General features: G+C 46.2%; 1 protein-coding gene across 1 annotated transcript; it reads left to right on the top strand.

The window, feature by feature from the left end:
* Positions 1-1,448: 1,448 nt before the first annotated feature.
* KCNS2 (potassium voltage-gated channel modifier subfamily S member 2) lies at positions 1,449-5,277 on the top strand. Its single transcript, XM_073679610.1, has 2 exons — positions 1,449-1,969; positions 2,309-5,277. The coding sequence occupies exon 2, from the start codon at positions 2,331-2,333 to the stop codon at positions 3,771-3,773; it is 1,443 nt and encodes a 480-aa protein (XP_073535711.1). The 5' UTR covers positions 1,449-1,969; positions 2,309-2,330; the 3' UTR covers positions 3,774-5,277.
* The last annotated feature ends 138,902 nt before the right edge of the window (positions 5,278-144,179 follow it).

Below are 144,179 nucleotides of genomic sequence, written 5' to 3'. Positions count from 1 at the left end.
CTTCACCTCCTCCTCGGCCTCTCACTAGGCCCTCCTGGAGCAGAGCTCCTACAGAGCCTCTACTCCCTGTCTTCTCCTCTCTGGACAGAACCTAGATCAGATCTAAGATGGTGCACACCTTTTATACCTCCCTCTGACCATGAGCCCAGGTGACCAGCAACCAATGAGCTCCTTCCTACGCTCAGGAACCAACCCCTATCTGCCCCTACAGCACTGGGTGTTCCACCCCCCTCCCCACTCCAGACAGGGACATAGTCGGTCGTGCCTGCACTTCTGTCTAGTGGGAGCACCGTTGAGCTGTCCCTCGGAAATGGGGTGTGTGTGCTGTATGCAGCTAACTGAGCCCTGGTCCATACTCCATCCTTACCCGGGAGTGGAATATCACACCTCTGGCAGAGGTGCAATACCCCTGTAGCGGCCGAACCCTCGGGGCGCTACACATGCTCTGTGTGTAACATGAGGATCGGGCCAGTATCATGCATGCTCTGTGTGTAACATGAGGATTTGGCCAGTATCATGCATGCTCTGTGTGTAATATGTGGATCTAGTCAGTATCATGCATGCTCTGTGTGTAACATGAGGATTTGGCCAGTATCATGCATGCTCTGTGTGCAACATGTGGATCTGGCCAGTATCATGCATGCTCTATGTGTAACATGAGGATCTGGCCAGTATCATGCATGCTCTGTGTGTAACATGTGGATCTGGTCAGTAACATGCATGCTCTGTGTGTAACATGAGGATTTGGCCAGTATCATGCATGCTCTGTGTGTAACATGTGGATCTGGCCAGTATCATGCATGCTCTGTGTGTAACATGTGGATCTGGCCAGTATCATGCATGCTCTATGTGTAACATGAGGATCTGGCCAGTATCTTGCATGCTCTGTGTGTAACATGTGGATTTGGCCAGTATCATGCATGCTCTGTGTGTTAAATGTGGATTTGGCCAGTATAATGCATGCTCTGTGTGTAACATGAGGATTTGGCCAGTATCATGCATGCTCTGTGTGTAACATGAGGATTTGGCCAGTATCATGCATGCTCTGTGTGTAACATGTGGATCCAGCCAGTATCATGCATGCTCTGTGCGTAACATGAGGATTTGGCCAGTATCATGCATGCTCTGTGTGTAACATGAGGATTTGGCCAGTATCATGCATGCTCTGTGTGTAACATGTGGATTTGGCCAGTATCATGCATGCTCTGTGTGTAACATGTGGATCCAGCCAGTATCATGCATGCTCTGTGTGTAACATGAGGATTTGGCCAGTATCATGCATGCTCTGTGTGTAACATGAGGATTTGGCCAGTATCATGCATGCTCTGTGTGTAACATGTGGATCTGGCCAGTATCATGCATGCTCTCTGTGTAACATGTGGATTCCCAGCACTGCCACTAATCTCATCCCTCTGGCTGCTCTCAGCTCTCCAGGCTTTTCTCCATGTCTTATGTGTAGGGTGAACTTTGCTTTCCAGACTGGCAGCTCATCATATACCTCCTCCCTTATTATTTCATGATGCAGAGGAAATCCATTCTCCAGCCCCCATCACTCACTGGCAGCACCTGGGCAACCGGGAGGAGTTTAAAGGGCTGGAAGAAAAACAAACCTGCTCATCTGGGGAATTGTGTGCAAGCAGGAGGAGAGGGGAGGCAATGACACACGAACTGGAGGCAGAGACGAGGCTGTGAGCAGCAGCATGGGCTCAGCACTGGGAGCTGTCCCTTCAGCACCAGCATTCAGCACCATCCAACAAGTCCTGACATAGCAGCACAACTTGGGCAGACTGGACTTGTATCCTTGGAGTCACATCATCTGCTAAAGGACCATACCCAGCAGATCCTCTTAATTAACAAGTCTGAGGACAATCACAGACAGGAGTGTATGGAATGGGAGACATGGACAAAGCTGCTGTCAATTCTTCTACTGCAACCTATGCCTTTGGTTGTAAAGTTAGGATCATTACAGGTATGATGTCACATTAGACAATTTACACACAAGGATTGTACTGAGGAGCGAGTGCATTCAACACCTAAAGTGTAGACATTGGAATAGGCAATGAAATGCTTGTGCCAAGTGCAGATTAATCCATTGTGATATCCTAGTGACAATCTTTGGATGCTCAGTTCCATCCTTCACTCCTTCATTTAATCTAATAAAGATCAGGTTAACAGACAGGGAGAGATACATTTTTTCTCCATAACTTGCACTTAGTTGTCATTTTTTTAGTTTGGGATTCCGGGAAAGAGCCTTGTAATTAGATTTCTCTCTGCAGTGTTTGTCCTCATGCCTTTGCTTCTGTTCCAGGTCTGCTCCTGTAGAGGCTGGGATGCTCAATATGACAGGCGCACAATTGAGGGATTTATCTGAAAGAGATTTTGAAGATACAGAGCTTAGTATAAATGTCGGTGGTTACAAGAAGAGGTTAAGATATGACACACTTCTAAGATTCCCAGAGACAAGGTTGTGCAAGTTGTTGACCTGTCAATCAAAGGAATCAATTCTGGAACTGTGCGATGATTATGATGACACCAAGAATGAATTTTACTTTGATAGGAACCCCGAGTTGTTTCCATATGTCTTACATTTTTACAACACTGGGAAGCTCCACGTCATGGGGGAACTCTGTGTGTTCTCCTTCTGCCAAGAGATTGAATACTGGGGCATTAATGAATTCTTCATAGACTCCTGCTGTAGTAACAGCTATCATGGACGGAAAGTGGAACCAGAGCAGGATCAATGGGATGATAAGAGTGAGCAGGAAAGCACCACATCCTCCTTTGACGAGATCTTGGCGTTTTATCATGATGCTTCCAAGTTTGATAGACAACTCTTTGGGAACTTCAGGAGAAGACTCTGGCTTGCCCTGGATAATCCAGGCTACTCCATCCTGAGCAGGATTTTTAGCATACTCTCCATAATAATAGTCCTTGGATCTATTGTCACTATGTGCCTCAACAGTTTGCCAGACTTCCAGATTGTTAATGCTAATGGCAGCACTGAGGAGGACCCTCGCTTTGAGATTGTGGAACACTTTGGAATAGCTTGGTTCACTCTAGAGCTGGTGGTGCGTTTTGCTGTATCTCCAGATATGACTTTGTTCTTCAAGCATCCATTGAACATCATAGATTTTATTTCCATAGCGCCATTTTATATCACGTTAATAGTCAACTTGGTGGTGGAGAGCTCTCCAACTTTAGCCAACTTAGGCAGAGTAGCCCAGGTACTAAGACTCATGAGAATATTCCGTATTCTGAAACTTGCCAGACATTCAACGGGTCTGAGATCTTTGGGGGCAACCCTAAAATACAGCTACAAGGAGGTGGGGTTGTTGTTGCTCTATCTATCTGTAGGAATATCTATATTCTCCGTTGTGGCTTACACTATAGAAAAAGAGGAGAACGATGGGTTGGCCACCATCCCTTCCTGCTGGTGGTGGGCTACTGTTAGCATGACCACGGTTGGGTATGGGGATGTGGTCCCTGGTTCCATAGCTGGAAAACTGACTGCGTCTGCCTGCATCTTGGCTGGAATATTGGTCGTTGTGCTTCCCATCACTCTCATCTTTAACAAATTTTCACATTTCTACCGAAGACAGAAGCAGTTAGAGAATGCTATGAGGAGCTGTGATTTTGGAGATGGGGTGAAAGACATTGCATCAGTTAATCTGAGGGACTACTATGCCCAGAGGGTCAAATCCCTAATGGCAAGCATCACAAATATAAGTAAAAATACCCCAAGTGAGCAGAGCCTAAACGATTCAATAAATTAGACCTGCTTTACGAGAAATGAAAGGCTGTTTGCTAGTTACACGTTCATTCACACCATCCACCTGTTGTCAATGCAACCACTAAAAATAACATGAATACTACATTTCCATGCGTGGGAGCTGTTCTCCTATCAGGATCCCATAGCTGTACTCCATAGTTCTGTGCCAGCTTTGTGTGAGTGATTGGCACAGCTCTTCTTCTGCGTGGCTTCCACATGTCGTATGTAACCGATTGTGTTCTGCACTGATGCAATTGTCTAGCCTGTGCAATCACTGTCAAACCTCAGTATGAGCAATATTAAATGTATCCAGGTGTCCCTGTGGCAATGTCAGCAACTGACCGCAACTGTGTGTATACAGTGATGTGTGTCCTGTGAGTCCTGTGTATGGGAATGCGCTGTCTCCTCTACTGTTAATTGGGAGCATTAGCTTAATTAACATCCAGTACTGTAATTGTTGGGCAGGGTCCTTAGCTCACTGTGACTTTCAGATTTACATGAAGCATATATTCATTGCTCAACCAAATGTACCATTCATACAATCAGTCATCAGCAATCATGTGTCAAATAAATTGTATGTTTTTTACTGGTTGTTTTGCAGCTGTAGTTTAATGCTGTAACTGTTTGACTTACTTGTGACCCCCAGTCAGACCTTTAGTTGCAATATCGTACACCCCACCTTATGTCATGCAGCTGGCAATAGCAAGGTTTCCAAAGCTAACACATATTCAGTAGCGCAGCATGGGGTCTATAAAGCATTTCAGTGCACACAAAGTGTATACCGCTAAGTAGAGGTGAGCAAATCTTTTGAAATTCATATTTGCTAGATTTGCCGTATTTTCCTGAAAAATTAAATTCCCTGCAAATTGCAAATACTCCAATTGCCTGAAAATATATGTATAACACTCTGAGGTCTCCTAGGACTGTGTCCAGCTCATTTCAAGCTCTTTAATTCAAACACAGCTTTAGTAATCCCAACCTATACGACTATGGGTAAACATATGGTAACTGCTGTCCTGTCACACACTATCTGTAATGTTTATTCAGTGTTACATGGCTTTCTCTCCCTATCTCTATTTCAGAGCAGTGAGCTTTGACATCCTTTCACCATCTAGATTCAGCATAAAATGGCTTCTGCATTCCCTGCCTCTGCTTTTATACAGGCTATGATAATCCCTCCTGATTGCCTGTTTTATACCATGCGATGTGGTAGCTGAAAGGCATTATGTCAAAGCCCTCATGGCTGCACTATAGGTCTTGTGAGTCTTCACTGGCTGATGCAGTCTTCTGCAATGTGTAAAATGATGGCAGACAATATAGGTGTTTGGTGTAAATCGAATCGCAAATTGCTTGAATTCGCTTGGCGCAGTGAATTCCGAAAAAAATTAAGACAAATTCAAAGTGCATTGAATCGATTGGCTCATCTCTACTATGTAGTGCTGAGCAACAACGCACATACACATGTGGTCACACACGTGGTCGATTAATGAAAGAAAAACCCACAATGGTCACAGAAATAACTTGAATCTGACAAAAGTAATAATAAATTAAAAATCTTTGAAAATGGACAAATGAAAGTCAGACATTGCTTTTCAGCCCGGCTTCCACAGAATAAAAGAAAAATTAAACTCATGAAATAGGCCTGGATAGAAATGATGGTTCTTCTTAACTTAATATTTTGTTGAACAACCTTTTGAGGCAATCACTGCAATCAAACGATTCCTGAAACTGTCAATGAGACTTCTGCACCTCTCCACAGGTATTTTGGCCACTCCTCATGAGCAAACTGCTCCAGTTGTCTCGTGTTTGAAGGTTTCCTTTTCCAGACGGCATGTTTCAGCTCTTTCCAAAGATGCTCAATAGGATTTAGGTCAGGGCTCACAGAAGGCCACTTCAGAATAGTCCAATGTTTTCCTCTTAGCCATTCTTGGGTGTTTTTAGATGTGTGTTTTGGGTCATTATCCTGTTGCGAGACCCATGACCTGCGACTAAGACCAAGCTTTCTGATACTGGGCAGCACATTTCTCTCTAGAATCCCTTGATAGTCTTGAGATTTCATTGTACCCTGCACAGATTCAAGACACCCCGTGTCAGATGCAGCAAAGCAGCCCCAGAACATAACAGAGTCTCCTCCATGTTTCACAGTAGGGACAGTGTTCTTTTCTTGATATGCTTCATTTTTCCATATGTGAACATAGAGCTGATGTGCCTTGCCAAAAACTTCCATTTTTGTCTCATCTGTCCATAGGACATTCTCCCAGAAGCTTTGTGGCTTATCAACATGTAGTTTGGGAAATTCCAGTCTGTCTTTTTTATGATTTTTTTTTCAACATTGGTGTTCTTCTTGGTCATCTCCCATAAAGTCCACTTTGGACCAAACAACGACAGATGGTGCGATCTTTCTAATCTCCCGAGACAACTCTTTCCTTTGCTTCCTCTGCTCCATGTTGAGTTTGGTACACACCATGTCACCAAACAGCACAGTGAGTATCTGTACCCCTATATACAGGCCCACCGACTGATTACAAGATTGTAGACACCTGTGATGCTAATTAGTGGACACAACTTGATTAAACATGTCCGTTTTGTCACATTATTTTTAGGAGTACCATCATTTCTGTCCAGGCCTATTTCATGAGTTTAAGTTTTTTAAATATTCTGTGGAAGCAGGGTTGAAAAGCAATGTCTGACTTTCATCTGTTCATTTTCATAGATTTTTAATTTATTATTACTTTTGTCAGATTCAAGTTATTTCTGTGACCATTGTGGGTTTTTCTTTCATTAAACGAGGGGTACCAACAATTTTGACCACGAGTGTAGACCTCATGGAGTGCAGCACATACAAGGTATTCTCCTCTAGAAACAATGTTTCCTTATACCTCAATACATACAAGTGCTACAGAGACTGCCACAATTTTTTATTATTCTGTTGGATTTAAAGGGAATTGGTAATCAGACAAAAAACGTTTTATGTTCTTTTATGGTAGATCTAAGCACAACAAAACTGCAATATATTTGTGTGCATGAGCCCTAAGGGTGTATTACCTCTGCTTTGTTCACATCTATGGATGTATTGCTTAGAGGAATAGGTTGGGAATCCACTGTTCTGAGCAGAGATTCCTGCAGGCACAGCACTCCGCAACACATAGCAGATACAGGAAAGTGATAACTAGGACTATTTTATCTATCCTTACAAAATATCCAAGTACAGATCATTTTTTTTACTTGCAATACATGGAAATTAAAGAGAATCTGTGACCAGGTTTTTGCTATGTAGTTTGAGAGTGGCATGATGTAGGGACAGAGCCTGATTCCAGCAATGTATTACTTAGTTTACTGGGTATAGTGCATGTGATACCATCACAGTTTTCCCTGCTGCAGATTTATCAGTTCCCTGAATGTCGAGCCCACACCACTGATTGGCAGCCTTCTGTGTACACTGTATATTGACAGAAAGCTGCTAATCAGTGCTGGGGGTGAGGTTAAACAGAGCAGGAGGACTAGGAGGCACAAGACCCCTAGTCCTGTAGTGATAATCTCCTGCTGATAAAACACTGGTTTTATTGAAATTGCAACACACAGCCTAGTAAGTGACACATCGCTGGAATCAGGGTCTCTTCCCGTACATCATACTGCTCTTAGATTACATAGCAAAAGCCTGCTGACATATTCCTTTTAAAGGGGTTATTAAATTAATAAAGTACCTACATATCTTCCAAATATAATTATAGAAAACTTACTTTGGCTTATTTCAATAGGTAAGCCAGCCCCCTTCTCTATTATAGTTGATGTATAGGGTGGCTCAATAATTAAAATAAGTTAGACATATGATCCTTTATACACAGCCCTTATAACATGCTGCAACAGGAAAAAGTGTCTCGTTCTGAGCAAAGGGCCACAAGAGGAGATGCCGGGGCCCCGGTGATAAATGGAAACACATTTTCAAATGAAATTATTTTAGTAAGTCTTATATAATCATTTTAGGTTAACAACTAGGGATAATATTTTCATTGTGAAATTTCCATTTTTTAAATGTTGTTTAGTCATCACTAAGAAAATTAAGCTGCTCCCAGTGACACTTTGTGAAGCTCAGGGTGCTAATACTTTCTTTCCTGGGAGTGCTGGGTGAAGATCTTTGGATGTGTCAAAGTCATTGATTATGTTTCAGAAAAACATCTTGATGCTTAAAGGTAAACCTGTCATTAGGTATTTCCATTATAAAGTAAGGCCACCACCTTTAAGGTCTCTTTTACAGTATTCTAGTGCCTGTACATAAGCCCTCAGTCCCCTCTGCATAGTACAAAAATAACTAATTATACCCCAATATGGCACGGTCCGGTCCGATGGACGTCGCTGATCTTCCTTCGGCGCCTTCTCTCTCATCACAAGCGCCGCCCCCCTGCTTACTTCATAGGGATAATGAGTTCTATGTCATTCACACAGCGTCCCCCAATTGCGCTCCTGCGCAGGCGTACTTCTATCTTCCCTGTCAAGGGCAGAGCAAAGTACTGTAATGTGCATGCACCAGGACAGACCAGAGTGCGCCAATGACCCCCAAAGTAAAGCCGGCACATACATATTACAGTACGTTGCACTGCCCCCAGCAGGGCAGATAGAAGGTCGCCTGCGCAGGAGCGCGATTGGGCGATCTCTGTGTGGATGACGTAGGACTCATCATCAACGTGAAGTAGGGCATGTGGACCAAACTTGCGATGAGCGAGGAAGTGCCGAAGGAAGACCAGCGACGCTCATTGGACCCTTCCATGTCTTATGGGGATATAATAAAAGTTATTTTTTGTATTATGCAGAAGGGATTGGGGGCTTATGTACAGGCTACTAAAATACTGTAAAAGAGGCCATATACGTGGATGTACTTTTTATTGGGAAAACCTGGTGACAAGTTCCCTTTAATTTTCTGTTCATGAGAAAGTCACTTTGAGGCATGTCACAAAAACAGCTTGATGCCATTGCATTGGTAGCTCACTTGCCCTTCTAGGTATTGGGAACCACACAGTAAATTTGTATATAGCGCTTATTTACTTCAGTGTGTATATGTATAAGCAGAGGATCAGATCACAGACTTATTAAAGGGAATATGTCAGTAAGATCAACCTCCTCCAATGTCATATATATCTATCTAGGTCTTTGAAATGTAAATTCATGAACACACTAACACCTTTATATATTCTATCTGTTGCTGCATTCCTGAGAAATCAGCATTTTAATTCATATGCAAATTATGCATCAAATGCTCTGGGTGTGACAGAGCATTTAAGAAGCCTCTGCCTCCCTAGGTTGATTCCCCACCTGGCATCTGCCTTTTTAGCTTGATTGATAGCTCAGTATTTGATTTCCTTGCTTGGTGCCCGGCATCACACAGACAATGAGCTACCAATCAAGTTAAAGAGACTGGAGCTGGGCCCAGAAATAGAGGTAGAGACTTGGGAAGAGCCCTGCCATGCCCAGTGCACTTAATGCATCATTTATATTTGAATTAAAATGCTGATTTTTCAGGAATGCAGCAACAGATAGAATATATAAAGGTATTGATGGATTTATGTTGCAAAGACCTACATGCCCATATATGCGATTTCTTTTTGGGAGGAGGGGTTGATCTTACTGACACATTCCCTTTAAGCATGCTGAGAAAATTGTGAACACCAGTTATACTAGTGTCTTACTTTATCACTATACCAAATGGAAGGTATAATGTATCTTGAAAAAAAGCAGTGGATACATTTAGCTATCTGTTGCCTCATTGACTTCAATGATAAAATTCATGATTTTTTGCTAGTTATATTAGCCTTATCTTCCCATCAGAAAAGTAGTTACCTGATGGATACGAGATGGAGACTGTTTCCAATTGATAATAAAATTTTGTTGAAGACACAGCGTCCATCAAATTGATTACTTCCTTTTTCTATCTTGCTGACATTTATAGGAAGTCGTCACCATTTACTTCCAATAGGTCAGAATCTATCCTGGTCACATAAGGGGCACACGGGAGCACTGCTTGTTGTTATCAGAGCCCTACCAGTAACAAGTCATGACCATAACAGACTTGTATCCACTGCAACTAAACAATGAAGATTCATATTGAATGATACAAGTAGAGATCTTAAAAAACATGAGCAACTGAAGCAGAAACAAAGTGTAATTAATTAAAACCTTATACATTTATTGCTGAAACCAGAATACTATAATAATAATGGCGAGTCCCTCATAGGGGACCTGAATTCATTAAAGTGGTTTTCCACTACTGGATATCCCCTTTAACTTCTAAAATGCCCCAAATAAAATAAAAGAAAAATACACATTGTCACCTCATGGATTGGTGCCTTTCCAGCAATGACAGTTCTGTGTTATGTAACATGACCACTGCAGCCAATCAGAGCAGATATCCGTGGAAAAGCTGTGCTGAATTTGATGAAATGGCGCTGGTCCAGGAGTATGTGTTGGATTTTTTTTTAAATTTTACCTGGGGCACTTTAGTAGCTAAGAAGATGTTGTCCAATCTTGGATAACCCCTTTAATTACCATAGTGAAATAGCTTCTCAATCACTGGAGGATCTAGTATCATCATGCCAGAAACATGTACTTTCAGAAGTCACAATGTAACGCTCAGTGTCTCTGTTATTGTGTTATCTGGGTGTTTAGCACTTTCTGTTGGGTTCTCCCCACGTTACAGCCGATCGCTGGGGCTTTCAGCAGCAGGACACCCTGTTATCACTTGTTCTCAGGAGACTCTTCCACCTGATTCCAGTCCATGTCATGCAGATTTCCTGGTGATCCAGTGGTTCTGGGATCCCTGGCTGCAGTTTTGTTGTAAAGGAGATATGAGCCTACCGGCTAATGAAACCTTTTTTCCAGCCAAAAAAAATCTAGATGACCTATCAATCACAGAAAGATTTTTCTACTTGTACTGGTGTCAGCGGTCACAGTGAATGTGTCAAATGGCAGCCAAAATAATTCCTCCGTCCACTCAGCCAACATTAACAATTCAATCAACTGGTATTTTCAATAGCCGTCATTGTACACAATTACTTCTGATACATTGTTTCTTTTTTGTATATCGTGGAGTTTCCGTTCTATATTGTTTACATTTTTTTAACTTTTAATTTTAATTGTTTGTATGGAATTAGTGTGAAAGACGTGTGAAAATATCTGTTTAGCTGTTTTAATTATTCTCCATACCATAGCTGTAGAGTAAAACACGGACCGCACATCCAAAAGTCATACATTGTTCTATTGCAGCTCAGCAAAAATTTACAAAAGTGAACACAATGTTCTTATGTAATTCTAACATTCTGATCAGACTGTATGAAGCCCACTGCCACGTCACGGCAAACCTCTCAGTGGGTTCCTAACCTTAAGGCTACGTTCCCATGAGCTTTGGGTGAGTTTTTGATATTGTAGAATTTCTGCACCTATTAAGTAAATTAGGTTACTTGCATTTTTCTTTGTGTTTTTGAGTGTGGTTTTTTTACATGCATTTTCATTGCATTTTTCACATTGCGTTTTTTTTCTTTGTCATGTTTTATAAAAAGCAGATCAGTTTATGCTGAGTAAAAAAAAAGCATAGTGGTCAGGAGATTTCTATAACTCTCATCCACTTTGCTGAAACTGTAAGAGGTTGTATTTTTGAATAAACAGCGTCAAAAACCCATCAGGGGCACACAGCCTAAAGGTGCGGCACTGAGTACCAACCACCGCCGCAGTGATAGTGCACCAGCAGGGCGAGCTACCTGATGCACCGCAGCAACCATGATGCAAGACTGAGTCCCCATGACTCCAGGCTACTCCACTGCACAGGCGCGGCACCACAGCCACAATGGCCGCCACACAGCACCAACACCAAGTGAAAGGAGCTAAAAAACTCACCTTTCCCACGTTCTCAGACTATAAACGGAGAGCAAAAATAAGCAGAATCCCCTTCTGCTAATTACAAATGTCTGGGCTAAATGGGAGGAGTGCTGATCCAAGTAAAATAAAAAAGACAGGAGACAAACCATATACTATAACCATGGCGAGCAAGCTGGTGCCCCACAGCAACTGAGAGGTTCACCATGACGTGGCGGTGGGCTTCATGCAGTCTGATCAGAAAGTTAACTAAGAAATTCGTGTTCAGTTTTGCAAATTTTTAAATATTTTTGCATTTGTAAATTTTTGCTGAGCCGCAATAGATCAATGTACAAGATTCGGATGTGTGGTCCATGTATTTCTTTACAGCTATGGTATATTACATGGTCTGTCCCCGATTTTGTGTTCTTTCTCTTGGACTAACACTCCTCCCATTTGGCCCAGGCATTTTTAATTGGCAGGAGACTGCAAGGGGGGGCTCCACCTATATTTATGCCTTTTGCATCATTCTAAAATGTTAGAAATCTCTGGCCGTACCAAATGGATCTAAGTGCACTATTCAATAAATCACTGGTAACCTAAGATTGAGATCTTATATGCACAGCCACTAGCATGGCAGGACCCAATAGCATAGCTCTCAACCATCCCGTTGTCGCTTTGAGGGCTCAGTCCCGCATCCCATCACGGCTCAGCTGTTTTCTCAGCTCCTATCCTTACTTCTCTGATGTTTTCATCGCTCTGTAGCTCCACCTCCTCGGGGGGCGGGGCTGATCATCTCTTCTCACTGCATAAATTAAATGATATATTCACCACCTCTCATCAGGTTTCACCCAGTGCTTGAATTCACATCACAGTGCCAACATGCTTCCCAATGTTCACAGGCTGTTTGCACTAACCACTGAGCCCATTATTATAGAGATAGGAGAATTTGGTTATCTTTACTCTACATTGCAATGAATCCAGAAGCAGAGTATACATCTCCATAGAAATACATTGTATATATAACAATGTATTTTTATGGTGCCTGTATACTGAGGTGTAGAAAAATATTTATCTTGTTCCTATAAGGTTTTGAGCCCACGATCAGGAAGAGCAGTGTTTTGGACGCAGCTCACCTGCACTGCGTCCAAAATGCTGGGTTCTGCATAACAAGCACAGTGGATGGGACTTAGTCTCCACTATGAAATTTCCACAGTAGAATGTCATTAGATGCGGTAACGCCACATGGTTCAGTGAACACATGCAGATTTACCTGCGTGATTATAACGCAGCGTTTTGGACGCAGCGAAAATACGTTGCATCCAAAGCGCCTCTGTTCCTGATCGTGGTAATGTAGCCTAAAAGTAATAAAATTTTTTTATTTTTAGCGTCTACTCAGGTCTTGAACCCACACCTTTTACCTTACAGATTGATGGGAGCGTTATTGTGCCAAGCCACAAGCTCTAGTGATGTAAAGAGCAGAATTCCATGTACTTGATCTGTACTGTAGAATCTGACTAGGCTAATAGAACTGATAGGAATACACTGCTGTGTACAATGTATGTACTTTTATTCTACAGGGAGAATCAGGGTATGTGGCCATGATGCGTACCAGCCTGCGGCCACAACGCTGCGGAAAAACCGGCGGCGGCTTCCGCTCAATATACAAATGAGCAGCGCCATTTTTTTCCCACCTGCAGACTTTCCTCATAGAGGTTAGGTCTATGGGGAAAGCCCGCATGCGGACCTGCAAGGGAAAGTGACATGCTGCAGTCTAGACAGACGCGCCGCACATCAGTTTCCGTGGGTGATCCACAGGAAAGGCACACAGTGGACATGGGATTTCTACAAATCCCATCCACTATGCTGTAACATCTGGCCACTGTGGGTTTGATTCTGCATAAGCACGCAGCGTCAAACCCGCAGCGGCTCTGGATCGTGTGCACATACCCTAAGAGATTTTTTTCATCGTATAAAATGACTAAAAAAATAATAATGAAAAACAGTTGATAATTACATTTTTTTTTTAAATAATGAACATCACAAATCAGCAAATAACATGGACATATTTGTGTCCCTGTAATCGTAACGACCCACACAACACATCGATCAGATTATTTATAGGGATTGGTAAATGACGTAAAAAAAATGGCGTAATTTATATTTTTCTCTATTAAACCCATAAAAATGTAATAAAACGGTAATGCTGAGGCCGTGTTCACACGTTACGTAAATGCTGCGTTCTTTCTGCTGCTTTTTCTGCAGGTGTCCGCACCACACGACACAGTAACAATCTTCTCTGATTATTGGTGTTTGCAGCGTTTCTTTTATGCATTTTCCCGCTTATTTGATGTGATTTTGGGGCAGATGTGAAGCAGAGTTTTTAACTCCTTTTAACAGTACAGAAAAGCTTTGATTCTTATTGTGTAGATTGGTGTGGATCCTGCAGAAAACAAAAAAACACAACATGTGAACATGGCCTTACAGACATAAAAAAGCCGGATGTCATATAGAGAAGCTACATAAAGATGAGAAAGTTCTGGAGGCTCCGACTGAATGAGGGAACAAAAAATAATTCACAGGTCCCAACTAGAGATGAGCAGGACGTACAGATGACGTCGCGATGTCCTGGGTGATCAAAAGCCACCGGGGACGCCGGATGGTTAGAGATTCGCTGCCTCCTGTCCAGCCGCCAGGTACCACTGACCTAGACGCTGGACCAGACACCCAGGAATCCATCCGCTCATCTCTAGTCCCAACTGTCCTGGATACAGCAGTCTACACCCTGCAGTCTCGGGCATCCGCTGAATGTCCCTCACGACCAGCGCCCCTCTGACAACTCCTCCTGCCAGAGGAGAAAGAAATGGTAAATGAACATGGATTGGGTGTGGCTAGGGGCGTAGCCAAAATTTGCCGTGGCGCACTGTGCCTCATGATTTGTCCCTCTTTCTGTTCTTCAAAAAGTTGGGAGGTATGCAAAAGAAGCGTGAAGGTGGCAGAGCTAGGAGTCTTTGTTAGGCCCCTTGATACTAAAAGATTCCACTCCAGCACGCAGCACCCCACAATCAGGCAGTATTGGTGTTGTAGAGGGAATTCCCTCTTCTGGCTAACCATTTAGATATCACCGTCCCTATTAACTATAGCATCTAAGGGATTAAACAGTCAGAAACACAATGAGCTCCTATCTTGGCCAATGCAACTGGGTTCCCACTGTTATGTTTTATTTATACTGTAGATTACACCTGCTGCTATTGGCGAGGGCTCCGCTCCTGAGGCTCACCCATGCTAGCCTCGTACATATATATTGGCTTGCATTAGAAAGTGTTTACACAGATAGAAAAGCATGGTTGCTTTCTTCCAGAAACAGCCACAGACTTTTCATTACATTATGTGTAGTATTAAAGTCCAAGTGCCTTGAAGTAAACAGAGATGACCTGCAATACCACCTTTAACCTGTGGGCAGATGTGGCGCTTGTTTTTGGAAGAAAGCCGCTGAAAGTAGCTTTTCTCATGATTGCATACACCTGGCTATGAAGTTCAAAGCTCAATGAGGTTACAAAACCAAAAAAAGTGCTTTAGTAAGTCAGTAAAAAGTAGGTAGGAGTATTTAAAACAAGAAAATGATAAGGGTGCCCATACTTATGCACCTGTCAAATTTTATTTGAATGCAGATTGCACATTTTCTGTTAGCACAATAAACCTCATTTCAAGGCAGAAACATTACTGTGTCCAACAGTTATTACATATATCAAACTGAAATAGCTGTTGCAAAAACACCAATTTTTATAAAACATTAAGCTTAAGATTAATAGGGGTGCCCAAACTTTTTCATACAACTGTATATATATATATATGGATTCTAGGCACGACGCCCCCCTGTATCGGCGTGGGCTTCAAGGGTGGCAGTCGCTCCGGAGGTGGGCTTATCCGAGTCAGGGGCACTGGAGCATTGCCCTCTCTACTAGTGTTGAGCCACCCCCGTAGTGTTCGAGTTCGGTTCGGTTCGTCGAACACCCGTGTGTTCGCCGAACTGTTCGTCGAACTGTTCGTCGAACACCTTCGAACACCGTTAAAACCAATGGCAGGCAAACAAAAACACATAGAAACACATAGAAAACACCTTCAAAGGTGTCCAAAAGCTGACAAACTGCTCAGAAGACATAACTAACACATGGAAAAGTGACAAGTACATATAGTCATGCGAAAATAAAAGAGGTGGAGGAGTAAAAGGAGGGGGAGACACAGATATAGGCATGTCATGCCCTTCTAAAATCCAAAAAGTGAGAAGCCGACACGGCCAGTCCGCTCCTGCCCGTGCCACCTCCGTGTCGCCGGGTTTGTGCCAGAGCCGCGGTGAACCCTGACGGCCAGCCCCCCTCTCCCAATACTGGTGCCTGTCCGCTGGTGGGTCGAGCGAGCCCCCTTGTGGTGGAGGCAGCTCTAAGCTTTTTAATTTAAATTGTCTCTCTAATTTGAATGAATACACTTTAAATCCATTTACAAGGATCTATTGGAGGGCAAGTCTCATGCCAGCAGCCGCGGTAATTCCAGCTCCAGTAGCGTCCACTAAAGCTGCTGCAGTTAAAAAGCTTTTATAAGGATCGAGCTCGGCTGTCCACCGCAAGGCATCCTACTGCCAGTCCCAGCCCCTATGCCTTGGGGTGCCTCCTGATGCTCTTCACTAAGTATCCCATGGTCCCGAAGCATTTCCTTTGAAAAAATTAAGTGTCTAAACTACAGGTGGTGCAGCTTGCTTAACAGCCGGGATAATCCGCTTACTAGCAGACACTGCTACTAGGCACAAAGTATTTCCTGGGCTAGATGCAGTTAAAAATTTGTAATTAGATACTCTCGTTGGATGCTGAGAAAGCATTCCATAGAGTCTCCTGGCACGCCATATATGATTCTCTTAAAAAGCTTGGGGTAGGGGTCTAGGGGACCCTTTTATAGCCAAAATCACGGCCCTGTATCGCAATACGTCACCTAGGCTGAAGATAAATGGAACTGTAGCACCCTGAGGGCTCGGTTGCTAAAGACGTATTGCACCTCACCCAGAGGTGTGATATCTCACTCTCAGGTAAGGATGGAGTGTGGATCAGGACCCGACACCTGCATGCATTACACCACATTGCCGTGGGGCAGGGCGACCAATATGCCCCTGAGATGGGCACGACAGTCCCTGTCCCTGGCTGGAATGGGGGGAGGGAACACTGAGGAAGGGGAACCCTGTAGTGCAGGAGCAGGGAGGAAGCAGTTCCTGGGTGCATTGAGAAGGGAGTATAAAAGGTGGGCACCATCTTAGTTCAGTGCAGAGAAGTCTGAGCAGAAGTGGCAGGGAGCAGGGGCTCTGCATGAGCTCTGCTCCGGAGGCGGGCCTAGTAACAGAGGCCCAGGCCTGGAAGAGGGAGAAGGAAGGAAGAGGAGCGGAGAAGGCTCCAGGAACGAGGAATGAAGGGATCCCAGGGGTGCGGACGGGCGAGTCGCCACCGCACGCCCGAATCCACCTGCGTGGAGGGGTCAGGCCAAAGGGGGAGACCGGTCCCCGAACTAGTGGAGGCAGGAAACGACCCTCAGCTAGAAACCGGAGGCTCTGACATTTTATGTGGCGCAGCCCCTCGCTACACCCGCTAGGAAGGCACCACATAGGGTCAGGGAAACTGGCGCCAAGTTTACCAAGAGGAGGCCCGAGGCAGCCGGACAGAAGTGTTGGTAAGAAAGGCCAGACAAAGGACACACAAAGGGGGTCCTGTGAAGTGCTCCAAAGTTATCTGGGAGTTGTCTGAGCCCCTCACCTGGTGAGCACAGTACGACGTGGGCAGCCGTTACCTGCAGACGTGGTCTGGATAATAAGAACTGTGAGTAAAGGCCCTGAACTGCATCACTGACTCCGTGTCGTTACTGCTGCTGCCCTGCACCATCACCCCCATCCTCCGCATACACTGCCCTGAGGCTATACTCCTCCCGTGGGGAGTTATGCTACGCTCTGCTGCACCCACAACACCAGCCTCAGTGGTCTGCCCTGTAGCGGCGGTTCACTCTGACCGCAATCCACGGGTGGCGTAGTCGGACATTTAAACATCAAAACCACATAAATAGTTCCGCCACTGGTTTGACCGCCCTGAGCCACGGAACTGGGTCGCCGCCACGAAGACTACAACCACCAGCATCCACCAAAAAGGGTCCGGCTCCGGGTGTCCCAAGGCCCAGGGGGTGCGTCAGAACATTTTCATCACCTTTCACAATCACCAATGGGACAAGGCAGTGATGTCCTCTGTCCCCTCTCTTATACATCCTAGTGACGGAGCACCTGCTCTCATCAATTCGCCATAACCCCAATATTAGGTGGATTGAGGTGGGAGGCACCGAGTACAAGTGCTCTCTATTTGCTGATGATGTCCTAGTATATATCACTCAATCACATATATCCATCCATGCTGTTATGGCTGAAATAGATCACTTTGTTACATGGTAAAATTTTAAAATCAATGCAGCGAAGTCTGAGGCCCTCGATGTCTCCCTCCCCAAATCCATATAGGATTCCATCCAGTCCAACTTTCCCTTTGCCTGGCCCTCACAGGGTATCAAATACTTAGGAATTCCTATTCATAGAGACCTCTCCCATCTATGTTATCTTAATTTTGGGCCCTTTATTGAACAACTCCATACAGACCACGGTTGGCAAGTTAGAACTGTAAGATTCACTACGTGAACCACTGGTGTTTTGTGGAAAAGCACATGTACACTGCGTTCCAAATTATTATACAAAAAGTGTTTAGGAGTGATAAGGGAAGAATTTGTTTGTTTGTCAGTTAAACTCATTGATGGTGATGTGTGTCAGGGCTCTTTATATCACTGTAAGCAATTGCAGACACCTGTGCTAATTAGTTTGGCAGGTGTGTCCAATGAAAGGCAAGACTACTTAAGAAGGCTCTCTCACATTATTAAGCAGCCTACATTTTCTGCCAAAATGGGAAAGAAAAAGGATGTGTCGGCTGCTGAGAAGCAACAAGTTGTGGAGTGTTTAGGTCAAGGCATGACTACAATCAACATTGTGCGATGATCAGGATGAAGTGTCTTGGCAATCAAGAAGTATGTAGCTGATTCACAGTACACACGTGTGCGTGCTGATAAGGGCAAATTGAGGACTCTTTCCTACAGGCAATTACGTCAGGTTGAAAGAGCAGCGGCAAAAAAGCCTTGTCATAGCAGCAGACAAGTTTTTGAAGCTGCTTGTGCCTCCAACGTCCCCCGAACAACAAGATGCAGGGTCCTTCAGAGGTTTGCAGCTGTGCATGCGCCATCCTGTCGACCTCCTCTATCCACTTCACACAAGCAGAAACGGCTCCAGTGGGCCAAACATTACATGAAGACTGATTTCAAAACTGTTTTGTTCACGGATGAGTGCCGTGCAGCGCTCGATGGTCCAGATGGATGGAGTGGAGGATGGCTGGTTGATGGACACCCCACGCAAACACGGCTACAGCGCCAACAAGGAGGAGGTGGAGTAATGTTTTGGGCTGGAATCATGGGGAGAGAGATTGTCGGCCCCTTTAGGATCCCTGAAGGCGCTAAAGATGAACTCCATAATGTATGTGGATTTTCTCAAACAGCACTTCCTGCCATGGTTCAAGAAGAAGAACCGTGTATTTCACAGCAAGATCATTTTTCTGCATGATAATGCACCATCTCATGCTGCACATAAAACATCTGCATCTCTGGCTGATATGGGCATAAAAGGGGACAAACTTATGGTGTGACCCCCATGCTCCCCTGACCTGTACCCCATTCAGAACCTTTGGAGCATCATTAAAAGGAGTGTCTATGATGGCGGGAGGCAGTTCACATCTAAGCAACAGCTCTGGGAGGGTATTCTGTCCTCATGCAAAACAATTGAAGCAGAAACCATCCAAAACCTGACAAATTCAATGGACGAGAGAGTTCAGAAGCTCCTTTCGAACAAGGGGTCCTATGTGAAAATGTAACATCACCTAGAATAAAGTTTTGAGTTGAAAACTGTTTGATTTCAGTTTCTAACAACCTGCTAATGCTTATAATTTCAAAAATGACCATTTTTTTGGTCTTTATTAAAATGAAAAGGTCGATCGAAAAGTTTGGGGGATCTAAGAGTGTGGCAACCCAGTAGTCATGATTACTTCGAATTCTGACAATATGAGGGTCATGCTGCAGGTAGTGCAGCAAGAAGGCTCTTATGTGCCTTGCGCATCTCGGAGCCCCAAAATTATTTTCCGGGCTAGATGCAGCTAAAAATTATTTTTAATTTTAAATCTGGTGAAGCTTTAGTATAGATGGCCTAATAGGATCAGTGCTGCACACTGCTACAAAGCCCAAATTATTTTCCAGTCAAGATACAGATAAACATGATTAGTAATTTGAAAGCTTAAAACGGTTGGTAGGGTGATTTTAACCAATCATCAAGCTTTTACTCTCCCCAGGATGACACAGGGGTAGAAAAGTCGTTTCGGATCCATGATTTGTTCATCTTTATGAACGTGAGTCTGTCTACATTATCAGTGGAGAGCCGCGTGCGCTTATCTGTCAGCACACCACCAGCAGCGCTGAACACACGTTCAGACAGAACGCTGGCTGCGGGGCATGACAAGATCTCCAAGGCGTAAGTGGCTAGCTCCGGCCATTTATCCAGATTGGAAGCCCAAAAAGAGCAAGGGTCCAGTGACACAGTCGTGGCTTCAATGTTTACTTGGAGATACTCCTGTACCATCGTCTCTAGGCGTTGACTATGTGTCAGACTTCTTGTCTCCTGTGGCCTTGCAAAGGATGGGCTAAAAAAGTGGTGAAATGATTCCGCAAAATTGATGTTACCAGCAGATACTGTGGTTCTGTCACGGTTTGAGTGCTGAACACTTGACGGTCCCACGGTTGGCAAGTTGGAACTGTGAGATTCACTACGTGCACCACTGGTATTTTGTGGAAAAGCACATGTAAGATTCTGCAACAGTCTCTGCTGATACTCCTGCATGCGTGCATCCCTTTCTATGGCAGGAATAATTTCTGCAAATTTACTTTTGTACCGGGGATCTAACAGTGTGGCAACCCAGTAGTCAGGATTATTTCTAATTCTCACAATTCGAGGGTCATGTTGCAGGTAGTGCAGCAAGAAGGCACTCATGTGTGTTGCGCATCCAGAAGCACCAAGTCCCTGTTGTGTTGGTGGCGAGGTAACAATCATGCTTCCTTCCTCTGTCCTCTCCCCCCAACCTCGCACAACAGAAATGTGATCAAGGTCTCCCTCATCTGATGAGTCTTCCATCAGTTCGTCCTCCACTTCTTCCTGGGCTCCTGCACCTTCCTCACTAGTTTGGCTGCTACCATGCGCCCTGGTAAAACCATCTCCCCCACCCTCACATGCCTGCCGCCTTGGTGCTGCCGACCGTCTGGACCTTGCAGATGTTAGCCCTTCCGCATACAACTCCTCCTCCTCTACTTCCTCCACCTCCTCTTGTGCCACCACCTGACTCCGAATTCTGTTTAACATGTGCTCCAGCATGTAAATCACCGGAATAGTCATGCTGATAATGGCATCGTCAGCACTAAACATCTTCGTCGCCATTTCAAAACTGTGCAGAAGGGTGCATAGGTCCCTGATCTGAGACCACTCCTCCAGCGTGATTTGCCCCACCTCTGAATCTCGTTGGCCCAGGCTATACGTCAGAACGTATTGCACCAGGGCTTGTCGGTGCTGCCACAGTCGCTGCAACATGTGCAGAGTTGAATTCCACCGGGTAGGCACATCGCATTTTAGCCGGTGAAGTGGCAGGCCCAACGACTTCTGTAGAGATGTAAGTCGCTGAGCTGCGGGATGCGAACGGTGGAAGTGAGCACACAGCGACCGTGCCCTCTGCAGAAGGCCATCTAGTCTGGGATAGTGGGCTAAAAATTGCTGGACAACGAGGTTCAACACGTGAGCCATACAAGGCACGTGTGTGACATTGCCCCGGCGAAGGGCCGCACCCAGGTTTGCAGCATTGTCGCACACGGCCTTCCCTGATTTCAGGTCCAGTGGAGACAACCATTCATGAAATTGGTTCTCCAGAGCTGACCACAACTCCTCAGCTGTGTGACTCACATTTCCCAGACATTTCAATGTAAAAACCGCCTGATGACGTTGAGCCCTACTGCCAGCATAGTAAGGAGGTGTGCAGGATCCCTTCTGCGCAGTTAGAAAGCTTGTGGCATGACCAGACAGGCTTTGGGTGCAGGTGGAAGACCGAGAGGAGGTTGAGGAGGCAGAAGCAGTGGTGGAAAAATGACATAAAGAGGATTGACGCACAACTCGTGGGGACGGCAAGACTTGGACAGCAGCCCCTTGTCCTGCTGTCACCATAGTTACCCAGTGCCCAGTCAGCGACATGTAACGCCCCTGTCCATGCCTACTCGTCCAAGTGTCTGTGGTGAAATGCACCCTGTCACACACAGAGTTTCTCAAAGAAGCGGTGATGTTGTGTGCGACATGCTGGTGGAGCGCAGGCACACCTTTCTTTGAGAAGTAGTGCCGACTGGGCATCTGGTACTGGGGCACTGCGACGGACATAAGGTCTCGAAAATCCTCTGTGTCCACCAGGCGGAAAGGCAGCATTTCTGTAGCCAAGAGCTTGCAGATGGTGAAATTCAACCTCTTAGCTTTCTCATGGCTAGGAGGAAATGGTCTTTTACTTGTCCACATCTGAGGGACCGAGGGCTGGCTATTGTGCTTAGACGGGGTTGATAAGGGTGTCCCCGGCAAACTGCCGGTCTGTGAGGAAGATGCAGGCGGACATGTTAGGTTGCCTTGATCCAAAGGTGGTGCTATCGATGTCGGACAGCGCTCAAGACCAGCTGGTGTTACCACCTCCAAAGAAAATGATGACCTGCCAATCACGCTGGCTGTTGCGGGTAAAGAGGTGGCAGGTCTGCGCCCCAAAACAGGTGTGACTGCTGTCCCCCCAGTCACAGAGGATGAAGAGGCCGCGGATGCACAAGATATGGCAGACGGTGGTTGGCCCGGCCGGCTAGACCGCATTGTAGCACACTGAGCTTCCCACTGCAACTTATGCTTCATGTCCATGTGCCGGTTCATGCATGAAGTACTCAAACTATGTATTTTTTGGCCTCTACTTAGCTTTTGCTGACAAATGTTACAGATAACACGAGTTGGGTCATCTTTATCGATCTGAAAAAATGCCCAGGCTATGCAAGGCTTAGCACCCATGCGACCTGAAGAGCCACCACGACTTGTGGTGAGAGGCAGAGTTGTGTTTGAGGATGCAGTTGTTGACGTGCTTCCAGTACTACGTCTCTGTCCAGGAAGGCGCAACCTGACCTCGTCGTCACTAGCATCTTCCTCCACCTCCTCTGCTGACCTCATCTCTTGGCTGACTGTGGGTTGACAGTAAGTGGGATCTCCGACCTCATCATCATCACCCTGTGCGTTATCACACCCGTCGTCCTCAGAGCCAACCTGTTCCTGCCCTGACAAAAAACTAAAGTTGTCGCTCCAATCAGGTATTTGAGTCTTATCATCGTCTTCCTCATTGTCTCCACCAACAGGAGTTACAGTTTGGGAATGAGGGTCTACATTATGGTCAGAACCTTCTGCGTCTGGTCCTGGATCCGACTCATAAAGATTCTGGGCATCAGTGGAGATCATTTCCTCGTCTGGATTCACAGAAGCGCTGGAGTCGACCTCTGATTCCCAGGCTATAGTATGAGTAAACAGCTCTGCAGACTCAACCATCTGTTCTACCTCATACTCAGACGGGCAGCTGGAGATTTGGGAGCTGTGAGGAAGCAAGTGCGATTTGGGTGACACCTTTGAGGACTGGAGTATTTGTGATGTTGAAGTTGATGTGGAGGAGAGCCCACTTAAAGGAGCACTTGATATCCGTTGAAGCACCTGCTGTTTTTGTGCCTCATCTGGAATTTGTAGCGATTGGCGTGGCCGTAAGAAAGGGATCTTATCACATTGTCCGCTAAAAGAAGTAGACATTTTAGTTTGGCTGGAAGATGGTCTTTCTTCTGCACCTACCCCACGGACACAACCGTTTTTCCCCTTCCCAACACGCCTATTCCCCTTTCCACCAGCAGCAGGCCTTTTTCCACTCATTTTGGTGGTTAACTAATTCACAACTCTGGAGTTGTTTGCACAAAAAAACAATGGATGGTAACCGAGCAGAGCTGAGTGGCCAAACTGTGGTATTAGGCCAAAACTATTGGCTGGGTTAGATGCAGAAAAAAATTATTTTTAATTTGCAACCTGATGGAGGTCAGTATAGATGGACTAATAGACCAAGTCCCACACACCGCTAGAAGCCCAAATATTTTTTCAGAGCTAGATGCAGAAAAAAATTATTTTTAATTTGCAACCTGATGGAGGTCAGTATAGATGGACTAATAGACCAAGTCCCACACACCGCTAGAAGCCCAAATATTTTTTCAGAGCTAGATGCAGAAAAAAATTATATTCAATTTGCAACCTGCTGGAGGTCAGTATAGAAGGACTAATAGAACAAGTCCCACACACTGCTAGAAGCCCAAATATTTTTTCAGAGCTAAATGAAGAAAAAAATTATTTTTAATTTGCAACCTGATGGAGGTCAGTATAGATGGACTAATAGACCAAGTCCCACACACCGCTAGAAGCCCAAATATTTTTTCAGAGCTAGATGCAGAAATTTTTTTTATTCAATTTGCAACCTGATGGAGGTCAGTATAGATGGACTAATAGACCAAGTCCCACACACTGCTAGAAGCCCAAATATTTTTTCAGAGCTAGATGCAGAAAAAAATTATTTTTAATTTGCAACCTGATGGAGGTCAGTATAGATGGACTAATAGACCAAGTCCCACACACTGCTAGAAGCCCAAATATTTTTTCAGAGCTAGATGCAGAAAAAAATTATTTTTAATTTGCAACCTGATGGAGGTCAGTATAGATGGACTAATAGAACAAGTCCCACACGCTGCTAGAAGCCCAAATATTTTTTCAGAGATAAATGAAGAAAAAAATTATTTTTAATTTGCAACCTGATGGAGGTCAGTATAGATGGACTAATAGACCAAGTCCCACACACCGCTAGAAGCCCAAATATTTTTTCAGAGCTAGATGCAGAAAAAAATTATTTTTAATTTGCAACCTGATGGAGGTCAGTATAGATGGACTAATAGACCAAGTCCCACACACTGCTAGAAGCCCAAATATTTTTTCAGAGCTAGATGCAGAAAAAAATTATTTTTAATTTGCAACCTGATGTAGGTCAGTATAGATGGACTAATAGACCAAGTCCCACACACTGCTAGAAGCCCAAATATTTTTCCAGAGCTAGATGCAGAAAAAAATTATTTTTAATTTGCAACCTGATGGAGGTCAGTATAGATGGACTAATAGACCAAGTCCCACACACCGCTAGAAGCCCAAATATTTTTTCAGAGCTAGATGCAGAAAAAAATTATATTCAGTTTGCAACCTGATGGAGGTCAGTATAGATGGACTAATAGAATGATGCTATGCCCAAAAGATTTTACTTCACTAGGTGCAGTAAAAAAATTGGTATTCTATACACAGGTGTTATATCTTGCAACACAGATAGGCTACTCCACTGACTAACACACTCTGCAATAGGCCAAAAAGGATTAGCTTTGCTAGATTCAGCCAAATGCTGTGAAAAAAACTTGCACAGCACTGGCACAGACCTGCCTGGCAAAAACTGATAGGAACTCATGTAACCTAGTCCTGAAAAGGACTCCAATTACAATTAGTCTTTACTCCCACAACCTATCTATTTAAGAGCACAGACCTCCCTGATAAAAGTCGTAGGAAATGCTGTAACCTAGTCCTTAAAAGGACTGCAATCACAACTATTCCCTACTCCCAAGCTATCTGTAGATTTCAGAGAAAATTGGCTTGAAATTAACAAGGTATAGCACACACAGCAACAGCGGTGCCGTCTAACACGCAGCTGCAGCAGTGAGAAAATGGTGGCGACGGGGAAAATGGCTTGGTCTTATAGGGCAAGGACATGTGACATACACTGCCAATCACACATGCCCTTGCTTGTGTGAAAAAAAGCACTTCGCTCCGTGTGTGTGACGCGCCCCTGGGCCTGTGTCGCGCTGCGTTGCGCACACGGGAGCTTACCCGGAGCCGGATCTCTTGAGGGTTGTAGTCTCGTGGCGGTGACCCGGTCCGTGCCCAGGGAGTCAAACTGAGCGGCGATGTAACAGCGGTAGATGTAGGACGACTACGCCACCCGTTGAATGCAGCTATGGAGCTGCCGCTGCAGGACAGTCCGCTGAGGCCGGTGGATGGATGGTGCAGCGTAGATGGTATAACCCCCAACGGGAGGGGTATGGCCTCAGGGCAGCAGATGTGGATGATGGGGGTAGCAGGAACCACTCAGAGACGGTGCGGTGTAATTCAGGGTCTTTACTGGTAACAACGATAGACCCTCCCGGAGTACTTGCTAGTGAACGGGGCCTGGTCAGTCCTTGAGCAGATGGGATCTCCCCTGGCCAGGCGGAGTTGTAGGCCTCCCAAACTGACTGTACTCTTCTGGCTACCTTGCTAGAAGCGGATATAAGTAGCCCACGTCCCTGAGTGTACCGTGTGGTGCTCACCCGTATGGCCGGTGACTCGGGGCCTTCTATTGGCTTCTGCTCCACGATGGCGGTGCTGGTCCCACGCGTGTGACCGTGCCTTCGGGTTTCTGGGCCTGAGGACCTGAAATCCCCTGCCGGTCGGCTTCTGCTGCTGGGTAAGAGTTAGTCCCCACAGCCTCGGACGCCGGGTCCGGTAAGAAAGCTTCTCAGTCAGGGCGAGCTCTGCAGCTGCCAGCCCCTGACTCGTAGTAGTATTGCTTCTGCTGTTTCTTGTCTCTACTCTCCTTGACTGACTAACCCTGCCTCAGCCCAGGGTTTATACAGGGGAAGTTCTTCCCCTCCCAAGACTGGGCAGGAGGTGTGGCATGCACAGGATCCCTGACCAAAGGACCTCCCACCTGCTCTCAGACATAACATTACATTACTGTGGAAAACCAGACCCCTGGGGTGCCACATTCCCCCCTAGTGAAATTTAGTACTCCGGGACTAAACATATTTTAAAAAAACATAACAAGATATAACAACAATAATAGTACAATAAGAAGAAACACATAAAGGTGGTCACGGCATGTCCGTAACCGGGTGTAGTCTTTGAAGAAAGCAAGGTGTCCATTTCACCAAAACAGGGAGACGTAACCAGGTAGGGGTCTGTCCTACCCCGAGTCCTTAACAGTCTCTAGTCCATCCTGGGTTACGCTCCAACTATGTACAAGGATTCCCGGTAAATCCACCAAGGATTCCTAAAAATAACTGGAAACACAAAATTATACACAAGCAACAATACACAGATAAACATAAATAAAACAATTTATACACTTCAAATCCTCCAGCGTGCGGGTAACTGGCCTCTAGTGGCCCTAGTGGACCTACGGAGCTGACTGTCTGGCCCTGAACTACAGGGTGTAGGAGCTGTCAAGGGTAAACTGGGCAGCTGTCTACCGGCTCTTTGTCTCACTAGGGGTACGGCAGGCTCACTATAAGCAGAGGGTTGATCCTCCTGTTCTGCTTGTGTGGAGTCTTCTGCCTCCTGGACCGGCTGTTCTTCCAGCTCTACCTGTTGCTCTGTAGGTGCTTGGGATGCTGGTTGGAGGAAGGTGAGTACGGGTACCACAACTGCACCATTGACTTGAGTCCAAGACCGAGGGAAGTCCCCGAGCACAGTACTAACCATACCTTCCCTTTCCTCTACGGGTCGATGGTCTTCTTGTTCCTCTTCAGGGTTCCTCAGTTGTTCGGGACACTTCTTCAGGTGGTCCCGGGATACAATGGCTGTGGTTTCCCCTCCGTCTTTACTGATGGTACAAACCTTCGGGATCTCATGGCTTGAGGGCAGTACGGTGTACGGGTCCTTCTCCCACTGGTCGTCCAACTTGTGGAGCCGTCTCTTCCTCTTCAAGACCTGCTCTCCGGGTACCAGGGGAACAGCGGGAGCATACTGGTTGTAAGTTTTCTCTTGTCTTTCCCTAGCCTGACAGAGACTTCGCTCCACGCTCTCCTGTACTCTCCGGTACTGCTGCTGCCTCTCTGTGTCCCAGTCTGTTTCTGGTGAAGTGTCCTCGGGTGTCAGGACTCCCATTTCCAGGTCAACAGGTAACTTACCAGGTCTTGCCCTCATTAGGTAAGCCGGGGTACAGTTGGTGGAACCTACCGGGATGTGGTTGTATAGGTCCACCAGATCGGGCAACTTCTCAGGCCACAGATTGCGTTCTTCCAGGGGCAACGTTTTTAGAAGATCCATTACCACCTGGTTCATTTTCTCACAAAGTCCATTAGTTTGCGGATGGTAGGGTGTCGTCCTTATCTTCCGGCAGCCATACAGATTGCAGAATTCCTGGAAGACCTCCGCTTCAAAGGCAGGTCCCTGGTCCGTCAGCACTTGGTCCGGGTACCCGTGTGGACGGCAAAAGTGCTGCTGGAAGGCTCTAGCTGCTGTTTGAGCCGTTAAGTCCTTGACAGGGACGACAACCAGAAACCGGGAGTAATGATCCACGATGGTTAACGCGTAGACGTAGCCACTTCTGCTTGGGGTCAGTTTTACATGATCCAAGGCTACCAGTTCCAACGGTTGCCGGGTGACGATGGACTGAAGGGGAGTCTTCTGGCTGGCGCGGTCCTTCCTTCTCAGGTTGCACGGGCCACAGTCTCTGCACCACTTCTCAATGGTTCCCCTCATGCCTACCCAGTGGAATCGCTCGCGCAGCAGGAACTCCAGCTTCTTCCACCCGAAGTGTCCAGCTCCGTCGTGGTATGCCTCCATCACCATGGCTGCGTCCCTCCGTGGCACCACTACTTGCCAGAGTAGTTCATGCGTCCGGGAGTTAACCATTCTGCGGCACAACTTCCCCTTGTAAAGGAACAGTCGACTCTTCTCTGCCCATAGTTGTTTGGCTTCCTCCGGAGCGTCTGGTTCAAGGCAAGCCTCCGGGCGAGTCAGCATCTCCTTCACCAGTCGGACGGCAGGGTCGCTGTCTTGCGTTTCCGCCCAGTTGTAGTGAGGTAAGGGGTTCAACGTAACAGCCTGCTTACTCCTTACCCGGTGGGAATACTGGATAGTCCCATGACGGTGGAACGCAGGGAGTTCAACTTCTTCCAGTCCCTCCGGATCTTCTCCTTCGTCCGGCAGGTTGGGCATCCTGGACAGGGCATCCGCGTTGGTATTGGAGCGTCCGGCCCGGTATTTGATTGTGAACTCGTAGTTGGACAGACGGGCCATCCACCTCTGCTCCAGGGCACCGAGTCTTGCCGTGTCCAGGTGTGTCAACGGGTTGTTATCCGTGTACACGGTGAACCGGGAAGAAGCGAGGTAATGCTTAAAGCGCTCGGTGACTGCCCATACTACGGCCAGGAACTCTAGCTTAAATGAGCTGTAATTCTCGGGGTTCCTTTCGGTGGGTCGCAGTTTTCGGCTGGCGTAGGCGATTACTCGTTCCTTCCCCTGCTGGATCTGGGACAGTACGGCTCCTAGCCCGATGTTACTGGCGTCGGTGTAGAGGATAAAGGGCTGGCTATAATCCGGGTACGCCAGGATTTCGTCCCCCATGAGGGCCATCTTCAGCTGGCGGAAGGACTTTTCTTCCAGCTCCTCCCATTTGAAGGGCGGCTTCTGGTTCTTGGCCTTCCGGGACTGGCCTATCAGGAGGTCCTGCATAGGTGCTGCCTTTTTGGTGAAACCGGGAATAAACCTTCGGTAGTAGCCTACCAACCCGAGGAACTGCCGCACTTCTTTTACGCTGGAGGGGCTTGGCCATTCCTTAATTGCGGTGATCTTATCAGGGTCGGGAGCCACTCCGTCAGCGCTCACCACGTGTCCCAGGTACTGCACCTTTGGTTTCAGGAGGTGACACTTGGAGGGTTTCACCTTTAGGCCGTAACTCGCCAGAGCCTCGAACACTTCCGCCAGGTGTTTCAGGTGGTCCTCATACGTCTTGGAATATACGATGACATCGTCCAGGTACAACAGGACCGTCTCGAAGTTTCTGTGGCCCAGACAACACTCCATTAGTCGTTGGAAGGTTCCTGGTGCGTTGCAGAGTCCGAACGGCATGCAGGTGAACTCGCTAAGTCCCATCGGGGTGGTGAATGCGGTCTTCTCCCGGTCCGCCTCTGCTACAGGAACCTGCCAGTACCCGCTAGTGAGATCCAAGGTAGAGAAGAAGTTAGCAGATCTTAAAGCAGCCAATGACTCCTCTATCCTTGGCAAGGGGTACGCATCCTTGTGTGTGATACGGTTGATTTTCCGGTAATCTACACACATCCTCATGGTGTTGTCTTTTTTTCTGACTAAGACTAGTGGAGCTGCCCAGGGGCTACAGCTATCCCTGATCACCCCAGCCTCCTTCATGTCTCTAAGCATCCCCTTGGCGTGTTGGTAGTGGGCAGGGGGTACGGATCGATACCTCTCTTTTATAGGAGGATGGTCTCCCGTGGGGATGTGGTGTTCTACCCCCTTGACTCGCCCGAAGTCTAACGGGTGTTTACTGAACACTCTCTCGTACTCCTGAACCACCCGATAGACTCCTTGTTTCTGGTGTGCGGGAGTGGAGTCAGTACCCAGATGTAGTTGCTGACACCAGTCCTCCATGTTTTTCTTAGAGCCGTTACCTTCCTCCGGGTGAGATGGAGGCAAGGGTTCCACAGATTGTATAGAATTTTGGTTAATGGTATATAATTTAGCTAGCGTGGCATACCGGGGCAGGTACACTTCCCTCTCCCCGATATTTATTATGCGAACGGGCACCCTCCCATGGCGTACATCAACCACCCCCCGTGCTGTCAAAATGGTGGGCCTACTGTCCGAGTAAACTGGTTCTACCATTGCCTGGTAATCCCTACCTCTCAGACCAATAGCTGCCCGGCACCAAATCATCATTTCACTTTTTGGGGGCATGGCAATAGGAAAAGGGTCACACATTCTTACGCTACCAATCTCACCGCCGGAGAGTTCCAGCTGTTGCCGTCGCATCAGTGCCCGGATCTCTTTCTGGAGCACCTGCTGCTCGCCGGAGCTGGCGTTCTTGGCAACCTGCTGTAAAAGGAAAATCACCTCTGCAAGACAATTTTCAATTACATTAGTTCCTAGAGTTATTTTTGGGTGACTCTCATGTTTGTCAATATCTACAATGATCAGTCCCTGTGCTGCCAGTTCGACTCTACCGATTTTGATGGTCACCTCTTTAAATCCGATCTGTGGCACGGGCTGGCCATTGCTGGCGATGATACTCAAGTCGTCGTCAGGGTAGCGGGTAATATCCGAGTCATTCCAGTACTGCTTAAAGAGCACGTACGGGTGACCTGTGACCCGGTGTCCAGTAGGGCACTCAAGGGAATGCCATCCAGTACCACAGGCAAGACTGGACGTCCTCCCACATATCTGTCGCGCCAGTTCGATGGGCCTGGTGATCTTTTTCCTGGGGGTTGGCCCTCTACCCCAGGTTGTGCCCGTTTAAAGAACAGTACCTTGCCATATGTCCAGGTTGATTGCAGCGGCGGCAGATGGGTCGTCCATCCTCGCTGTATCGGTCACTGGGTCTTCCTCTGGCCGGTGGGGTCCTCCTTGGTCGACGCCACGGGATGTCCTCCGGTCCGGATGCCAGCTGGATCTTCCCTGGGGTGGAAGCCTGTAAAGACTGCACAGTTCGGGTTAGCGCAGCAACGCTCTTAGCTAGCTCTTGGACCTGATGGTGTAGGTCTGGAGCCGGGTCATTGTCCAAAGCCTGCGCATCAGCTCCCACAGGCCCTGCCGACAAGGGCGCCGCCTCCTGGTGGTAAGTGATAGCAGGGCGCTTGTGGGTCACAACGCCACCCGGTGCCGGTTCTCGGAGCACCCGGATGGCTCTGTCCTTGAACTGTGCAAAGCCCAGATGGGGATCCTGTAAGGTCATTGCCCGCAACTGGGTTCGGTGGATATTACAATACAGTCCCTCTATAAACTGTTCGGTCAACAGCCTGTCCTCGTTTCCCACTCCATCAGGGTCGGTCTGCTTAATGGCCCTCAGGGCCTCTTGTAGGTTTAGTGCATAGTCCCTTATACTCTCATGCGCTCGCTGCTTGCACCCGTAGAATCTAAGCTTAATCTCGGCTGAGGTGCGGGTATCAAAGGTGTCCTTCAGCCGGGTTAGTATCCCTGCGACAGTCTTCCTCCCAGGTGGCCAGGATTTTACTTCCCTTTTGGCTGCCCCGGTTAGTTGGGCCACCAGGATGCTCACTTTTTGCTCTTCTGTGAGGGGGTACACCTGGAAGAGGCTATCCAGCTTTTCTCTAAAGTCATGCAGGGTATGTGACTCCCCTGAGTACTGGGGTAGCCAAGCTGCTCCCGGAATATAGGGCATGGTGAAGGGCATAATTGCAGCAGCGGTAGCGCTGGCGGGGGTTGAGGCAGTGAAGCTCTCCTCCGTATCCGACATCTTCCTCCCCCCTAGTGGACCGTGGCCTACCTTGCGATGATCCTCTTCCGTAGGCCGCGGCTCCGCAGTGGATCGTCAGGGTTGAGGACCTTCCGTCGCGCTCCTGTGACGTCGGCGTCTGCTGGGCTCCTTCCAGGACCTTACGCAACGTCCGGACGTGAGGCGGGGCTTCAGTTCTCGCGCGCTTTCGGAGTCCATGCCCCTCTTCTTCCCGCGCGGCGTCCTCAAGATGGCGTCCAATGGCGGGAAAACTCCACGGATGGCGGGAAGAAGGCAGAAGATGGCGCCGGATGGCGGGAAACTTCACCGATGGCGGGAAGAAGGCTGAAGATGGCGCCGGATGGCGGGAATCTTCACCACAGGTAAGTTTGAAAAGTCTCTTTTTCAGGCACGCAGTACCCGGTGGTTGCGGGCACGAAATCCTGCCGACTACGCCAAAGTTGACGCGCCCCTGGGCCTGTGTCGCGCTGCGTTGCGCACGCGGGAGCTTACCCGGAGCCGGATCTCTTGAGGGTTGTAGTCTCGTGGCGGTGACCCGGTCCGTGCCCAGGGAGTCAAACTGAGCGGCGATGTAACAGCGGTAGATGTAGGACGACTACGCCACCCGTTGAATACAGCTATGGAGCTGCCGCTGCAGGACAGTCCGCTGAGGCCGGTGGATGGATGGTGCAGCGTAGATGGTATAACCCCCAACGGGAGGGGTATGGCCTCAGGGCAGCAGATGTGGATGATGGGGGTAGCAGGAACCACTCAGAGACGGTGCGGTGTAATTCAGGGTCTTTACTGGTAACAACGATAGACCCTCCCGGAGTACTTGCTAGTGAACGGGGCCTGGTCAGTCCTTGAGCAGATGGGATCTCCCCTGGCCAGGCGGAGTTGTAGGCCTCCCAAACTGACTGTACTCTTCTGGCTACCTTGCTAGAAGCGGATATAAGTAGCCCACGTCCCTGAGTGTACCGTGTGGTGCTCACCCGTATGGCCGGTGACTCGGGGCCTTCTATTGGCTTCCGCTCCACGATGGCGGTGCTGGTCCCACTCGTGTGACCGTGCCTTCGGGTTTCTGGGCCTGAGGACCTGAAATCCCCTGCCGGTCGGCTTCTGCTGCTGGGTAAGAGTTAGTCCCCACAGCCTCGGACGCCGGGTCCGGTAAGAAAGCTTCTCAGTCAGGGCGAGCTCTGCAGCTGCCAGCCCCTGACTCGTAGTAGTATTGCTTCTGCTGTTTCTTGTCTCTACTCTCCTTGACTGACTAACCCTGCCTCAGCCCAGGGTTTATACAGGGGAAGTTCTTCCCCTCCCAAGACTGGGCAGGAGGTGTGGCATGCACAGGATCCCTGACCAAAGGACCTCCCACCTGCTCTCAGACATAACATTACATTACTGTGGAAAACCAGACCCCTGGGGTGCCACATGTGCGCTGCTGATAGGCTGACAGATTGCACCTCCCCACTGCAAATGCGGGAAAGAGAAAAAAAAATGGAGATCTTCATTGTTCCTGCAGAGATCCATCCCCTGCCCCTCCCCCCGCCCCGCTGTACACTCAAACTGCGTATTAACATTAATTTTCATCATTACTGAGAAAAAATCCAGTTATGATTTTGGTGCACGAACAGTTATCGAACATAACCTCGAACAGCCGAATTTTTCTCAAATTGTTCGTGTTCGCCGACCGGCTCGAACACCGCCCAAAACAGCTCGAATTTGAGATTGGCGAACAGTTCGAGTAGAACAACGCTCATCTCTACTCTCTACCCCCAGTAGTAACGCTATTAGTTGAGATACTGTTACTTCGAGCTGCATTTGACAACATAATTTCATGACTTACGGCTATTAAGGGTATTTTTAAGACTAGTAAATCAGTAGCAACCCAAACCACTAGGAAAAAAATTGGACAAATACATAGATGTGTACATTAGTCTCCTCCAAAAAAAAGCAGTTTTCTAATGTGAGGTTTTCAATTGGACAAGGCTGATGGACTGGTGGGTTACATGCGCTGCCACTTGCACAGAGGGGTCTTTTTTACATGGATCCATGTGTTTCTATAGTCTCCAGTGGCTTTTATCGGAACTCCAGGATATATAAAGCATCCAATGCAGCACAGCAGGACTGATTTGAATAGAGTAATGGTGAATGGAAACACGGAGTAGTATAACATTACCACCTTATTACAGCTCTGTACAACCTGCGTACATAAAAGCCTTGAGAGAGTAGTGCTACGCTAGAATTTTCGATTTAATTACCGTTCTGCAAATTTTAGTGTCTGAATCTCAACTATGGTATTTAGTCATTTTATTGTGCATCCCTCTGATTTTGGTGCCTCACGTTCCTTCATGATTAGTGATCATTTGTTGCACTTCCTTCCCCCTTGAATGTATTTTTTTCTGCCTCTTCATTTCTAGTCCATTAGAGGTGGAATTAATGTGATACCTTCTAACAATGATTGTAAGAGCTCGTGACCTGGATGTACAGTCAGACGTGAACACATTGTAATTTTCTCCTTCCAGTGCAAGAACAAAGAAAAGCTTTTATAGCTTCATCAAAGCTTTAACCCTTCATAGTACATAGACACCCTTTTTTTTAACGGTGACATGTCAACAGTGTCTGGTACTTTCCCAATTCTGCCGATCGGTGTTGGTCCCAAAGGTCAAACGTACACTGATCAATAAATTGTCACCTATCCTAGGGATGGAGGTTACATTGTTTTTCCACCAGAGAACCTCTTTAAGTACATTAGGGGAGTTCCTGATGCATGACAGCAGATGATCCATACGGTAGGTTTAAAAACACTGCAGTATATGACGCACCCCTGGGCCTGTGTCGCGCAGCGTTGCGCACGCGGGAGCTTACCCGGAGCCGGATCTGTTGAGGGTTGTAGTCTCGTGGCGGTGACCCGGTCCGTGCCCAGGGAGTCAGACTAAGTGGCGCTGTATTAGCGGTAGATGTTGGACGACTACGCCACCCGTTGAATGCAGCGAAGGAGCTGCCGCTGCAGGGCAGACCGCTTAGGCCGGTGGTAGGATTGTGCAGCGTGATAGTATCACCCCCAACGGGAGGGGTATGGCCTCAGGGCAGCCGACGTGGATGATGGGGTAGCAGGAATCACTCAGAGACGATGCGGTGTAATTCAGGGTCTTTACTGGTGATAAAGATAGACCCTCCCGGAGTACTGGCTAGCGATCGGGGCCTGGTCAGTCCTTGAGCAGATGGGATCTCCCCTGGCCAGGCGGAGTTGTAGGCCTCCCAAACTGACTGTACTCTTCTGGCTACCTTGCTAGAGGCGGGTATAAGTAGCCCACGTCCCTGAGTGTACCGTGTGGTGCTCACCCGTATGGCCGATGACTCGGGGCCTTCTAGTGGCTTCCGCTCCACGACGGCGGTGCTGGTCCCACGCGTGTGACCGTGCCTTCGGGTTTCTTGGCCAGAGGACCTGAAATCCCCTGTCGGGCGGTTTCTGCTGCTGGGTAAGGATTAGTCCCCACAGCCTCGGACTCCGGGTCCGGTGATAGCTTCTCAGTCAGGGCGAGCTCTGCAGCTGCCAGCCCCTGACTCCTTATAGCACTGCTCCCACAGAGCTCCTGATGTTCTTTTCCTATATCTGCTTCTCTTCTCTGTCTCTACTTCTTCTCTACTCACTAACCCTGCCTCAGCCCTAGGTTTATATAGGGGAAGTTCTTCCCCTCCCAGGACTGGGCAGGAGGTGTGGCATGCACAGGATCCCTGACCAAGAGACCTCCCACCTGCTCTCAGACATAACATTGCTGTTACTGTGGAAACCAGACCCCTGGGGTGCCACATATACATCACTATATACTACTATGTAGGTAATTTTAGTTATTGCATGAATTATTCTATATTGTATCACGATTTAGGAAAATCATCCACCTTTTGTAATTCCAACTATAGAAATGTTAGATCCACTTTTTAAATAAGCTAAAAAATAAACCATCATGTTCATTTTCACTTAATCATTATTACACGTGAAAATAAGAAACAATGTAATATATCTTATCAGAGAAATCCGCTTCTTTCACTGTCAATTCATAAGTAAAATCTGTATTCAGTGAAGACAGATTGTCACATTACTGAGATAGGAGATGACAGTTGGTGCTTTCAATATTCTATGAAGAGGGGAGGGGTGTAGTAGGGAGGAGCTAGAGGCAGACACTAATATTCTGCTGCAAGTTCTCCTAAAACAACAGTTACAGTTCACTATAGAACGTTACGAGCACCAACTGTCATCTCTTATCTCAGTAATGGGAAAGTCTGTCTTCACTTACATTTTACCCGGGAATTTTGAGAATGATTGATCAGTCCAGGAGAAGAAAGAAGCAGATTTCTCTATTAAGATATATTACAAAGTTTCTGATTTTCATTAATATCATTAACTTATGAAATAAAATTAAAACGACAGTTACACTTTAAATACAGTACTTGTATGCAGAGTACATTTTCTTCACAAAAGGCTAAATAGGTTAAAATGGAAAAAAATAAAAAAAAGTTGCTTACCTCACTGATTTCCCGTCACTCCTGTTCCTTCTCTGCTGAGTCTCCTGGTAGTGTCTACCTATTTCAGAGATGACATCCCAGCACACAGACATGGAACTGCTGCAGCCAATCATTGCCTGAGAATGGGTAGAACTACAACCATTGACTGGATGCGTCAGTAAGTATATGGTAGAAGAAAGACGCTAAAATGGTGCTGTGACTCCAACAGAACGTAGCATCAGTCCAGAGACACAAATGGCATCTTTTACCCCACCTCTGAATTGATGCGTCTCTCTTCTACTATATACGTACTTACTCTTTTTTGGTGAAGCATCCTCGGAGACGCCAGGCGTCAGCAGGCATCACTGTTCCTCCTACCTTATACACTTTCAAATGTCATTAAAAAAGGTGCACATTTCTTAGATATGGGTACCTCTTGCATGTAGCTTGGTCCTCTTTCTATTGTTTTATGTTACATTGATTGGCTGGAAACTAATTTCTTGTGCGTCCAGACTGAACAGAAGGTTGAGACCACCAAGGGATCTGGAACAAAGTTTTTAAAACCATTTTGAGTCTGGAAAGTAAAGAAATTTACTTGCCAGACAACCTTTCTACAATGTTGATCTGTTATGTCAAACCCCTCAAATAATGTGACACTGCATTTCCAGATGTGGACGTCTGATTGGGTCAGAAACTGGGGGAGTTACTAAAGATACAATTATTAGTAAAAGTAGAGCCCCCAATGAGCATATGTAGGCAAATGCAAACCCACAATTATGTTGTAGATAGGACATTTGATCAGCAGCCTCTACCTCAGATCCTAATGTGCGTTTCACCCTGCAGCTTCTTCTGGAGGTTCATTTGTGCATGTGCTGTCTGGAACTAATAATGCCACCTATCAGTATTTTATTGAGGTGTTAAAAGAAGCTAAAATTTTTGGTAGAATCTAATGTAAATCCATGTGTAACATACAGTTGTGCTCAAAAGTTTACATACCCCGGCAGAATTTTTCCTTTCTTGGCCTTGTTTCAGAGAATATGAACGATAACCAAAAAACTTTTTCTCAATACGCCTTCCACAACAGCATTGGAGGATGTTGTCCACGCCCTATTGGGGGACAGGAACACAGAGAGATTAAAAGCCCCCCCCACCGCCAATCCCCAGTGTTTTCCTGTCCCCCTTGGGGCATAGAGAGATCCTGCAGTGCTGTCGGGCCGGCAGGGTAGCGCTGTTTTTCCTACCTGTGTCCCGGGCAGTGGTCGGTCGGGGTGCTCCCTCCTTGCTGCTCCCCCTTGGGGGACCACCCTGGCTTCCTGGCCCCACTGAGGGTAAAGCAAGCCGGGGGATCATTCATGCTGGAGGCCGCTCCCGCCCTCCGGCATCTCCCCTTTCTGGAGCGTGGTTGCCGCGCACATGGGCATCCCCTCGCGCGCGCCGGATGTGACGTCGCGCGCCGGATGTGACGTCGCCGCGCGCGCACGCACACCGGAAGTGGTGTCGCCACGGCCCTGCTGCTCCGGCCGGAGCATTCCACGCTGTATGTGGATCCCAGACTCCTGAACCGGTGGGCGGTTGGGCGCGTGTGATGTCATTGCGGCCATCGCTCCGGTCGGGCCGGAGGGACACTGAATGAAGGACCAAAGGCCCATACCAAACCTGGATTGGCCCTTTAAAGTGATCGGAAAGGGGAGGGGATTGAGGTCCCTTGCTGGGAGGCACGGTTTTATTTAAAACCCGCCTGAAGACACCAAAGGTAAGGCTATTCCCACCATATTCCCACTATGGAAGGTGATAGGTCCTGTACCCCTGCATCTGCAGAGCCCAGCATGCCCTCGGCTACAGTGAGTAGTACCTGGGTGGTCACTATGGGGTTATCTCGGCCTCCATTGAGATGACACTAGATCTCCCCTCCTTCTATTTCACACGGGTCCCATTCTCTCCCCTTTCTTAGGAAGACCAGGCCCCCGCTTCTAAGAAGGATAAAGACCAGCCCTGTAGATGTGGCATCTGTACAAAAAAGCTGTCCTCATCCTATAAGAAGAAGTTGTGTCAGCCCTGTACGGATAAAATAATTAGAGAAGAAAACCCCTCACTGATCGAGGAGCTTAGATCACTCGTTAAACAGGAGGTCCAGGTGGTTAGACAGGAGGTCCAGGCCTCCTTTGCTGCCCTGCCTGTTTATTCCTCCTCCAGGCCCTCTCCCCCTAAGAAGAGGAAGATCCAAGAGTTAGACTCTGATGTGGTCTCTATGGACGCTAGTAGCTCAGCCTCTGATGATTTTGAGGAATTGGCGTCTGTGGGGCCTGCCAAAGCAATCGAAACCGGAAGATATTATTTTTCCTCGGACAACTTAGAGGAACTACTGGACACTGTTAGAGGCACTATGTGGCTGGAAGAAGTGGAGGTTCCCTGTTCTGTTCAGGACGAGATGTTTAGGGGTCTTAAAACCAAAAAACAGACTGGTTTTCCAGTCCATGAGGTAATTAGGGATCTCATCCGACAGGAATGGGAGTCCCCGGAAAATCGCCTCTCCACCCCTTCGGAATTAAAACATAGGTTTCCGTTAGAGGGTGATGGTTTTGAATGGGAAATCCCCAAAATAGACATCCAGGTGGCTAGGGTAGTGAAAAAAACCTCACTTCCCTTTGAGGACTCGTCCCAATTAAAGGATCCTTTGGACCGCAAAATGGGAAGCGTCCTTAAAAAACATGGGAAACCTCCTCCGCCTCTCTTAAAGTCAATATTTCCTCGACTTGTGTGGCCAGATCCCTCTTCAAATGGCTGACCCAACTGGAGGAACATCTGTCTCAGGGCACGTCCAGGGCAGACCTACTTGACTCCATCCCTCTCCTTCAAAAAGCCACAGGGTTCTTAGCGGACGCCTCGGCTGAGTCAGTCCGTATCGCGGCTAGGGCAGCTGTCCTGTCCAATACTGCTCGCCGTGTGTAATGACCGGAGGTCCGAGAGAGATCCAATGAGTCACAAACTGAGACAAAGACAGAAATAAACAACACTTTCTTTGCTAAAACAGGGATTAGACTAAAATTCAGTATTGAATGAATCAGTCTCAGGTTCTGCCTGGGACACTGTCTCTACTAAATACACACAATCAGCAAAAGCTGAAATCAATATGACAATCTCAAAGTTTCCAGCTTGTGTGAATTATTCTAGAGATCTGGAACAATTTTACCTAAACACTGTGTCAGTCTAGTGAGGGCGGTATATGGGGACCCCCTGAGATGGCACACTGCATACAATCCTACCACTATGAACAATAATAATGCATGAAACTATATCAATTGCTCTTATACCCTTATTATCAGGATACCCGGATATCTTAAAGTTATGGTACCATTAACCTCAGATGCAGTCTATCACAGGCCTGTGAATCACGGTGGCTGCAGCTAGTCCCGGAAAACTTTGGCGCCAAAACAAAAACAAAGTTCACAAAACAGCAAAAATTCCTTGTCTTGTCGGCCGATGCCGAGCCCACACACTGGGGACTTTAGTCCTGTAGCCTCAGATTAAGGTCTGGGAAGATCTCTTCACAAAGTCTTGTCAATATCCTCTCAGTGGAAATGGCACCAGAAACCTTCTTTCCTCCTGAAGTCTCTCACTGTTATCCAGTACACCAACCGTGTACTCAGTCACAGAAATGGATTACTCAGTCCCTTCATCACTCGACACGTGACTCCTTCAGCACAAAGTCTATAATCCACTCAGCATGGACTTCCACAAAACTCCACAGAGCCACACAGCTTCCCCTGCTCAGCACTTGTCCTTAAACAGAGAAAGGGGTAAACAAACTCCACACGGAAGAGTGTAAAGACAGCGTCTTATTCCAGCTCCTTCTCACAGACTTCCTGTCTAGACTCACACATCAGACGCTCTTAGAATACACACAGTTTCTAGCACTGCCCCTCCTCTGAGCCCAGCCAGGCAAAAGTCACAGGGTCCTAGTGCTCTCCTGCTGTTATCACATTTCACACTCTCACATGCCCCCCACTAGAGGTTGGCGTCCTCGACACACCTCCCCATTCAAAGTCGTCTTGTGCATAGCGTTGTGGAGGCATACCCACCATAGCTCGAGTAGTTCTCCTGAGACCCGCCCCAACAGGCTCGGCTCCCGAGGGAGCAGAAGTCTCTTCAATGGGAGCCAATGAGGCTGCTCCCTCCTGAGGTATGGCGCCCTGTGCCACATCATACGGATCAGGTAACTGACCTGATTCCCTGTTCTCTGAAGGACATACCACATTCTCAATACTCTCTCCACATAGGGACAGATCGGTCGCAAGGGGCAAGTAAGCAGGGGCAAAGACAGACCCACCATCAAATTCGAGAGTATTAGGGATGCCCACCCCTCGGAACACGGCCTGTCGTTCTGGGAAAACGGGGACGGCATCTTTAAACCAGTACCGTTGTAGCATGTTGCGATGAAGATTACGGGATGGTCCCCCTGTCCCCACCGGTTCAACCTCGTAGACTGGAATCTCAGGGCTCAGTCATTTTTTTACCAGGTACGGAGTCGCCTCCCACCATTCACTCAGCTTTCCGAACCGTCGTTTGATTCTCACCAAAACTCTATCCCCCGGGAAGAAAGGCTCGGTTTGCACGGGGCACGTGTCCCTATGGGTCACCTGACCTGAGTCGATCACCCACCACCTGATACACCACCCTCAATCGCCGCCGGTGTTCCCGAACCCATTCTGATGCGGTCCGAGGGGGATTGGAGGAGGGATCTGGCATGCTCAAATCCTCAATGTCCTGCCCTGGCCTCCCGAACATCAACATGCGTGGTGAGCAGCCAGTAGTGCTGTGCACTCTATTATTGTAGGCCCACATCAATTCGGGAAGATACTCAGGCCAGCGTACCTGTTGTTTACCCTCCAACGTCCTCAACATCTGCAACAGAGTCCGATTAAAGCGCTCACAAGCTCCGTTACCTTGGGGATGGTAAAGTGTCGTTCTCGACTGTGCGACACCATACAGCTAGTACAGCTCCTTCATCAATGCCCCCTGAAAACATGCCCCTTGATCCGAGTGTATTCTTTGCGGACACCCAAACACCTGAATGAAATATCGACACACGGCTTCAGCCGCCGACTCCGCCGTCTGATCTCTTGTCGGCACTGCTACAGCATACTTGGTGAAGTGGTCTGTCATTACCAAGCAATAGGAATACCCAGACGTTGAGTATCCTATCAGGACATAGTCAATCATGAGCAGCTCTAAAGGAGCGGAAGTCTTAATAGATTGCGTGGGCGCCCGCTGCTCAGGGCTCTTACTGAGACCACAGACCCGACACTGCCGACACGCCTCTGTCACCATCTCCCCCAATTCAGGACAATAGAGGACTCGCTGCAGCCACTGGAGTGTCTTTTCACTCCCAAAGTGGGCCCACTTCTCATGCGCCTCGCGAGCGACTACCGGACCCATCCCCATAGGAATTACTAGCTGGTACCGGTGCTGCAGCTCAGATGGCAGGTACACCTTACGGTACAAGAGGCCCTGTTCCACGCACAACTTATCCCACTGTCGCAGTAGTTTCACTCCTTCCACGGACAGCTGGGCCTTTTCCTCTGCACGCAGCCAGACCCCTTTTTGTACCCACCTGCGCACTAGTGCAATGTCAGAGCAATCGTTCTGGTCCTTCGCCCAATCCGAGGGTGTTTTCCCCAGAACACTCGGCATCCCTGACGCCACCCCACTTGAATGCACCACACTTCGGAAGATAGGTACCTGCCCCAAGTCAGGGGTTTCAGTATCCTCCAGCTGGTCATCAACATTTTCCCCCAAGGGGCACCCTTGAGAGTGCATCCGCATTTCCATTTTCCCGCCCAGATCGAAACTTAATTCGATAGTTAAACTTAGCAAGGCGAGCGACCCACCGCTGCTCCCACGGTCCCAGCTTTGCGTTTTCTAGGTGAGCCAGAGGGTTATTATCAGTCATGACCAGCAACTCAGCTCCCGTTAAATACTCTGCAAAGCGTTCTGTCATCGCCCACACCAGGGCCAGTAGCTCTAGGCGAAATGAACTGTAGTTAGCTGGGTTGCGTTCAGTGTCTCTCAAAGACCTGCTGCCATAGGCGATTACTCGCTCCTGACCATCCTGCACTTGTGCTAGTACCGCCCCCAGCCCATGCAGACTGCCATCAGTATATAACAGGAAAGGGGAATCGAACCGGGCATACGCTAACAACGGAGCACTCGTTAGGGCGGCCTTCACCTCCTCAAATGCCTTTCACTGCTGGGATCCCCATGGGATGGGGCGATTTTGGGGGCCTTGTGCTGTCCTTCTTAAGAGCTCATTCAGGGGACTCACTACTTGTGAAAATTTAGGTACAAATCGCCGCTAGTACCCCGCTAAACCTAAGAAGGCCCTAACCTCTCGCAGGGTACGGGGGGGTGGCCACTCCTGCACAACCATGACCTTACTGGTTGCGGGCAGAACCCCGTCCGGAGTCACCACGTGACCTAGATACTCAATCTGACTCTGTAACAGTTGGCACTTCTTTGGTTTTATTTTTAGGCCATAACAACTGAGCCTCCGGAGAACTTGACGTAACTTCTCAAGATGGTCTCCAAATGAGGCCCCGAACACCACAATGTCATCTAGGTATATCAGGACTGATTCAAAATTCAGATCACCTAAGCAATGTTCCATCAGGCGCTGAAAAGTTCCCGGGGCGTTAGTGAGCCCGAAGGTCATCCGGTTGAATTCAAAGAGCCCCATTGGTAGGACAAACGCCGTCTTGGCTCAGTCTTTTTCGGCCATTGGTACCTGCAGGGGTGGATTAAGAGTAGCAAGGGCCCCGGGCAGTTTAGAAGGCGCGGCCCCCCCCCCCCACACACACACACACACCTGATTTATCACGTGACATGTCACATGATCCCCTGTGATAGATCATGTGATAGTTCACGTGAAATTAATTTGGCACAATATTAATTATAATATATTTTTTTAGGCTGTGTGCCCACTATGCGTTTTTTAAGCATTTCCGCACGGCAATTCCGCTGCAGAAACGCTTAAAAAACGCTTGGTAGAAGGTCTGCCATGTTCCCCAATGATACTCCGCATGTGCTGTGTACATGCTGCGGAAATTTCCGCTGCGGATTATCATTGGCGAAAATCCGCAGCATTACCAATTATTTTGCGGAAGCGCGGCGTTTTCGCCGCCATTGACTTGCATTAGAACGCTTGGAATCTGCATCCCTGCATCTGTAGATGCGGAATCCATGTGTTTCAATGTGCGGATGGTACCCGGGTGTGGAGGACAGGAGACTCTCCTCCGGACCCGGGTAACATAGAACCTGTAAAAAAAGAATAAACTAAAAAATAAATATTATACTTACCTTCTGATGTCCCCCGGTGTCTTTATCCGATGCGTCCTGGCTTGCCGGCAGCTCGCGATGGTCTGAAAAGGACCTGCCGTGACGTCATTTAGTCATGTGACGGGTCACGCGACCGCTGACTTCGGCAGGCCATCAGAAGGTAAGTATATATTTTTTATTTTTTACCATTCTTTTAAGGTCACACTATATAAATCCATGCTGGTTGCATGGATTTATATAGTGTAACCAAGTTGTCAAGCACTTTCCAAGTGATGCTAAAATCGCTTGGAAAGCGCTTGTCAACCCGCATGCGGAAATGCAAGTGAAGAACGCTTCACATCCACATGTCCCTGGCAGGAAAACGCATGTACAATCCGCATGTAAAATCCGCATGCGTATTTTCTGCCAGGGAGATGCAGAAATGCTCAAAAAAAATCCGGTACATTTCTGTATCGTGGGCACATAGCCTTAAATTAATTGTATGACTCAATATTGAGCACACGTAACCATCTATGCACAGCGGGTGGCTGCACGGTGCCATCTATACACAGCGGGAGGCCGCACATAGCCATCTATACACAGCGGGAGACCGCACGGAGCCATCTATACACAGCAGGAGGCTGCACGGCGCCATCTATACACAGCGGGAGGCCGCACGGCGCACCCCCCCCCAGAGACAGCAGGAGGCCGAACGGCGCCATCTATACACAGCAGGAGGCCGCACGAAGCCATTTATACACAGCAGGAGGCCGCACGGCGCCATCTATACACAGCGGGAGGCCGCACGGCGCCCCCCCCAGAGAAAGCAGGAGGCCGCACGGCGCCATCTATACTCAGCAGGAGGCCGCACGGCGCCATCTATACACAGCAAGAGGCCGCACGGCGCCATCTATACACAGCAGGGGGCCGCACGGCACCATCTATACACAGCAGGGGGCCGCACGGCGCCATCTATACACAGCGGGAAGCTGCACGGCGCCATCTATACACAGCGGGAAGCCGCACGGCGCCCCCCCAGAGACAGCAGGAGGCTGCACGGCGTCATCTATACACAGCAGGAGGCCACACGTAGCCATCTATACACAGCAGGAGTCCGCACGGCGCCATCTATACACAACGGGAGGCCGCACGGCGCCCCCCCCCCAGAGACAGCAGGAGGCCACACGGCGCCATCTATACTCAGCAGGAGGCCGCACGGCGCCATCTATACACAGCAGGGGGCCGCACGGTGCCATCTATACACAGAAGGGGGCCGCACGGCGCCATCTATACACAGCAGGGGGCCGCACTGCGTCATCTATACACAGCAGGGGGCCGCACGGCGCCATCTATACACAGCGGGGGGTCGCACGGCGCCATCTATACACAGCGGGGGGCCGCACGGCGCCATCTATACACAGCGGGGGGCCGCACGACGCCATCTATACACAGCAGGGGGCCGCACGGCGCCATCTATACATAGTGGGAGGCCGCACGGCACCCCCCCCCAGAGACAGCAGGAGGCTGCACGGCGCCAACTATGCTCAGCAGGAGGCCGCACGCAGTCACGCATGCAGTCACGCACACACACAAACATATACAGACATATACATACACGCATAAACACATTTGAAACACAAAAATACATATAAACAGACATCACACAATGATATCTGCCTACACACCCACACACATACACACACATACATACATACACACACATACACACACACACATACACACACATACACACATACACACACACACAGACTCACCATCCCCCGGCTCCATTCCTCCTGCCTGCTCTGACTTCTCCGGTGCAGCACTGCAGGCCGGGCGCGCCCTGCGTGACGTCACAGCTAGGAGACACGGCTGCGCACAGGGCCGTGTCTCCTAGCAGTGACGCGGCCGGGCCAGCACAGGGAAGTTAACTGCTGCAGTGCTGGCCCGGCCGATGAAGAAGTAGCGGCGGCCGCTGCTGGGGGAGCGGTCCGGGGCCCCACCACCCGCCACTGCTACCAGTATGTGCCGTGGCGACCCGCACATATAATGAGGGCAATCCGGCATTAGACACCCCGCCCGGAGCCACGGGCCCCCTGCAGGCTCGGGGCCCCGGGCGGTAGCCCGGATTGCCCTCATTATAATCCGCCTATGGGTACCTGCCAATAGCCACTTGCTAAATCCAACGTCGAGAAATATTTGGCCCGACCCAATGCCGACAGAGACTCTTCTATGCGAGGTAATGGATATGCGTCCCTCACCGTGTGAGCATTCAATTTGCGATAGTCCACACAAAACCGAAGGGTCCCATCCTTCTTCCGCACCAAAACCACAGGGGCAGCCCAGGGGCTCTGGATTTCTCGGATCACTTGGTTGTCAAGCATACTGGCCACCATGCGCTTCACCTCTTGATAGAGTGTTGGGGGTATTTGACGATAACATTCCCTAATAGGAGGAGTATCCCCTGTGGGAATCTCATGCTCAATCGTCCGGGAACAACCGAAATCCTCCGCATGTCGCGAAAAGGTCTCTTGATGTTCCCACAAGACCTTCTCCAGCTGCTCCAATTGCACGGTGTCAGTTTCACCCAATCCACTCCCATCTGGTCCATGATCACACGACCATTCCATTCTTCGGTAGGAGATTTGGTCTGGCCTACTTCAACCGCGAATGTCCAGGAAGACTGTTCATCTGAGCGAAGTTCAAACACTGTCTTATCAGGCACCTTCCCTGCTGGCACGAACAATTCAGCCAGAATGGTCCCAGCAGGAATTGTAACAGCCTCATCTAAAACATTGATACCTCTGACTGGCACCTGTCCATTCTTCACAATCGCCAGAGACCGGGCCACATGCGCCTTGGCGAACGAGAACTTCTCTGGGGCTGGCTCGATGAGTACTTCAAGCCCATTTAGTCTCTGCGCAGTCCCCACCAGTAACATTAAGATTTCTTCATGCCGGGGCGCTAGCGAGATCGTGGTCCGCGATGGCACTCGGACCAGGCCCACCCGACCCCCAGGGACCGCACTCTTCAGGAGATCGCAACTCAGCACTAGACGGTGTAACATTCTCTGGGTGGGTCGATGGTGGGTAGCACTTGCCCAGTATCGGGGTCCCTTCCTGGCATACATCTGATGATTTAAATCTCGCAGAACGTTCATTCCGAGCGTCACCTCCATCCCTCTTCTGGGAGGGTGGTCCACCAGCACTATCCCTTTCTGACCCAGCTCTTGACCAAACATTTTCAGTTGCATCCACACGATCCCCTTCACTGTCAGTTGGCCATTGTTAGCGGCTGTAAGCCTTATCACTTGGCCGTCCTCGGGAACCACGAGTTGACTGAAGTGCCTTTCGTACACCTCTAAGGGCATTATGGTACATTCGGATCCTGTGTTGACCAAGCATCTCATCTTCCGCCCTTCAAACTCTGCTTCCAGCACTGGACTGCATGCAAACAAATCTTGTTCTTCCCGTCGAGGGCTTTGTGGGGGGTGGGCCGCTGCTGCTCGCCCTCTCATGGCAGCGGCTGGGAGTTTAACGCCGGTGAAGGAGGCTCCGGGGCTGCAGACATCCGGCAGTACCAGGAGATGTGTCCCCAGCGCCCACACCTCCAGCAGGTGACTGCTCCTCGTGGACGAGAACTTGGATCATTCGAGGGGGGCGACCTGGCAGACTGTGGAACCACCATTCCAGAGGACGGGGCGGGTGGCCCTTCCGTAGGAGTAGGGACCGGCCCAGCTCTGAGTTTAGACACCTCCAGCTTTAACTCCTTCAGTTCGGCACGCAGAGCCTGTACAACGTTTACCAGTCCACGCCCTCCTGAAACTGGCACCAGACCTCCCTCCAGCTGTGCACTGTCCACTGCCCCCTCGGCCACCAGAGTAGACTCCTCCTCCCTTTCCACCGCGGCCCGATAAATCTGCCAGAAGGATAATTTCGGGGTAGCTCGGGACATCTCCATCAGTTTGTCTCGAAGGAGTCTATTGGCTAACCCCGTTATGAATTGATCCCGGAGTAAGCGGTCTACCTCTCGGAATGCCCCCATGGCCCCTGGGTCTAGTCGCTGCACCTCATTCAACATTTCCTGTAAAGTATTCGAGTACTGCATCAAAGTCTCACATTCCCTTTGGGGCCGATAGAAAAACAAGGAACGAAGCTGGGCCACGAGAGCCCGGCCTCCTGAACTCCCCTCTAACAGCTCCAAGATTTTCTCTAACGTGCTCCTCTCTGACTCTGGACGTACCATCACCATCCGCCTCACGTCGCCCTCTAGTGCATTTAATGCCAACTCTGCCCGTAATGCGGGGGCCAGATTACACATCCGCAGCACACTCCGAACCCTCTCAGCCCAATCCTGCAACGGCATGTTACGCCCGTCGTATTTCGGCATGTGCTGGAGTAAAGCTCCTACCGGCACATATCCTCCCACAGTCGTCGCGGCTGCCAGGGGTTCCGCTACCAGCGGGGGGCTGCTGGTGCGGCAGAGTCATTTCTTCCCTCGCCTCCGTCCATGACAAGCACTGGATCCTGCCGACTACGCCAAAAATGTAATGACCGGAGGTCCGAGAGAGATCCAGTGAGTCACAAACTGAGACAAAGACAGAAATAAACAACACTTTCTTTACTAAAACAGGGATTAGACTAAAATTCAGTATTGAATGAATCAGTCTCAGGTTCTGCCTGGGACACTGTCTCTACTAAATACACACAATCAGCAAAAGCTGAAATAAATATGCCAATCTCAAGGTTTCCAGTTTGTGTGAATTATTCTAGAGATCTGGAACAATTTTACCTAAACACTGTGTCAGTCTAGTGAGGGCGGTATATGGAGACCCCCTGAGATGGCACACTGCATACAATCCTACCACTATGAACAATAATAATGCATGAAACTATATCAATTGCTCTTATACCCTTATTATCAGTATACCCGGTTATCTTAAAGTTATGGTACCGTTAACCTCAGATGCAGTCTATCACAGGCCTGTGAATCACTGTGGCTGCAGCTAGTCCCGGAAAACTTTGGCGCCAAAACAAAAACAAAGTTCACAAAACAGCAAAAATTCCTTGTCTTGTCGGCCGATGCCGAGCCCACACGCCGGGGACTTTAGTCCTGTAGCCTCAGGTTAAGGTCTGGGAAGATCTCTTCACAAAGTCTTGTCAATATCCTCTCAGTGGAAATGGCACCAGAAACCTTCTTTCCTCCCGAAGTCTCTCACTGTTATCCAGTACACCAACCGCGTGCTCAGTCACAGAAATGGATTACTCAGTCCCTTCATCACTCGACACGTGACTCCTTCAGCACAAAGTCTATAATCCACTCAGCATGGACTTCCACAAAACTCCACAGAGCCACACAGCTTCCCCAGCTCAGCACTTGTCCTTAAACAAAGGGGTAAACAAACTCCACACGGAAGAGTGTAAAGACAGCGTCTTATTCCAGCTCCTTCTCACAGACTTCCTGTCTAGACTCACACATCAGACGCTCTTAGAATACACACAGTTTCTAGCACTGCCCCTCCTCTGAGCCCAGCCAGGCAAAAGTCACAGGGTCCTAGTGCTCTCCTGCTGTTATCACATTTCACACTCTCACACGTGCACTATGGCTCAAAACATGGAGTGGGGACGTCACCTCTAAAGTCAAGCTCTGTTCCATTCCATTCCATGGAAAATATGTATTTGGCCCAGCCCTGGATGAAATCCTGGAAAAGGCCTCAGACAGGAAGAAAACACTTCCTGTACAGAACCAGGCTAAAAAACTTTCCTTTCGGCCTTCCCAAAGTCACCCCTCACAGTGCAGAGGAAAGGGAAAATCTGGGCGCTGGGGCTATCCCAAAGGCGGCAAGGGTTACAACATCCTTGTACCCCAGCAAGAACACCAGCAACAGGACAGACAATGACTTGGTCCATGTAGGGGGGCGGCTTTCGAATTTCTTTCCCCAGTGGCAGGCAATATCTTCCTGCCAGTGGAGCCTCAATACCATCAAGGAGGGTCTTTTATTGGAATTCGAGAGTCGCCCCCCTCAGATCCTGAGGGTCACGTCCCTTCCCTCTGGGGGCTCGGGATCTCCTATCAGTCGCCCTAAAAAACCTTCTGGATTCGGGAGTGGTGTCTCTAGTTCCCCCTGGTCAGGAGGGGACGGGTCACTACTCAAAAATATTGCTAATACGGAAGCCATCAGGGACCCCACGCATCATAATCAATCTGAAGTCCCTAAACCATCACATCAAATATCGACGTTTCAAGATGGAGTCTATAAATTCAACTATTCCCCTAATAGGGAAAGACTTCGTCATGGCAACTATAGATTTAAAGGATGCGTACTACCATGTGCCGATTCATCAGTCCCACAGAAAGTTCCTGCGGTTTGCAGTCCTCAGGGACAATATAACAGTCCACTACCAGTACAACGTACTGCCTTTCGGCATCTCTTCAGCACCCCGGGTGTTTACGAAGATCATGGCAGAAGTCATCGCACTCATCCAGAAACACGGCGTGTGCATAATTCCATACTTGGACGAAATGTTGATTGTCGCTCCCTCAGTAGCAGCTCTCAATCTTCACGTCTCTATAACCTTAAGAACCCTACGGTTTCTGGGTTGGATTCCAAACCTAAAAAAAATCGGAACTCCTCCCTTCATCAAAGAGAAAATTCCTAGGTGTATCTCTGGACTCCAACAAACAGATGTCCTTTCTACCATTGGAGCATCAGACAGCTGTCAGATCCAAAATCTCAAATTTCAGACGCCAAGAGAATCCAACGTTGAGAGCGACAATGTCTGTATTGGGGTCTATGACAGCCTGTATCCAGTCGGTGTTGTGGGCCCAGGCCCACTCAAGGCTTCTCCAAGATCATATCCTAAGATCCTGGAACAGACAAAGGGACTCACTAAACAAACCGTGCAGGACCCCCGGTCGGATAAAAACTTCTCTTTTTTGGTGGCTAAGCTCCCGAAATCTTCAGAGGAGGGTTTCTTGGACCCAGGACCCTCTGATTACAGTAACTACCGACTCCAGTCTACGAGGCTGGGGAGCTATGGTGGCCCAGATTCCCTTTCAAGGCAGATGGAGTCCCGAGATCAGTGCCAGATCTTCCAATTTCAGGGAGCTAATGGCGGTGGAAAAAGCGCTCAGAGCGGCAGTCGACTTAATCCAGGGTTCTCACATCAAGATTCTCTCGGACAACGTGACCACAGTTGCCTTCCTTCGTCATCAAGGAGGTACGAAGGTACACAGCCTAAAACAGATTGCAGGCCGAATATTTTTTTGGGCAGAAAGTCATCTATCACTCTCAGCAATCCACCTGAAAGGCTCAAACAATGTCCAAGCAGACTTTCTAAGCAGGGAAGATATCCAGCCAGGAGAATGGAGCCTGAATCCTCAGATCTTCCAGTCGCTGGTAGCCAAATGGGGTCTCCCCGAGGTAGATCTCTTTGCCAGTCGGTCAAACACAAAACTTCCCCTCTTCTTTTCCTTGGACAGACGAGACAAGGCCATGAGTTTGGATGCATTAGCCCATCCCTGGCATTTCAGGCTGGTCTATGCGTTTCCTCCGATACCGCTGATAGCAAGAACCATCCAGAAAGTCAGGATAGAGAGAGTGGCAACAATTCTGGTGGCCCCTCTGTGGCCCAAAAGGGCTTGGTTCGGGGCTATCACAGAACTTTGCCTAGAGGGTCTGGTAATACTACCACAAGTCAGCAATCTTCTCTCTCAAGGGCCCCTGTTCCATCCCAATCCTCAGTGGCTAAACCTGGCAGCCTGGTTACTGAAGCCAAGATCTTAAGATCCAAAGGTCTCTCGGAAGAAGTTATAAAAACTCTTCAACAGAGTAGGAAACCAGTAACCAACGTGATATATGGCAAAATATGGAAAAAATTCCTATCATGGTACGCTCCGGATATTCCTGACACCTCACACCCCAACATTGCTCGGATCCTTGATTTTCTACAGAGTGGATTGGAATTGGGTCTCAAACCTAGCACTCTTAAGGTGCAGATTTCAGCCCTAAGTTCCATATTCGACCAAGATTTAGCCTCTCATAGGTGGATCAAGAGATTCATAACTTCAGCACTCAGGCTTCACCCAAAAATTCAGTCTCATGTCCCATCCTGGGATCTAAATGTGGCACTCAAGGGTTTAACCCTCTCTCCCTTTGAGCCTCTATCCTCTAGCTCAATACAGACTCTCTCTCATAAGACTGCCTTCTTAGTAGCCATCACTTCAGCACGGAGAGTAGGAGAACTTCAGGCCTTTTCTATCAGGGAACCTTACATGAACGTGACCGAAGATAGGATTACGCTTCGCCTGGACCCTTCCTTTCTCCCAAAGGTAGTTACGGACTTCCATCGTTCCCAGGAAATCATCCTTCCCTCCTTCTGCCAGAATCCTTCCAATCCAAAGGAAGCAGAGTTCCACCTCCTAGATGTCCGAAGAGTTGTTCTTTATTATGTTCAACAAACTGAGTCTTGGAGATTGGATGGAAACCTATTTATACAACACTCAAGGTTGAACAGAGGAAGGAAGGCGGCTAAGTCCACTATAGCAAACTGGATCAAAAAGGCAATTGGGGAAGCTTATAGCAATCAACAAATGAATCCACCGATAGCCTTAAAAGCTCATTCTACCAGATCCACATCAACTTCATGGGCTGAAAGAGCGGGCGCTTCTACTGAGCAGATTTGCAGGGCAGCTACATGGTCTTCCCTTCATACATTCTCTAAAAATTATAGATTAGACTTATCATCCACTAGGGATTTAGCCTTTGGTAGGAAAGTCCTGCAAGCTATAGTCCCTCCCTAATAAAATATCGTTGGTATTCCTCCAATGCTGTCGTGGAATGCGTATTGAGAAAATAGAATTAGTCCTTACCGGTAATTCGGTTTCTAGAAGCCTTCCACGACAGCACGAATTTCCCTCCCTATGGATTCCATATAACTGTCAGGTAACCATTTTTCTAGGTGATCTTGGTAAACACTGGGGATTGACGGTGGGGAGGGGCTTTTAATCTCTCTGTGTTCCTGTCCCCCAATAGGGCGTGGACAACATCCTCCAATGCTGTTGTGGAAGGCTTCTAGAAACCGAATTACCGGTAAGGACTAATTATATTTTCCCCACTCATGGTTATTGGTTGGGTGAAGTCATTTATTGTTAAACTACTGTGTTCTCGTTTTAAATCTTGGATGTTTTTGGTTGTCATTAAGATTTAAAAAGAGAAAACACAGTAGTTTGACAATAAATGGCTTCACCCAACCATTAACCATGAGTGGAGAAAAAGTTTTTTGGTTATCGTTCATATTCTATGAAACAAGGCCAAGAAAGGAAAAATTCTGCCGGGGTATGTAAACTTTTGAGCACAACTGTATATTCAGATCAAATGCCAATCCACTAATACCAATCTAACTGATCACTAGGAAAAAGTGTCATATAAGAATGTTGAATCTGTCACATAGTTATACATAGAGCATCTTTATATTCTTATTCTTGCAGAATTAATGCATTATGGTGCTGAAAGGTTCAACAGCAGGAGCAAACCTCTGGGAGTTCTCCGCATTGTAGTATACAGTTCCATCAGTGTAGCCTATATTGTAAGGCAGAGACATAGCGAACAGAATATCCTGCTCAATAACATACAGGATAATGGAAGAATGATGTGATTGCCCATTGCAGGAGATGCTGGAAGTGGATTCCGCCAGTGGCTATTTCCATATTATCATGTCTGAAAGCACCAGATCTTCTGCAACACGACTCACTCTGTTTATCTCCTTCCTTTACCCTTTGAACAGCTAATACTTTGTATGGCTTCAGGTGAAGTGGTTTCAGAACACTGACATGTTGTTCTTCTGTTGTCCTCCTGCTTTGATCATTTTCAGATTTCCTTGGGTTTTTGCAACAACCAAAGGTGTCCAGATCTAATTTTGTGATCTGGAGATCTGTGTTCACCACTAGGGTACTGAATGATGATGACATCAAACCTTAATTATTAGGGTATGTTCACACATTGCGTTTTTTCAGTGTTTTTTCATGCATTTTTTTATGCAAATTTTCAGCTGTGTTTTACAGTACCAGCAAAGTCTATGAGATTCCAGAAATCTCATGAACACAGCTTGGGTTGTTTTTTTTTATCAGGATTTTGTGCTTTTCGTGTTTTTTTGCAGAATAGGGCATGTCAATTATTTCAACGTTTTTCACTCATTGGAAGTAATGGGTGGTGAAAAAATGCTGAAAAAACGCACCAAAAACGCAGGTGTCAGTTTTTTCTCAGCGTTTTTTTGCGCCAAAACCTGATGAAATAGAATGAAATTTTTTTTTTCACTGAATTTTATGTACATGCATAAAGAGACAAAAGGACAGTGAAAAAAACACATAAAAAAGCACCAAAAATGCAGCAAAAAAATGAGCAAAAAGCAAGAAAAATCCTGAACAAACCTCCTGGCAAGAGATCAGGTTTTGCTGCAGAAAGAAAACGCTGAAAATACGCAATGTGTGAACATGGCCTTAGTCCTTGATGATAATTTAGAATGTGGATTTTGATGTGGATTGTGATTTTTAGCCACATCAATGTCTATTATGGCAATGCTGTTCACTATGAACAGAGGAAAGACAAGAGCAATGCTTATATAATGGGTTAGAAATGTAAAGATTGGATATATTGGAGGACAGCTATAGTCATTACATTTTTTTCAGATTTGAGGAACAAAGAAGCTTTCATACCTCTTTTGTGACTTCTTTAAAGTCACTGTATTCTCTGCAAATCATCAAAGTGCCACTAAATAGTCAGAGCCTGGGCTCAGACTACACGGATCTCTGGATTATTTTTCACAGTAATTTAAACAAGCAGATGGATTTCTCTTTGAAAAAAAGAAACAAACAAACAAACAAAAAAATATATATATATATTGCTTTTGTGTAATTTGTGGCTTCTATAGAAAAACAAATAAAAAGGTCCATAGTAAATCAGGAGCTATAGTTAGATTGTGTTTCATGTCAGCAGAAGTGTTTCCATTGCTCATTTTTGGCTAACAGCACAAGGGATCTAAAAATATTCATCTCAGAATCCTGAAAACCACAGCCCAAAACACAGTTACCACTGGTATTCTCATCCTTCAATAAAAGCACACTACACTGTGTGCATAATTATTAGGCAAGTTGTATTTTAGAGGATTATTTTTATTATTGATCAACAACTATGTTCTCAATCAACCCAAAAGACTCATAAATATCCAAGCTTAATATTTTTGGAAGTTGGAGTGGTTTTTTTTTAGATTTGGCTATCTTAGGAGGATATCTGTTTGTGCAGGTAACTATTACTGTGCAGAATTATTAGGCAACTTAATAAAAACCAAATATAATCACTTCTTTATTTTCACCAGGTAAACCAATATCAGTGCACAAAATTTAGAAATAAACATTTCTGACATGCAGAAACAAAAACCAAAAAAATTAGTGATCAATATAGCCACATTTCTTTATGATGATGACTCGCCCCCTGGGCCGTGAGGCACGCGGATCCGGGCGATAGGGGAACGATGGGGGTAGTAGTGGCGGCCCGGTTCCGCGGCTCAGGGTGGTCAGACCAATGGTAGTCTGCTACGTGCTTCAGATAATGTCCGACTACGCCACCCGTGGATCGCGGCCACTAGGAACCGCCGCTGCAAGGCAGTCCGCTGGGGCTGATGATGAATGCAGCTGGGATGGTGTGACTCCCCACGGGAAGAGTGCGGCCCCAGGGCAGTGTAGTGGATGGTGGGAGTGATGGTGGTGAGAGTCCCAGTACCGGTAGTGCTGGAGGCACGAAGAAGCACACAGACAACAAGTTACAGTCCAGGGTCTTTACTCACAGTTCATTTGTTCCGGGTCACTTCTGTCAGCAGTGACCGCCCGAGCCGTGCTGCGTCCACCAGGTGTGGGGCTCGGTCAACTCCCAAGCAGTTCAGGAGCATGGCACAGGACCCCCTTTAATCCTTTCTCTGGCCTGCCTCACCAGTGACCCACTTTTGTCCAGCTGCCGCGGACTTGTGCGGTTAAACGTGGGCCCCGTCCTCCGCTGTCCTATATGGTGCCTTCCTAGCAGGTTTGATGAGGTGTCGCACCAATAGATGATCACGACGACCGGTCTTTGGCTGAGGGTAGTTTCTCCTCCACCAACTTGGGATCCGGTACCCTTAATCTGCCTGACCCTTCACCCTGGATTCTCGTGGGTTCTTAGGGTCCCTTCCACCTTCTTGTTCCTGAGCCCTTCTGTTTCTCTGTCTCTTCTTCTCTTTCTCTGTTCCTTTCTGTTCCTTTCTCGTGGAGCTGGGATGAGACTTAATCACAGCTCCCTTTCACCTCCTCTCTCTCTTCCTCGGCCTCTCTCTAGGCCCGCTCCTGAGTGGAGCTCCTACAGAGCCTCCACTCCCGGTCTTCTCCTCTGACTGAACGAACCTAGATCTAAGATGGTGCCCACCTTTTATACCTCCCTCTGACCATGAGCCCAGGTGACCAGCAACCAATGGGCTCCTTCCTACGCTCAGGAACCAACCCCTATCTGCCCCTACAGCACTGGGTGTTCCACCCCCCTCCCCACTCCAGGCAGGGACATAGTCGGTCGTACCTGCATTTCTGTCTAGTGGGAGCACCGTTGAGCTGTCCCTCGGAAATGGGGTGTGTGTGCTGTATGCAGCTAACTGAGCCCTGGTCCATACTCCATCCTTACCTGGGAGTGGAATATCACACCTCTAGGCTGAGGTGCAATACCCCTGTAGCAGCCGAACCCTCGGGGCGCTACAATGACACTCAACTGCCTTCCATCCATAGATTCTGTCAGTTGATTGATCTGTTTTCGATCAACATTGCGTGCAGCAGCCACTACTGCCTCCCAGACACTGTTCCGAGAGGTGTACTGTTTTCCCTCCCTGTAGAGCTCACATTTTATGATGGACCACAGGTTCTCTATGGGGTTCAGATCATGTGAACAAGGGGGCCATGTCATTATTTTTTCTTCTTTTAGACCTGTACTGGCCAGCCACGCTGTGGAGTAGTTGGATGCATGTGATGGAGCATTGTCCTGCATGAAAATCATATTTTTCTTGAACGATACCGACTTCTTCCTGTACCACTGCTTAAAGAAGTTGTCTTCCAGAAACTGGCAGTAGGTCTGGGAGTTGAGCTTCACTCCATCCTCAACCCGAAAAGGTCCCACAAGTTCATCTTTGATGATACCAGCCCATACCAGTACCCCACCTCCACCTTGCTGGCGTCTGAGTCGGAGTGGAGCTCTCTGCCCTTTACTGATCCAGCCTCTGGCCCATCCATCTGGCCCATCAAGAGTCACTCTCATTTCATCAGTCCATAAAACCTTTGAAAAATCAGTCTTAAGATATTTCTTGGTCCATTCTTGACGTTTTATCTTATGTTTCTTGTTCAAAGGTGGTCGTTTTTCAGCCTTCCTTACCTTGGCCATGTCCCTGAGTATCGCACACCTTGTGCTTTTTGATACTCCAGTAACGTTGCAGCTCTGAAATATGGTAAAACTGGTGGCGAATGGCATCTTGGCAGCTTCACGCTTGATTTTCCTCAATTCATGGGCAGTTATTTTGCGCCTTTTTTGGCCAACACGCTTCTTGCGACCCTGTTGGCTATTTGCCATGAAACGCTTGATTGTTCGGTGATCATGCTTCAAAAGTTTGGAAATTTCAAGACTGCTGCATCCCTCTGCAAGACATCTCACAATTTTGGACGTTTCAGAGCCCGTCAAATCTCTCTTCTGACCCATTTTGCCAAAGGAAAGGAAGTTGCCTAATAATTAAGCACACCTTATATAGGGTGTTGATGTCATTAGACAACACCCCTCCTCATTACAGAGATGCACATCACCAGATTTACTTAATTGGTAGTTGGCTCTCAAGCCTATGCAGCTTGGAGTAGGACAGCATGTATAAAAACTATCATGTGATCAAAATGCTCATTTGCCTAATAATTCTGCACGCGGTGTAGTGACGGAGTGTAGAAAAAATGCCCTGTGATTGTAGGTCACTTACCAAGCAGAAAATCCTATAAAACATATATATGAAAAAGGAAGCAAATCCTCGTGGGTAAAATGATACAAAACTGTTACATTTGGCTGATATTTTTGAAAATCTTTTTAATTAATATTTTCATTAATTGTTATATTTTTAAGAATGGATGATCCACCATTGATTAACATTGACCATATTGTAGATGTAAAATCTATCATCTTTGTAAAGACCTCTGTATTAAGTAGTCACCGTAGTTTAAAAAACCCATCCATAAGAGAATAATACAAGCAAATATAACAAATTTGGACTATATCTTATATATCTTAGCTGAGAATTATGCTTTCCATATATGAGCCACTTCTCCCCCCTGCCTTCTGAACTCAACATTCATTCTGAAAAACAGCTAAAATCCATCTTGGGCAAAACTAGATGGATTGCCTTCTAAGTGAGGGATCAAATTCAGCTGCCTATTGCGTGTATGGAGTGAAAAAGAGAAGGAGGAGGGAGGAACCGGTGAGAGAGGTAAAAGCACTCACAGACATGTGTTGCTGCTTTCTAGCAAGTGTTAATCTCATCCTTAGTGCTGGAGTCACAGCTACACTTCTAAGTACTGATGTATAATGTTCTCCATCCTACTACTGGTTCTAAATATGTGCTGCACAGGAGAGCAGGAATCCTTCATGTCTGTGGGTGCAGTACATGAAAGACATCATAGCAGCTATTCTCCACCAGCAAGGTCAGAGTTAACTAAAAAATTTGAGAAAGAATTACTGTTACACATATGATTGCTTATTCAAGACCTTCACCGGAAATTACCGATACCCTTTAATTATTTTTCAGTTGATTCTTGTGTCTTTTGTAACTTCTTTGCAAAATGAAAATTATATAGAACAATGAGATAAATCAGAGCAGATATCAACAAAGGAAAAGGATTGATATATCCAAATAAAAATGAAATATTAATTTCTTGCTCCATCCTATTCCCTAACCTGTACTGAGGTTGTCACCATTGACATCATTCCCTGTCCCCAGTTGGGGCTCATCACAAACTAATCTCATGGTTTCAAACCAGGGACAATTTCATAGGAATCTCTGTTTAAATCATATGTAACAGTCAAGCTTTTATATAAATCTGCATGAAGAACATCAGAATAAAGAAAATATCCATATACAAATAGTATTCTTGACCCATCAAATGAAAAGTTTATAAATAAGGTAGTACAGTATGTTACTGCTGGAACTATGGTTATTAGGGAACTACACAGATGATGTTTGTGTCTCTCTGCAACTGGTCTACCTAGGCTTAGATCAAGTAACACTCCACTACTTGCTTCTCGTCTCTATCAACTACAGGTGCCCCTCGGCTGTAGCTATGTGAGCGTTGGCACCACCTTTGTATATCTATCATTGGAGCTCAGCTGTGGGATAATAGTGGCTCATCACATCATATAATTCCTACGGTTGTCCTTTCCACATCTGCGGATTCTTCTTTTAGTGCCATGTCTTCTGCACGGACTTTAATGGTGAAATTCTCCTACTAATACAGAATGAATACTTCCTCTTGGTGCCAGTCCCCTGATTAAATATTGCCTATAGTATTTTCCTTGCAAAGTTGAAGAGGTTGTCCACTACTTAAACATTGATGTCCTATCCTTAGGATAGATCATCAACGTCTGATACGTCGGGGTTCGACACCCGGCATCCCCACCGATCAGCTGTTCCCTGTGTCGGCAGTGCCTGGAACTGCTCAGCACAGCTCCGTTAACAGAATAGTGGCCGCAGCTGGGTACTGCACATCAGATCTCTATTGATTTGAATAGGGGGCGGATTTGCAGTAAAAAATTAAAAATTTCCTTTAGTGTGTCATTGAAGAAATTCACAGCAGTTTGCTGTTCAAACTACTTACCTACAGGCCAGGTATTTAAAACTCTGTTTTCTCCAACACACGGATCACATATACATTCTCAGAAAATACTGCCATTTCTGGCCTCCATTAAAAATTTCTTTCAGTGTGTCAGTGAAGCAATTCACTGCAGTTTACTGTTCAAACTACTTAACTACAGGCCAGGTATTTAAAACTCTGTTGGTTCCTGCCTTGTAGAACACGTTTATGCATTCTCCTGTATTCCGTTTCACTTTAACAACCCGGCCTGTTTACCCGATTTCAGCTCACCTCAATGATTTTCAATGGGAATAAGGTCAGGACTAGGGTTGAGCGAGTATGTTCTGTCCGAGTATGCTCGGGCCGAGCTCCGAGTATTTACAGCTGCTCGGTGATATGTTTGAATCGCTCCCGTGTGCATGATTTGCTTTGTTTGACAGTTTTATTACATGTGAGGAATGTGTAAGAAATAGACATTCCTCCCATGTAATAAAGCTGTCAAACAGTTGCAAATCATGCACACGGGAGCGAGTTAACCTTATCACCGAGCATCTGTAAAAACTCGGAGCTCGGCCCGGGCATACTCGGCGAAAGGGTTAATAGAACATACTCGCTCAACACTAGTCCGTACTCATTGCTGGCCATTTTAAAACAGTCCATTTTTTATTTTTCAACCATTCCTGTGTACTTTTGGATGTGTGCTTTGGGTCATTGTCTTGCTGGAGGACCCATGATCTTCGAATCAAATCAAGTTTTTTTACACTGGTTAGGACATTTCGCTCTAAAATCTCTTGATAATTTTCTGATTTCATGATTCCTGTGATACAGTCAAGGCCTCCATTACCATATGCAGCAAAGCAACCCCACAGCATTATGGATCCTCCACCATGCTTAACTGTTGGTAAAGTGTTCTTTTTCTTATAAGCTTCATCGCGTCGTCTGTGAACAAACTGTTGCTTTGCATTGCCAAAAAGCTCTATTTTTGTTTCATCTGTCCACAGAACATTTTCCCAGAAGTATTGTGGTTTGTCAAGGTACTCTTTGGCAATGATCAGTTGTTCCTTTTTAGGTCTTTTCTTCAGCAATGGTTTTTTTCTTGGCCTTCGCCCATAAAGCTCTGCTTGTTTTAGTGTATGGTACTTGTTGAAACCATGACCCCAGACTCTTCCAGGTTGGCCTTCAGGTCTTTGGAAGTTTGACGTGGTGTTTTTTCCACTATTCGCACCAACCACTCCACATTTGGATCCTTCAGATGGTACCTGAAAACCCATTTGTTCAAACAAGCTTACAGCCTGCCATGACCTTGATTGCTGCCACCTCAACAACACCGGAGCTACTGAAACACCCCCAACCTACTGTCTCCCTCCCCATTCCTGTAGAATGTAAGCCCGCAAGGGTAGGGTCCTCCTCCCTCTCTACCAGTCTATCATTGTTAGTTTGTTTACTGTAAGTGATATCAGTATTCGGTATGTAACCCCTCCTTATGTACAGCACCATGGAATCAATGGCATTATATAAATAATAATAACCTTGAAAGACATCTCTTGTCAATTTACCTCTTTCCCCATCGTCCAGGGAGGTTCTTGGAAGTTCCATGCTTGGCAAACTTCTTAATAACATTGCACACTGTTGAAACTGGGATACCAATGTCTTTGGAAATGGCCTTATACCCTCTGGAAGTCTTGTGTTTGCTAATAATAGCAGTTCTAATGTCCTGAGACAGCTCCCTTGTCTTGACCATTGTGACAAAGGAACAGGGCCTACCATGTGGCTTTTTAAAACACTGAAGTCATCATTCATTGGCTAATTTATGTCACATGGACACCGACAATTAATCACAGGAGAATCTCTTTTGTGATTTACCACTGGTGAGTCAAAATGTGTTTCCATACTAAATTAATGTAAAGGGTGCCAATACCAGTGACACAGCAAGATTTAGGTTTTCCCCTCCCATTGTTTTTTGTATTACATTATTGTTTATCATTTTCTCTTTTGTATTTAACACGAGTGTTCTATACAAAAAAACTGTTTCACTTGATTCATTTTTTTCAGGAAATATTCCACATTATGTACTTAAAATTCATGGGTGCCAATAATGATGAGCAGGACTGTATGGTCTCTCTGCTGTCTGGACAAGCCCTGGCTAGGGCAAACCATATTTGGGAGCATGGTGGTCTGGAAACCCGCGATGTTGAAAAGTTCCTGAAGATGTTCCATGCAATTTTTGAGGTTCCAGGCTGTACTTCCTCTGCTGCCTCATCTCTGTTGAGTCTAAGGCAGAGCACAAATACTGTGACCCAGTATGTCTCATGCTTCCTTACCTTGGCAGCGGAGTTGGCTTGGTACAAAGAAGCTCTGTACAGCTTTGTAGCTTAGTACAAAGAAGCGACTTGGCAGGGTCTGTCAGGTTGAATTAAGGATGAGCTGACTGGCAGAGATTTACCTTCCTCGCTGGATTCTATTATACACATGGCCACCAGGATTGATCTCCGCTTCCATGAGCGAGTTCTGGAATAAGCTTCAGCGTCTCCTCATGCCAGAGGACCTCCCAGACTGGTCTGAATTTCCAGGCTCTTTTGCTTCTGCAAATGGCACCACCAGCTTCTGAACCAATACAGGTTGAGCAGACCGCACTTTCTGTAGAGGAACGACAACAGAGGTACAGAGAGAACGTGTGTTTGTGTCAATTGTGGAGGCAAGCGCCAGTGCCAAGTGAGACTGGGAAACTCCAGCACCTAAGGTTTGCCAGAGAGACGACCCCAGGTGAGAGTAATTGCTTTCTAAGACTAATGTCTGAAGTTACCTTGACTTGGCAGTAGAGGTCCTTCTCCTTCGCTGCCCACCTTGCCCTTCCTCTGCTACATTGTCTCAAACCAAGGTCTCTAAATGAATCCTGAGAAGGCTTCTGCAGTTCTATCCTGGCCCTATCCTCAAAGTCTGCATGCCATTCAGCGCTTCATGGGAGTCGACAACTTCTACAAGCAGTTTATCATGAACTTCTCGTCCCTTAAGGCACCTATCTTTAAATCAACATCTAGCTAGCTTTAGTACAATATGCAACTAGCATAGTAACAAACATCATTGTTTCCAAAACCAAGAGAAGTCAACATTTATGTTTATACACATAATAATATGTCCTTCTTGACCAGCCACAGAAAAAACATACATTCACAAGTCAACACAAACACAATAGTGTATTTCTCTTGGCTTAACAAATCTAGACATCTGGCTGATTAAAATAAAAAGCTCTTTCGTCACAATAATCTTTGGTAAAAAAAAATGTTATTTGTCATATACATGAAAAAAACATAAATTTTTCAACGTTCACACTGGCCAGGGGGGCTGTTCTAAGCTCATATCCACATGTACATTAACATTTATAGACTGACTTGGACAGTATCTTTTGTATTGAAGCATGTAATGAGCCTATGCATAGGTCATTGTGAAGGGAAGGGGAGCAGGGGGAGCTGTCACATCACCTATTGTGAATGGTGAAGCTGTGTATAGAGGTGTTTTCTGCCATTGTAATGTTGCCTCTGCTGATAACGAGACTTCTGAAAAATCTTCTGTAAGGAACAAAAAATATAACTCTAAAATAGCCCTAGTGTCTAGTGTGAACATTGCAAGATTCATGATTTAAAACAATATGTCAGAACTTTCCTTTAAAGGATGTAGTATTCAGGAAATGAGGCTAGCCGGACTTGTTTTATTGGGACACCAGATCTCAGTATTAACATTGATGAATAGTCTAAAAACAATCCAGTAACAGAAGAGCTTCAGAGCAGTTTGCATGTAATCTATGGAGGATTGTGTGATACCTTGTTTTTATTATTAGAGCGATATATTTTATGTAAATTGCTTTATTATAAGCAGAGTGTGTGTCCTGTGTGCATAGTGTGTGACACACATTAATCTTTGCAGGTGATAATTATTTATACGAGACATTTACTGCACAAGGAAACACACGGTAAATAGAAATGAATGACTTAGAGGTCTGGGGAAAGTGTAAAAAATCCCGACATTATAGAATTACAATAAAAATATTCCCTGTACAAGAATTAACCCAGAAATAATTCCATAGGCTGCAAGATGCAGGTACAGCAGGACCGCCAGGGAGATTTAGTATTTACAGCAGCTTTACTGATCTCAGTGAAGAAATCATAGATTGTTTAATGACAGCCTGCAATCTGTATCATATTTTCAGATTACAGTATTCTGCAGGTTGCCATAAAATCCATTTAGCTATTCTGCTGTTTTTTTAGTTCATCCCAACAACTACACATGTGGTCAAAATTGTTGGTACCCCTCGTTTAATGAAAGAAAAACCCACAATTGTCACAGAAAACTTGAATCTGACAAAAGTAATAATAAATTAAAAATCTATGAAAATGAACAAATGAAAGTCAGACATTGCTTTTCAACCCTGCTTCCACAGAACTCATGAAATAGGCCTGGACAGAAATGATGGTACTCTTTTGTACTGGGTCTTATGGCTAAGCGGTACTGTACAGCCACATATGGGGTATTGCCACATTTAGAAGAAATTGTGACACATTTTTACCCTGTGTGAAAATGTAAAATTTGAGGCTAAAACAATTTTTTTGTGGTAAAAATATAATTATTTTTTATTCACTGCCCAATGGTATACATTTCTGTGAGTCACATGTGGTGTCAATATGATCACTGCACCCCTAGATGAATTCATTGAGAGGTGTAGTTTGTAAAATGGGGTCACTTACGGAGGGGTTTCTGCTGTTCCGGGACCTCAGGGGCTCTCCCAGTCGGTCATGTCACCTGCAAACCACAACAGTAAAATCTGCACTGTAATATGGCGCTCCTTACCTTATGAGCTTTACATTGTGCTTGAAAAAAAGTTTTCGATCACTTATGGGGTATTGATGTACTTAAGAGAAGTTGTGTAACATTTTCTCTGATTACCCCTTTTGAAAACTGCAAACTTGGGGTCAAAGCAAAATTTTAGTGGAAAAAATAGTAATATTTAATTTACTCAGCCCAATGTTAAACATGTTTGTGTATCGCCTGAGGGTTAAAAAATACTCACTACTCCCCTAAATTAATTCCTTGAGAGGTGTAGCTTACAAAATGGGGTCACTTGTGGGGGTTTCTGCTGTTTCAGCATGTCAGCGGCTCTTCAAATGCGAGATGGTGTCTGCAACCTATCCCAGTCAACATAGGGCTCCTTTCTCTTCCAAGCCCTGCCGTACGCCAAAGCAGTAGTTTTCCACCACATATGGGGTATCGGCGTACTCAGGAGAAATTGAACAACAGTTTTTGGGGTCCATTTTCTCCTCATACCCTTGTGAAAATAAAAAAATTGGGGCTAAAAGATCATTTTTGTGGAAAAAACTTGATTCTTTTATTTTCACGTCTCCACGTTATAAAGTTCTGTGAAGCACCTCGGCAGGGCCGGCGTTAGCACCCGGCGCACAAGGGCAAGTGCCGGGGCCCTGAGAAGACAGGGGGCCCACTCGCCGTCGGGCACCCCGGCGAGCTATAAGACCCGTGAGCGGAGGAGAGCGGTGCCAGCGCCTGCTCCCCCCGCTTGCTCAGAGCCCCAGCAGCCGGCGGCACAATACTTACCTCTCCCCATGCCTCTGCAGCAGCTCCAGTCTCTTCTGCGTCCTCTGACTGTGACGTCTCAGGTCAGAGGGCGCGGTGACGTCTTTACACCACGCCCTCTCCTGAGCCGTCACAGCACAGAGCGGGAAGACATCGGCGACGCTGAGGAGTCCAGAGCAGCGGCAGCAGGTGAGAAGTGAGGTGAGTATTTGATTTTTTTTTTTAATGTATGGAGGCATGGGGCATTATATGAGGGGCTGGAACAAGTGACATCCTGCATGGGGCATTAAAAGGGGAGGGGGTGTGACATCCTGCTTGGGGCATTATATGGGGGGGAGGTGACATCCTGCATGGGGCATTATATGGGGGGAGAGGTGACATCCTTCATGGGGCATTATAAGGGGGGGTGATATCCTGCATGGGGCATTATAAGGGGGGGAGGTGTGACATCCTGCATGGGGCATTATAAAGAGGGTGTGTGTGACATCCTGCATGGGGCATTATAAAGGGGTTGTGTGTGACATCCTGCATGGGGCATTATAAGGGGGGTGTGTGTGACATCCTGCATGGGGCATTATAAGGGAGGGGGTGTGACATACTGCATGGGGAATTAAAAGGAGGGGGTGTGACATACTGCATGGGGCATTATAAGGGAGGGTGACATCCTGCATGGGGCACTATAAGGGGGGAACAGCCTGCATGGAACATTATATGGGGGCCAGTATTCTGTATGGAGTGTTATATGGGGGCCAGTATCCTGTATGGAGCATTTTATGGGGGCCAGTATTCTGTATGGAGCGTTAAATGGGGACCAGTATCCTGTATGGAGCATTATAAGGGGGTCAGTATTCTGTATGGAGCGTTATATGGGGGCCAGTATCCTGTATGGAGCAATTGGCCGGTTTCTGAGCTATTGTGGAATTTACAATAGATATCGGTCATGTAATGCAAGAAGTGAAATCTTTGGCATTGTACTATATATATATTTCTCTGCGATATCTGTGCATCATGAATCGTGGTATGTGTTAAAGGGGCCACTGAGACTCTTTCGCCCAGGGCCCACAAAAACCTGGAGCCGGCCCTCCTCCTGGGGGTTCAAGGTGCTCACCACACATCTAGATAAGTTCCTTGAGGGGTCTAGTTTCCAAAATGGTGTCACTTGTGGGGGGGGTTCCACTGTTTAAGCACATCAGGGGCTCCCCAAACGTGACATGGGATCCTCTAATTATTCAAGCAAATTTTACATTCAAAAAATCAAATGGCACTCCTTCCCTTCTGAACCCTGCCGTGTGCCCAAACAGTGGTTTTCCCCCACATATGAGGTATCAGCGTACTCAGGAGAAATTGCACAACAAATTTCATGGTGCAATTTCTAATGTTACCCTCATGATAATGCAAAATTGGGGGCTGAAAAACATTTTTGTGGGAAAAATGTGAAAATTTTATTTTTACAGCTCAATATTATAAACTTCTGTGAAGCACCTGGGGCTTCAAGGTGCTCACCACACATCTAGATAAGTTCCCTGAGGGGTCTAGTTTCCAAAATGGTGTCACTTGTGGGGGGTTTCCACTGTTTAGGCACATCAGGGGCTCCCAAAACGCAACATGGCGTTCGCTAATTATTCAAGCTAATTTTTCATTCAAAAAGTCAAATGGCGCTCCTTCCCTCTCGAGCCCTGCCGTGTGCCCCAACAGTGGTTTTCCCTCACATATGGGGTATCAGCGTGCTCAGGAGAAATTGCCCAACCAATTTTGTAGTCCATTTTTTCCTGTTGCCTTGTGAAAATAAAAAAATTTGGGTGTAAAGTAACATTTTTGTGAAAAAAAATTTAAATGTTCATTGTTTTCTTCAACATTCCAAAAATTCCTGTGAAGCATCTGAAGGGTTAATAAATTTCTTGAATGTGGTTTTGAGTATCTTGAGGGGTGCAGTTTTTATAATGGTGTCACTTTTGGGTATTTTCTGTCATAAAGGCCCCTCAAAGTCACTTCAAATAAGATGTGGTCCCTAAAAAAATGGTTTTGTAAATTTTGTTGGAAAAATGAGAAATCAATGATTAACTTTTAACCCCTAAAACTTCATAAAAAAAAATTGTGCTGATGTAAAGTAGACATGTGGGAAATGTTATTTATTAATTAGTTTGTGTGACATATCTCTCTGATTTAAGGGCATGAAAATTCAAAGTTTGAAAATTGCAAAATGTTCTAAATTTTCACCAAATTTCCGATTTTTTCACAAAGTGACGCAAGTCATGTTGAAAAAATTTTACTACTATCATGGAGTACAAGATTTCATGAAAAAACAATCTCAGAATCAGTGGGATCCGTTGAAGCGTTGCAGAGTTATTACCTCATAAAGTGACAGTTTTGAAAAAATTGGCCTGGTCAGGAAGGCGAAAACAGGCTCTTGCGCGAAAGGGTTAATATATGGAGGTATCAGAATGCTCCTGGCTTTCAATGTAAAGTCTATAACAAGGACTACATCGCTAATCATTCATAGTAGTGGTATTCTTGGATGAGGCAAAGGGATTTTGACCTTAAGGGATCAGCCATTAATTTTGACAGAATATAAGTACTGTAATTATCCCAAATTCAGTGTATTTGGTTTTCATGGGCTATACAATTGCCTCAAACAATACTAAATATCGCCTTTGTTTTCGGTCGGGTTTACACTGGGTAATTTTGTCTCTGATTCATTACAATCCTGTAGTCCTTTTTTTCACTGTAATATTACATCAGTATTTTGCATCTGTATTTATAAGCCAAAACCAGGACTGAAACAAAAACTGAAAATACTATAATGGTAAGATCTGCAACTCCTCTGATTTTTTGGACATAGTTCTAGTTTTGGCCAGTGGGGTACCGCCAATGGCGGCAGACCACGCCACTGCTATGGGGCGGTGACCGCGGGGGCCCGTGAGCCGAGGGGCCCCAAGCAGCGGGGCTACCCAAGCAGTGTGGGGACGAGTTGTATTGGTGGATAGTGGTGGGGGGAGGAAGGTTGTGGCGGAGCGGAGCACACACATTAGCCGCTGAAGGAGCTATCACGTGTGCCCGCTGCTAAAGGGACATGAATATTTCCTCTTCTCCACTCCCATTGGCATGGAGAAGAGGGCATATTCATTCTCTTTAGTAGTCGGCACTGAGGAGCGCTGAGTTGCAGCTCCTGCTGACAGTGCCTGCTACTAAAGAGAATGCATATTCACGCTTCTCCACGCCCATAGTCCTGGCGTGGAGAGGAGTGAATATGCCGGCTGCAGCAGCTCACCTGGGGATCTGAGAATGCGCATTGCTCAGAAGCTGTCAGGAGCTGCAGCAGACAGGACGCAGCGCTGGAGGAGAGGTGAGGAAGGAAGGTGAGTATTAGTGTTTATTTTTTTTTGTGTGCAGTGATTGGGGGATGAGGGGGCCATATATACCAGGATTGGGAGTTTGGGGGGCCACACATACCAAGATTGGGGGATTGAGGGGACCACATATACCAGGATTGGGGGATTGAGAGGGCCACGCATACCAGGATTGGGGGATTGAGGAGGCCATGCATACCAGGATTGGGGGGGATTGAGGAGGCCACGCATACCAGGATTGGGGGATTGAGGAAGCCACACATACCAGGATTAGGGGATTGAGGAGGTCACACATACCAGGATTGGTGGATTGAGGAGGCCACACATTCCAGGATTGGGGAATTGGGGAGACCACACATACCAGGATTAGGTGATTGAGGAGGCCACACATACCAGGATTGGGGTATTGGGGAGGTCACACATACCAGGATTGGTGGATTGAGGAGGCCACACATGCCAGGATTGGGGAATTGGGGAGACAACACATGCCAGGATTAGGTGATTGAGGAGGCCACACATACCAGTATTGGGGGATTGAGGAGACCACACATACCAGGATTGGGGGATTGAGGAGGCCACACATGCCAGGATTGGGGAATTGAGGAGGCCACACATGCCAGGATTGGGGGATTGAGGAGGCCACACATACCAGGATTGGGGGATTGAGGAGGCCACATGTACCAGGATTGGGGGATTGAAGAGGCCACACATACCAGGATTGGGGGATTGAGGAGGCCACACATACCAGGATTGGGGGATGAGGGGTGCCGTACGTACCAGAATTGGGGGATGATGGGTGCCATACGTACCAGGATTGGGAAATTTACTATTAGCTGCTGCATTACCCACCCTAGGCTTACACTCGAGTCAATACGTTTTTCCAGTTTTTTTGTAGTAAAATTAGGGGCCTCGGCTTATATTCGGGTCGGCTTATTTAAAATATACGGTATTTTAAAAATCAGTGAGTACGTGGTGCCCATAATACTGCAGGACTGTGGGGTGCATTATACTATATGGGGGCTGCATTTTACCCTATGGGGTGTGTAATATACTGTATGGAGAACTGTGGGGAGTGAATTATATTCTATGGAGGACCATGGGAAGTTCATTATACTATATGGAGGATTATGGGGAGCTCATTATACTATATGGAGGATTATGGGGGCGCATTATACTATATGGAGGATTATCAGTGGCGTATTATACTATATGGAAGGCTATGTGGGGCCATTATAATATTTTGAGGGCTATGTAGGGGGCCATTATACTGTATGTAAGCCCATTATAGTGTATGGAGGACTCTGTGGGGGTCACAGTTGGGGGATTATACTGTGTTGGTGTCACCATACTTTGCCTTTGGAGTTGAAGTGGGGTACTGTAGGATCATTATACTGTGCATGTGGAGGCTAATGTGGAGGAATGCACCATGGGGGTATCATGCTGTGTTTGGGGGGCACTTTTGTTTGCATCATACTTTATGGGGAAATGAAAGAGGAATCTAGGACTTTAGCAGGAGGAAAATTACTATGTAAATGCTGGAAAGTTGTGAGATCTGCTCTTTTGTGACACAGACAAATATTTATTTATTTATTTATTTAATTGGGGGGGGCCAATTAGAGCTTCTGCTATGGGGCCCCATGATTTCTATGTACGCCCCTGGTTTTGGCTTAAAAATACTGATATAAAATAATGACCAAAATTGTGCCATGTGAAACAGGCCATAGAAAGAGTATTTCTGAAATCCCCTTTTAGGTCTCCACATTCTTTTATTTTCAGTGTTTTTGACGGTTGTAAAAAAAAAATGAAAAAATGCCATGAAATGTAAGCATTTTTCATAGTTTTCATAGTATTTTTTTTTTACAAGCATTTTCTGAGACATTTCTTATTTTGTAACATTTAAAGGAAAGCTGTCAGTGCATTTTTTATATAGGGAAGTAGTGGCTTTATTTATCCATACATGACTATACAGTGGGTACAGAAAGTACTCAGACCCCTTTACATTTTTCACTCTTTGCTTCATTGCAGCCATTTGGTAAATTCTAAAAGGTTCATTTTTTTTCTCATTAAAGTACACTCTGCACCCCATCTTGACTGAAAAAAAACAGAAATGTAGAATTTTTTGCAAATTTTTAAAAAAAGACAAACTGAAATATCACATGGTCATAAATATTCAGACCCTTTGCTCAGTATTGAGTAGAAGCACCCTTTTGAGCTAGTAGAGCCATGAGTCTTCTTGGGAATGATGCAACAAGTTTTTCACACCTGGATTTGGGGATCCTCTGCCATTCTTCCTAGCAGATCCTCTCCAGTTCCGTCAGGTTGAATGGTGAACGTTGGTGGACAGCCATTTTCAGGTCTCTCCAGAGATGCTCAATTGGGTTTAGGTCAGGGCTCTGACTGGGCCAGTCAAGAATGGTCAGAGTTGTTCTGAAGCCACTCCTTTGTTATTTTAGCTGTGTGCTTAGGGTCATTGTCTTGTTGGAATGTGAACCTTCGGCCAAGTCTGAGGTCCAGAGCACTCTGGAATAAGTTTTCATCCAGTATATCTCTGTACTTGGCCGCATTCATGTTTCCTTCAATTGCAACCAATCGACCTGTCCCTGCAGCTGAAAAACACCCCCATATCATGATGCTGCCACCACCATGTTTCACTGTTGGGATTGTATTGGGCAGGTGATGAGCAGTGCCTGGTTTACTCCACACATACCGCTTAGAATTATCACCAAAAAGTTCTATCCTTGTCTCATCAGACCAGAGAATCTTATTTCTCATAGTCTGGCAGTCCTTCATGTGTTTTTGAGCAAACTTTATGCGGGCTTTCATATGTGTGGCACTGAGGAGAGGTTTCCGTAGTGCCACTCTGCCATAAAGGCCCGACTAGTGGAGGGCTGCAGTGATAGTTGACTTTGTGGAACTTTCTCCCATCTCCCTGCTGCATCTCTGGAGCTCAGCCACAGTGATATTGGAGTTCTTCTTTACCTCTCTCACCAAGGCTCTTCTCCCACGATTGCTCAGTTTGGCTGGATGGCCAAGTCTAGGAAGACTTCTGGTGGTCCCAAACTTCTTCCGTTTAAGAATTATGGAGGCCACTGTGCTCTTAGGAACCTTGAGTACTGCAGAAATTCTTTTGTAACCTTGGCCAGATCTGTGCCTTGCCACAATTCTGTCTCTGAGCTCCTTGGGCAGTTCCTTTGAGCTCATGATTCTTATTTGGTCTGACATGCACTGTGAGCTGTGAGGTCTTATATAGACAGGTGTGTGTCTTTCCAAATCAAGTCCTATCAGTTTAATTAAACACAGCTGGACTCCAATGAAGGAGTAGAACCATCTCAAGGAGGATCACAAGGAAATGGACAGCATGTGACTTAAATATGAATGTCTGAGCAAAGGGTCTAAATACTTATGACCATGTGATATTTCAGTTTTTCTTTTTTAATAAATTGTCAAAAATTTCTACATTTCTGTTTTTTTCAGTCAAGATGGGGCGCAGAGTGTACTTTAATGAGAAAAAAAATTAACTTTTTAGAAGTTACCAAATGGCTGCAATGAAACAAATAGTGAAAAATTTATAGGGGTTTGAATACTTTCCGCACCCACTGTAGGTGTTGGTTCCTTAATAAAAATGAAACCTTTTTGGTAGAAATCCAATGTGCCAGTCGTGAAAAGTCTTAGGAAGAAGTCATATGTAAATCATTCTAGAAGTGCATTGGACTGGAATAAGCAGTCCACGTTCCTTGACTGGCCCCAGTTCCAGATCAGTAGAATATAATTAAAAAGTTATTTGGACTATGCTCGCTTCCATATACAGGTGCATCTCACTAAATTAGAATATCATCAAAAAGTTAATTTATTTCAGTTTTTCAATACAAAGAGTGAAACTCCTATATTATATAGAGTCATTACAAAAAGAGTGATCTATTTCAAATGTTTATTTCTGTTAATGTTGATGATTATGGCTTACAGCCAAGGAAAACACAACAGTCATTATCTCAGTAAATTAAACTAATTAACAAAAAACAACTGCAAAGGTTTCCTAAGCGTTTAAAAAGTCCCTTAGTCTGTTTCAGTAGGCGCCACAATCACGGGGAAGACTGATGACTTGACAGATGTCCAGAAGGCAGTCATTGACACACTCCACGAGGTCCCAGAGTTCCAATTTTCATTTGGAAATCAACGTCCCAGAGTCTGGAGGAAGAATGGAGAGGCCACAATCCAAGCTGCCTGAGGTCTAGCATGTAGTTTGCCCAATCACTGATGGTTTGGGGAGCCATGTCATCTGCTGGTGTAGGTCAAATGTGTTTTATCAAGGCCAAAGTCAGCGCAGCCGTATACCAGGAAATTTTAGAGCACTTCATGCTTCCCTCTGCCGACAAGCTTTTTGGAGATGGAAATTTCATTCTCCAGCAGGACTTGGCACCTGTCCACACTGCCAAAAGTACCAATACCTGGTTTACAAACAACAGTATCACTGTGCTTGATTGGCCAGCAAACTCGCCTGACCTTAACCCATAGAGAATCTATGGGGTATTGTCAAGAGGAAGATGAGAGACACCAGACCCAACAATGCAGACGAGCTGAAGGCTGCTATCAAAGCAACCTGGGCTTCCGTAACACCTCAGCAGTGCCACAGGCTGATCGCCTCCATGCCACGCCGCATTCATGCAGTAATTGATGCAAAAGGAGCCCGACCAAGTATTGAGTGCATTTACTGAACATACATTTCAGTAGGCCAACATTTCGGATTTTAAAAACATTTTTCAAGCTGTTGTTATAAAGTATTTTAATTTACTGAGATAATGACTTTTGTGTTTTCATTAGCTGTAAGCCATAATCATCAAAATTAACAGAAATAAACACTTGGAATAGATCACTCTGTTTGTAATGACTCTATATAATATATGAGTTTCACTTTTTGCATTGAAGATCTGAAATAAATTAACTTTTTGATGATATTCTAATTTAGTGAGATGCACCTGTAATGCCTAATAAAAAAAAACAAGAAAAGAGGTACATGTAAAAACAGAAAAGCACATACAACAAATATATAGACACTGTACTGTATTAGTACGGAAGAATAGAATTAGATACAGCAAAAACAGTTCTAAAAACAATTACATTTAGCAAAAGGTGTTAAAAAAAAAAAAAAAAAATCTACCGAGAACCATTGTAGTGCCTCTCCCCCCGATACTAGCACAAACTGAGTTGACAATAAGTTCCGGCAGTGGTACACAATAATCAAAAAGAAAAACAAGATCATGTTATAAATAGTGATGAGCGAGCATGCTCGTTACTCGAGATTTACGACCATGCGCGGGTGTTTTCCGAGTATCTTCAGTGTGCTCGGGTGTTATGTTTGAGTCACTCCGTGCTCATGATTTGCGACTGTTTGACAACTTTAATACATGTGAGGTATGCCTATTTCTTAGGCATTCCTCACATGTATTAAAGCTGTTAAACAGTCACAAATCATGGACTCGCAGTGACTAAAACATAATACTCGAGCACGCCGTAAATACTCGGCGAGCACCCAAGCATGCTTGCCGAAAGGGTTAACAGAACATTCTCACTCATCACTAGTTATAAACAAACAAACATGCAGATGACGCCAACAAAATGAAAAAATTATATATCAATATATACCTGCAGGTCAAATGTAATTCAACAAATCACGCAAATGAATAAGGCCAAGTTCACACGTTCAGTATTTGGTCAGTATTTTACATCAGTATTTGTAGCCAAAACCAGGAGTGGAACAATCAGAGGAAAAGTAGAATAGAAACACCTCACCACTTCTGTATTTATCACCCACTCCTGGTTTTGCCTTACAAATACTGATGGAAAATACTGACCAAATAATGAATGTGTGAACGTGGCCTAAGAGAAATAAATGTAACATCGACCCCCAATAGGGAATAAACTTGTGTGTGAACCAACCATGCCAGCCTTGCATGAATAAGAAAGGGAGTGGCGATGGACCCAATATGTATCACTGTATCACCATGAATTTCCGCTCACAGTCTTTGAGGATGAGACTGTTCCAAGAGGCCACTACACTGTCTGTAGAATATTGCTGTTTCTCACACTTTTTAGTGTTTTTAATTGTTTTTAAATATATTTTTTGCTTTGTTTAATTCTATATGTTTGTACTAATAAAGTATGTGTCTACATGTTTTGCATGTACTCTTCTTGTTTTTTATTTACTATATTTTGTACATGCTTTCCTAAAACTCTAGGTTTTTTTTTTGTTTTTGCTATTTTGTTGTTGCCCATCCGTACTCTCTATTTTCCATATAATACATGTGAATCATACATTTCAGTGGATGTGAGCAGAGCTCAAAAAAACTTTTAACATATTACTCATATAACATTAAATTTATTGCCTGATCCATGGATTGATAGGTTGGGTCTTGCATTGAGAGAGTTACAGAGGTATCACCTGGGTCTTTTTAAACCATCAGAACTAATCGCTTATGTATAGGTTTTAGACATAAAATATCTGTTAGGTGCAACTAAGTGTCTATATTTATCATATGAATCAGCAACGAGAAGTTTATTCATATTTCAGTGCAAAATTCTTTTCGGTACCGTGACATCTGCTATTGTACCTGACTTATTGTAGTGTACTTTGTTGGCAGGGGAGGAGCTTGTAATGGTCTTACTTTTGAAACATTTTAATAATAAAAATATTTGATTAAAAAAAATAATTATTGCCTGATAAAAAAATAGAATGACAGATTTATTTTTACCAAAGCAAATAAAACAAAAAAAACAACAACAATAAAAACTAGAATCAATTCCACAAAAAGCAACTTTCATAAATATGGTTCCCAGAATGCTGCAAGACAAAAATAACTATTTCCAATAAAACATGTTTTTATTGTGCCAGGAAAATTTAAAGAAAAAATATAGTTTAGTATTGCTATATTTATACCGACCTAATGCCAAAGTTGACTTGTTATTTTTATATCATGGTAACACAGCGCGGAAATAATGCAAATAAAAAACAAAAGTAGAATTTTAAAGTCTACAACAATCATTTTGTTTAGATTTTGAAATTACAGTTGGTTGCTGAATACCAATGAAAACACCACCAAAAAAGCTGCACAACTCAGTGTTGGAATACAGCCTTGAAGTGTTTACCTTTAATACCCATTGAGGCAGTTTTGTTTTTTAATATGTTAGGCCCCATTCACATCTCGTGTTTCATATCTGTAATGTGGCGCAGAGCGGTAGCCGTGGGCCAGGCACTCTTTTCTTACGCCCGACAAGTTACATGAAAGTGGGGGTCTTGGCTGTGTGTGTGGACTTGTGCTATGGGGGTGCTATGCTCTTGCAGGCCGCATATTACCAATGACTTGGGTTGGCCAGGACCAGATGTTGAACAGTTCAATGAGTGAAACCACCAGCCAAAAATAAACTTTTTACTGAACAACAACTTGGTGGGAATTATATACAGTAGTTAGCGGGTACACTACGAATGTTTTCTTCACAGCACAAAATATTTTCCACACACAGTTCCAATTCCTTTCTCGTTACTTGCTCGTTTTCTATCTCCACTGTTTCACTTTCCTTCACCACAACCCAGATCAGTACTACAGGCCAGTTAACAAGAGTCCTATTCTCAACCCGTGAATCCGCATCTTCTTTCCCCTCAAGGGAACTATATTGTCAGTATGGCCTGTGCTTAACTTCTCTGACACTGACACCTTGGAACTCCCACTCACGGAACTCTCTTCGTCTCATTCACTTATGTACCCATCTTGGCCCATTACCTCTCTGAGTTATAAACCCTGGGCCATACTGCTAAATATCCTCTCCCAGGACCCGTCTCCGTTTGATCACTCTGTCCTCCTGTCAGTTTTCCTCTTCTCAATACTCTGGTTCACAAGAACCACAGTCTCGGTCTATCCTCACTTCAGGACACCCACGTCATGCAGCACTGCTTACTGTCCAGACCTTAGGTCAACTTTAAACGCACACTGGACCCTATCTGACGTTCTGACAGGAAACTGCCTCTGTCCCTTCAGTTTAGCCCCTCCCACTCTGGGCTAGTCCCAATCATTAACTCTAACTCTCCCTACTTGTGGACAGAAAACAATAGCAACACTATTAACGTATGTTACAGTTCACATTAGATAACACAACAATTCACTTGATTGTCAAGGGGGAATGTGAGCAGTATTTTTTTTTTGGGGCAGTATGTCCATTTCCTTACAGATACGTTTGCTATCCAGTTTTTATGCGGATAAAACACTTCCCAATTAAAAGCTTTGGGCATGTTCACATGTTGTTATTTTTCTTTGAGGACCATCAGTCTGCAAATAAAAACTGATTTGCAAATTAAATTTGTCTGTTCTGGTCAATGGTTCAGTGAAGAAGACAGATATCACACAGATGTTATCCATGTTGTATCCATGTACAGTATTGTCTATTTTTCACTGTCTTAGTGTAGTAGTGGTGAAGGTAGTTTCTCTCCTGTCACTGAAAGGAGGTTCAACACTGGTTCCCAAGAGTTAGATCTCTCTGGGATGCAGTTAGGTCCTATTAAGGGGTTAGCTGTTACAGCCCGCCCAGTAGAGGGAGGGGGAACCCAGTGTTAATGTTGAGTACAGGAAGTGAATAGTTCAGTAGTGTACAGGACTCAAGAGAAGACAGACAGGCTCTATATACTGGCTGCTAGGGTAGACGTGGGCCTAGTATCCTAGACAGTGGATCATCAGACACAAGAATCTCTTCACCACAGTCTCCTTAGCCGGCCTGGGAACCTCGAAAGAGTCATCGGGGGCGCATTCTGTCTGCAGGACTGCAGAAGAAGTTAGAACTCAAGGCTAGTGCATGGAGAGTACTAAGATCCAGATATAGTGTCACTGGTGAGGAAGATTCTCTCGGGCTAGAGAACAGAGCAACATAGATGCTTCACCTAAACTGGGAACCAGGACTGAATTTGTATCAAGTACCTGTGGGAAAGATGACAACCCGTTGGGCCTTATCCGTTATACCTGCCTGTAAATATTGTAAATACTCCCAGTTACCCAGTAAAGTCCCAGTTATTGTTATGAACTATGTGTCCTCTGAATTCATTGCTGCCCTTGTTCCAGAAGAGAAATCCATGGAGACAGGAGAGACCGGCTGGTCAGAAGTAAGTGGAAAGCACCACATACACCGCAGTACATCGGAGGGAGGACACACTTTGTCTGTATGGTGTCAGAGCGAGCATGGGCTACAGCTCGCCCATGACTACCTTGCTGGGGCACCTTACATTAGGCCTCATTCAGACATCATTATTCTATCCTTGTTTTTCACAGATACAACGTGGACCAAGTATAGTCTATACGACTGTTCACATGTCCGTTTTTTCCTGCAGCACAAATGAAAAGTGCTAACACAAGTCTAAAGGTCCCTGAGAAATGTATAGAGCACATGGATGGCAGCATTGTACAGTATAGTCTGTTTGCTGTCTGTATTTAACATTTCAAAGTATAGGAGAAGCTTTGTAATCTATTTATTTATACATCTGTGAAAAACACTGACGACATACTGATTGTAAAAATGGGCATATGGACCACACACCGATGACACACTGCTCCAAAACACTGATTACACCGGTACCATTTTTTGCATAAGTGAAAAATACTGACTTCTCAATGAGGCCTTAGTAAATAGGTAGACAAAGCTCAGAAACCTTCTGGGGATGGTTGCAAACAACTTTATTAATAATGGAAAGCAACCGAACCCAGGGTCCGCGATGCAGCCTGGAAGACTGCGGCCGAACACCTTCCGGGTACAAGGAAAAACAACCAACTAATATATCAATCCCTCCCGTGTTACTGCACACCGGGACGGGAATAGGGATTCGCACTATCTCCGTTAACAGCACGAGAGATGTGAGACAGATAATGTAGCCGTAGCCCTGTTAACTGCACAGAGGCTACGCAGTAGGCGTTAGGACGTGTGTGTGATTCACGCCGGCGTATATGTGCTCCCAGCCGGCGTGCTACCGGACTGCGGAGTATCTCTCCACGTGGTCAACAGGTGGCACCAGGAATAGGGAGTCCGCAGTCTGCTCGGGGTGTATAGCGACCCCCTTGTCGGAGCCAGACTGTCAGACTAAGCTACCTGCCTCCCTCCAGCTAAGGCTGCCTATCCCCCGCTAAACCTGCCTGTCCAAAGCTATAACAGCAAGCGAGCACATGGAGCCCAAACGAACAAGCGTCCACACAGTTACACAACCTCAGCTCAATGATCAGAGCGCACCGCCATGTTTGTAGGCGGGCTATTTAAAGATTAAGCACTACCTACCGTCGCATTATTGGTGACGTCACCCGCGGCCAATCAGGCGGTGCCAGGTCACCGGATCAGCTGACTCCCAAACCACCAATCACGGTCCGCCATGTCACGGGCATGCTCAGTGCAGTGCATCCTGGACTTAGGCTGCAGTAGCCCTGTTTCCCTCCGCAACCTATGCTTCACATTGCTAGGAACAAAGACCCAAGAGACAACTTGTACGTCTCGTGCACCAGCTAGTCGTTGGGACTGTTGGCGATGCTGAGCAGAATCTGCCCTGGCTGGACTGGAATGAAAGACCACAGAATCCACTGATGATTCTGGACCCATTTCAGATCCAGCTAACACCTTCATGTTTTGTCTTGTTTTTTATTGTAAAAAACATAACTCACTCAAAAATCATATGAAATTTGAATAAAAAGCGCTGCACAGAATTTAAGTTTTTCTTGCGCCCCTCTCCCCCTCCACGCAAAAAAATAATGTTGAACCTTAATCCCAGTTTCCATAGAGTATGAATACCTCACTAAATGCCCACTTCATCATGTATGAGTGTAGTCTGAATGCAAACCTAACTTTCCTTCCAGTAAATATGAAGCCAGGTGCTGCCACTGATAATCTTCATAACCATTAACGAAAGCCGTAAACTTTACAGTTTGAGACAAACATACTGCTAAAAGAAAAATAAAAAGGAAAAGGAAAAAAAAGAAAAAGAGAGATAAAAAAAGAAAAGAGAGAAAAAGATCTTTTTTTTAAGTGACAGATAAAAAAAAGTAAAGGCCCCAATGTACACATTATATGAAAATGGGTTGATGAAAGATTATTAGTTGATCAAATAAACGATAGTTCATCAATGGCCCCAAACATATCAGAGACACACTGGCTAATAGTGGATATTTTTGGTTGATGATGCAGCTATTGCTGATCATTGGGTGATAAAAATCCAGCATGTCTGCTGTTTTGAACGATTACAAACATTCATCAGTTGAAGCAAATGATCATCATTTCACAGAACTAGATGAAGATTGGTCATTATTAGTGTTGAGCGAACATGCTCGACACTGCTCGGTACTCGCCCGAGCATCACGCTACTCGAGATGTTCGGCGAGCACCGAGCATTTCCGGGTTACTCGGGCGGGAGCTCGGGTCTCTGCCCTGCATGTTTGGCGCTCTTTACAGAGCCAATGAACATGCAGGGATTGCCAGCCAGTCACTGTAATGCCGCAGCCATGTTATTTGTGGGCATTACAGTGATTGGCTGGCCGCACAGCGTCACCTCGAGTATTTAAAACCGGGCGCTGCCATCTTGGACACAGTCGCTCCGGATCAGACAGTGTAGGGACAGCGCTGCTGATTTAGGGAGAGATATATCCTGCAAAATAGTTAGTGTAGGGTCTGTAAAGGCTGCCAGAACAAACAAACAGTCCTTCTCAGGACTAATATCCATCCCAGGTATATCAGGCAGGCTGTATAGGAGACGCAGTGGTTATACCAGCAAACGCGGCATTACAGTCCTGTGTGCTGCTCCTGTTGCTGAAATTGCTGGACTTAGCTCCAGGTCCCGGGGGCCAGGAAAAATCCTTTTTTTTAATCTAAATCCTCTTTTTTTTTTCCTCCTTCACAATGTACAAATACCCATCTTATTAACCTTTTGGTGTCCCCCCCCCCCAAAAAAAAAAGTGTGCCTCTGATTTTTCAGACACAAATATATCTGTTGAAAATAGTCTGGTGTAGGCCAGAGAAATAGAAGTGTGGTTTTCCAGTTCTATGGGCCATTTGTATCTAAAAAAAACAGTTTGAGTGTGTCGCTCACTGTTCAGCCGCAAATATATATATTTAAAAGAGTCTGGTATACACCAGTAAATTATTACTGTGGTTTTGATGTTCCACGGTAAAACATCTCTATTATCCTGTTTTTGGCATTTTTTGCTGTATAAAAATAATAATAGTGTCTCCCTGATTTTTCAGACACAAATATATCTGTTGAAAATAGTCTGGTGTAGGCCAGAGAGACAGAAGTGTGCTTTTGCTGTTCCACGGTAAAAAATCTCTATTATCCTGCTTTTTGCATTTTTTGCTGTAAAAGAAAAAAATAATAGTGTCTCCCTGATTTTTCAGACACAAATATATCTGTTGAAAATAGTCTGGTGTAGGCCCGAGAAATACAAGTGTGGTTTTGCAGTTCCACGGTACAAACCTCTGTATTATCCACTTTTGGGCCATTTGTATCTAAAAAAAACAGTTTGAGTGTGTCGCTCACTGTTCAGCCGCAAATATATATATATTTTAAAAAGCCTGGTATACACCAGTAAATTATAACTGTGGTTTTGCTGTTCCACTGTAAAAAATCTCTATTATCCTGCTTTTGGCATTTTTTGCCGTAAAAAATAAATAGTGTCTCCTGATTGTTCAGACACAAATATATCTGTTGAAAATAGTCTGGTGTAGGCCCGAGAAATACAAGTGTGGTTTTGCAGTTCCACGGTTCAAACCTCTGTATTATCCACTTTTGGGCCATTTGTATCTAAAAAAAACAGTTTGAGTGTGTCGCTCACTGTTCAGCCGCAAATATATATATATATTCAAAAAAGTCTGGTATACACCAGTAAATTATAACTGTGGTTTTGCTGTTCCATGGTAAAACATCTCTATTATCCTGCTTTTGGCATTTTTTGCCGTAAAAAATAAATAGTGTCTCCTGATTGTTCAGACACAAATATATCTGTTGAAAATAGTCTGGTGTAGGCCCGAGAAATACAAGTGTGGCTTTGCAGTTTCACGGTTCAAACCTCTGTATTATCCACTTTTGGGCCATTTGTATCTAAAAAAAACAGTTTGAGTCTGTCGCTCACTGTTCAGCCGCAAATATCTCTATTTAAAAAAGTGTGGTATACCCCAGTAAACAATAACTGTGGTTTTGCCATCCCACGGTAAAAAATCTCTATTATTCAGGTTTTGGTAGTTTTTTCCGTAAAGAAAAACAGTAGTGTCTCCTGACTGTTGTGACACAAAAATATATCTGTTGAAAATAGTCTTGTGTAGGCCCGACATCCCAGTGTGGTTTCGCAGTTCCACGGGTTAAATCGCTGTACTATCCAGTTTTGGGCCTTTGGTATCTAAAAAAAAAGCAGTTTGAGTGTGTCGCTCACTGTTCAGCCGCAAATATCTCTATTTAAAAAAGTGTGGTATACCCCAGTAAACAATAACTGTAGTTTTGCCATCCCACGGTAAAAAATATCTATTATTCAGGTTTTGGTAGTTTTTTCCATAAAGAAAAACAGTAGTGTCTCCTGACTGTTGTGACACAAAAATATATCTGTTGAAAATAGTCTTGTGTAGGCCCGACATCCCAGTGTGGTTTCGCAGTTCCACGGGTCAAATCGCTGTACTATCCAGTTTTGGGCCTTTGGTATCTAAAAAAAAAGCAGTTTGAGTGTGTCGCTCACTGTTCAGCCGCAAATATCTCTATTTAAAAAAGTGTGGTATACCCCAGTAACAATAACTGTGGTTTTCCTCTTCCACGGTTCTAATCTACTCTTTATTACCCTTTTTCCATTGATAGTGCAAGTGTAAGCTATTTTACTTCATTTACAATGGGCAAGGCGCGTGGCAAGGGACGTGGAAGTGGACGTTCTGGTGATGGTTCGTGCAGAGGACGGGGCCGTGGCCAAGGTGAAAATGTGCCACAACCAACAGCTACATCTTCTCGCTCCCACTTCTTGACCGAATTACTAGGGAAGCACAGAACAACACCAGTATTGAGAACTGATCAGTGTGAACAGGTTATTAATTGGATAGCAGACAATACTTCCAGTTACCTGGGCACCACCACCTCCGGTCGGTCTTCCACACGGTCAACTCTTAGTAGCCGTGAGTCTCGACCACATACTCCTCCTCACCCTGATGCTCCTTCCTCTAACAATGCCGAGTGTCGTCAGACAGCAAGTGATCCCACACTTGGACACTCTGAAGAGCTGTTCATTGGTCCATTTCCATATTTGGGCCCCTCGCCTGATACGCTTGAAGTGGTGGAAGAGGAGATCCCATGTTGCGATGCCCAAATATTTGAACAGCCACGGCCACAGGAAGTCGGCGTTGGCAATCTGTCACAAGAGGTGGACGATGACGAGATACAATTGCCAGGAAGTGAGGAGGAGGATCGTGGTGTGCAAGTGGAAGAGGAGGAGGTGGTGGATGATCTAGTAACTGACCCAACGTGGAAGGAGGACATGCAGAGTGAGGCCAGCAGCACACAGGGGGAGGGAGGCAGAGTACCCCAACAGGCAGGAAGAAGCAGTGTGGTGGCCGCACACGTTGGAACTCTACCCTCCACATGTTGCAAAGGATTTGTGAGCAGAAGAGAGCAGTTGTGGAGTACCAGCTGCAACAAGGCCGTCGATATTCAGGTCAGACTCCATACATAAGACCTCAGGAGTGGACCTGGATGTCTGACATATGTACCATCCTGACAAACTTTGAGGAGGCCACCAAGATGGTGAGTGGCGATGATGCCATCATTAGTGTCAGCATCCCACTTGTCTGTCTTTTGCAACGCTCTCTGCAGAGAATTAAAGAGGAGGCATTGCAGCCAGAGTATGATGAGATGGATCAAGAAGCCGTAGCGGGCGATTACACACAGCCCAGCCTCATCTCATCCCAACGTGCATTGGAGGACAATGAGGGAGAGGAGGAGGAGGAGGAGGAAGAACAGGAGCTGCTATCATGCGTTGTAGACGGTAGTACCTGTACAAGTGTCATACCGTCGGTTCAGCGTGGGTGGCCCGAGGACAGGGGGGAGGAGGAAGACGAGGAGGAGGAGGAGAGCATGGTCAGTCGTCATCTTGGTGAGGACACGGAAATCTTGCCCGTTACCAGTCTGGCACGCATGGCTGACTTTATGTTACGCTGCCTTAACCGTGACCCTCGCGTTGTCAAAATGTTGGGTGACAGTCATTACTGGTTGATGACACTTGTAGACCCCCGCTACAAGGAGAGCTTTCACTCTCTTATTCCTGAGGTGGAGAGGTCTACAAAAATGGGGCAATACCAGAAGGCCCTTGCTGCAGAACTCTTAAAAAAATTCCCATCTGAACACGCTAGCGGCATAGGTCACAGTTCGCTGCCCAACCAAGGCGTACAGGCGAGAGAGATGCAACTCCAATCCAGCAGAGGCAGGGGAACACTGTCAACGTTCTGGGACAGTTTTCTGACACCCGCCCAGCTTACAGGCCCTGAGGCGCGGGGTACTCTCACAAGGAGTGGAAAGTTTCAAAAGATGGTGAGGGAGTACCTTGCCGATCGTACCAGCGTCCTCCGTGATTCCTCTGTGCCTTTTAATTATTGGGTATCCAAGCTGGACACTTGGAATGAACTCGCTCTGTACGCCTTGGAGGTCCTGGCCTGCCCTGCCGCTAGCGTGTTATCGGAGCGTGTTTTTAGTGCCGCTGGGGGAATTATAACTGATAAGCGCACTCGCCTGTCAACTGACAATGCTGACAAGCTGACCTTATCAAAATGAACAAGGGCTGGATTGGGCCAGACTTCTCATCACCACCAAATGACAGCAGAGTAACATAAAGTCAAATCCACTGTGCTATTTCGGGAGGTGTATTCACGTGCACCGCTTCACACCCACACATGGGTATACGCTTCCTCGTTTCGGCTGTTTAATCTTCTTCTCCTTATCCTCAGCCTCCACCACCACTATACCACCAGGGTGCCAGCATTGCAAGTTCCTCCGTCCTAATTTTTGGCAGCTTTTGCTGGGAAAGCATAAGCAAATACCATGGGACACCCACTCCCCAATAATGGGACTTATGTTTGTAATATGCTGTACTGCATGGCTCTTGTAAGGGGCATTGCAAGTTGCTCCGTCCTAATTTTTGGCAGCTTTTGCTGGGAAAACATAAGCAAATACTATGGGAGACCCACTCCCCAATAATGGGACTTATGTTTGTAATATGCTGTACTGCATGGCTCTTGTAAGGGGCATTGCAAGTTGCTCCGTCCTAATTTTTGGCAGCTTTTGCTTGCAAGGCATAAGCAAATACTATGGAACACCCACTCCCCAATAATGGGATGTATGTTTGTAATATGCTGTACTGCATGGCTCTTGTAAGGGGCATTGCAAGTTGCTCCGTCCTAATTTTTGGCAGCTTTTGCTGGGAAAGCATAAGCAAATGCTATGGGAGACCCACTCCCCAATAATGGGACTTATGTTTGTAATATGCTGTAGTGCATGGCTCTTGTAAAGGGCATTGCAAGTTGCTCCGTCCTAATTTTTGGCAGCCTTTGCTTGCAAGGCATAAGCAAATACTATGGGACACCCACTCCCCAATAATGGGACTTATGTTTGTAATATGCTGTACTGCATGGCTCTTGTAAGGGGCATTGCAAGTTGCTCCGTCCTAATTTTTGGCAGCTTTTGCTGGGAAAGCATAAGCAAATACTATGGGAGACCCACTCCCCAATAATGGGACTTATGTTTGTAATATGCTGTACTGCATGGCTCTTGTAAGGGGCATTGCAAGTTGCTCCGTCCTAATTTTTGGCAGCTTTTTGCTTGCAAGGCATAAGCAAATACTATGGGACACCCACTCCCCAATAATGGGACTTATGTTTGTAATATGCTGTACTGCATGGCTCTTGTAAGGGGCATTGCAAGTTGCTCCGTCCTAATTTTTGGCAGCTTTTGCTGGGAAAGCATAAGCAAATACTATGGGAGACCCACTCCCCAATAATGGGACTTATGTTTGCAATATGCTGTACTGCATGGCTCTTGTAAGGGGCATTGCAAGTTGCTCCGTCCTAATTTTTGGCAGCTTTTGCTTGCAAGGCATAAACAAATACTATGGGACACCCACTCCCCAATAATGGGACTTATGTTTGTAATATGCTGTACTGCATGTGACGCGCCCCCTGGGCCGTGTGTACACGTGTGTGGGATACGCGGTGCCGGGTCTCTGGGGTCTGTAGTCTCCGTGGCGGTGACCCGGTCCCGTGGCTCAGGCTGGTCAAACCAGTGGCAGTCTTTCTTAGGTTTTGAGGTTAATTGTCCGACTGCGCCACCTGTGGATTGCGGTCAGGGAGTACCACCGCTGCGAGGCAGACCGCTGAGGCTGGTGTTGTGTGCGCAGCATAGAATGGGATAACTCCCCTCGGGAGGAGTATAGCCTCAGGGCAGTGAGTGTGGATGATGGGGGTGATGGTGCAGGAGCGCAGCAGGAACGACTCAGAGTCTTTGCAGTGCAGTTCAGGGTCTTTACTGATGATTATAAGGTAGACCCTCCCGGGAGTACTGGCTAGCATAAGAGGCCTGGTCAGTCTGTGAGCAAGCAGGAGTTCCCCTGACCAGGTGGAGTTGTAGGCCTCCCCGTCTGTCTGCACTCTTCCTGGCTACCTTGCTGTAAGCGGGTAGAAGTAGCCCACGTCCCTGAGTGTACCGTGTAGTGCTCACCCGTATGGCTGGTGACTTGGGGCCTTCTGTTAGCCTCCGCTCCACGACGGCGGTGCTGGTCCCTTGCTTGTGACTGAGCCTCCGGGCTTCTATGGCCAGAAGACCTGAAATCCCCTGCCGGCTGGTTTCTGCTGCTGGATATATAAGTCCTCACAGCTTCGGACTCCTGTGTCCGGTTCCTATTGTCTTCTGCCAGGGCGAGCTCTGCTCAGCTTCCAGCCCCTGGTCTTTAGCTCCTAGCTCCTACAGAGCTCCTTGCTGTTACTTTCCCTTGCTCTCACTCTGACTCTGACTGTTCTCTGACTCACTCAACCCCGCCCCAGATCCAGTTTATAAGGGTAGAATTCTCCCCTCCCAGGACTGGGGCAGTAGGATGTTGCATGTTTAAGGGATCCTGACCAGGAAACCTCCCACTTGCTCTCTGACGTAATATCTCTATTACTGTGGTGACCAGACCCCTGGGATGCCACACATGGCTCTTGCAAGGGGCATTGCAGTTCCTCATAATTTTTGGAAAGCCTTCCATTCACTGCTTAGGCCAACAGTGCACGGGAGACCCAGTTGCTATAAATCGAAAAAAAGGTTTAGTTAACGCCCTCTGACCTCCATGTCATTTCCAAGGGGCATTGGAGTGGCTCGAAATTTTTGGTAGGCATTGCACTCACTGTATGCCCTATAACTGTGTAGCTGAACCGCTCCTTTTGTTACAGAAACATATCCTACAAGACATATCTGGTTGACTGGCCTGATATTGATGTGAATGGTCCCTGTTCCTCCTGCTCTTTCTCCTTTGCGACCACCTCATCCATCATTTATCACCTGAAGCTTTGTTTTAACGGGAGTCGCTACTACATACATGCGCTTGCATTCCAAGAAAACAAAGCAGATGCTAACTTTTATCATCATCATCATGCTCCTCACCTAGGCACTCTCAACTCCCCTGATGGAGTAGCCAGGGCCCACCGGAGGAGTCTGGTTCTCTGGTGGGCTCGTACAATGCTGCCCTAAAGCAGGCCAGGCTAAGAAAAGTGTGGGGGAAGGTGACAGGAGAAACCAGGGCGGCTGGGGACCGAGTATGGACACCTGGCCGCCACCTGGCGGCTGGGGACCGAGCGTGGACACCCGGCCGCCGGGCGGCTGGGGACAGAGTATGGATACCTCGCTGCCGAAGCGGCCATGAGGTAGTGGCCAGCTTCGGCCTCCTCCAAACTAAAAGGCCCCATTTCAAGTGAAAGCTAGCAGTATGGTATTGCACCCTGCGGGTGGGTGGGTGGTTGGCTGCATATTTTCGCTTGCATTGCAAGGAATGGGGGAGGTACAATTGAACACTGCCCTGGGACAAGGACTTGCACGGGGATAGTTGCAAGTCTGCATCTTCTGATGCGGCAAGGATCACTTCTGATGGGCACACTTTTAGACAGTGACCTGGGGGTCAGAGATGATTCCAGGGGTCTTCCCCCTGCTGATCCCTTGTCTTTTCAGCACTGTATGCATGTGTCACACAGCACATGGCCAGATAAGGTTGTAAAATGTTAAAATTACATTTCCCGGTGAATGCATTTGTCACGGTTGAAAGCAATACAAACGTGCAAAAACGCATAAAAAATGCTACTTGTGAACATAGCCCAAGGTGTGGAAGAGTATTTTTGTTTTTGGTTATTTATTTTACCTTATACACAAGTCTTTACCCTGGAAAGGATGTTCCTTAACCCCTTTCCGACCTGGTCAGTAATAGTACGCACCAGGTCGGGAAGGCCGGTTCAGCGGGGGCTCCGGCGGTGAGCCCGCACTGAAGCGAGCACATGTCAGCTGATTATTGGAATCGCAATCCACCCGCGGCTGTTAACATGTTAAATCTCTGACAGTGGCATTTAACTCGCGCTTCCGGGAGTCCTAAGCCCCGCCCATCAGTGACCCCGTCACGTGATCGCGGGTCACCAATGGGTGGGCATGACAACTCAGGGTCTGCAGCAGACGCCTGTGGTTGTCATGTCTCAATTGCTATGAGCGCCACCTAGTGGTCAGCGCTCATAGCAAGTGAGCATTTCTCCTGCATACAAGCGATCTGCTCATCGCTTGTATGCAGTAGAAGCAATGAGACAACTGCTGCTTCTAGTCTCCGCTGGAGACTATAGAAGCAAGCAGAAAGTGTAAAAAAAAAGTTTTTAAAAAAATAAAAAAAATAAAAAATATATAAAAGTTTAAGTCACCCTCATTTCGCCCCATTCAAAATAAAATATATATATATATAAAAAAAAAACCACATACACATATTTGGTATCGCCGCGTTCAGAATCGCCCGATCTATCAATATAAAAGAAGAATTAATACAATCAGTAAACGGCGTAACGAGAAAAAAAATTTAAACGCCAGAATTAAGTTTTTTTGGTCGCTACAATTTTGCAATAAAATGCAATAACGGGCGATCAAAACATCGCATCTACCCCAAAATGGTATCAATAAAAACGTCAGCCCGGCACGCAAAAAATAAGCCCTCACCTGGCCCCAGATCCCGAAAAATGGAGAAGCTAAGGGTCTTGGAAAATGGCGTCATTTTTTTTGTTTTTTTTAGCAAGCTTTGGATTTTTTTTTCACCACTTAAATAAAAAAGAACCTATACATGTTTGGTGTCTATGAACTCGTAACGACCTGGAAAATAATGATGGCAGGTCAGTTTTAGCAATCTGTTAACGTGGTAAAAAAAGGACCCAAAAAACAACTGTGGAATTGCATTTTTTTTGCAGTTTCACTGCACTTGGAATTTTTTTCCCATTTTTCAGCACACGATATGGTAAAACCAGTGATGCTGTTTAAAAGTACAACTCGTCCCACAAAAAATAAGCCCTCACATGGCCATATTGAACAAAAATTAAAAAAGTTCTGGCTCTGGGAAGAAGGGGAGCAAAAAAGGAAAACACAAAAACTGAAAGACCCATGGTCGTTAAGGAGTTAACATATTTCACAGGAAAGCACTTTCACTTTCATTTTTGAACGTTTTATTGTGAGCCTGGAAAAGTGGCTTAATACCTCTGACCACGTTGTTGACAGCAGTGACCTGGAGGTCAGAAATGCTTCCAGGGGCGATCCCCATGCTGCCCCCATGTCATTTGAGCACTGTTTCTATTGTTTTGGGCACTTTTTAGGCTTTCTACAGACTGCCGGGGGTGCCGCCGCAAAAATGTTCGGGTCTCCCATAGACTAACATTGGGCTCGTTGCTTGGGTCGAGCACCCGAGTATCACAGTGAGCTCGGCCCGAGCTTCGAGCACCCGAGCATTTTAGTGCTCGCTCAACACTAGTCACACTAGAGATACAGTGTAAGGGAAGGAGTAAGAAAGAGAGAGAAAGATACCGGCCCCAAAATTCGAATCCCCTTCACTTTTGAATAGCTGTATTTAGGTATTAGGTTTCCTGTATGTTGTTTCTGATATTTGGGTTTGTGTTCTATTTTTTGGGCAAGCATCTCGAGAACGGTAGGGTCTGGAGAGCTGAAACCTGTTTTAAAGCCTTCTGAAGCGCCTGAAATACCTGTGTGAAAAAAATTGGTGTAGATCGGTTCCGTTGTTTGGCCCTAAATTAATATTTGCTTTTGTATTGTATTTTTTGGTGAATATCTTGAGAACGTTAGGTCCTAGAGAGTTGAAATATAGTGTAAACGATTCCGAAGTACCTGATTTTCCCTATATGGCAAATTTGGGTCATATTAGTCCAGTTGCTTGACTGTAAATGAATATTTGCTTTCATGTTCTATTTTTGCATGAATATCTTGAGATCATTTTTGCAGACATTTTTTGGCAAGTAGAGAGCTGAAACCTAGTGTAAAATCTTCTGAAGTTTCTGAATTACCTATATGGCAAATGTTGGGCAGATTGGTGCAGTTGTTTGACTGTAAATTAGTATTTGCGCTTGTCTTCCCATTTTTTGGCAAATATATCTAGAACAGTTGTTCTAAAGAACTGAAATAAATCCCGTTTAAAACCTTCCAAAATGCCTGAGTATTGGGCAGATTGGTACATTCGTTTGATTATAAATTAATATTTGCATTTGTGTTCCATTTTTCTTTTTTAATATCTTGAAAACAGTAGGTCCGAGAGAACTGAAACCCAAAAATAAAACGTTTCAAAGTGCCTAATTTACCTAAGCGCCAAATTTGAGGCAGTTTGGTACAGTTGTTTGGCCATAAATTAACATTTTGTGTTCCATTTTTAATGAATATCTCAAGAACAGTATGTTAAAGAGAGCTAAAACCGGTTTATAACTTTCTGAAGTGCCTGATTTACTTATATGCCAAACCTAGAGCAGATTGTTTTCATGTTCTTTTTTTTGTGAATATCTCGAGAACGCTTTATGCACTGCTTTTTTTTGGCAAGTATGGCTTAGAGAGCTGAAAACTGGTGTAAAACCTTTTGAAGTCGCTGATTTACCTATGTGACAAATATTGGCCAGATTAGTACAGTCGTTTTGTTGTAAATTAATATTTGCGTTTGTGTTCCTTTTTTTGTGAATATCTCAAGAACCGTAGGTGCTAATGAGCTGAAACCGGTTTATCACTATCTGAAGTGCCTGATCTACCAAATTTAGGACAGATTTGTCGAGCTGCTTGGCCATAAAGTAATATTTGCTTTTGCATTCTATTTTTGTCAAATATCTTGAGAACACTTTTGAATTACGTTTTTTGTCGAATAAGTCTTAGAGAGCTGAAACCTGGTGGAAAATATTCCGAAGTTACTGATTTACCTATATGGCAAATTGGGGGCAGGTTGGTGTACTCGTTTGTCTGTAAATTAATATTTATTTTCCAATTTGTATATGAATATCCTGAGAATGGTAGGTCTGAGAGAACTGAAACCCTGTCTAAAACCTACCCCAGTGCCTGGTTTATATATACAACAAATTTTGGACAGATTGATCATGTCATTTTGCCAGAAATTAATCTTTGCTTTCCACTGGTGCCCTTTCCATTAAATGATCTATAGAATAAATTTTAACCCCCACATCCATTCTATCAGCACTGTCTCCTATATCCACAATTCTTTACTTTCTAGACCCGAACTATTCAGATGTATACAACTTATGGTCTTCTGTGCCTAACTATAATATCTCCCAATTTTTATCTAACAAAGTCTCCATGATAGATTCCTGGCTAAATGAATCTCTGTGTCGTCCCTGCAATTCCCTACGATGTAACCATGCTTCCCATATCTTAAACCAATTTAAAGTGAAATTCCCTGCTTTAGAGAATGAATCTAGCTCAATCTGCTCTCAAACTTACCCTTTCTGGTCTTCAGAGGAATTTCAAAAATATATTTATTTAACTCACTTATATAGCGCCATTAATTCCATAGCGCTTTACAGACATTATCGGCACTGTCCCCACTGGGGCTCACAATCTAAATTCCCTATCAGTATGTCTTTGGAGTGTGGGAGGAAATCGGAGAACCTGGAGGAAACCCACGCAAACACGGGGAGAACATACAAATATATGATTATCTAATTTCCCCAATAACTCCTTATAAACCAGTCTTCATTTTTTTATGGGAAAAGTAAGTTCCATTGTATCTAACGCACATGGCTTCTCCAGATGCATAGTCTTCTGTCACGGGGTCCTTCTCCAACATCACACAATCAACAGAGCAAGAGAAGATTGAACAATTCCAAGACCTTTATTATAGGCAAAACTGAAAGGTCCATATACAATCCACCACACAGAGGATAATATAATCCAGAAAAACAAATGCAGACCGGTAACGGGATAAATGTCTCAGGAGATGAGAGTCCAACAATCCAGCAGACAGAGGATAAAATAGTCCATATGCTTCTCCATATATATTCCTCCAGCAGTATTTTCAAAGTCATCCAGGTTTCTCCCATTCTCTCTGACATGCTGTCCTCACGTCATTGTCCCACACAGCATCTAACCAGTGTCTCTCCTGGCTGTGATATCTTTAAAGTCCCTCTCCTCATTCACAGGGCAGTGGGGGAAGGTGGCATTGTTGGTCTTTCCATTGCTTTACAAAATCAACAAGCTGCTTCAATATGTCATTAGCATATTAGTAAACAGCATTATTCACTGACCCTGTGCAAGAAAACAATACAATAGGCTGCGGGAGCTGATATTAGATGATAAATAACAGCTATTCATCAATTAACAAATATCAATTCATCCTACAAGAGAAGTCAACATTAGAATGACACAGAGAAACAAGAGAACACTATGAAAATCAGTAAAATATATACAGTACAGACCAAAAGTTTGGACACACCTTCTCATTTAAAGATTTTTCTGTATTTTCATGACTATGAAAATTGTACATTCACACTGAAGGCATCAAAACTATGAATTAACACATGTGAAATTATATACTTAACAAAAAAGTGTGAAACAACTGAAAATATGTCTTATATTCTAGGTTCTTCAAAGTAGCCACCTTTTGCTTTGATGACTGCTTTGCACACTCTTGGCATTCTCTTGATGAGCTTCAAGAGGTAGTCACCGGAAATGGTTTTCACTACACAGGTGTGACCTGTCAGGTTTAATAAGTGGGATTTCTTGCCTTATAAATGGGGTTGGGACCATCAGTTGTGTTGTGCAGAAGTCAGGTGGATACACAGCTGATAGTCAGACTGAATAGACTGTTAGAATTTGTATTATGGCAAGAAAAAAGCAGCTAAGTAAAGAAAAATGAGTGGCCATCATTACTTTAAGAAATGAAGGTCAGTCAGTCCGAAAAATTGGGAAAACTTTGAAAGTGTCCCCAAGTGCAGTTGAAAAAACCATCAAGCGCTACAAAGAAACTGGCTCACATGAGGACCGCCCCAGGAAAGGAAGACCAAGAGTCACCTCTGCTTCTGAGGATAAGTTTATCCGAGTCACCAGCCTCAGAAATCGCAGGTTAACAGCAGCTCAGATTAGAGACCAGGTCAATGCCACACAGAGTTCTAGCAGCAGACACATCTCTACAACAACTGTTAAGAGGAGTCTTTGTGCAGCAGGCCTTCATGGTAAAATAGCTGCTAGGAAACCACTGCTAAGGACAGGCAACAAGCAGAAGAGACTTGTTTGGGCTAAAGAACACAAGGAATGGACATTAGACCAGTGGAAATCTGTGCTTTGGTCTGAGGAGTCCAAATTTGAGATCTTTGGTTCCAACCACCGTGTCTTTGTGCGACGTTGAAAAGGTGAACGGATGGACTCTACATGCCTGGTTCCCACCGTGAAGCATGGAGGAGGAGGTGTGATGGTGTGGGGGTGCTTTGCTGGTGACACTGTTGGGGATTTATTCAAAATTGAAGGCATACTGATGCAGCATGGCTACCACAGCATCTTGCAGCGGCATGTTATTCCATCCGGTTTGCGTTTAGTTGGACCATCATTTATTTTTCAACAGGACAATGACCCCAAACACACCTCCAGGCTGTGTAAGGGCTATTTAACCAAGATGGAGAGTGATTGGGTGCTACGCCAGATGACCCGGCCTCCACAGTCACCAGACCTGAACCCAATCGAGATGGTTTGGGGTGAGCTGGAGCGCAGAGTGAAGGCAAAAGGACCAACAAGTGCTAAGCATCTCTGGGAACTCCTTCAAGATTGTTGGAAGACAATTTCCGGTGACTACCTCTTGAAGCTCATCAAGAGAATGCCAAGAGTGTGCAAAGCAGTCATCAAAGCAAAAGGTGGCTACTTTGAAGAACCTAGAATATAAGACATATTTTCAGTTGTTTCACACTTTTTTTGTAAAGTATATAATTCCACATGTGTTAATTCATAGTTTTGATGCCTTCAGTGTGAATGTACAATTTTCATAGTCATGAAAATACAGAAAAATCTTTAAATTAAAAAGTGTGTCCAAACTTTTGGTCTGTACTGTATATATACACAAAATGATAACCACATACAGTGGTGGCCAAAAGTATTGGCACCCCTGCAATTCTGTCAGATAATACTCAGTTTCTTCCTGAAAATGATTGCAATCACAAATTCTTTGGTATTATTATCTTCATTTAATTTGTCTTCAATGAAAAAACACAAAAAGAATTGTCCTAAAGCCAAATTGGATATAATTCCACACCAAACCTAAAAAAGGGGGTGGACAAAAGTATTGGCACTGTTTGAAAAATCATGTGATGCTTCTCTAATTCGTGTAATTAACAGCACCTGTAACTTACCTGTGGCACCTAACAGGGGTTGGCAATAACTAAATCACACTTGCAGCCAGTTAACATGGATTAAAGTTGACTCAACCTCTGTCCTGTGTCCTTGTGTGTACCACATTGAGCATGGAGAAAAGAAAGAAGACCAAAGAACTGTCTGAGGACTTGAGAAACCAAATTGTGAGGAAGCATGAGCAATCTCAAGGCTACAAGTCCATCTCCAAAGACCTGAATGTTCCTGTGTCTTCCATGCGCAGTGTCATCAAGAAGTTTAAAGCCCATGGCACTGTGGCTAACCTCCCTAGATGTGGACGGAAAAGAAAAATTGACGAGAGATTTCAACGCAAGATTGTGCGGATGGTGGATAAAGAACCTTGACTAACATCCAAACAAGTTCAAGCTCCCCTGCAGTCCGAGGGTACAACAGTGTCAACCCGTACTATCCGTCGGCGTCTGAATGAAAAGGGACTGTATGGTAGGATACCCAGGAAGACCCCACTTCTTACCCCGAGACATAAAAAAGCCAGGCTGGAGTTTGCCAAAACTTACCTGAGAAAGCCTAAAACGTTTTGGAAGAATGTTCTGTGGTCAGATGAGACAAAAGTAGAGCTTTTTGGGAAAAAGCATCAACATAGAGTGTACAGGAAAAAAAAAGAGGCATTCAAAGAAAAGAACACGGTCCCTACAGTCAAACATGGCGGAGGTTCCCTGATTGGGTTGCTTTGCTGCCTCTGGCACTGGACTGCTTGACCGTGTGCATGGCATTATGAAGTCTGAAGACTACCAACAAATTTTGCAGCATAATGTAGGGCCCAGTGTGAGAAAGCTGGGTCTCCCTCAGAGGTCATGGGTCTTCCAGCAGGACAATGACCCAAAACACACTTCCAAAAGCACTATAAAATGGTTTGAGAGAAAGCACTGGAGACTTCTAAGGTGGCCAGCAATGAGTCCAGACCTGAATCCCATAGAACACCTATGGAGAGATCTCAAAATGGCAGTTTGGAGAAGGCACCCTTCAAATATCAGGGACCTGGAACAGTTTGCCAAAGAAGAATGGTCTACAATTCCAGCAGAGCATTGTAAGAAACTCATTGATGGTTACCGGAAGCGGTTGTTCGCAGTTATTTTGGCTAAAGGTTGTGCAACCAAGTATTAGGCTGAGGGTGCCAATACTTTTGTCTGGCCAATTTTTGGAGTTTTGTGTGAAATGATCAATGATTTGATTTTTGCTTCATTCTCTTTTGTGTTTTTTCCTTGCAAGCAAATTAAATGAAGATAATAATACCAAAGAATTTGTGATTGCAATCATTTTGAGGAAGAAACTGAGTATTATCTGACAGAATTGCAGGGGTGCCAATACTTTTGGCCACCACTGTACCATATCACACCATCCCAACCCCTCCCCCCTCATAATAAGTGAGCACGCCATGAGGTCTACACAGACCTCTGGCCTGCTCACTTTAGTCCACATGGCTCATCTGTTTATAGTTCCTTGTACAGAGGCAGAGGTAGGTCAGCCTGAGGGAGTCTATGGTTCTTTTTGTCAGGCCAGTTCATTCGTGTTCTGGTATTGGCTTCCCCATTTGTATTGGAGGGAGAAGCTGTAGGGTTGTAAAGCCAAATTCCACTAAGGCCATCTCCTCACACTCCTCCTCCATTCTTTTTCAGCATGGACACGAATGTAAGAGGTCTCATTTTTATGAGAACAAAACTTTGTATCATCTAGTTCCCTCAAAGCATATTCCATGTCCTTTTTGTGAATAAACTCCACAGTCCCTATTCCACCCTGGTGCACATCAACATAGTAGACATCTCCAGCTTCTCTCATATGATCTTTCAGATCCTGCCAACTCCCAGATGGCGGAAGCCCTGACTCTGTATTTATTTAGCTTGGACAGGGGTCTGAATCTCCCTCGGGGTCCCCCATATCCTCCCCCTGATCCCCTATTTGTCCTGGGAAGCTCCACACGTACCCTGCGAAAGCCAAACTTGTATCCATTGTGTCCAACCCCCGAGTGCTGACCCCCAGCTAGGGGGATGGTCACTTGGCGGCCTGGTAAATAGTGTTCTGGGGAGACAATATCTGGGCTGCTGTGAATTTAGACCCAGTGTCCCGAAGTCCCTGGGCTTCCTCCCTGATGCCATTTACCTCCACCAGGTCACATTCCTTCATGGTAACAGTCATTGCATTTTGTGCATTACTCACCACAGATGGGAGGTCAGTCTCCAGGTTGAGAATGCTCCGTTCCCTCTTGGTGGAAGCAGGGTGAACCGGTCCTTGGCTGTGGGTTACAACATTTGCCTGGTGGCACACCAACCCTGCTCCTAGGTTGTTTCCCAGCAACACATCTACTGGTAGGTGCCGCACTTCTCCTACATCCACAATTCCACAACTGTGACCCCAGTCTAAATGTAGTCGGGCCCTTCAAATGTTCAAAGATTCTCCTCCAGGTATGTTCACCAACATACAGCTGCCAGGAACAATACATTTGTCGGGTACTAAATGTTCTTTGATCAATGTGACTGAGGCTCCGGAGTCACGGAGTCCTCCAGCCTCCACAACTTCTACCCAGACCGACTGCAGATGCTGGTTCATGGTCGCTGAGGGGTGCCATCTAGTCCGAGACACTTGTCCTTGTACCACATATGCCTCTTCTTCTTCTGGTCGGGGTTGTCGGATCCTCTCTCCTCCTGCATTCCAACCGCATTGCGGCACAGTGTTTGCTGGTTGTGAATGTGGATGATGCAGGCTAGAACGTTCCTGGCATTCCCTAGCAAAATGTCCCATGCGTCCACAGTTAAGGCAGCTTAACCCCTCTCGCCCTGATCAGGGCTGTACTTGGGGGCTTGGAGACAAAGGCCGGAGGCTGTACACTCCAGCAGGGGTATCTATGGTGCCGGGGTCAGTGGTCCACTCCAGCAGGGGTGGTGAGAACTCTTCCTCAGGTGGGATGGAGTGCACAAGATGCACTGGACGAGGTGGGGGTCCGTGGGGCTCCCTCCGAATACTTGAGGGACAGCTGGATTGCAAATGCCCAGGTTGCCCACACCTATAACATCTCTTCTCTGTAATTCCCCCAGGTCATGGTCAGAGCTGTTGGGGCTTAGGATTTGGAGCAGTGGTTGTCATCAGCCTGCAGCTGGGTGGAGGGGTAGATATAACCAGAGGGGGCCAGGATGCGGGAGCAGGCTGTGGTTTATTATCCAGAAGCCGCCTCCATTGCGGTCGGATAGTAAGGGCCTCATCAGCCAGGGCTGCTGCTCTATGCACGGTGCATGGCATGTGCTCCCGGACCCATTCCCATATTTCTGCGGGGCACGTAGCAAGAAATTGTTCTATAATGAACGCCTGTATAACATCTCCCACAGTGAAGGCGTTTTCCGCTTTCAGCCATCTCCGACATGCCTGGGACATCTTAATGGGCATACATCCTAAACAATCCCCACGTGGTGCATGGGAGGTCTCGGAACTGAGCCCTATATGAGTCTGGGGTGATAGCATGGTAATCAAGAATAGTCTGCTTTACAATGTTATAATCCTGATTCAGCTGTGAGTCAATAGTTCGGTAAGCCTCCGCCATGCTTCCATTCAATAGTCCTACTAACAAATGCATCCAGCCAGAGTGGGGTACCTCCATCATGGCACACTCCTGCTCAAAGTCCTTGAAGAACCCCTCCACATCTCCAGAAGCCTCATCAACTGGCTTAAAGTCCACCCATATGATCTGTAGGGGTTCCCGGATCGTTGGGTTTACACTCCACATCGCACTACTCCCTCTTTCGAGCTCCATTGCCTCTTGTCTCCGCTGTGCTCAGCGAGCAGCCTCCTCCTTATACTCCTGAGAGACGTCTGGGCCCAGAACCGCCATCTCTTCTTCAAACCAAACCAACCATCAGACATCTGGGAGGAGGTGGCCTGGCTAGCACCCACCAGAAGATCAATTAAGGCCTCTTTAGTCAGTCCCTGGTAGTTCAGGCCCAGGTCTCTAGCTCTCTCCTATAAACTGGATACAGTCCAATTTCTGTACTCACTCTGGGGGTGGTTCTCCATGCGCTCTGTTGATCCCACTGCTTGCCACCAGTAGTCACGGGGTCCTTCTCCAACATCACATAATCAACAGAGCAAGAGAAGTTTGAACAATTCCAAGACCTTTATTATAGGCAAAACTGAAAGGTCCATATACAATCCACCACACAGAGGATAATATAGTCCAGAAAAACAAATGCAGTCCGGTAACGGGATAAATGTCTCGGGAGATGAGAGTCCAACAATCCAGCAGACAGAGGATAAAATAGTCCATATGCTTCTCCATATATAATCCTCCAGCAGTATTCCTCACGTCATTGTCCCACACAGCATCTAATCAGTGTCTCTCCTGGCTGTGTCTCTCCTGGCTGTGATGTCTTTAAAGTCCCTCTCCTCATTCACAGGGCAGTGGGGGAAGGTGGCATTGTGGGTCTTTCCATTGCTTTACGAAATCAACAAGCTGGTTCAATATATCATTAGTAGTGTTGAGCCACCCCCGTAGTGTTCGAGTTCGGTTCGGTTCGTCGAACACCCTTGTGTTCGCCGAACTGTTCGTCGAACTGTTCGTCGAACACCTTCGAACACCGTTAAAACCAATGGCAGGCAAACAAAAACACATAGAAACACATAGAAAACACCTTCAAAGGTGTCCAAAAGCTGACAAACTGCTCAGAAGACATAACTAACACATGGAAAAGTGACAAGTACATATAGTCATGCGAAAAGAAAAGAGGTGGAGGAGTAAAAGGAGGGGGAGACACAGATATAGGCATGTCATGCCATTCTAAAATCCAAAAAGTGAGAAGCCGACATGGCCAGTCCGTTCCTGCCCGTGCCACCTCCGTGTCGCCGGGTTTGTGCCAGAGCCGCGGTGGACCCTGACGGCCAGCCCCCCCTCTCCCAATACTGGTGCCTGTCCGCTGGTGGGTCGAGCGAGCCCCCCTGTGGTGGAGGCAGCTCTAAGCTTTTTCATTTAAATTGTCTCTCTAATTTGAATGAATACACTTTAAATCATTTTACAAGGATCTATTGAAGGGCAAGTCTCATGCCAGCAGCCGCGTAATTCCAGCTCCACTAGCGTCCACTAAAGCTGCTGCAGTTAAAAAGCTTTTATAAGGATCGAGCTCGGCTGTCCACCGCAAGGCGTCCTACCGCCAGTCCCAGCCCCTATGCCTTGGGGTGCCTCTTGATGCTCTTCACTGAGTATCCCGTGGTCCCGAAGCATTTCCTTTGAAAAAATTAAGTGTCCAAACTACAGGTGGTGTAGCTTGCTTAACAGCCGGGATAATCCGCTGACTAGCAGACACTGCTACTAGGCACAAAGTATTTCCTGGGCTAAATGCAGTTAAAAATTTGTAATTAGATACTCTCGTTGGATGCTGAGAAAGCATTCCATAGAGTCTCCTGGCACGCCATATATTATGCTCTTAAAAAGATTGGGGTAGGGATCTAGGGGACCGTTTTATAGCCAAAATCACGGCCCTGTATCGCAATACGTCACCTAGGCTGAAAATAAATGAAACTGTAGCACCCCGAGGGCTCGGTTGCTACAGAGATATTGCACCTCACCCAGAGGTGTGATATCTCACTCTCAGGTAAGCATGGAGTGTGGATCAGGACCCGACACCTGCATGCATTACACCACATTGCCATGGGGCAGGGTGACCAATATGCCCCTGAGATGGGCACGACAGTCCTTTTCCCTGGCTGGAGTGGGGGGAGGGAACACTGAGGAAGGGGAACCCTGTAGTGCAGGAGAAGGGAGGAAGCAGTTCCTGGGTGCATTGAGAAGGGAGTATAAAAGGTGGGCACCATCTTAGTTCAGTGCAGAGAAGTCTGAGCAGAAGTGACAGGGAGCAGGGGCTCTGCATGAGCTCTGCTCCGGAGGCGGGCCTAGTAACAGAGGCCCAGGCCTGAAAGAGGGAGAAGGAAGGAAGAGGAGTGGAGAAGGCTCCAGGAACGAGGAACGAAGGGATCCCAGGGGTGTGGACGGGCGAGTCGCCACCGCACGCCCGAATCCACCTGCGTGGAGGGGTCAGGCCAAAGGGGGAGACCGGTCCCCGAAACTAGTGGAGGCGGGAAACGACCCTCAGCTAGAAACCGGAGGCTGTGACATTTTATGTGGCGCAGCCCCTCGCTACACCCGCTAGGAGGGCAGCACAGAGGGTCAGGGAAACTGGCGCCAAGTTTACCAAGAGGAGGCCCGAGGCAGCCGGACAGAAGGGTTGGTAAGAAAGGCCAGACAAAAGACACACAAAGGGGGTCCTGTGAAGCGCTCCAAAGTTATCTGGGAGTTGTCTGAGCCCCTCACCTGGTGAGCACAGTACGACGTGGGCAGCCATTACCTGCAGAAGTGGTCTGGATAATAAGAACTGTGAGTATAGGCCCTGGACTGCATCACTGACTCCGTGTCGTTACTGCTGCTGCCCTGCACCATCACCCCCATCCTCCGCATACACTGCCCTGAGGCTATACTCCTCCCGTGGGGAGTTATGCTACGCTCTGCTGCACCCACAACACCAGCCTCAGCGGTCTGCCCTGCAGCGGCGGTTAACTCTGACCGCAATCCACGGGTGGCGTAGTCGGACATTTAAACATCAAAACCACATAAATAGTTCCGCCACTGGTTTGACCGCCCTGAGCCACGGAACCGGGTCGCCGCCACGGAGACTACAACCACCAGCATCCACCAAAAAGGGTCCGGCTCCGGATGTCCCAAGGCCCAGGGGGCGCGTCAGAACATTTTCATCACCTTTCATAATCACCAATGGGACAAGGCAGGGATGTCCTCTGTCCCCTCTCTTATACATCCTAGTGACGAAGCACCTGCTCTCATCAATTCGCCATAACCCCAATATTAGGTGGATTGAGGTGGGAGGCACCGAGTACAAGTGCTCTCTATTTGCTGAAGATGTCCTAGTATATATCACTCAATCACATATATCCATCCCTGCTGTTATGGCTGAAATAGATCACTTTGTTACATGGTCAAATTTTAAAATCAATACAGCGAAGTCTGAGGCCCTCGATGTCTCCCTTCCCAAATCCATACAGGATTCCATCCAGTCCAACTTTCCCTTTGCCTGGCCCTCACAGGGTATCAAATTCTTAGGAATTCCTATTCATAGAGACCTCTCCCGTCTATGTTATCTTAATTTTGGGCCCTTTATTGAACAACTCCATACAGACCACGGTTGGCAAGTTAGAACTGTAAGATTCACTACGTGAACCACTGGTGTTTTGTGGAAAAGCACATGTACACTGTGTTCCAAATTATTATGCAAAAAGTGTTTAGGAGTGATAAGGGAAGAATTTGTTTGTTTGTCAGTTAAACTCATTGATGGTGATGTGCGTCAGGGCTCTTTATATCACTGTAAGCAATTGCAGACACCTGTGCTAATTAGTTTGGCAGGTGTGTCCAATGAACGGCAAGACTACTTAAGAAGGCTGTCCCACATTATTAAGCAGCCTACATTTTCTGCCAAAATGGGAAAGAAAAAGGATGTGTCGGCTGCTGAGAAGCAACAAATTGTGGAGTGTTTAGGTCAAGGCATGACTACAATCAACATTGTGCGATGATCAGGATGAAGTGTCTTGGCAATCAAGAAGTATGTAGCTGATTCACAGTACACACGTGTGCGTGCTGATAAGGGCAAATTGAGGACTCTTTCCTACAGGCAATTACGTCAGGTTAAAAGAGCAGCGGCAAAAAAGCCTTGTCATAGCAGCAGACAAGTTTTTGAAGCTGCTGGTGCCTCCAACATCCCCCGAACAACAAGATGCCGGGTCCTTCAGAGGTTTGCGGCTGTGCGTACGCCATCCTGTCGACCTCCTCTATCCACTGCACACAAGCAGAAACGGCTCCAGTGGGCCAAACAATACATGAAGACTGACTTCAAAACTGTTTTGTTCATGGATGAGTGCCGTGCAACGCTCGATGGTCCAGATGGATGGAGTGGAGGATGGCTGGTTGATGGACACCCCATGCAAACACGGCTACAGCGTCAACAAGGAGGAGGTGGGGTAATGTTTTGGGCTGGAATCATGGGGAGAGAGATTGTCGGCCCCTTTAGGATCCCTGAAGGGGTAAAGATGAACTCCATAATGTATGTGGAGTTTCTCAAACAGCACTTCCTGCCATCGTTCAAGAAGAAGAACCGTGTATTCCACAGCAACATCATTTTCATGCATGATAATGCACCGTCTCATGCTGCACATAACACATCTGCATCTCTGGCTGATATGGGCATAAAAGGGGACAAACTTATGGTGTGACCCCCATGCTCCCCTGACCTCTACCCCATTCAGAACCTCTGGAGCATCATCAAAAGGAGTGTCTATGATGGCGGGAGGCAGTTCACATCTAAGCAACAGCTCTGGGAGGGTATTCTGTCCTCATGCAAAACAATTGAAGCAGAAACCATCCAAAACCTGACAAATTCAATGGATGAGAGAGTTCAGAAGCTCCTTTCGAACAAGGGGTCCTATGTGCAAATGTAACATAACCTAGAATAAAGTTTTGAGTTGAAAACTGTTTGATTTCAGTTTCTAATAACCTGCTAATGCTTATAATTTCAAAAATGACCATTTTTTTGGTCTTTATTAAAATGAAAAGGTTGATCGAAGAGTGTGGGGGATCTAAGAGTGTGGCAACCCAGTAGTCAGGATTACTTCGAATTCTGACAATCTGAGGGTCATGTTGCAGGTAGTGCAGCAAGAAGGCACTTATGTGTCTTGCGCATCTCGGAGCCCCAAAATTATTTTCCAGGCTAGATGCAGCTAAAAATTATTATTAATTTTAAATCTGGTGGAGCTTAGTATAGATGGCCTAATAGAATCAATACTGCACACTGCTACAAAGCCCAAATTATTTTCCAGCCAAGATACAGATAAACATGATTAGTAATTTGAAAGCTTAAAACGGTTGGTGAGGTGATTTTAACCAATCATCAAGCTTTTACTCTCCCCAGGATGACACAGGGGTAGAAAAGTCATTTCGGATCCATGATTTGTTCATCTTTATGAACGTGAGTCTGTCTACATTATCAGTGGAGAGTCGCGTGCGCTTATCTGTCAGCACACCACCAGCAGCGCTGAACACACGTTCAGACAGAACGCTGGCTGCGGGGCATGACAAGATCTCCAAGGCGTAAGTGGCGAGCTCCAGCCATTTATCCAGATTGGAAGCCCAAAAAGAGCAAGGGTCCAGTGACACAGTCATGGCTTCAATGTTTACTTGGAGATACTCCTGTACCATCGTCTCTAGGCGTTGACTATGTGTCAGACTTCTTGTCTCCTGTGGCCTTGCAAAGGATGGGCTAAAAAAGTGGTGAAATGATTCCGCAAAATTTATGTTACCAGCAGATACTGTGTTTCTGTTACAGTTTGAGTGCTGAACACTCGACGGTCCCACGGTTGGCAAGTTGGAACTGTGAGATTCACTACGTGCACCACTGGTGTTTTGTGGAAAAGCACATGTAAGATTCTGCAACAGTCTCTGCTGATACTCCTGCATGTGTGCATCCCTTTCTATGGCAGGAATAATTTCTGCAAATTTACTTTTGTACCGGGGATCTAACAGTGTGGCAACCCAGTAGTCAGGATTATTTCTAATTCTCACAATTCGAGGGTCATGTTGCAGGTAGTGCAGCAAGAAGGCACTCATGTGTCTTGCGCATCCAGGAGCGCCAAGTCCCTGTTGTGTTGGTGGCGAGGTAACAATCATGCTTCCTTCCTCTGTCCTCTCCCCCCAACCTCGCACAACAGAAATGTGATCAAGGTCTCCCTCATCTGATGAGTCTTCCATCAGTTCGTCCTCCACTTCTTCCTGGGCTCCTGCACCTTCCTCACTAGTTTGGCTGCTACCATGCGCCCTGGTAAAACCATCTCCCCCACCCTCACATGCCTGCCGCCTTGGTGCTGCCGACCGTCTGGACCTTGCAGATGTTAGCCCTTCCGCATACAACTCCTCCTCCTCTACTTCCTCCACCTCCTCTTGTGCCACCACCTGACTCCGAATTCTGTTTAACATGTGCTCCAGCATGTAAATCACCGGAATAGTCATGCTGATAATGGCATCGTCAGCACTAAACATCTTCGTCGCCATTTCAAAACTGTGCAGAAGGGTGCATAGGTCCCTGATCTGAGACCACTCCTCCAGCGTGATTTGCCCCACCTCTGGATCTCGTTGGCCCAGGCTATACATCAGAACGTATTACACCAGGGCTTGTCGGTGCTGCCACAGTCGCTGCAACATGTGCAGAGTTGAATTCCACTGGGTAGGCACATCGCATTTTAGCCGGTGAAGTGGCAGGCCCAACGACTTCTGTAGAGATGTAAGTCGCTGAGCTGCGGGATGCGAACGGCGGAAGTGAGCACACAGTGACCGTGCCCTCTGCAGAAGGCCATCTAGTCCGGGATAGTGGGCTAAAAATTGCTGGACAACCAGGTTCAACACGTGAGCCATACAAGGCACGTGTGTGACATTGCCCCGGCGAAGGGCCGCACCCAGGTTTGCAGCATTGTCGCACACGGCCTTCCCTGGTTTCAGGTCCAGTGGAGACAACCATTCATGAAATTGGTTCTCCAGAGCTGACCACAACTCCTCAGGTGTGTGACTCACATTTCCCAGACATTTCAAAGTAAAAACCGCCTGATGACATTGAGCCCTACTGCCAGCATAGTAAGGAGGTGTGCAGGATCCCTTCTGCGCAGTTAGAAAGCTTGTGGCATGACCAGACAGGCTTTGGGTGCAGGTGGAGGACCGAGAGGAGGTTGAGGAGGCAGAAGCAGTGGAGGAACTTTGAGATAAAGAGGATTGACGCACAACTCGTGGGGACGGCAAGACTTGGACAGCAGCCCCTTGTCCTGCTGTCACCATAGTTACCCAGTGCCCAGTCAGCGACATGTAACGCCCCTGTCCATGCCTACTCGTCCAAGTGTCTGTGATGAAATGCACCCTGTCACACACAGAGTTTCTCAAAGAAGCGGTGATGTTGTGTGCGACATGCTGGTGGAGCGCAGGCACACCTTTCTTTGAGAAGTAGTGCCGACTGGGCATCTGGTACTGGGGCACTGCGCCGGACATAAGGTCTCGAAAATCCTCTGTGTCCACCAGGCAGAAAGGCAGCATTTCTGTAGCCAAGAGCTTGCAGATGGTGAAATTCAACCTCTTAGCTTTCTCATGGCTAGGAGGAAATGGTCTTTTACTTGTCCACATCTGAGGGACCGAGGGCTGGCTGTTGTGCTTAGACTGGGTTGATAAGGGTGTCCCCGGCAAACTGCCGGTCTGTGAGGAAGATGCAGGCGGACATGTTAGGTTGCCTTGATCCAAAGGTGGTGCTATCGATGTCGGACAGCGCTCAACACCAGCTGGTGTTACCACCTCCAAAGAAAATGATGACCTGCCAATCACGCTGGCTGTTAAGGGTAAAGAGGTGGCAGGTCTGCGTCCCAAAACAGGTGTGACTGCTGTCCCCCCAGTCACAGAGGATGAAGAGGCCGCAGATGCACAAGATGGGGCAGATGGTGGTTGGCCCGGCCGGCTAGGCCGCATTGTAGCACAGTGAGCTTCCCACTGCAACTTATGCTTCATGTCCATGTGCCGGTTCATGCATGAAGTACTCAAACTATGTATTTTTTGGCCTCTACTTAGCTTTTGTTGACAAATGTTACAAATAACACGAGTTGGGTCATCTTTATCGATCTGAAAAAATGCCCAGGCTATGCAAGGCTTAGCACCCATGCGACCTGAAGAGCCACCACGACTTGTGGTGAGAGGCAGAGTTGTGTTTGAGGATGCAGTTGTTGACGTGCTTCCAGTACTACGTCTCTGTCCAGGAAGGCGCAACCTGACCTCGTCGTCACTAGCATCCTCCTCCACCTCCTCTGCTGACCTCATCTCTTGGCTGACTGTGGGTTGACAGTAAGTGGGATCTCCAACCTCATCATCATCACCCTGTGTGTTATCACACCCGTCGTCCTCAGAGCCAACCTGTTCCTGCCCTGACAAAAAACTAAAGTTGTCGCTCCAATCAGGTATTTGAGTCTCATCATTGTCTTCCTCATTGTCTCCACCAACAGGAGTTACAGTTTGGGAATGAGGGTCTACATTATGTTCAGAACTTTCTGTGTCTGGTCCTGGATCCGACTCATAAAGATTCTGGGCATCAGTGCAGATCATTTCCTCGTCTGGATTCATAGAAGCGCTGGAGCCGACCTCTGACTCCCAGGCTATAGTATGAGTAAACAGCTCTGCAGACTCAACCATCTGTTCTACCTCATGCTCAGAAGGCCAGCTGGAGATTTGGGAGCTGTGAGGAAGCAAGTGCGGTTGGGGTGACACCTCTGAGGACTAGAGTATTTGTGATGTTGAAGTTGATGTGGAGGAGAGCCCACTTAAAGGAGCACTTGATATCCGTTGAAGCACCTGCTGTTTTTGTGCCTCATCTGGAATTTGTAGCGATTGGCGTGGCCGTAAGAAAGGGATCTTATCACATTGTCCGCTAAAAGAAGTAGACATTTTAGTTTGGCTGGAAGATGGGTTTTCTTCTGCAGATGTTACTGTTGCTTTAACACCTACCCCACGGACACAACCTTTTTTCCCCTTCCCAACACGCCTATTCCCCTTTCCACCAGCAGCAGGCCTTTTTCCACTCATTTTGGTGGTTAACTAATTCACAACTCTGGAGTTGTTTGCACAAAAAAACAATGGATGGGAACCGAGCAGAGCTGAGTGGCCAAACTGTGGTATTAGGCCAAAACTATCGTCTGGGTTAGATGCAGAAAAAAATTATATTCAATTTGCAACCTGATGGAGGTCAGTATAGATGGACTAATAGAACAAGTCCCACACACTGCTAGAAGCCCAAATATTTTTTCAGAGCTAGATGCAGAAAAAAATTATATTCAATTTGCAACCTGATGGAGGTCAGTATAGATGGACTAATAGACCAAGTCCCACACACTGCTAGAAGGCCAAATATTTTTTCAGAGCTAGATGCAGAAAAAAATTATTTTTAATTTGCAACCTGATGGAGGTCAGTATAGATGGACTAATAGAACAAGTCCCACACACTGCTAGAAGGCCAAATATTTTTTCAGAGCTAGATGCAGAAAAAAATTATATTCAATTTGCAACCTGATGGAGGTCAGTATAGATGGACTAATAGACCAAGTCCCACACACTGCTAGAAGCCCAAATATTTTTTCAGAGCTAGATGCAGAAAAAAATTATATTCAATTTGCAACCTGATGGAGGTCAGTATAGATGGACTAATAGAACAAGTCCCACACACTGCTAGAAGCCCAAATATTTTTTCAGAGCTAGATGCAGATAAAAATTATTTTTAATTTGCAACCTGATGGAGGTCAGTATAGATGGACTAATAGAACAATTCCCACACACTGCTAGAAGGCCAAATATTTTTTCAGAGCTAGATGCAGAAAAAAATTATATTCAATTTGCAACCTGATGGAGGTCAGTATAGATGGACTAATAGACCAAGTCCCACACACTGCTAGAAGGCCAAATATTTTTTCAGAGCTAGATGCAGATAAAAATTATTTTTAATTTGCAACCTGATGGAGGTCAGTATAGATGGACTAATAGAACAAGTCCCACACACTGCTAGAAGGCCAAATATTTTTTCAGAGCTAGATGCAGAAAAAAATTATATTCAATTTGCAACCTGATGGAGGTCAGTATAGATGGACTAATAGACCAAGTCCCACACACTGATAGAAGCCAAATATTTTTTCAGAGCTAGATGCAGAAAAAAATTATATTCAATTTGCAACCTGATGGAGGTCAGTATAGATGGACTAATAGAACAAGTCCCACACACTGCTAGAAGCCCAAATATTTTTTCAGAGCTAGATGCAGATAAAAATTATATTCAATTTGCAAACTGATGGAGGTCAGTATAGATGGACTAATAGAATGATGCTATGCCCAAAAGGTTTTACTTCACTAGGTGCAGTAAAAAAATTGGTATTCTATACACAGGTGGTGTAGCTTGCAACACAGATAGGCTACTCCACTGACTAACACACTCTGGCCAAAAAGGATTAGCTTTGCTAGATTTAGCCAAATGCTGTGAAAAAAACTTGCACAGCACTGGCACAGACCTGCCTGGCAAAAAGTGATAGGAACTGATGTAACTTAGTCCTGAAAAGGACTGCAATTACAATTAGTCTTTACTCCCAACCTATCTATTTAAGAGCACAGACCTGCCTGATAAAAGTCGTAGGAAATGCTGAAATCTAGTCCTTAAAAGGACTGCAATCACAACTATTCCCTACTCCCAAGCTATCTGTAGATTTGTGCGAAAATTGGCTTGAAATTAACAAGGTATAGCGCACACAGCAACAGCGGTGCCGTCTAACACGCAGCTGCAGCAGTGAGAATATGGTGGTGACGGGGAAAATGGCTTGGTCTTATAGGGCAAGGACATGTGACATACACTGCCAATGACACATGCCCTTGCTTGTGTGAAAAAAAGCAGTTCGCTCTGTGTGTGCGCTGCTGATAGGCTGACAGACTGCACCTCCCCACTGTAAATGCGGGAAAGAGAAAAAAAAAATGGAGATCTTCATTATTTCTGCAGAGATCCATCCCCTGCCCCTCCCACCGCCCCGCTGTACACTCAAACTGCGTATTAACATTAATTTTCAGCATTACTGAGAAAAAATCCAGTTATGATTTTGTTGCACGAACAGTTATCGAACATAACCTCGAACAGCCGAATTTTTTTCAAATCGTTCGTGTTCGCCGAACGGCTCGAACACCGCCCAAAACAGCTCGAATTTGAGATTGGCGAACAGTTCGAGTTGAACAACGCTCATCTCTAGTCATTAGCATATTCGCAAACAGCATTATTCACTGACCCTGTGCAAGAAAACAATACAATAGGCTGTGGGAACTGATATTAGATGATAAATAACAGCTATTCATCAATTAACAAATATCAACTCATCCTACAAGAGAAGTCAACATTAGAAGGGCACAGAGCAACAAGAGAACACTATGAAAATCAGTAAAATATATATATATACACAAAATGATACCCACATAGCATATCACACCATCACATCTTCCAGGAAAAATTCCTACAAAATATTGCTCCTTTGATACAGAACCTGTGCATTGTTACACCATTTGGGTTTAACAGATTCTATCCTCATACCCACTTGTAATTCCTTAAAATATGGTCATCCTGGATACATAAAGCTCCAAATCCACCATGACAAATTCTACAATCCACACCACACCTTCCTTAAAGTACTCCCTCTCGCCATCTTACACCCCCCCTTCCCTTTGTAATCCTCCTTCCTATCTTATGGTCCACGCATGTAAACGTATATCTCATCTCACTTCTTATCTTTACGTATTGGTTCCACCAATTCTTTCTCCATCACCTTGGACACTCCAGTCTGTTACATGCAGAGTGTTTTCTGGCACCCGGAGCCAGAATTCAGTTTGGCGTCCCCCTCCTCAAAGCACATATTATATTTGCACACTTAGTCACGTGAAAACGGGCTTCTCTCCCAAATTCACTCTATGTTCAGTGAAAAACTGAGAGAAGCGGGAAGAGAAGCTCATTGTCATGTGACCGTAAGATTGAAAATCGCATGAGTGAAGTGGCCATGTGATGACTGCTGGAGCCAGCAAGCAGAGCTAAATCCTGACAGTGAGTATATTACATGCTCTTAGGGTTGGCATGCTACAGGGCTGCTTCATTTTATAATTAAAGGGTCATCCAGGTTTAAGATTAAAGTCTGCAGTCACTCTAAGTGACTGCAGCCTTCTGAATTCTCATAGCGCATGTACAGCACACTTTTAGGATTCTCCCATGACTGCAGCAAGAGTGGACGGTCATGTGAGAACAAGTATGCGATTTGTATACTTCTGGCCACATTCTGACTAGACGTGTCCAGCCTAGCTCAATTAATTTTCATTGAGTGAGCCCATGCATGTCTTGTGGACACATGACCACATTTATGCAAATTGCCGGCACCAGAGAATCCTGACAGCGTGCAGAATTCAGAAGTCTGCAGTCACATAGAATGACTGCAGACTCATCACAAACTTGCACAACTCCTTTAATGCTCCTAAGATAAATAAAAATATGAGAATTAGTATCACAAAAAAACATTTACATCCAGGTACATGATAGATGAACGACTCCAGAGAGAACGTCTTTTTCTTTTCATCTTCATCTTGTCCAGACTCCATGATGACTTTTTTCATTCATAGCTCGTTTCTGCACACTTCCATCTTCTCGTGTCTTCTGTAGAACATCCCCACACAATGCCCTTAAAGATAGCAGTATCATTATAATACTCCTGAATAAAAATATCTGCCCTACGCTGACCCCCTGAATAAATAATTGCCCCTCACTATATTCCCTGCACAAAATATGACCCCCACACTGTCCCTCTTTTGGTACATGCTCTCCACACTGCCCTCTCCTTTCCATACTGGGCCCCCTCTTCTCACTGTCCTCTCACACTGTGTCCCCCCTATAGAGCCCAGTCTCTATACTGTGATCCCTCATCACATTCCCCCTCCTTAGCTTACTATCCCCTCCTGGCTGTGCCCAAATACCGTCCCCCCATGCTACCCCCCCCCACACACTGCTCAGTCTCTATTCTGTGCCCACTCACACTTTTATCCCCCCATACTGTCTCCTCACACATTTCTCCCTCCCTCCTCACACTTTCTTCTCTCACATCCTCCTTGCTAACCATAGTGCCTCTTCACAAATCCCCCTCAGATCCCCATTCTGCGCCTGCACCAATCCCCCCACTCACCATACTGTGTCTGCACTCATCTCTCCCAATCACCATACTGTAAATGGACCCATCCCACCATACTGTTTCCTCATACATGCCCCCCATCTCCCTACTTGCTCCTCATACTATGGATTCAAATCTCTCCCACTCTCCATATTGTGTCTGCACCTGTCCATCCCTTGCTCCCCAAACTTGTGTCCTCAAATTTCCCACCCCCACAGAATAAATATCCCCCTCAGAGTAAATATTCCCCCTATAGAATAAATATCCCCCCCCAGGGTAAATATTCCCCCCCACAGAGTAAATATGCCCCCCAAACAGAGTAAATATCCCCCCACAGAGTAAATATTCCTTCCACAGAATAAATATTCTCCCCACAGAGTAAATATCCCCCCCCCACAAAAAAATATCCCCCCCACAAATGGACTCGAGTACAATTGAGCAATCAGCACTGGGAGCCGGCGCGCTGCACATTCTGGGAGCTGGCTGTCAGCTTGACAGTTGGCTCAGAGAACTGCTGGCTTACAGTCCGGGGGCAGTAGACACTTCAGACTGCTGCATTAGGCGGTCGGACTGCGCCCCCCCCCCCCAGATACGCCTCTGGTTACATGTTAAGTTTGCTCACTACATACTTCCAGGTACTTGGTTGTTATTCTTATTTATATGACCCTGATTGCATCTGTATGCTTATTGTAGTATTTAATCTGGTCATTATTATGTAAGTTGTTTTTTCTTTAATTAATAAAGAATTAATAAAAAAAAAAAATTTGCTCTCATATTTCTATTTTTTTTTGCGAATATCTCTAGAAGGGTACGTCCGAGATAGTGATACAAATATTCCCCTCTTCACAAAAGGATTGTGCAATAAATGCAAAAACTCAGTACAGCTGTCTGTGACCACCAACACTCCTTCTCTGACTTACAGATTTCAGATTATTTTTTCTGCAAAAAAATATTGTGCTGGCCTGCTGTGACTTTCCAGTGCGTTTAGAATGAAAAAAAAAGTGTAATTCAAATGCAGCAGGACATACAACAACTGTACCATATCACTGATAAATCACGCTGAGTCTGGCACTGCTGCTGCTGGCACCTCCTCTATCTCTCTCTTTGTCTGGCAATTGAATATCTGTATTCTTTGCAAATTGTTACACTCATTTTTTTTCAGTACTGCAGTTTTAAAAACACAATGTCAGGAGTATTTGTTCAGTGTTTAAGGGCATTCTCCCCTTATCTTTATTGTTGAGCTGAAAATTCTGATGTCCTAACTCTATCCTGAATCACCCTAAAAGCTCCTGCATTCCATGCCTCTGCTTTTATACAGCCGCTGATAGTCCTTTATGATTTGCTGCGCTATACCATTTGATAAGATAGCTGACATGTATTTAGAAGAAACCTGCACGACTGCACCTGAGGTCATGTGAGTTTTCTATCATTGATGCAATCTTCTGCAATATTTAAAATGTTGGTGACATTTCTTTTGCTGATTCACGCAAATTGAATCTCAAATTGTTCAAAAGTTGCGGGACCTGCAAATTTCATAGAATTATTCAACACAAATTCAATTCATATTGAATTTATTTACTCATCTCTAAAAAAACAAAAGCGCTCACCTATGGCAAAAAAATACATATGAGAACTATAGTTGTAAAAAGATAAAGTGATATAGGCAGATAGAAAGAGAAACAATGGACATCCAAAACATAGTGTGCCCACTATGCGCTTTCCAAGCGTTTATGCTGCGGAATTTCCGCAGCATAAACGCTTGGGAAACGCTTGTTAATCCGTCCCCCATGGTCCCCAATGACAAGCCGCAATGTCAATGCCCATGCTGCGGATTTTTCCGCAGCGTTTATTCTGCGCTCAAAAATCCGCAGCATGTCCATTAATTTTGGGGACACGCAGCGTAATCGCCGCCATTGACTTGCACTGAGATGCATATAATCCGTGTCAGTACATTTGTACACACGAATAATATGCGTTTCTATGTGCGGATGGTACCCAAGTCTGGAGGAGAGGAGACTCTCTTCCAGACCTGGGTACCATAGAAACTGTAAAAAAAAGAATTTAAAATAAAAAATAAAGTTTATATTCACCTTCCGATGTCCTCCCGGTGTTTTGTCCGTTGCGTCCGGTCTCTTGCAGTGCTCGCGCTGTTGTGAAGGACCTGCCATGACGTCACTGAGTCATGTGACCCATCACATGACTCAATGACGTCACCGCAGGTCCTTCACAACAGCGCGAGCATTGCAAGAGACCGGACGCAACGGACAAAACACCGGGAGGACATCGGAAGCTGACTATAAACTTTATTTTTTTATTTTTTACCATTCTTATTCTTTTTTTCTAACTAACTTGGTCACACTACTATAAATCCATGCCGGTTGCATGGATTTATATAGTGTGAACAAGTTGTCAAGCACTTTTCCAAGTGATGCTAAAATCGCTTGGAAAAGCGCTTGATAACCCGCATGCAGAAATGCATGCAAAAACGCTTGACAAACGCTTCTACCTGGCGGGAAAAACGCATATACAATCCGCATGCACTTTTCCTGCCAGGGAGAAGCGTAAAAAATATGCAGCATTTCTGCATCGTGGGCACATAGCCTGAAGCCAACCAAAGACATAAAATAGAGAGTGCAATTGCTCATGAGAAAAAAAATCACAGAGACATAGACAAAGAGTGACAAAAGTCAGAATGACACTGCCTGAGAAAGATGATAAATGTAAAAAAAAAAACATTTCTATAAGAAGCAAGAAACATAGCTTCTAGTATAAAATTTACTGATAGTTTTCTAGGGAATTACTTGCTTATAATAAAGTAAACTCAATTTAATTGTTTTCAAAACTATAACTTTTTCTTTCTCCAGTTCTTGCTTGTATTTATTACTCACTGTATGCAGAAAGTAGAAAGAAAAAGCATTGACTGCAGGTAAAAAAATAGATGCAATACAGATAAAAAAGATTAAGTGAAAAAGAGAGGCACAGCAAAAGAGTGAGTGAAGAACAGTTAAAGAGAATGAGCAGAAGAGAAAGACAGAGGAAAAGAGAGATGTATGGGGAAAGAGAGCTGATGCAGAAGAGAGACATGGAGCAAAAGAAAAACAGAGTTAGGGCAGAGACAGACTGCCATATTTCTCTTATGAGGATCACATCATAAACCTTGTACTGGCTGTCTGCTCTCCTGACCTGAGCTTGACAGCTGCATACAAATACATCACGCTGTCATGCTCAGGTCAGGAGAGGTGCCGGGCCAGTCCATTCAGTGCGTTGCGATCATCACACGAGTTATACAGCAGTCTGTCTCTGCCCTTAGAAAATAATTCATGAGAAGTAAAACAGCAATAGAGCGAGACAGAGAAAAAGCCGAATGAAAGATAAAAATAGTGTCAAAGAGAGAGGCAGAGCCCAAGAGAGACATAGGCAGAATGAGACAGCACCAAAGCCTAAAAGAGAGAAATGGATAGAGGAAGAGTTTGAGAAAGTGACATAGCAAGAGAGCCCTCCAGGAAGAGATAAAGACACAACAAAAGAAAGACACAGAGCAATAGAGAAAGAGTGACAGTGGAAGACGGATAAAGTGAGATAAAGACAAAGCTAGAGATAGTCGAAATAAAAGAGTGAAAGACAGAGCTGGTGGAAAGAAAGACACAGCTTGGAAGTCAGAGTGAAGGACAGACAGAAAGGCACAACAAGAGAAACACACAGAGCAAAAAAGAAAGAAAAAGTAATAGCGCAAGACAGACAAAGGAAGAGAAAGACAAAGCGAGCAACAGTGCACGAGAGTGATAAACAACAGGCAGCTTGGAAGTAAAAGTGAAAGAAAGAGAGACCGAGAAATAAGCAATAGAGATGTTACTCACCTGTCCCAGCTCCAGCACAGGTCATTGCTCCCTTTTCGTGTTGTTGTCTCCCTTTACAGTAGTTATAGCAGGCTTTCTCTGGAAGCCCAGTGAACTTCTCTGACATCATCACCCTAGGCAGTTAAGGCCAGCTCAGGCAGAGGTCAGGTACTTAGGTATTAAGTAGCATTGTCCATAGATGTCCATAGTTGCCTCAAGTTTGTAAGAAGTTTACTTGTACATCACTTGGCTCAGATTCAGCCAGGTGTCTATCATCTCCTCTGCCACTCCTAACTTCTTGACTTCTGTGCTACAACCATCATTATTTCCAAGCTCAGTCCAGCTTATCTAGGTGTTGTCCATGCCTACAACTCAGCAAACAAGTTACCAATTTCTTGCAACTGATCTTGGTGCTGTTGCCACATAACCTCTGCAATCAAGGTAATGCATTTCCTACAGCAAGTTTCCAGTTTTCCTATTCTTCAGTGAATTACTGCATTTAATTGTTTCCTTGCTAAAAGTCACAGGTTTCATGCATCACTACTAATAGTCATTGCACTGCTGGAAAATTCCAGGCTGCATTTACTTCTTTGTTATTCCAGTGATTAACTGTATCCTTTCTGAAAGATACCAGTTTCCTATACAGTTTCTGTTCCCTCGTGATCTACACACCTGGCTCGGCTTATTTTTGGTGCTACATTCTCTGCTTGTTTGTCTGCCATCCTACATAATCTGCTGTCCTAGTCCTCGTTGATCCACGTATCATCTGTCAAGACCTGCTCTGATGAACTATTGTGAGACAGAGGAAAGAAACAGAAAAACAGAGTGAGAGAGTAAGAGCCAAAGAACAAGCACAACAAGAGAGCGACACAGTGAAATAGAAAAGAGAAATATATAGAATGAACTAAACCTGCTGACAGGTAAAATGTCACAGTCCGAGGTAAAGGACAGGTTGTACAGAAAACTAGTTTGTGATAATTCTCTAGTCTATTTTGTCTGTTAATTGAGAAAGAAAAATGTAATATGGCCTCAACTACTGCAATTATAAAAAGTATAACCTGTACCCCACAGCATATAGACCAGTAGCCCCCTATGTAGTCAATTCAGAACAGTCCAAGCAAGTGTAAAGCCCAAAGTCCACTTTAAATATTAAAATAGACTATATTCACCAACAATAAGTCGAAGATGGATGGTCAAGAAACAAAATTTCCTTTGCTCCAAAAAAATATTATCCTTCTTTTTATGTGAAAGATATTTACAATTTAATTAAAACATTTAATACATGCATTTGTATTAATTTTAAAAATCCAAAAATAATGCAAAAAAAAATATTACTCAAACCTCCGACCAGACTTATTTTGACCTCTTTTTGCATGTGCGTTACTATTACAGTCTGAATAGTAGATTCTACCTAAATGTCCATGCATGGACATTGCCATGTCTGTTCATAAGGATTCATGTCAAGTCAAAGAGGCCGCCACAGACTGTAATCCACAAAAAAAAACCACAGAAAAATATTGGCAGAGTGTATTTCAGAGGTATATACAAGTGCTTCTTACTAAATTAGAATATCATCAAAAAATTAATTTATTTCAGTTCTTCAATGCAAAAAGTGAAACTCATATATAATATAGAGTCATTACAAACAGAGTGATCTATTTCAAGTGTTTATTTCTGTTAATGTTGATGATTATGGCTTACAGCCAATGAAAACACAAAAGTCATTATCTCAGTAAATTATAATAATTAACAAAAAACACCATGCTTTTAAAAAGGTCCCTTGGTCTGTTTCAGTAGGCTCCACAATCATGGGGAAGACTGCTGACTTGGCAGATGTCCAGAAGGCAGTCATTCACACACTCCACACGAAGGGTAAGCCACAAAAGGTCATTGCTAAAGAAGCTGGCTGTTCCTTGTGGAGTGTGTCAATGACTGCCTTCTGGACATCTGTCAAGTCAGCAGTCTTCCCCATGATTGTGGAGCCTACTGAAACAGACTAAGGGACCTTTTTAAACTCTCGGAAGCCTTTGCAGGTGTTTTTTGTTAATTATTCTAATTTACTGAGATAGTGACTTTTGTGTTTTCATTGCCTAAATGCCATAATTATCAACATTAACAGAAATAAACACTTTAAATAGATCACTCTGTTTGTAATGACTCTATATAATATATGAGTTTCACTTTTTGTATTGAAGAACTGAAATAAATTAACTTTTTGATGATATTCTAATTTAGTGAGAAACACTCGTATTTTGTGCAGTATACACTGAAAACAATAACATTATATTGAAATATCCCACTAATTAGATGACACCAGGAGCATCATGAGATGGGTAATTAACGCCCCACATCAGAAGCTAATGACATTCTTGTATAATTGCCACGCGGTGACATACAGTGTGTCAGAGCGGTTCACAACATTGTAGCTTCTGGCAGCATAGTTAAATGAATAATTGGCAAATCAATGTTATTTTTTGTGACACGTACTTGATGAGTGGGTACAACAGGAATTTTATATTTGGCATTGCCACAATTTTCTTGTGAGATATGATCTTTTGCCCAAATAGAAAAGTAAAAAAAAAAAAGTTTCCTCAATACATGGTAGTTGTTGCAGGTGACGGAGCATTCATAAAGCCTATGGACACTAGGTTCCTGTCCTTTACAGTCAGAATAAAAGAAAAAAAAGGGGTTACTTCAGCTCACCCATATTGCAACAAGTTGAAAAAGTAAACTTCCAAAGTACACGGCTCAAGGCTTCATGCCAGTCAGAAGCAGGGAAAGTCCATGTAGAGAGAATTCTTATTCATGGCATTTGAAATGCGTAAGTCATTTTCTTAGGAATTTTTAAAGATGTTTTTTTTCGTTTTCCTTTTTTAACTTGATGAAATAAATGTTGGTTTTATTATGTATCTAAAAATGGACGTGTTGCCGAATTTCCGTTATCTCTACTTAGTACTTAGTCAGAAAAAAAAATGCCAACACAAACCCTCCCCAGTGTAAGGACACTCTTTTGGTTCACGCTGGGTGCTTGAGTGTGTAGACTTGTCCAGGATATGAGTTGGACAATATCCCTGTCATATATCACTAAAATATATAAAATCAAGGTGTGAACATAGCCTTACGTGTAAAAACAAGTGTTGATGAACATAATTACCATTCCTACTCAGTGATCATTTCTGGATAATTACAGTGGTGTGAAAAAGTGTTTGCCCCCTTCCTTGCCCCCTACACTTAAATGTTTCAGATCACAAAACAAATTTAAATATTAGACAAAGATAACACAAGTAAACACAAAATGCAGATTTTAAATGAAAGTTTGTATTATTTAGGGAAAAAGAAATCCAAACCTACAGGGCCCTGCGTGAAAAAGTGATTGCCCCCCCCCCCAAAAAACATAAATTAACTGTGGTTTATCACATCTTTGCAAAGCTGAGTTCAATTTCCATAGCCACACATAGGCCTGATTACTGCCACACATATTCTCATTCTAGAAATCACTTACATAGGACCTGCCTGACAAAGTGAAGTAGACAAAAAGATCCTCAAAAGCTAAACATCATGCTGCGATCCAAATAAATTCAGGAACAAATGAGAAACAATGTAATTGAGCTCTATCAGCCTGGAAAAGGTTAATAAGCCATTTCTAAAGCTTTGGGACTCCAGTTAACCATAGTGAGAGCCATTATCCACAAATGGCAAAAACATGGAACAGTGGTGAACCTTTCCAGGAGTGGCCAGCCGACCAAAATTACCCCAAGAGTGCAGTGACGACTCATCCAAGAGGTCGCAAAAGACCCCACAACAAGATCCAAAGAACTGCAGGCCTCACTTGCCTCAGTTAAGGTAAGTGTTCATGACTCCACCATAAGAAAGAGGCTGGGTAAAAATGGTATGCATTGCAGAGTTCCAAGACAAAAAACACTGCTGAGCAAAAAGAACATAAAGGCTCGTTTCAGTTTTGCCGGAAAACATCTTGATTGCCAAGACTTTTGAGAGAATACTCTGTAAACTGATGAGAGAAAAGTTGAACTTTTTGGAAGTCCCATTACATCTGGCATAGAAGTAACACAGCATTTCAGAAAAGGAACATCGTACCAACAGTAAAATATGGTGGTGGTAGTGTGATGGTCTGGGGCTATTTTGCTGCTTCAGGACCTGGAAGACTTGCTGTGGTAAATGGAACCATGAATTTTGCTGTCTACCAAAAAATCCTGAAGGAGAATGTCCGGTCATCTGTTTGTGACCTCAAGCTGAAGCGCGCTTGGGTTATGCAGCAGGACAATAATCCAAAACACACCAACAAGAAAAAAAAAAAAAGACTTTGGAGTGGCCTAGTCAATGTCCTGACCTTAATCCAATTGAGATACTGTGGCATGACCTTAAAAAGGCAGTTCATGCTTGGAAACCCTCTAATGTGGCTGAATTACAACAATTTTGCAAAGATGAGCAGGCCAAAATTCCTCCAGAGCATTGTAAAAGACTCATTGCCAGTTATTGCTGATGGCCCAGCCAGTTATTAGGTTTAGGGGGCAATCACTTTTTCACACTGGGCCCTGTTGGATTGTATTTCTTTTTCCCTTAATAATAAAGACCTTAATTTAAAAACTGCATTTTGTGTTTACTTGTGCTATCTTTATCTAATATTTAAATTTGTTTTGTGATCGGAAACATTTAAGTGTGACAAACATGCAAAAGAATAAGAAATCAGGAAGGGGGCAAACACTTTTTCACACCACTGTAAGTCTTAAAACATAAAATGTAACATATAGGCCCTTATATTGCATTTTCTGACACAAACATCTGTGAGGGGAAATGTGATCAGAATATCTCATATTTTCAATTAACTCTCTGTGAGTATTCAGGTAGTAGCCATCCTTGTTGCTACTTTGCATCTATTCTGCCACATTGAACTCTGTTACAAACTCAACTCACAAAGAACTCTTTTGCTGACTCAGCTCTGCTACAGCAGTTCCTCATCTCTGAATCAACATTCAAAATTGCTGTGCCAGCTCTGCTATATTGAACTCAGTTGCTGACTACTGATAGATTCTTGACACCTCTGCCACACCGGTTGCTCATTCAAGTCAGCTACACCACTGTATCAGCTTTGCTACATTGACCTCTCCCTGACACTCAGCTCTGACGTATTGGTTCCACATCGCTGAGTCTACTTTGATTCACTAGGTGCCTGACATCTATTCTCCTCCTCCACTTGCGATTTTTCTGGCCATTTCTTCCACTATAGTTCCAAATAGATTGCTCTTCTGCATCAGCACCACTTGTCCGTGCTGCACAAGAACTGCTCAACTGGACCAATGGCTTCATGGATCCATCTCTCCAGGTGAGACATAACGGTATCATTTATGATAGCAGTATCTTTTAGCAGAGGGATACTCAGACCCCTGGGCCCATATGAAATGCTACCCTTGCATCCCCTCTTTAGCTATACTCCTTTGTGCCTCATCATTACAATTTGCAGTGCCCCAATAAGAAAACCTGAGCTGTGCCTTAATAAAATATCCATATAGCAGGCCTATGGTGAACTTGTTTCCCTCGGTTAGATGTTAGCTACACGTGGCATGTGCTTATCACTCCATTACAGGTTGGTTTCTACGCTACTAGAACAGGCAGTTAAATTTGTACTTTTATTACACATTTGGGAATAGATCTACATGTTGCGAATTAATTTTCTGTGACAGCAATAATGAGCAAATATTTAAACACTGCTTGAAGCTGCTCCACGAATTTTGTCTTTCATGACATGAATAAACTAGCAATAAGGAGCCCGGCCCATTATCTTTAAATGTTTTTTTTTTGTCTAACAGAATGAGCTTCTTTCATTTAACAATTATTGTTACTGTATCATAGTGTCAGATGTAATTCTGTTCTGGCATGTCTAATGGATAAATCTAAATGTATCTTAGAATAGGAACTGTGCTTTCTAAATGCAGTCTCATCCCATTATGGGGTTATTCCCAAATGTTAAGCTATCTCTCTCTATCCACCAGAGAGGGGATAATTTACTGATCACTGGGGCTTCGACTCTTGGGACCCCCGACGCGATCCTAAATACGGACATTCAGCAGTTAGGAGACGGGCTTTGCAGAACTCCATCTTGAATGGAGCAGAAGTTAGCATGTTCAACCTCAGCTCCATTTATAGTCTATGGGACTGGAAATAGCAGAGCACTGTAGTCAACTTTCCCCGACACAATGGAGGCTGACCATGCATACCTTTGTTGCAGTCAAGACAGGTCTTATCAGAACCCAATTTCTGGGCTCCTGAGCCCCGATTTCAGGATTTTAAAGGGTCCCAAGTGTCAGACTGACAGCAATGAGTCACTTAACCCTGATCCTAAAAATAGGGGATAAATACATTTTTGGAATAACCCTTAAACTGTCCTATTAAACTTTTTTTTAGGTTGGCTCATGAGTTGAGAATTCCACCATCCAAAAAGACCATCATCCTCAGTAATTTTACTCTGAACCCCTTCAGCTCACATTACACATTTCTATACCATTACACCTCCATTTATGATAACTGAGTCCAGGGATAGTCCTGTGCCAGAAGTTTTTAATACACATTAGATCAGTGTAGGAGGCTTAAAGATAGTTGTCCCACCCAGGTCCTGGAGCACCAAGGCCCCTCTGCCAAATAACTAGACACAAGTAATATAAGTGACACATAGTAGTTGAGGTTGGTGGGCCAATTACTGATTTTATAATTTGGCCCCTATATTTCAAGTTAAACTTCTGTATTTGTGTCAGTAGATTTTAGAGTATTTACCATTAATTAGATATGGGGTTTCACCTGGTCAGCACCAAGGTAGTGACCTGCGGAGTGGGTGCCAACTGGTGCACACACCGAGGAGGTATGCGGCCAACAGTGAAGATGGGCTCAGAGGCATCTGTTTACCATAAGGACCCAATGTAAGGAAACATTTACCACATGGTATATGTTTCTTTGCAGTGGCCCTCGGTAAAGGAAGGTGCAGTCTGCTAACTTGCCCTATACAGTTAAATAATCGCTATGCGGACACCAGATGGAGGAAAAAAGTACAATTTCAGCTTATGGCGACGTTACAGAGTACGTCGGGAATTCTCCCCATGTATACTGTAGGGTAGGTGCACTGGCACCATGTTCATCTAACCTTACACTCTTCTTGGTTTTCTATTTAAGACTGATTGTGAGTGCTCGTGTTCTATATTGGCGCCCTATACACACCACAAAATCATGGCTAGGAGAAATATACAAATCACTATTTATATAGGGCACTTAATGGCCATTTGCCGATCACATACAGATAAGAACAGGTGGAGTGGTGATTATGAATGCTTGCGGTTCTTTTTTCTGAGTGACTCAATTATCCTTGTAACTTTGATGGAGAGGGTCTTGTGCGTATATGACCTGTAGCATAGCTGGGAAGAATAGGGTTATATCCTAGCTCTGTAGGGTCTTGATTAAATACACCTGTAGGGTTTTGCTAAGAATCAGGAAGTAGCTTTATGGAGTGGCAGTCTCCTAAGGGGGAGTCAGTCTGCTGGATGAAGCATAGTCGAGTGTGCTGCTGGTGAGTGATCAGCCAAAATGTAAACTATATCTGAGAAAGAGATGTTCCGGGGTCTCTATAAATGGAGACTGCGCTAAGCAGTCTGTTTATGAGAGCTGCAGAGAACACGTGGAAGCTGCATTCTGTTCAGTGTGAACTGTGCTCAGAGTTGAACACTTCTGTCTGGCGCTGGAAGCTGCTGGAGCTCGGACTGAAGGGGATACTGCAACTAGTGGGATTGTGCCTCTTCTGTGTATGAAGTCTGCTCCAATAGAAAGGACTGTAATCTGTTAGGGTGAGCCTGTACTGACATATGTGATCATGATTAAATGCACTGGCCATGTGCAGAGAACCACAAGTATCAGTGGTTGTTATGGACAATAGCTGTTTTGTTTGACCAAGCTGGGGCTAGCTCAGCCGTGTATGAGTAGCCAGGGTCTGTTCTGTTCAGTTAGCTCATGGACAAAGCTAGGTTTTTATGTTTATGATTTTGTTTAGTGCTGTGCAACCTGTGGAAATTATTAAAAACTGCATGTTTTTGCACCAAAACTGCATTGCCTGTGTGAACGCTACCTAAGACCTAATGCCTACCAGACAGAGGGAAACTCTATAGACCACATACTATATAGTGATGTAGCGTTTCCTACAATGATGCACGCAGATATCTTGATGCAGCAAGATATCCCCAAGGAGTGTAAATTTATATTCAAATTTGATATGTTCAGTGGTTTGTTTTTACTAGGTTAGTGTCCAGCTGTAGCTTTCTGCATCATGATATCTTTCTGTGATACAGTATAGTCAACGACAGGGCCAGCTTCAGGTTTTTCTGGGCCCCGGGCGAAAGAGTCTCAGTGGGCCCCTTTAACACATACCACGATTCATGATGCACACATACCTCAAAGAAATATATCTATAGTACAAGGCCAAAGATTTCACTTCTTACATTACATGAGTGATATCTATTGTAAATTCTACAATAGCTCAAAAACCGGCGAATCGCTCCACAGTATACTGGCCCCCATAAAATGTTCCATACAGGAGACTGGCCCCCATAAAATGATCCATACAGAATACTGGCCCCCATATAACGCTCCATACGGAATACTGGCCCCCATATAACACTCTATATGGAATACTGGCCCCCATAGAACGCTCCATACAGAATACTGGCCCCCATATAACGCTCCATACAGAATACTGGCCCCCATATAACGCTCCATACAGAATACTGGCCCCCATAAAACGCTCCGTACAGGATACCAGCCCCCATATAATGCTCCATACTGGATACTGGTCCCCTTATAACGCTCCATACAGGATACTGGCCCCCATATAATGCTCCATGCAGGCTGTTCCCCCCACATAATGCCCTGTGCAGGATGTCCCTTTCCCCCCATATAATGCCCCATGCAGGATGCCCCCCCATATAATGCACCATGCAGGATGTCACCCCCTCTCTTTAAAATGCCCCATGCAGGATGTCACCCCCCCTCTTTATAATGCCCCATGCAGGATGTCACCCCCTCTCTTTATAATGCCCCATGCAGCATGTCACCCCCTCTCTCTATAATGCCCCATGCAGGATGTCACCCCCTCTCTTTATAATGCCCCATGCAGGATGTCACCCCCCTCTCTTTATAATGCCCCATGCAGGATGTCACCCCCTCTCTCTATAATGCCCCATGCTGGATGTCGCACCCTCTCTTTATAATGCCCCATGCAGGATGTCACCCCTCTCTTTATCATGCCCCATGCAGGATGTCACCCCCCTCTCTTTATAATGCCCCATGCAGGATGTCACCCCCTCTCTTTATAATGCCCGATGCAGGATGTCACCCCTCTCTTTATAATGACCCATGCAGGATGTCACCCCCTCTCTTTATAATGCCCCATGCAGGATGTCACCCCCTCTCTTTATAATGCCCCATGCAGGATGTCACCCCCCTCTTTATAATGCCCCATGCAGGATGTCACCCCCTTTCTTTATAATGCCCTATGCAGGATATCACCCCCTCTCTTTATAATGTCCCATGCAGGATGTCATACCCTCTCTTTATAATGTCCCATGCAGGATGTCATCCCCCTCTTTATAATGCCCCATGCAGGATGTCACCCCCCCTCTTTCTAATGCCCCATGCAGGATGTTACCCCCCTCTTTCTAATGCCCCATGCAGGATGTCACCCCCCCCATATAATGCCCCATGCAGGATGTCACCCCCCCATATTATGTCCCATGCCTCCATACATGAAAAAAAGAAAAAAAATCAAATACTCACCTCACTCCTCCTCACCTGCTGCCGCTGCTCAGGTCCAGACTCTGCGCTGCCTGTGACGGCTCAGGAGAGGGTGCGGTGAAAGACGTCACTGCACCCTCTGACCTGAGATGTCACAGAGAGCGCAAAGCGGAAAGACGGGATCTGCGGAGGCACGGGGAGAGGTAAGTATCTGGCTGCCGGGGCCCTGAGCAAGCGGGGGAGAAGGGCGGGTGCTGTCACCGCTCTCCTCCGCCCATAGCCCGGCGGGGTGCCCGACTGCAGGAATTGCCCGGGTGCGCCGGGTGCTGACGCCGGCCCTGGTCAACAACTTGTGCATTAGGTTTAGAAATGTTACATCTGCACAGATATGATAGGCAGTCAGGTGAGATTTGGATCTCAGAGATGAAATTTAGCTGCCCGCCAAATTTTTTGCCCTGTTTCATCCTCCATTATTACTGTGTACCTGTTATTTCAGATAATTTTTCAGTACAAACTGCCATGTGTGTACATCAGGAATAACACTATTTCTTGCCATTACATAATGCATATGCACCATTTTTCGCCTGTTTTTCTCTGTGCAGACTCCTTATAATTTTCTTTCTCTTTGAGCTAGTAGGCAAAGACTAGAAGCTATGATGTTTCCCAAACACTGTACACAGAAACAGGGATTCCTGCTCTTCTTTCTTTGTTTAGGACATGTTGAGAAGTAACCACAAGCAGGGAGGAGATTATACAGCAGTACTGATCTGTGTAGCTGTGAATCCAGCACTAGAATAAACGAACACACTAAGTGCAGTACCATCTGCCTGTTTCTCTCTCTGCTTAATTTCTCTCGCACTTCTCATCACTACCCCCCTATCCATAGCGTATGATAAGAAGGGTAACGTGATGGTTCAGTGAGCTGTCAGTATATCTTGCTTTCACTAAAATAGACATGAGATTTTAATTCAAGAGTGGTGATGAGTTCAAGAAGCATTGGAGTGGAAGAAGTGGCTCATAAGTGAAGAAACACATTTCTCTGATAAGACACATTACAAGGTTTCTTTTATTCCCTTGTACTATTGATTTATAAAAAAAATTGAAAATGATAGTGAGCGTTTAATCCCATTATGGTGCATAGACAAGTTTATTTAATTATGGTAAAAAGTTGGTGATTCTAGAGCAACACATACACGAATCTTAAAGGGAATCTGTCACCCCCTGCGACCTATCAAACCTCTAATATGGGTATAGAGGTGATAGAAATGTACAGTGGGGCAAATAAGTATTTGATCCCTTGCTGTTTTTGTAAGTTTGCCCACTGACATGAACAGTCTATAATTTTAAGGGCAGGTTAATTTTTAATATTGAGAGATAGAATATCCCAAAAAAGAAATCAAGAAAATCACATTGTATAAATTAGATAATTTTTTTTTGCATTTTGCATGAGAAATAAGTATTTGATCCCCTACAAACCATTATGAGTTCTGGCTCCTACAAACCAGTTAGACGCTCCTAATAAACTCGTTAACTGCTTTAAAGACAGCTGTCTTACATAGCCAGCTGTATAAAAGACTACTGTCCACAGACTCAATTAATCAGTCAGACTCTAACCTCTACAACATGGGCAAGACCAAAGAGCTTTCTAAAGATGTCAGGGACAAGATCATAGACCTGCACAAAGCTGGAATGGCCTACAAAACGATAAGTAAGACGCTGGGTGAGAAGGAGACAACTGTTGGTGCAATAGTAAGAAAATGGGAGAAATACAAAATGACTGTCAATTGACAGGAAGGTGAGAGATCAGCCTAAAACTACACGGGGGAAACAAGGCAGCTGGGACCACAGTCACCAAGAAAACCACTAGTAACACATTACGCCTTAAAGGTTTAAATCCTGCAGTGCCTGCAAGGTCCCCCTGCTCAAGAAGGCACATGTGCAGGCCCGTCTGAAGTTTGCAAATGAACACCTGGATGATTCTGTGAGTTATTGGGAGAAGGTGCTGTGGTCAGATGAGACAAAAATTGAGCTATTTGGTATTAACTCATCTCGCTGTGTTTGGAGGAAGAAGAAGGATGAGTACAACTCTAAGAACATCGTCCCAACCGTGAAGCATGGTGGGGGAAACATTATACTTTGGGGGTGCTTTTCTGCAAAGGGAACAAGACGACTGTACCGTACTGAAAGGAAGATGATGGGGTCATGTATCGCGAGATTTTGGCCAACAACCTCCTTCTCTCAGTAAGAGCATTGAAGATGGGTCGTGGCTGGGTCTTCCAGCAAGCCAATGACCCAAAGCATACAGCCAAGGCAACAAAGGAGTGGCCCAAAAAGAAGCACAGTAAGGTCATGGAGTGGCCTAGCCAGTCTCCAGACCTTAATCCCATAGAAATCTTATGGAGGGAGTTGAAGCTCTGAGTTGCCAAGCAACAGCCTCAAAATCTTTTACAGATGATCTGCAAAGAGGAGTGGACCAAAATTCCTCCTCCTGACATGTGTGCAAACCTCATCATCAACTACAAACAACATCTGAGTGCTGTGCTTGCCAACAAGGGTTTTGCCAACAAGTATTAACTTTTGTTTGTCAGAGGGATCAAATACATATTTCTCACTGGAAAATGCAAAAAAAAAAATCTAATTTATACAATGTGATTTTCTTGATTTTTTTATTTTGATATATGGAGGAGACAGGTTGTGGATATCTTTGTATGCCATGGTCAGGGTTTTGAACTGAAGTCTCTGGGCAATGGGGAGCCAGTGAAGGGATTGTCAGAGAGGAGAGGCTGGGGAATAGCGGGGGGACAGGTGGATTAGTCGGGCAGCAGAGTTTAGGATAGATTGGAGGGGCGCAAGAGCGTTAGAAGGGAGGCCACAGATCAGGAGGTTGCAGTGGTCGAGGCGGGAGATGATGAGGGAGTGCACTAGTGTTTTTGCAGATTCGTGGATGAGGAATGTGCGGATCTGGGAGATATTTTTGAGTTGGAGTTGGCAGGATGTGGAAAGGGTTTGGATATGTGGTTTGAAGGAGAGATCAGAGTCCAGGGTTACCACAAGGCAGTGAGCCTGAGGGACTGGGGAGAGTGAACAGCCATTGACGTTGATAGATAGGTCGGGTGGGGGGGATGAATGAGATGGTGGAAAGATGATGAATTCTGTTTTGTCCATGTTAAGTTTTAGAAATCTAGCAGAGAAGAAGGATGAAATAGCAGACAGACATTGTGGGATTTCGGTTAGTAGGGAGGAGATGTCGGGTCCGGAGAGGTAGATCTGTGTGTCATCAGCATAGAGGTGATACTCAAAGCCATGAGACTCCAAGAGCTGTCCCAAGCCAAAGGTGTAGATGGAGAAGAGCAGGGGTCCTAGGACTGAACCTTGGGGGACACCGACAGATAGGGGGCGAGATAATGAGGTGGTGTGTGAGTGGAAGACATTGAATGTCCTGTCTGTTAGGTATGAAGAGATCCAAAATAGAGCCAAGTCTGTGATGCTGAAAGATGAGAGAGTCTGTAGTAAGAGGGAATAGTCCACTGTGTCGAAGGCAGATGACAGGTCTAGGAGAAGGAGAACAGAGTAGTGTCGCTTGGATTTGGTGGTTAGTAGGTCGTTGGTGACTTTAGTCAGGGCAGTTTCAGTAGAATGGTGCAGTCAGAAGCCAGATTGGAGGCGGTCAAAGAGAGAGCAGGAGGAGAGGTGGGAGGACAGTTCAAAGTGGACATGTTGTTCCAGTAGTTTTGAGGCATAGGGGAGAAGTGATGTGGGGCGATAGCTAGTCAGAGAGGATGGGTCAAGGGAAGGCTTTTTGAGGATGGGTGTGATCAAGGCATGTTTGAAGCTTGAGGGGAAGACACCAGTTGTTAGTGACAGGTTGAAAAGGTGGGTTAGGGTTGGGATGAAGATAGTGGTAAGGTTGGAGATGAGGATGGGATTGGGTCAAGTTTACAGGTGGTGAGGTGTGATTTGGAGAGTAAAGAGGAAAGTTGATCTTCCGTAATGGTGGAGAAGCTGGTTTTGGAGGAGGAGGATTGAGTAGGTGTGAGGAGGGGTTGGGGGGACTTTAGGCAAAAACTTTTTCTTATGGTGTCAATCTTCTGCTTGAAGAATGAAGCAAAGTCTTCGGCTGAGATGAGAGGAGAAGGAGGAGGCGCTGGGGGGCGGAGGAGAGAATTGAAGGTGTTGAATAGTTGTTTGGGGTTGTGAGAGAGGGAGGATATGAGAGATGAGAAGTACTGTATTTTTCGGACCATAAGACGCACTTTTTTTCCCCAAAATTTGCGCCGACCCGGAGCTCCGGCGGCCATTTTTCTGTAGATCACAGCCTCAGGAAGCTACACACGCTGCTCTGCCACATCGCTGGAAACCACTCACAGCCCGGCACAGGCCCCGGCTCCTCTGCCTCACCGCCGGACGCCACTCACAGCCCGGCACAGGCCCCAGCTCCGGCTCCTCTGCTTCACTGCCGGATGCCGCTCACAGGTCCAGGCCCCAGGCAAGTCCACAGGCCAGTCCACAGGCCCCAGACCAGTCCACAGGCCCCAGACCCCAGGTCAGTCCACAGGCCCCAGACCCCAGGTCAGTCCACTGGCCCCAGACCCCAGGTCAGTCCACAGGCCCCAGGTCAGTCCACAGGCCCCAGGCCAGTCCACAGGACCCAGACCCCAGACCAGTCCACAGACCCCAGGCCAGTCCACAGACCCCAGGCCAGTCCACAGGACCCAGACCACAGGCCAGTCCACAGGACCCAGATCCCAGGCCAGTCCACAGACCCCAGGCCAGTCCACAGGCCCCAACCAGACACCGGCATCTCACCTCTTCTGCTGCCGCCGGGTTCCTGAGGCAGGGAATAGAGGGACCTGCGATCCTGCTCCACCATCACCGCAACTCACAGCTGCTGGAGCACCGGCTTCATGTATCCAGGATCCGCAGCATTCCTCCACTTCCGCCGGTCCGGTTTCCTGAAGGACCCTGCCTCCTGCTCCACCACCCCTAAGGTAAGATACCTAATCAGACTATAATACGGACCCCATGTTATAAAAAATATTTTTTCCCTATTTTCCACCCCAAAATTTGGGGTGCATCTTATGGTCCGGTGCGTCTTATAGTCCGAAAAATACGGTATGCTTGTTTTGCTGTAGTGAGTGTGGACTTGAAGGTAGTGAGGGACTGTTTGAATGCGATGAAGTGCTCATTGGAGTGGGACCTTTTCCTTTTTTTGTGAGCTGCAGTTGTTGTGGTGTTATATAATGCGGCAGCAACATCTGAGTCTGTCACCTGTATGCCCATATTAGAGGTCTGATAGGTCCCAGGTGGTGACAGATTCCCTTTAAAAATTCTCCATTTGAAGATCCAATGAGGGCATTGCACTATATTTGTGAATGTTCCTATATATGTGTGTGGTGGAGCTGAGCTAACTGTGTGGCGCCCCTGAGGGTTCAGTCGCCACAGAGGTACTGCACCTCACTCAGAGGTGTGGCGCCTCCCTTCACTCAGGTAAGATGGGAGTGCTGCACGGAACCCCAACACCTACATCCAACACTACACTACCGCAGGCCAGCAGGAGGAGCAAGACGCAATGTAGTTTTCTGCTGAGCTCTGACCCTGGCTGGGGTGGGGGGAACCCAAAGTTAGGGGGAACCAGTAGTAGGTGTGGGTGGAGGAAGTAGTTCATGGGAGCACTCATACAGTAAAGATATAAAGGGAAGCCATCTTAGGGTGGCAGTGGAGAACAGAGAGTGAAGACAGTCAGGGAGCATAGTCTCAGTCAGAGCTCTGCTCCCCAAGCAGGGCCTAGCCTCAGAGGCCCAGGAGGGGAGCAGGGAGGAAGCTCCATTCTAAAGATGGGATCCTAGGGGGTACGGCGAGTGCAGGTGACGCGCCCCCTTGGGCCGTGGGGTACCCGGTGCCGGGCCGGTAGATGCTGGGGGTTGTAGTCACAGTGGCGGTGACCCGGTCCATGACCCAGGGCGGTCAATCCAAGGGAAATTATATGTATAGGTTTTATTAAAGAGTCCGACTACGCCACCTGTGGAATGCGGCTAAAGGGGCCGCCGCTGCGGAGCAGTCCTCTGAAGCTGATGTTACTGCAGCATGGATGGTGTGGCTCTCCACAGGAAGAGCCAGCTCCAGGGCAGTGTAAAAGATGTTGCAGGTTGTGCTGGGCGTTGTAGTGCAGGGAGTGATGGCGCAGCAAGAAACACAGAGACAAGGTGGTGCAGTCCCAGGGTCTTTACTGATGACAATTAGGCAAGCCTGGATTGGGGTACTGGCTGGAGGTAAGAGTCCGGTCAGCCTGGAAGCAAACATAGAGTCCTCCTTGCCAGGTGAAGTTGTAGGCCTCCCCTTCTTGCTATACTCTTTGGCTTTGCTGCTTGTAGCTGTGCTATAGCCCACGTCCCTGAGTGTAACGTTCTGTGCTCACCCGTATGGCTTGCAGCTCGGGCCTTACTCATGCTTTGCTCCCACGTAGCGGTGCTGGTCCCTCTGTGCTGCTGAGCCTCCGGGCGTCTGATGGGGCCAGGAGACCTGCAATCTCCTGCCCTACGGTATCTGCTGCTGGGCCTTCAGTGCCCCACAGCCTCGGACTCCGGTGTCCGGTCCTCTGTGTTCTCTGGCTAGGACGAGCTACCTCAGCTCCAGTCCCTAGCTCTTGTCTCCTCGACGTCCTAAACTCAACTCCTGACACTAAGACTAACTAACCCCGCCCCCAGATACCAGTTGCTAAGGGGAGGGGACTCCCCTTGCTGGTCTGGAGCCAGGAAAGTGTTGCATGTTTAGTATCCCTGACTAGGGGATCCCTGCTTGCTTCCAGGCATGGCATTACCTCTTTTGATGGAGGCAAAGCCACTGTGGCAGCCGGACCCATGGGGTGCCACACAGGCAGCACCCCTACACCCCGAACCTGCCAGGTGTCAGGAGGATCTAGGCCGCAAGAAGGGGACCGGCCCCTGGCCCAGTCATGCAGCTTCAAGCCTCGGCTGGAAAAACCGGAGGCTTCTGACTTTTATAGCAGGAGCCAAATTCTCACTTCAATCCAAAAGTAAGGTCGAGCAGGTCTGAGCAACTCCGACGGACAGGGGGGACCTCGCAGCACCTGAATAGGATCCACAGTGAGAAGCGCAGGGCAGGAGGGAGTAAAGACCCAGCATGAAGTCGGTCTAGGAAGGTACATAGGAAAGTGGGGTTCCGCCAGGTACGCCCGAGCTGCCTGAGGAAGGACCGAACCCCTGCCCGGTGAATGCAGTGCAACGCGGGAGGATTGCACCAGTACTGTGCACCTGAGGGACTTGAACCGAACTGTGAGTAAACTCAGATGACTGCACTGAACTGCCTCTGCTCCTTCATTTCGCCGATACCTTTTCCCTCCCTGCACTACAAAGCCCAGCGCACCTCCTCCATCTTTCCTTACACTGCCCTGAGGCCTGCTCCACCTGTGGAGAGCTGTCCCATCATTTGCTGCCCTAACATCTGCCTCAGAGGACTGTTGCAGCGCTGGTGATCCTCACCAGACACCACAGGTGGCGTCACGACAAATTCCCTATAAGTAATCCCCTTTTTCACTGACCGCCCTGGGTCACGGACTGGGCCAGCCACCGTGATATCCCCTGCAAGCAGCCAGAGGCCCGGCTGCCGAGTACCCCACGGCCCTGGGGGCGCGTCAACTGTACCATAGTTTTCTTATAATTTCTACTTAAGAAAATCAATGTTGAGAAGTAGTGGTCCATGATTTAGATTAAATGTCAAAAGCCAGCGCCATATGAATAATGTATTACCCTTTTCTAGTTATATGTTGCTCTGTGGAGTGAATCAGTTTTAGCTGGTACTAGCATAACATTTTATTATTGTTACATATAATTTTTTGGGTATAAATAAACTATGGTGAGACATTTATGCATTGCCCCAGTAGGACACAGATTTTGCAATTCAACAGATTTTTTTAATTACAAGTTGTAGCGCTGGCGTCCCTGCCCTCTGCTAGGCAGGGACGCTGCTCCCCTCACCGCTCTGCTGTCAGCGCGCGCTCCGTCCCGGCGTCCTCTCCCCGCTCTGCTGTCAGCGCGCGCTCCGTCCCGGCGTCCTCTCCCCGCTCTGCTGTCAGCGCGCGCTCCGTCCCGGCGTCCTCCTCCTGCTCTGCTGTCAGCGCGCGCTCCGTCCCGGCGTCCTCCTCCTGCTCTGCTCTCAGCGCGCGCTCCTTCCCGGCCCCTGTGCTTAGGGCGCGCGCGCGCTTCCCTCCTCTTAAAGGGGCCGCGCGCGCCGCCCTAAAGAGTCCCCGGCCAATGGCCGGAGGACTTCATCATATATAAGGCACCTCCTCCAAAATGGAGGTGCCCGAGCAATGTTGTTTGCACCTGTGTCTCACCTGTGCTTCAGCCCTCAGGTCCCGTTGCCAGTTACCTGCCAGTTACCTGCCAGTTTCCTGCCAGTTTCCTGCTAGTTACCTGCCTGATTCCTGCCTGAATACTTGTTACCTGCCTGCCTGCCTGAGGTCCGACGGTCTGCCTTACAACTCCGGTCAGTCTGTCTAAGGACCAACTTGTCCGCTCACCTGGGAGCGCACATCAGCTACCTGCCTGCTTGCCTGAGGTCCGACGGTCTGCCTTACAACTCCGGTCAGTCTGTCTATGGACCAGCTTGCCCGCTCACCTGGGAGCGCTTCTCCGCTACCTGCCTGCTTGCCAGCCCGGAGGCTCCGTTGTCACGTGCTGTGACCACCAGCTATCTCAGAGACTCTTGCCCGCTCACCTGGGAGCGCATCTCCGTTACCTGCCTGCTTGCCAGCCCGGAGGTTCCGTTGTCACGTGCGGTGACCACCAGCTATTCCAGAGACTCTTGCCCGCTCACCTGGGAGCGCTTCTCCGTTACCTACCTGCCTGCCAGCCCGGAGGTTCCGCCGTCACGTGCCGTGACCACCTGCTATTCCAGAGACTCTCGCTTGCTCACCTGGGAGCACACATCTACCATCTGCCTGCTAGCCTACCCGGAGGCTCTGCCATCACAGGTCGTACCTACCCCTTACCCAGAGACTGCCCTGATCACTTGCCGTAACTCCCTGTCCGTTCACCCAGAGACTGCCACCCGCTCCCTTACAAGGGCCGCCCCCTTGTATAGTAGCTCAGAGGTTCCGCCTCCCGGACCCGTTACAGTTTGCTCGGGCCATGGAACCCGGTGGCACCCAAGCTCCCTCGCTCTCGGACCTCTGTCTTGAACTGTCCCGTCAGAAGTCCCAACAGGAGGCCATCCTGGGTCATCTGCGGAATGTTAATACTCGCCTGAACACCCTGTCTGATCCTGCAACTACGGCCAGTACCATGGTATCCTTTTCCGGACCCCGGCTCTCTGCACCTCCTCGCTTCGGAGGCGACTCCGTCCTGGCTCGGGGCTTCATAAATCAGTGCACCCTGCATTTTGAACTATTGTCCCACCAGTTTAACTCCGACCGAGCCAAAATTGCATTCATCATGTCCCATCTCACCGGGGAGGCTCTGGCCTGGCTAAATCCTCTATGGGAGAGAGGAGACCCCCTGGTGTCCGACTTGCCTGCCTTTCTCACGGCTTTCCGGAAAGCCTTCGACGAACCCGGACGGAGTGTGGGGGTCGTGATGACATTCCACTCGTCCTCCAGTCACTCCAAATTCAAACTATGAGCATGGGTCAACCATTCAAAGAATGAGTCAGACAACAAGCTGGTTCAAACTCAGAGCATGCTCAGAAGGCTACTACAGACAACGTCCTCAGCAATGTTCTGAATTTATTTTTTACATGCACAAATCTAAATACACTACATAATGGGAGGGGAAAGAGGTTGTCCGGAGCGGGGTAAGCCATGAAAGTCCAATGTCTGGCCACTCCTGATTGGTCCACATCTCCTTATCTCAGTCTCTGGGCAGATATTGCAGCCGTCAGCTTATAATCTTGTTTCGTTTCTCTGAAATAAGTCTTGGCAACACTGGAACTGTCTTAGTTTAAGTTTCGATTTGAGTATTACGTAGCAAGGAAAGCTTATTGTTATATGACACAAAATGGTGGTTAGTACATTAGCAAAAAAGCGTATAAAAGTTACAAAAGTATAAAAGTTACAAATATATATATTCTCTTTTACCCCGACATTCCCCCCTAAACACTAAGCTTTCCTTTGCTTCGGGGCCTTTGAGACTGTCCATGTGTGGGGAGAGGGGAGGTGGATTTCTTCACCCAATCATCTTAGAAGCTGCCCCCTTATGGGACGCCCCCAGACAATCGAGCCCTATCCTGAATGACACATGGAGTTCTCCCAACTGATCCTAAACTGAATCTTTCAATTGGACTTTATCATGGGGGGGGTCTGGTCAGGCTTGTTCAAAGGAGTATATTTCTCTATATAAGGGGACTATGCAGCACAGGACCACCAGGCCCAATACTAGTAGGCCTCCCATTACTAGACAAACTTGTTGGAGGAATCCCTTGAGCCCTCCCAACCAACCTGAGAAGAAGGAGGTATCTACCCCTGTGTGGTAGCTGTCCACCCTGGGACAGACAGTAAGCATATGGAAAGGATATAGAAGAAGGTAGTCATCTTTTATAGACTCGTTCTGTCTCTCGTGCAGTGGGAGGCGTGAATCCAGGTGCTCTTGCCCTCAAGCTTCAGAGCCGTCGGGGTGGTGAGAAGCACAGTGTACGGTCCCTCGAACCGCGGCTGGAGGCAGTCTTTCCGGACAAACTTCTTCACATACACTAGATCGCCTGGGATGAAATCATGTACTGCATCACCTGTAGATTCTGGGAGAGAAGCAGATACTGGAGAGCGGGTGTTAGTCAATTCTCTAGACAAGGCAATCACAAATTTTACCACTCTATCATGTGTTTCAGACAACTCTTGGGGCCTAATCTCTCCTATCTTGGGTGGGGTCCCAAACAAAATTTTATAGGGAGTCAGCCCATGTTTGGCCTGAGGAGTGTGTGTGATATGATACAATACTATGGGGAGTAGGTCGGGCCAGGGGAGGGGATGATCTTTGGTCATTTTCAAGAGCTGGGTCTTGAGTGTGGAATTCATTCTCTCCACTTTTCCTGAACTGGCAGGATGGTATGGAGTGTGGAGGCCCAAATCTGTTCCCAACATGTTCCAGAGTTCTTCGTAGATATTTGCTGTGAAAGCTGGTCCTTGATCCGATTCTATGACTTGGGGAAACTCCAAATCTGCAGGCAATTTCGGTGATCAGTTTCTTGGCTGTGACTTTAGCAGTCATGTTGACAACCGGGTAGGCCTCGGGCCAGGCTGAGAACATATCCACGGCTACCAAAACGTACTCCTATTTTCCTGCTTTAGGCATTTGGATATGGTCGACTTGTATTCTCTGCCAAGGGTAGTCTGGTTTAGCCAGATGTTGAAAAGGGACCCGTGCCATACACGTTGGGTTGCAGGTAGCGCAGACAGAGCAGGATTTTGAGTACGCAGTCACAGTGGAAGAGATTCCGGGTGCAAAGTACAGTTTCTTGATACATGCCAAAGCTTGATTCTTTCCTCTGTGTGTAGGCCCGTGAGCCCATGCTGCCACAGCTGAGTACATGCGTCTAGGCAAGCAAGGCTTCCCATCCACTTGGTAAAGAGTCGAGTTGACCTTTGAATCTTTGCAACCTGCCAGCACAGCTCCTGCCGCTTTCCATTGCTTGACTTCTTCAGTGGGGGGTCTTCCTTTGTTCCTCACAGAATTTTTCTTTAGGCATCCTGACCCCCCTGGATTCCACTCGTGTCTCCGCTGGACTTGTATGGTCTTCCGCCGGCTGTTCCTTGGCTCTTGCTCTAGTGAGCGCCACAGCTACGGTTTGCAGAGTCTCTCCCATCTCTTCTTCCTTTTCCTGCCACTTTGATGACACATTCTCCACTGCTGCAGTCTTGGCTGCTTGGTCAGCTAGGTGGTTGCCCCTGGCTTCTCTGGATTCTAGTCTTCCATGAGCCTTGACCTTGATAACAGCAACCTGAATGGGTAGTTCCAGGGCCTTCATTAGGGCCTTAATCCATGAGACATGTTTCACTGGTGTACCTGCAGCTGTGATGAATCCTCTAGACTTCCACAAGAGTCCAGAATCATTACAAATTCCATGTCCATACCTGGAATCGGTATATACATATTCGCCTTTGTTCCTGCTGCCAGGTGGCAGGCCTCTGTGAGAGCCACAAGTTCAGCTTCTTGTGCAGACATGTATGGTGGTAGAGCTTCAGCCTTGAGGACTGTTAGGTCCGTTGTGACAGAATATCCCGTGTGGAACTTCCCTTGAGGGTCTGCGAGCGGATGTGCCACCATATTCTCTGGAGCAGAAGTCTCTTCCTGCAAAATTTTTATACAATCATGAGGTTCTACCAATGGACCTTCACCCTCCTCACCTTCCCCCCTAGAAGGTGGAAGCAAAGTGGCAGGATTGATAGTCAGACATCTGGTCAGCTGACTTGTCAAGGAGGATGTGAGCAGCGTGGAACGTCTTAAGGCACGTGGAGGCAGTTCGGGCGACAGGGTCCAGGCGGGCTGAGTAGTAGCCCAAAGGCCGATACTTATGATCATAGCGTTGTGCTAGAACTCCAGAGGCATGACCTTCCGATTCCGAGACAAAAAGGTGAAATGGCTGAGTATAGTCTGGTAAGCCCAAGGCCGGGGCAGAGACAACAGCCTGTTTAAGACGGTCAAAACATAGTCTGTGTTGATGAGAAACACGTGGATCTTCAGCATGAAGCCAAACTGAGCCTTCATTCTTGAGACAGTCGTACAGAGGTTGCATGAGCTTTGAGGCATCAGGGATCCATTGCCTGCAGTAAGTGATGAGGCCAAGGAAAGTCTGCATAGCGGAGTAGGTGGTTGGGAAGGTGATATCCATGATGGCTTGTTTTCTTTCTTCAGTCAGATGTCTAGCACCTTGTGATATACAATGTCCGAGGAAAATGACCTTGGGCAGACACCATTGGACTTCGCCTTTCGAGACTTTACAGTTAGCTGAGTGAAGAAACCAGAGAAGGGATACTGACATCTCTGGCAAATTTTCTTCAGTGCCACAGAGTAAAAGATCATCCACATACTGTAGAAGGGTGACCTGAGGGTTCTCTTGAACCCATGGCTCCAGAATAGACTTCATAGAATGAGTGAATTGGTTAGGAGAGTTCTGGGCTCTTTGCGGAGTCCTGGTCCATGTAAGCTGTGCTCCTTGAAAGGTGAAGGCAGAAAGAAACCACGAATCTTCATGTAAGGGTATACTGAAAAAGGCGTTGGCCAGATCTAACACCGTAAACAAAGTGGCCGTTGGAGGCAGCTGAGACAAGAGGGTGTTTGGGTTGGGTACCACTGGAGTTTCTAAAATGGTAGCTGCATTGACGGCTCTGAGATCCTGAACCAACCGGTATCTTGGAGGCTCTCCCGGAGCGGTTTTCCTTTTTACAGGAAAGAGGGGTGTATTGCATGGAGATACACATCTGACAAGGACTCCTGATTCCAGGAGGGAAGCGACTTGGGTACTCAAGCTTTGTTCTTGTGCAGCCTTGAGGGGGTATTGTGGCAACCGTGGGTACCTGTGTCCAGGCTTGAGGTGTACCTGGACCGGGGGAACCTGCAGGAGGCCAACGTCCTCTGGCCCGCTGGACCACAGAGAGTGAGGGAACTGTGAGGTTGTATGGTCATCATCATGAGAGGGAAGGCTTTAAGAACACCGCGGTCTTCAGTCCCTTGTTTGGAATGAGGGTCCCGCAAAAGAAGCTCCATACCATGGTTTCCGAAGGTAATTGTTGCCTTCATCCGCTCTAAGAGATCGGCTCCCAACAGGTTGACAGGGCAAGTTTCAGAGACCAAGAATCTTGTGAGTACTCTGGTGAACGGTCCTGCAGACACAGGGACTGTGAGTGGAGAAGAAATATGTTGGCCTTCTACCCCAACACAGGTGAGGGTATCCGGTGATAGGGATACAGAAGGAGGGAGCTGTGCAGAGGAAATGACAGATGTGGCCGCCCCAGTGTCCACCTGTAACTCCAGTGGTTGATGGTCCACCTGTAAAGTGACAGTCTCTGAGGATGTGGTCAAGGCTACCACACTCCCAACATAACATTCATCCTTCAGAATCACGAGATTGTCTTCTGTTTCTAGATGATCCCTTGTCATCTCTTCTGTCTTGTTTTCTATATGTGGGAGGAGTATCATCACCTGTGCCTTTAACCATTACCCACTTGATTCCATGTTGGTTGCCAGGGGGTGGGTAGCTTTCTTGAGCTTGATATAGCATGGCAGGTGCGGCTTTCTTCTTTGGCTTAGTATCTTTTTCCATTTTTAGCATTGATTTTTGGAAAGCTTTAACGATGTCCACCGCGTCGTTGAAAGAAGAAGAACGAATCTCGGGCCGTACTCTCAGGACTTCATCTCTGAGAGCGTCTTGTAGGCCATCTACTAGGGCCTGAACCAACAGGGCGGCCTGCGTCCTGACGTGAAGACTGTATCCGAGATCCTCAAAATGCATGCTGAGTCTTGCAGCATATTTTTCCACAGATTCATCAGGGTTTTGTTGAACATCTTGTACAGACCCAGCTTGATCTGACAAGCGATCCTGAGTCCAGGCTTTTAACTGTTTCATGTATTCTAGGCCGGATTCATACGTACTAAGGGGTCCTGCTTTTGTGGAAACCATGGCCTTTTGAAAGCTCTCCGTTTTCGGCTAAGTGAGCCTGGCATTCTGCAGCCAGAGTAGAACCAACAGCAAGGGAAATTTTGCGAGCCAATCCTCCAACATGGCTCATACAGGTGTTTGCAGGGTTGACTATGGCCCCCACCCGATGTGTAAGGATGTCACCATAGCCTATTGACAGAGTGACAGGGCGTCCTGATGGGTCTACTAGATTACGGGAGCAGCAGGGGTCCCAGACTTCTGAGGGGCTGAGGGGTGGTGCTCTTTCAGCAGTTGCTTGGAGCAAGGGCCGGAGTACGGGTAATGGATATGGGGTGGAGGATGCCATAGGAGACGTATGGGGTAAAGGAGGGGGGGGGGGCTGGAGTATCTTGAGCCCATCCCTCATCTGGCTCCGTATCGTCTTGAGTAACAGTATGTTGGCGGAGGGAGAGCAGTCTGGCCTGAAATTCTGGGGAGTTGAGGAGGATATCCCCAGGGTTGTGGGTGACTCCCATAGGAAACAGGGGAAGCGTCCCAGCATCGTGGACTGGAGCAGAGGGTGTCACATTAGTTTCAGATGGGTGCTCTGGGACTGCGGGCTTTTCCACCTGTGCTGGTGGCTGGTAATATGCACCGGACGGATCTAGTAGTGGATATAGGCCGGATTGGGGCTTTCCGGGCTTCTCACAACAAGTAAGAGGTGTAGCAAGATGGCCGTGGGAGGGAGGAGTTAGAGTGGAAGTGGGATTGTTCTTGGAGGCAGGAAAAAGGTGTAGTAACAGGCATCAACGGGGTTACGGCCAATTTAGGGTCACATAACAAATCACATTCTGCAGCTTTCATGTATCCGAACAAAGGCTCGGCATTCTCTGTTCCCCCCTGCACCATCTACTCTAAGATGTGCTTGAGTCTGGTGCAAAAATCCTCACCCAACTTTCCCAACTTCTGTATCACACATTCTTTCTACACTGAAAACTAAAGCCTGCCTGTACTGGATAAGCTTATCATGTTATACAAATTCCTAACATTCTTCTTGCCTTCTTGCCTTCCCGTAACTCCACTAATTGGCTTAACTCCTACAGCAGCATTCCACAACTTACGAGATCTTTCAAATTTAAATATACACAACATTTTCTTATAGAATGCAATGATCTGTCGCGACTCAGATCACTGGTGCAGCCGACAGGTCGCCACTCCTCAGCGTAGAGTACTCCTCAATACACTGATAAGACAGAGAGTACACCTCGATCCGTCCCTTCCCTAACCTTGAATGGCGACTTTACAGTACGACTCACCACGGCACCCTGACTGACAGCAGAACCCCTCCTTATGAGGTTTCTCTGTATAAGACGAAGAGTACACCTCAATTCGTCACAGACCCTTACAGCAGAACCCCTCCTTATGAGGTTTCTCTGTATAAGACGAAGAGTACACCTCAATTCGTCTTCCTTCCTACTACGGCACCACCCGTCAGTGTAGAGTACTCCTCAATACACTGTTTCCTAACCTTGACTTTACAGCAGTCTCTGTGTTAGACGAAGAGTACTCCTCAATTCGTCACAGATTCTGACAGCACAACACCTCCTTTACACTACAATTCAGGAATGCTTTGAAACTTCGACTATCAGTTACGGGAGGCAGCTATCTAAGAAAAGTACAGTGACCGGGGGAGGAGGAGCTGGTGTGCACACGAGCACGCGCAGGCATGCGACGTCACTCGTTTTAACACTTGCTGGTTCAGGACGTGGTGCGGGACGCCCAAGGTCTCACCACTCGACCGGTCACCCACCCAGATCCAACCTGACAATCCCACAGGAACCGCTGCGGCTGACACACAGGCAAGTGAGACATATAAAATACATCTCAACTTACCGTGTTCGATGGAGGTTGATCAGGCCTCAAATTCAGCCACCGCGGTCACCACCAGGGAAGTCAGCAATATGGGTCCGGGAGGGCGGCGTACCGCTAGCCACGCCGCACGTTGAGCGCCATTTGTGGGGGTCGTGATGACATTCCACTCGTCCTCCAGTCACTCCAAATTCAAACTATGAGCATGGGTCAACCATTCAAAGAATGAGTCAGACAACAAGCTGGTTCAAACTCAGAGCATGCTCAGAAGGCTACTACAGACAACGTCCTCAGCAATGTTCTGAATTTATTTTTTACATGCACAAATCTAAATACACTACATAATGGGAGGGGAAAGAGGTTGTCCGGAGCGGGGTAAGCCATGAAAGTCCAATGTCTGGCCACTCCTGATTGGTCCACATCTCCTTATCTCAGTCTCTGGGCAGATATTGCAGCCGTCAGCTTATAATCTTGTTTCGTTTCTCTGAAATAAGTCTTGGCAACACTGGAACTGTCTTAGTTTAAGTTTCGATTTGAGTATTACGTAGCAAGGAAAGCTTATTGTTATATGACACAAAATGGTGGTTAGTACATTAACAAAAAAGCGTATAAAAGTTACAAAAGTATAAAAGTTACAAATATATATATTCTCTTTTACCCCGACAGGAGGACCTCATCCGCATCATCTCTGCTACGCCTCCGTCAGGGAAGCCTCACCGTGGGTCAATATGCCATACGGTTCCGTACCCTTGCCTCGGAGCTGGCCTGGGATAACGAAGCTCTGGTATCCGTCTTCTGGGAGGGTCTGTCCGGCCGTATTAAAGATGAACTTGCTGGTCGGGACATTCCTACCACTCTCGACGACCTAATAACTCTTGCCACCCGGATTGACCTACGGTTCCAGGAACGTGCCAAAGAGGTCACCCGTGAAAAGGGGCTTCCACGTCTGGTTCCTACTTTTCTGAAACCCGTCACTCCTTCCGTTTCTCCCCAGGTACACTCTCCTGAGCCTATGCAGGTCGACCAGACCAAGATGGTCAAATCCCGTCAGGACTTTCGCCGTGCCGAGGGGAGCTGCTTCTACTGTGGCAGTAAGGAGCATCGGATCCGTGCCTGCCCGGAGAGGTCGGGAGAACGCCTGTGTCTAGGTTCGCTCAGAGGACTTGATCTAGACAAAAATAAATCCTCTCCATCCCTGCTGCTGTCTGTCTCAATCATCTGCGGGGAGAATCGTTATTCCGAACTAGCCCAACTTGACTCTGGAGCAGCCGGAAATCTTATTTCACTGTCCCTGGTGGAGAAATACCGCATCCCCACCAAACCTCTGGCTGTACCCTTGTCTGTTGTTGCCGTGGATGGGGGCCTCTTATCTCGCCCCATCCAATTCATCACCGAATCCATTACTCTGCAAGTGGGTATGCTGCATTCAGAGAGTATCTCCCTTCACGTTCTGCCTGGACTCTCTCACGCCCTCTTGCTAGGTCTGCCTTGGCTCCAGAGACATGCACCCGTGCTTGACTGGCAAACCGGAGAAGTCCTTCGCTGGGGACAAGACTGTCATAAAACCTGTCTGGTTCCCGTCCATTCCGTCCGTCCCTCTCCTATCCCAGCTAATCTACCTGGACTTCCGATTCCTTATTGGTCTTGTGCTGATGTCTTTGATATGGAGGAGGCAGAGACATTACCACCTCATAGACCATGTGACTGCCCCATCGATCCCGCCAGAGTAATGCAGGTGGCCCCCGTGAGTCTAAATTGTCTCCCTCCTGGTAAGACGTTCGTATCGGTACCTGATCGGGAGAGGATCCTACACTGGGGTCATTCGTCTAAACTAGCTGGCCACGCCGGTCAGAAAAAGACCCTCCAGCTTATTACCCGGCACTACTGGTGGCCTAACCTGCACAAGGATGTTATGGACTTTGTTTCTGCCTGTGTGTCCTGCGCCCGCAACAAGGTTCCGAGACACCTGTCGGCCGGCCGCCTTCTTCCTCTGCCAGCACCTGCTGCCCCCTGGCAGCATATAGCGATGGACTTCGTAACTGATCTGCCCGTCTCTGCCGGTTGTACGGTCATTTGGGTGGTCGCTGACCGCTTTTCCAAGATGGCTCACTTCATTCCCCTGCCAGGTCTTCCGTCTGCACCCGAGCTGGCTAGAGTCTTTATCCGCCACATCTTCCGTCTTCATGGCCTGCCCCGTCACATCGTGTCGGATCGAGGAGTACAGTTCACTTCTCGTTTCTGGAGAGCCACTTGTAAATTGCTAGACGTCACTCTGGACTTCTCCTCCGCTTACCACCCACAGTCTAATGGTCAAGTGGAGCGGATCAATCAGAACCTGACCAGTTACCTCCGGCACTTCGTTAATGCTCACCATTCTGACTGGGTGGATCTCCTGCCATGGGCCGAATTCTCGTACAACAATCACAAGAGCGAGTCTTCCTCCATATGGGAGAGTACCCGGTCCGCACTCCTTCTGTCATCCGAGCGTATGAAAAGGCACGCTGACAAAGGACGTCTGGATCCTCCTCAATTCCGTCCTGGGGATAAAGTCTGGCTCTCGTTCAAATATGTCCGGCTCAAGATCCCTTCCTATAAGTTGGGGCCTCGGTTCATCGGCCCACTGGAGGTTATCAGTCAGATCAACCCGGTGGCCTATAAATTGAAACT

This window comes from Phyllobates terribilis, unplaced genomic scaffold (assembly GCF_046119375.1).
Source record: "Phyllobates terribilis strain yellow unplaced genomic scaffold, ASM4611937v1 Scaffold_4__5_contigs__length_816908805, whole genome shotgun sequence".
Classification (NCBI taxonomy): domain Eukaryota; kingdom Metazoa; phylum Chordata; class Amphibia; order Anura; family Dendrobatidae; genus Phyllobates; species Phyllobates terribilis.
This window is presented reverse-complemented; position numbering and strand designations above follow the sequence as displayed.

What these genes read in the sequence shown, in the direction of transcription:
- KCNS2 (XM_073679610.1), top strand. Translation starts at nt 2,331, where the DNA reads ATGCTCAATATGACAGGCGCACAATTGAGGGATTTATCTGAAAGAGAT.